The following is a 126,225-nucleotide window of genomic DNA, read 5'->3' as shown; positions in this document are numbered from 1 at the left end:
AATGATCAAACATTGAATGTTTCTGGCCACGGGTAGAAAATCTATTGTTACAACGTTCTGGGTATATACTCAGGACCGGTGCGTTTAGCATGAAATTCAACCGCTGATTAGAGCGGCTTGCAGTGGATGTCCGATTAAAATCCGTATAACAAACACGCATACACGTGGCAACTCACGCAATACGCAGCCAACTGACGAAATTATTACAATGTCCTTTTTAATCACACTTGCGTCTTTTCACGTTTAATTCAATGGCAAACCGGTCACAGCTAACAGCTGATCGCAATGCGTCACGATATGTATTTCTCGATTACCAAAATTAAACCGCATAATTCGAAAAACACGCACGTTTGCAAGGATGGCGGCTTGCGCTGCTAGTTTGACGAAGTTTTCTGCTTAAGGTAAGGTCAAAGCACATAACTCACAAAATATCACTAATCAAGCGGGTTTTGAGCGCGTCCTGGAGCAATGGTGATCCCAGTATACCAATTGGATTGGGGTAGATAAAAGTAACAGGGATTTGCTTAGCGATTCAGGTATTCCGACAGATCTCAGAGCGGCAACACTCACCAAACATTTGCAACACACTGGCGCACCATCGCTGTCATTTTGGATGTTATACGATCGACGCAGGAATAACGATCGGTTGTTTTATATTTCAACCAACAGGATCGGGCTGCTCAGGAGCTCGAACACGTTATGATCCGGAGCGGTGATGTTTATGACTTCTTTTTGGACTTTTACTGATTTAATCTGGGCAATTTATACACCTATTACACAAACCACATATAGTGTGCACGTTATGTAACGTTTATCCTTGCGATATTCCAGTTTCACAACGTGAATGAAAAATTCTCGAGCGTTGAAATATCCGATCGCGCACCAATCTGCAACAATGGCGACAGTGCGTGCTCAATACGATTTTGGCTCTCAGCTGTCAAATTTGAGAGAGCGACCTAGCTCACGTGAGTGAAGTTCTGTTGACCACGTTGTCATTTCACTCATACACAATGCGTTCCGCTCAACGTGATTTTAAATATAACGCAGCGTACAGCATGGTTACGGTAGGTACAGCATGCAGATACTACACTGCTAAGTATTGAATACAACTGGAGTTGTATCATGGAAGCACTCGTTTTTGATGTTTATTTGTTTGTTGGACTAACCACACGCATCTCATTGACTGTTTAATTTGTTCATTAGGTTTTAGGATTTTAAACAAAATAGCCTACTTGTTAAAGAGTCTGCCTTTCAATGCGATTGATAAATTATCTTTGAACCTTTCAAACTATATTTTTTTATGGGTTTTGAAGGTGAGACCATAGTTTCATAAATAAATATAATGAAATTAGATACACTAACCTTGCGATAGATGAAGATTTTGAATCGTGGTGCGTTGGTAAATAATTGGCAAATTACAGTAAGCTTGTTGAATTTTGAATAAGTCGTAACACTTACCTTGGGTTGCTGAATAACGATAGCTATAACAAAACGCACAAACTGTTATGTATCTTTTTTATTTGTCGTTACTTGCTTTGTATTCTCTTTTTGTTTTTGTTTGTTTTATTGGTTTGCTTGTTTCCGTGTCTTGACAAATTATTGATTTATCTCGCTCCTTGACGATATTTTCGTCGATTTTTCCGACCGTTCCGCTTTTTGCGTATCATTTTGTCCCGCTTATTCGTGGATCTATTCGGTCTTGGAATTTTGTCTCTTCACTTCATGCAGTTTTATTTATCCATATCAATATATATATACGAGTTACACTTACGAACTAGCGTTTTTCTTCAGTTTTCATTTTTATACTTTACGCTTCCAATCTTGCATTTCCATAACTCATGTTTAGTTTTTTTTTATCTCGTGTTTTTCCCTTATATGGGGTTTATTGATGTTTTATGCATGTGTGTGTGTGTGTTTAAGGGAATTAATTTCAGGATGCGACAGAAAATCTGAGATCTTTTTCGCGTTATTAGCGAGTGTCACATTTTGCAAAGAGTTTCAAAATACCGCGGTTTTGTAGGTTGAACCAACCAGGAAAGACGACACAGGGATGTCTAGCCAATGTCCAAGCAATACCACACGCAGCCAGTGTTGGAGATGGTTTTGGACGTTGTTGAAAAAGATAGCGTCAAGCATCGTTCACTGCAGTACAAGACACCGCTAAGTTGTTGGTGGCGGCAATGCGTTCATCACAAATGCACTGATCGAGTTAACCAAATACGTGGTTTCCTTGCCAAACCCTGTCTTAGTAAACAAAATCGTATTGTTTTAGATTCGTGTGCAAAGCTGGCGAAACAATTTTGATCCACCATTCATACACCGTAACCAAGGGTGGCCATCTAAAAATGATTGAACAAACTCTTGACGATTGATTAAATACAATACTTGTTACTCAGTCTAGGTGCCAGCATTATGCGTCATTTGGCAGCGAGTTAAAAATGTGTTCTTTTTTCATTTAAATATTTCACATGCATGCGTCAGCATGTTATGTGTTTGTCTGCGTGTATGGGTGTTGGAAAATGTATGCTTAATATTGCATCACATCTCATTCTACAAATATGCTTTGGATCACCAAACTGCCTTTTTATGCTTGATTATGGTTATGGTTTACTTTATTTTAATTTTTGCTTCACTGTCATATTTAAACGCCAACCAATCGCAGCACCGTTGCCATCAGGAAGTACGAGTGAGTTGTCCTTCCCTGTCGTTGTCGAACACCGTTTGCTTCGCTATTATTTCTCGCTCCGGCTCTGGTTATGTATTTGCGTGTATTAGACAATTTTTGATAGAATAATCGGATTATTCATCACGAAAAGTTTTTGCAAGCCGTCCTTTCAGCACGCTGGTTTGCGTTCGAACCAGGTATTCTGGCAACCCTGTTCTGCGATTTCCACTTTGCGACAACGTGTATAAAGCAGCAGGTGGATCCAGGCACATACTAGCCCTTCTTGATCTTCAATTGCGCTTGTTTTTTGTTCTTCAAGCGTTATTTTTTGCCTTCACTACAACTGCTATTCCGTTTAAAACCATTCTACATCATCTCACGACAAGATAGGACAGAAGGGTCGTTATTATTCCCCGTATATTTGTGTTACTATTAACCAACTTTATTTGCTTCGTCTCTATAAGACAGATTTTCTTCGGATGTCTCGTTGTTTTTCTTGTGTCGCTCACCGGTTTGCTTCCTGTTTTGTTTGCGAACATCCAACGATTATCTTGCTATGGTTTGTATAAGCATTAATTTGCTTTCTAATTGTAGTTTGATTAACTCAAACATCGCAGTACGTCTTCACAATATTTCCTTCTAGACGTAGAGTGGGAATTATGAAATAGTTTACTTAGCGTCGATTCCAATTTCCTCTATTAGAAAGGATCTCTAAAGTTAAACACCGATTCTCTATATCGTTGCTTCGGCACCGTCATGCGTTCCGATATTTTCAACACGCCCGCGCCGAGGATCAAAACTCTGTTCTCGTCCGCTGCGTTCGCAGGATATGTACAATGTAATGAGTTTGTTTTTTTGTTGCTGTTGTTGTTACCTGTGGTACTAATAGTGGTAGTTAACAGTAGAAGAAATAGCAGCAGTATTGCTTACAACATTTTCGCCTACGAAGCAGTAGTTGAGTCCTAATTTTTCAAAAGATTTCCAAGCCTAATTACGAACGATCAACCATGGGATACGAGTCGTACCTAGGGATTTGGGATACTACGTAATGTGAGCCCTGTTCCGAGTGCACTAAAACCGTCATTCTACGAGCTTTGAATCACATTTCAGTCAAAAGATGCGATGCGTTCTTTCCTACAAATTGTCACGAGTTTCATTTTCATAATTCACTGGTTTCAACCATGCGTCGAGTTATTGCTTTTACTGCTGCTATTGCTGCTACTGGTATGGAATTGTTGTCAAGTTGCTTCCGTGGTCTATTACTAAAATTCACATTAAGCTGTGATTACTGACGCGTGTGCTCCGGCTGGTGAGTACAGCAATGTTATCTCGCCTTTGATTTCCCCGTGAACAATGCAGCTTCGTCACCACCCGTAAGGGCGTGCTGGACAATCCTATGTGGCGTGTGGCGGAGCGGTTCTTTCTAAACCACGTTTTGCTGACCTTACATACGTTTTCCTTTCCAGCATCGCTAGTACTGAACACACACTGTTTTCCTCTTCTTTACCAATTTAATATTTCCTTTCCAATTCTTAACTGTCGCTTGTGTTTCAATGTTCATCTGACAGCTTTCCTTAGTACCCTTTGATGATTTTTTATTTCACGAATCCAGCTTCTTTACCCCAACGACCCACTGTTTAATGTTTAGCAAAATGCCACCCCTATTTTCCATGCTCATTTCCTTCTTGTCGGTAACATTCTAATAACGTCATCAACATTATCACAGTATGATTATTCTCATTTAGTATTTTTTACTTTCGTCAGAACATTTTTTAGATGCTTTTTAGTATGTGTGTCTGTGGTTTGAGTGCAATTTAGCATAAATCATTCGTTTCATTTTGCTGGGATGTTTTGCTCTCATTTTTAAATATCATTCTCAAAAGTAACGCCTCCGATCTCATACAGTACGGAGCCTTATGGTGAACATTTGTCAACCACCAATCGCCTAGTTGATTGAAGAAATGATGCAATATGGATTCTTTCTTTCGTCTTATGTTCCTGGAGCTTGCTATTCATACATACATTCAAACAATTCGTGCTTTAAGCCGTTTATGCACCGAAAAACTGGCGCTTGCTGGGGACAGTGTCCGAGATTACCGACGGGCTCTATGAAATGAAACAGTTTAGCTGTGAAAGAGGAAGAAAACACCAAAGAACTATTCACAACCGCGAACGCAAACCGTACCTAACTAAATAGCAGGCTAGCACGGGTAAGCACATTTTCTCTGGGTAGGAAAAGTTTTGCCATCATAAAAATCATAAATTAACCGTGTCTCTACTTTTCTCGTCATCCACATCGCTATGGGACGTCAACACGGTGGGTCACCGACATACAATACATGACCGTTCAACATCATCTGTTTTGGTCTTTCTCTCTCGCTTTGCTCCGCAATTGTCTATCCAATTCTTCCGTTCAACTTAGAATAAATACATTACACTGTGATGATTGCCGTGGATTTCTTTTGATTGGCATCGGAGCTTGATCAGGATGGGATGGAAATGTTTGTATGCTGGAATCATAGTTGTTTGTTTCAATTAGCTTCCCCTCTCCATCTCTTTTGATCGCTTTTTTTCTCGTGATTTCGCTTCGTGAACTGGTGGGAAATACATTAGCTCCATTGTGGTTAGTGCCTGCTTTTCGCGCAACACTCACTCTAGTTGCGGTTGCCATGAAGACAAAGGAAAGAAAACTTTAGATTGCAGCAAGGTAGACGCACACGTGCGCGTGCTTGATGTGTAAGGCTTTCGTCGATCAAAAGATATTGAAACCTCTGGGAAATTTGCGTTCGGGAGAGGCGTTGAAATCAACGAATAGAGGCTGTTCTAGCCGCAATTGGGTGGCCACACTAGTCCACAACCAAAGCGTTGCGTGGTAGCATTCGGTCTTCGGCCTTACCGACGACTACAAAGAGCGCGCACGTTGTAGATGTTGCCGCGCTTATATGTACACGAGCTGATGCCCGACGGTTGCGGTAATCTCCAGTGAGAAATGTAAAATATAATGTACGGCAAATTGCTTGTACTGCTGGGCCTTCCATTGCAGTTGTCATGGCCTATGAAACCTGAAATGGAAAATATAGCACATTAGAGCTTTCATCATCCACTAGGGAGTTTATACTCGCAAAAAAACACACACACACCTGGTAAGATGTCGACTACCTTCGTGCACGGCCATTTCGGAACTCTTGAATTCGTTCAATTCCTTGCGAATAGCGGCCTTATCCTTCGGTGTCAGGCGCGTCCACGGTTTGTCCGCCCGCCGGTCGTAATCGTGGGCCTGCGTCACCTCGATATAATCGTTGAAGCGTATGATCTTTTTCTCCTTCAGCTCGTCGACCGTTGGCCGGAAGCTGAGCTTTCGCAGCAGGTAGCGCTTCTTTTCCTCCTTCTGCTTCTTCTCCTCCGCAGGCGATTGGGCTGTGAAAGAAATGGCGCCAATCAAACGATGAATCCTCTGCCTATCGCAAAAATGCACTTACTTTTGAGAATGTTGCGCTCGACCAGCTCTTCGGCCGTGGGACGCATCGACAAACGGCGGATCAACCGAGCGCCGATCGCTTCCTTGGACTCCTGCTTCTCGTTGTCCGACTGCAACTGCAGAATGTTGCGGTTAATCAGCTCCTGCCGGTCTGGTCGAAGTGCCAGCTTGATCGAGAGACTCTCTTTGCGAGCGATTTTAGCCGCTCGGTCCGCATCGTCGTCCCGGTAGCAGATTGGCCCATCAGATTGGTCGCAATCGTCACCGGTTTCGCGGATCACGAAGGGGCGCGTATTTTCCTTGTTCTCCATCGTGCTTGGTAGGCCAATTTGGAAACGCATCGGTCGGGAACTGTGATGCGCAGGAAGAAAGAAGCTTTCATTAGCACTTGGCGGGCCAAAACCACATGCGTACGTGGGTGAGGTGGGAGTGGGATGAGGGAGAAGGGTTGATGTTTCTTTGCGGTCGATGGCAAAAACACCAAGCATTCGGTTATGGTTATGGGACACGTGGGAAATATTCAGATGATTCAAATTAATGTCATTGATTAGCGGAACAAAAACCAAACAAACACATATTACAAACAGGCATATATAACCGATGTCAATGTAAGTGAGATATATGATCCTTTTAAGGAGAAATTAAATCAATTAAATATTATTTATGCAATGAAATCGAATTCCCATAACTGTGTAAAAGGTACACACTAAAGTCCAACCATACGACGATGTACATTAATTGTGCCACCATTTCGATGCACTTGCAATTGGCATTTCGATGGCATTTGATGTTAGCGTGCATGCATGTGGTTTTGGTCCGAGACTCGTCCGTCGGAGTGGCATAGGGTAGAATTGGCTTTGGTTGAAACAGAAGCGCTCCGAATCCAAAGTCAAGCTATCAATTTTATCTTGTTTGTGCCTCGTGGCTCGTATATGTGTTATTCTTAGTGTACATTCCATGCCAAAATAGTTATGCTGTGCCGCAGAGTTAAACGATCATCCCAAAGGTTAAATACGTACGTTCTTACATGTTTTAGAGCCAAAAAGCAGTGCTTTCCGCAATATTATGATAGTGACAGGGAGGTGGAATAAACGATAAATCATTAGCAAAACAGCAAAACAACAATTAATCTGAATGATTGATTCAACGCTCGACAAGAGGTCCAGATAATGTAAACATTCGCCACGTATGAAATCCCTCACCCACATCGGGTTGATTTCTAAAATCGGGTCTTTCATGACGTTATGCATGAAACGAATCCTTCATGCCTAGCCACCGGGTGGTGTTTGGAACAGCGTAGCCTTGACGATGTTTCTGACCGGTTCCTGCTAGAAATGCCATTGCTGCGACAGCTCAAGACACTGTTTCACTTGTCTTTCCATTGTAGGTACGGGGCGCGATGGAATGGTTTTGACATACGGCAACCCAGCACGAATTTGGCCGCAGCGTATGTGACTAGAAACATTCTTACCAATCCTGTTTCAAAAGGACTAAATATGCGATGGTGGTAGTGGAGTTATTACATGATAAAACTGGGAATGCCAGAACATTTCACCAACGAAAGGCACAGCGCTGTTGGATTTCCAACCACGCATCTGGGCGGGGCACGTAAAAAGTGAAGAGACATTATCATTATAATGGAATAATTTATCAAATTTCTCCCTAAACACCAGGGACTTTGGAGTTGGGGTTTCCCGAGACAAGCCCCAAAGGACTCAGAGGAGTCAACTGTGTGGTTTTGATGGCGATATCCTTCAGAACGAGAAGACTGTTCCCGTAGTGATCAGCTCGAGAGGCTAAGGAAGGTTAGAGGTGAAAGAAAACTCCCCACAATAACGCCTTCAATTCCCGACAGGTTGGAAGCGCAGACTTGGAAAGTTAGTTGGGTAAATGCCTCCCAAATATTGCACCAGCTTCGACCCGGTCGTTGTATGGTAATGTGCATCTCGGAAACGTGCAACGTGTGTGCAGTGTCTTTGCATATTTTCAGCATTGGCTCGAGTGCTGCGAGCGCAATTCGAACAGGCGAACATAAATTTACATTCTCAGCTGTGGCTGAACCGCGAGTCCAAGGATACAGCCGTTGCTTGGGTGTACTAAGTGATAGTGCCGCGTGCTCTTGTCTTTCTTTCTGCTGCAGGCACGAGTACCGCATAGTTTTGGGTAGATTAATTATTCAAATTTTAATTCGTCCCAGCTCGGTACTCACGGAAACGGTTAGAGTACCATTCGGTCTCGTTGTGTGCAGACAGAAAAGGGTTCACGATTGATAGTGGTGCTCGAATAAAGTGTTTGTCAATTAATTACCATTGCAGAAACTCGTTTTGGGGTGTATGTATTGTTCTACATTAAAATTGGAGCGCACAATTGGACATTGTTGTAGATTGCAAATGTAGCGCATAATTTGGAAAACGGCGCAATAGTAGTTTATTAACAGGCGTTCTGAACAAAGCAATTTTATATTCTGTTGCTCGTTTCTATGCCCATCTCACAAATTTCCCATGAAATAATTAATTATCTCTAATTTATGATGCATCGTGCTATCAAATATATCTCTGCATGTTATAGCGTAAGGACTGTACACTTTCATCCTAGTCGCGACCTTTTTGCGACCGGAGACTGGGCAAAACTCTCATATATGTTCGGTTTCGTCGTTGCGTCACGTCTGTTCCTGTGGCGTAATCATGTTCCGTTCGCCTTTAGCGAAAACGAAATTGAGTTTATCGTACCAGCAACCAGCAGGCGGAGCAGCGACGCCACAGAGTGCCTAAGGCGAGTTGGTACTCCTCGCAGACACAGCTCCTTTTTGCGCAATGCCAGCGTGAAAAAGAAAGCAGAAAGAAATACATCCATTTGCCCAGCACACCCGTGCGAGAGTCAGTGCAAGTAATGGGACACGTACTGGTGTTGTATAGAATTACGCTGCAAACCGGATTGTCGGAGACAGCTCCCCGATGTACCGCGGCCAGACGGTAAACCATTTGTGCATTCTAACCATGGCACCAGAAGAACGTTTTGATTTTCTGTTGTAGATCGTTTTCTTTTTCTCTCTATTTCTATTTACAAGACACACTCGGGTTCCCGCCATTATATGGTATTTGAATAGGAGAAAATCCGTCTTAAAGGAAGCGCAAGATTTTTCGTGAGTGTGTTTTTATTAACACACTCGCATGCAGTATTAGTACTCAAGAATTATTTCACTTTACCCCTTGGATGATGTTGGAGGCAGCAATGCGTTTCATCCAGACATGATATGGCAAACATTCAGTTATCCCTAAATCTCGGAGGTCTACTGAACCTAGGTAAAATGATTTCCAGCACCAACATTATAACCAAGAATTACTGCATCTTTAATTTTCAGACGATGACTTAAATGTTACAAAATGTTAGACTGAGTTATGAGTGGATATGTTACACATGAACAAATATTTTTCATGGAAAAACAACCATCATACAAACAAGCAATCCCTTATCGCACGACACAGAAACTTCATCATTAAAGTAATCGCACCGCATTTGTAGCCAGTGGTGCTTTTCCTTGGAGGCTTCGGGTTTTGAAGTACATACACACATAAAACCCACGGTTATGTGCGGAGCGATTTATCGCCGCTCGCTAATTTCATTCATATCTCCTCCCCATATCCCAGCGGAAGCGCACGATGTCGGAATATTAGATTTCTTCATTCTTCCACGCTAGGCTCAGTAGAGCCGAGCCTAAGGTGCCCACCAGCCGTCGAAACGGGCAAGATGGATTCGCCTCAAGGTACGTCGTAACTCCCAGGACACTAACGTATAAAGGTCTATTTTCTCTTTCATTCACCATCGCTCTTTCGTTCTCTCACTCGCTCACTCAACCGGCACGAATGTTTTGAGCGTCCGTTTCTGTCAGGTTTCTTGGAGTATTCATTCATGTTCTTCCTTGATGCCCATGAATGGGGCAGCCCGCCTCCCTGGGGGCGTTTGGCGAGAGAAATTAACACTTTCTGTCGTGTCGGAGCCCGCCCGGTTCGCGAAAGCTCGCGTTTGCTTCAGCCTGCCGGGAGGATTGCGCCTTTCGGGGGATAAATTTGTATGCACCGTATCAAAATCAGACAGCTCTTTTGCCTGCTCGCACTAGACCACTTTCATCTTCAGCACCTTAGGCATTTGTACAGCTGACGCTGGTGATACTCCGGCAGAAGTTTTGACTCGGAGAATTGCATAACAAGAGCAGAACAATGAGCATTTTATTCGAAATGTACCGCTAGATGTAGCCAAGAATTAAACACAAAGTAACACGTTCGAATCATTCGTATGTTATTTGTTCAAGAATTCCCCCGGTACAGTCAACAAACCTTGTTTACTCAGTACAGCTGCCAAATGGAAAATATATGCCGAGGCAAAGTTTGCAAAGACGTGCTTGATCCTATTTTCAAACGTTAATACTGCCAACCTAAACCCATCATTACGGAAGCAGACGGAAGCGGCTCTCCGGTCGCGCATAAATCATAACGTGCTTATATTGCCACGCGTTTCGTACCATGGCAGCGCACTGGTACGTGATCGCGTCTGGAGAAAAATAAGCTCAAATTTACTTCCTGATTGCAAACTGGTTGTCCTTGGACCTTAGCAGGAGAGTTTTTATTTTCACGCGAGTTGGAACTCGAAACGCTTATACCAAGGTTTTCACTTCTCGAAAGGCGAAACTAATGGACGCATGTTACAATATTGTAACGAAACAGAATTCTCCACAAAACTAATCCTTCCAAATATTGCTCAGTAACCTCCGGTTGTGTGCCAACGGTTGCGGAAGTGGTGTTGCAACTTCTCGAGGAGGTCGGGGTTTGTAGCTAATTAAAAGTGTTACCGAAAGTCACCAGAATGCTTTCGCTGCTCGCTTTGTTTTTCCACGCCCCGAGGGGCTCGTCATTTTACGGCGTACACCTGGCGCGCACAAGAGATGAGCTTTCGAAACGGTGCTAAAGCAGTTAACTGCAGAATGGCCCAGGAGAATATTTAAATTAGTCACGAATCCGCGCCTCGCGGTTAGCTCTGGTGACGCATTTCGGTGGTGTGCCTGGTATGCGTGACTGCAGTGAGTGGAGCTGCAGAGCGTCCAGAGAAAGGCGGAAGTTTTAATGGAAAATTTATTCATAGTTGACAAAAATCCTACTTGGTAGGTGTTTATAGATATCACGCAATTCTTAATGAGGAACAATTTTTCATTGTATTTCATTAGAGGCTGATAATCGATCATTATTGAACGTTAAATAAAATGTTGGAATTATTTTCGTCGAGATAGTGAAGCAGTCGAAAAGCATGATTCCGCATTCAATATCATGTCTAATAACGCCGCTACGTTAAGGGATTATTTGGCAAAGCTTAAAACAAAATCTTCGAAAGTTCCTCCCTGTCCAATGTTATCCGTAGATATGGGCGTTTAATATAGAAAATAGCCAAACGATAAAAAGGACCAATAAAAATAATGGCAACACGAGGTGCAACGGTCAAAGGTGTTGTAAAAACTTTCGCCATCTAGCTGAATGGATAGCGAAACTTTTCGCCAGATTTGAGCGACCGGAGCTTTGCAAACTGTAACCCCGCTAAGAGGGTGATGGTGATTCGTTAGACAGATTAACAGAATGGTCCCGAATGCCACCGAAATACAACCCGTTTTTGTTGTTTTATGAGCGAGAAAAGGTTCCCCACAAATGGGCCACTAAATATCATAAATATTCATTTTGGAACAATTTGCTAACACATCTTGACTGCTTTTTGTATATAGCTTTCACCAGGAAAAGAACTTTTCATGTCACGTTAAATACTTGCTAGGCTCACGGTCTCGGGTTGCTGCTGACAGACATCACTCGTAGAACTCCTTCTTCCGTTCTCCTGCAAAACGTCAGCTACATTTAAAGCTGAAGCTTAACTCGAGAGTTACCGCGGCTCATCCCCCATGCGGAGCAAATTTGGTTTGGAATAGAAAAAATCCAAACACTCGAACACACGCACAAACTTTATCAAATGCTTGTCAGGGCGGCAAACAATATACATCCTGTGTAGTGATTGACAAAGTTTATGGCTTGGCGGCTGTTCCTTTCCACAGCGATGAAGCTAGATTAGAACGGATTCGTTTGCCGACCGATCCTGCCGTATGTCACAAATGTTAGCCGTCTCCCGCTATGTTACAACAATAGATTTTAGCTATCGGGGTGATGCTAGATCGGAGAACCAACGATTTTCCCGGGACCCAAGATAATCTAGCTCGGATTAAATGAGATGAAAATGAAACTGTTTCCAGAGAATTGTTCCTACATCGTAGCTTTTTGGCTGGACCCAAGAAGCTATCTTCGGACTTTTTTCTTCTAACTATGCTATACAAACTACCAACCAGGGCCGGACCCTCGCATTAATATTAGCTGCAAAAGTGTCAAGCGTATCTCCGAACCTTCTGCTTCCTTCAACCGCCATTTCGGCTCTAGGTTTGATTCGCATTTTATGCGACGCCACGGTGCACTCATGCCGTGCTGGAACGATAAACGTGCCCAACCATAGGATGTGCGTGAAGCTCTAACTAAAGCTGTGAGGTGCGCTACCAAATAGCTCGTGGTCGGCCAATGCTAATCCAATTAATGCTGTACGTGCCACAAGCAAAAAGCCAGCACGTGATGGAAAGCGAACGCAGGGCTCTATATTCTGGTGCCAGGGCATCATGCACCCTACGTGGGAAAGGAGTGGAGCGAATATTGCGATGCGATGCACGAATGCACGCTTTTGTTTGCACATTATGAGTGGAAATTATGAGTCGCATGTGGCCAAACAAAACTCAACATTAAAGCCAAGTATTCAATCGATCTATGAAATCAAACGACATTAATTCGTGTAGATCTGTGATTTTTTTCGTGTAAATGTAATTTATAATGAGAATAAGAAAAAAAAATAGAGTTTGTAACAAAATCGAAGTGGTTAACTTAAGAACTAAACAATCAAACAATCCATCTGGTTAATAAATTAATTCACCAAAGAAGAAAACAAACACTCCTGCCACAATGGGTGGTAAGTAATGGGCCAGGGGATGCAATACTGACAGTAACCAAAAATAGGAATGAAGTAGAAAATGCAAAATAAAACACAAGAGGAAAGATAATAAACAACATCTGAAATTACCATATTCTAATCCGTGGTCGTAAAACTGGCCTAAAATGTACAGAAACGAATGTTGATTTTGGTTGTTGAAATAGTTACAGTACACACGCGGACGGGGTGACAGATGCGGAGGAAACAAGATAGAAAGAGAGAAATGTAAACGAGATACGGAATGAGACAAAACGGTACGATAGTTGATAGAGAGCTGATAAAGAACATGGAAAGAAAAAGAAAGTGTGTATTTGTGTAGTTGATGCAATTTCGGTAAAATAATACCAAAAATTTAAAATGAGAAAAACCAATGGTTTTCAAAAATGAGAGGTTCCTATTTAGACAGAAAGGAATCGGCCTTTAGAAAAGCTTCTAATAATAGGAATTTTAAACGTGAGACACGTATTTTTGAATCTGTACAGTTGGTTGGAACAGAAACAAATCAAAAAGAAACTAATAAGACTAACACAGAGAAACATGTACATGTACAGGACATGAACAAGTCATGTCATGAAAGGCTCTTTAAAAATGGCGATTGACAAAGAGCTACAAGACTACTGTTGGGGATTCTTTGTTGGGAAATTTATTCTAAATGATTGAGTACGTACAAAACGAAATATTCGAGCAGCTATAAAGGATTCAAGGGCCACACACTAGAAGGTGCCACAAACTCAGGGAAAACCGTGCTCAAACTCTACCGATCTACCAAGTAAAACACCGACATACGTCTGTGTGAGAAGGGCGCGCGATATCAATGATCAGGGAGCAATGAAGGGTTACAGATAGAGAGAGCACGATCGAAGGAACATGTGCGACATGGGGTAAGTGATCCGGGAAAACTTAAGTGGAAAACAAGTCCCTAAAAAAATAAAACCGAAACATTCTCTCTACCAACAACGTTCTCTAATCGGTCTCTCTTTCTATGAGCGCATTGGCCAGGCGGAAGAGGCACTTCTTCGACCTGCATGGATGTCCTTAGGGAGTTTGGGTGGGAAGTAGCGGTCACTTACTTGATCGTGGCTGCCGCCGGAGGGTTCGTATCGTACCGCACCGCCAGGGCTCGATTGTCCTGGGTTGGGGTGCCCGGATTCGAGCCCTTCTTCTTCAGCGCAGACTTCAATGGCACCGCGTTAATGTTAGGCTCCTTCGCCGGGATTTCGTCGATGCGGTTCGTATCGATATTCGGATTCGGCTGTGACATCGGGTACATGTAGTCTTCGTCCGAATCGACCTCCTCTTGATCATTGTTTTCATGATCTGTAATGGCGAATAGTATGCAATAAAAGTATTAACGAAAAATGATAACAGATTACAAGCAATTAAGAGCATATTGGAATGAATTTCTCGGGAGAGGTAAATGAATATGACAAGGGATGAATGTTGTCGCTATGAATGAATTGTTTTGATGAGATTTAAAACTCTCTAGTAAATCCATAGAACTTTTAAATAAATATCGTCCTTTGAATTACATTAAAATTACTACTCAGCGATCCGTCAACACCCTCTTCTTTTAGCTCTTTAACAGGTCTTCGTTTCCATTTATTTTTGTCACTGATTTTGTATGGATTAATTTTGACGTGATTTAGCGGAAAATTACATCCACACCGTGTGTATACGAATCACACGTGCATTCGTGTGTCTACGATGACGACACTCTGGCCGTTACGACGAACGAACGCGCTCGCCGCGTTTGACGTAGCTGTGGCGGAAAACACAAATTCCCATCTAAATTCCGTGAGTGAGGAGCTCATGTTTTTTTTTCTTCTGTTTTTGACCGGCATTTACGTGGATGAGTTTGTTTTTGGGCGACCCTTTTTTTTCGCCACCATGCTTCATTCAAGCGGCGGCGAGCTCGCTAAACGGAAAACAGACACCCGTTTCCGTGTGCCGTTGCGCACATGTGGAAAAGCCAACCGGACGGAGATTTCATTCATTGAATGGCCTCCGTCCTTTGCCTACATCCCAGGGGCGGGAGGAGCGTGCTTCCCGGAGGAAAATTAAAAACAATAAACCCTCGCCGCAATATGGCGAGCAGCGAAAATTTTGCCAAACGAAAACCCCCACCGAAAACGCCACTTCCGACTGAATGCTGCTACCAACACGAGCCCGACGCGAGCGGTGGATAAATAAATTTATTACCCGTTGTCTGGTGGAGCTGATTAGCAGCAGATAAACCTCGTCCGATAGGCAACTTTATATAAACAGTTTTCGCAAAGGGACTCCAACCGTTGTTCCGCCGTTTTTGGATGCCAGCCGTACATTCGCCCAACCGGGCGTTGTTGCTGGGGCAACACTTTACCATCCATCAACGGCTTGGCGGCCCGGTATGCGATAGAATATAATTATCCGAGTCGCTGGGGCGTATTTTGTTTCGTACCACCGTCTGGGATGCCGATACCCACACCCACGCTGGTTGGGATCGTTTTGGAAGGTTGCGCAGGGCTCAAATTTGCAGCTTCTGCTCGAGCGAGCTTAACAACACACCGAATACGTCAGTGTAACACCGGTGGGTTGAGAGCAAGGTGCGATTTACATGTACAGCAATAGTGGCAGACTCATCACGTTGAAACACTTTTCTTTTTGTAAATTTTGCCTCTCCCCTGCTACGGAAGTCGACGGTTTATTTGGCGACCATCATCGTCCCGGTGGGCGAGGATGTGCTTATTTAGCATTTCTCTACCAAACCCACGAATTCCCACTTAATTCGAATGAATTAAGATGTTATGTTTACAAGCAAACAACAATAGTGGAATTTGAAATAAAGCAACAAAAAAAAACTAATGGCCTCTTAAAGAGAGTATGAAAAAATTAAAATAAATTTAAAGTACTGTTTCTAAAAATACAAAAAAGTGCCGGGTCCAAATCAAATATAGCAGAGTTTTATTTTTAGGGTAAAAAACCCAACCCGTTAGCCCATTTCTATTCAAGGGTTAACACATTCCAACGAACCACCCGCCAAACGGCAACACGCGTTAGCAAGCCGCTAACATCCTGTTGCATAACTTTAAAAATTCGCCAGTAAACGAAACACGAGACGCGATCGAGTAGCGCTCGCTTGAAGGCAATATGGCAACGCAAAAGAGCATTTGAGGTGAGGTTTGTGGTCCAGAAACGAAGCGAAAAAGAAGACAAAAAACACACCCACACACGCGACGAAACCGGACCACCGGAAACATACGTCGATCGATGGGTCTCCGCTGCTCACTCTCATGTGTATATGGGAGCTTTCCCAACACGTTTGGGGGAGGTGGGTTTTCCATGACAGTTAAAATCCACTGCCAAACCCGCGCCATGAATTTGGGGCAGTGAAATTGTTTGTAAACGATTATGTTTCGGGCACAAACGCATTTGAATTACAAATATAACGTCGCATTCGCGGGAGTGGCGTCGTTATGGGAGAGAAGCTTTTGAAAAATCGGTATGAATTAATCATTTGCATTCGGGATGCAAAGTAAGCTCAGTTTGTCGTTTCTAGCAAATGTTTTCGTCATGCAAACGTTATGAAAATGCATGCAAGTAGAGAGCAGTCTTTTTTTTTAAATGCTCGTACACATGTTCCACATGTTGGTTAAATTCCGTTCTGTCAGTCGTAGTAACATATAACGGACAAATATTGTATAGAGCGCGGAGTGTACCTTAAACGAGGGTTAATAATAATAGATAAATAACACAAATGATACATAACAAAATGTTCAAAAATCACTACCACTTGGAACTGATAATCTAAGCAAAAGATGAGATGATGATGAGTTTGATTACACTGACATCAACTTCGTGTCATGTGTAAAATAATAGTAAACCTGTTGAACAACCGCCCTTTAGCAGTTGTATTCACTTGATTAGTACCGATCGTTCCTAAACGGAAGAACGTGCCTGTCTGCTGAAATCATCAAACGCCTAAAAATGCCATCAAGCGGAACAAATTCGGCAATGCATCTCGCGAGCACATTTGGCACGTCCCACATGCGGACACAGACACACACACAAACACACGAACGAAGGTGCACAGTGCAGCCAGCAAAGCGAACGTGTTGCATCACAGTTGCATGTTCGCGAAAGCGGGACGACGCTTGTGTTGTCGGTGCTAGAAGCATTAGTGTGCTGGTAGTGAAGCAAAACGCGCATCGATACCACGGTGCAATAAGGACGGTTTTCACACGAGTTTTCTTTACGCAAGCTAAAGAGAAAGCAATCTATGCCATAGAATAGCCGCGAGAATGGCATAGAACTCGGTTCCGGAATGCTCCGGAAGGTGCTGTACGTGACGCGTTTCCAATTTCCGGTACGCGCATGGAACCGCCCGCAGGGTTTTCCGGCCACTTCCGTTATCCTTTTCTGATAGCGTTTTTCGCTCATTCCTTCTAGAGAGCCAGCAAGATTGAGCATGTTTTCGCTTCAACCACTCATGCTGCAAAAACGTAAGCTTTTGCTAACTCTAACTCTGCGACTAGTGGGCGCTACTGGCTACTGAGAGCTACTAGGTGTAAAAGGTGTGGTGGTAGTGATGGTGTTAGTGGTTCGCTGTACTTACCGTCGTAGTCGTAATCGTTCATATCTAACGGTATAATGTTACTCATAATACTACTATTGCTACCAGTGGAATGCACGTTCGGTGGTTGGCCTACGCCTGCGATCCCGCCACCGCCACTACTGCTTCCGCCGCCAACGCCACCTCCTACTCCCATCACCCCGAGTCCGACGACGATTCCGCCTCCTCCACCGCCTCCACCATGCGACCGGACACCCGCGAGGGTGGGACTGGGCGTGGAGAACATGGGTGGCGGTGGGATCGGGCCAATCTCCGACACCGGAATCGGTGGTTCCGGCAACTCCGACAGCACGATATGGTTCGGTAACCCGTGGTGCCCGTGTGCGTGCCCATGACCGCCTCCGTGTTGCTGGGCCGCGGCCGCAGCCGCCAGCTGCTGTTGCTGGGCTTGCTGCTGGTGGTGTTGCTGGAGCTGCTGCTGGAGCGCTTGGTGGTGGTGCTGAGCTTGGAGAGATTGCGTTGCCTGCTGCAGCTGGTGGTGCTGCAACTGTTGTTGCTGCTGCTGTTGACCGTCATTGGCCGGCGGTGGTGTTTTCCTTTGATTATCTTGAACTGCCGGGACGGCGGGAAAGAGATCGAAATGGAAAGCAGATGGACGTAGAGAGAGAGAGAGAGAGAGAACAGGAAGAAAGAAAACGAAGAAAGAAAAAAAAAGAAATGTTTCCGTTAGTTATGTTTGATAAATATGCGAGAGAGGTTTTTCTTTTCTACGCGCCTCAACTAATGGCCTTCTCGTTGCTCTACTTGTTGGATTATGTACGTTTTGCACGACCCGGCGACTATTTTTTGTAGGAAATGGCATTTTTAGAGCATATTGTAGCCAGGAAAAATGTCCTTTCGTACCGTAGAGTGGCAGCAAATATGGCATTATAATTCATGTATCAACAAAAATTTACCATCTTAGCAATTACAAAAGTGATTTAAATTTACAAGCAATAATTTATAACAAATTTCCATGAAATAAAAACTACTAGCCTAACAAGATATTTAATACAAAATCATGTGTTTATCTCAAAACCAAAATAAATCAATTTTATCTTAGAATTAACGTACAAAACTGTGTTAATTTACATCCGATAAGTCTCATGTTTGATCTACACTCTACTCTCAGTTCAAGCACAATATGTAACTTATGTAAAATTCTCCAGATTAGAGCTTTGCATTCTGTACAGAGGATTTAATCAATTTACAACCTTAAGCTTGTCTATAACTCATTCGTTTATAAAGAATTTAGCAAGCTGAACTGAAACATTGTGTAAGTCAGATGTTGGCTCTTTAGATATTATTCAAAAATTTGTTCAAAACCAATAATAAGAAAAAACAACTTCATTTAATTCAACGATAACGTCGCGGACGTGTTTGATTTTCCCCACGGAGTGGTCAATGAAAACGCGCAACCACTCGAGTGGTGTTTGGATTATTCCTACAAGCATTCCTTACAGTTCATACTTACAACCATCACCGTGATAGCAGACAATCCGTCGCGTGAGCTTCGACGGGCCCAAACTGTTTGGACGCTCCGGTTTGGCTTGCTGCGGATGTTGCGACACGATTGCATATCCTGCGCTGCCTCCGCTGGCACCTCCACCGACAACCACACCACCGTTACCAGTGGCACTGCCGCCACCACCGTCGGATGTCCCAGTCGCACCGATGCCAGGACCTCCCCCAGCTGACCCACCAGAGGACGAGCTGCCAACGTTGCCACCACCATCGTGATGGTGATGGCGACCGCCGTCAAACTTGTCCTTGCGCGATTCTGCCCCAACCCATGCGTTGGGTGGAAAGCGAGTGTTGGTTGGATCGAGCGTAATGTGTTAGATACGATTGGCAGCATATTTCGTATCGTTTCGTTCGCGCGTTGGACAACAAAAGATAATAACCAGAACGCAAAAACAAAACAAAAACAGTGCCCAACCAGTGGCGGTGCAGGCGCGCGTGACCAAAGCGTTACGGTGGGGTGGCGGGTGTTTGTGGTGGTGTGCGAGAGAAAGAGCGTTATGTCGAAGTTTAAAATTGAGTTTTCCAAAACACGATCGCAGCGTTGCGGACAGTTGCGGGCGCGGTGTGCAATGGTTACGATAGCATGAGTGTTAATTCATTTAAAGAGACATTTTGGCAACCATGCGCACGCGAGAAGCGATTCGATCGAAATTGGGCACACAGGCGCGATTGCGATCATCAGAAGATCGGTGGGAAGATAAGAAAAAGAGACACAAATTCATGTTACAGGGTAGCGAAAGCAAACGGGTGCGTGTATGAAGGATGAATTCGACATAGGATGATGAGAGCGTTACGGTGGCGTTATGATACAAATGGTATGAGTTGAAAGCGATGAATGAGTTAAGACAAACCGAGAGATGAGCTGATGATATTCATCGTAAGGGAATGTACCTAGGGTGCTTCATTGTTACGAGAGCATAATAAATACCCTCGAGATGCATTTACTCTTTGTACAGGTGCATTTTATTCTAGGAAAGCCATCTAAATTTAGTATCTGCTACGCGATTATCCAGACTATCCGTGGTCAACGCTAGCCGTTGGATGGAGCATTATGCACAGTCATCTAAGGTTGACTACTTTAAACGAAATAGTAAGTCGCACTACGCTACGACGTGAAACTAAAGCAATCGTTTCGAAAATCGAGTCCGAATGGTCTACCATTAAGCTAGGGAAAATGAACAAAACGCAAATTGCGTTTTTTTTCCCTCATAACTGTACTCAATTCTAACGAGCCATTAGCGCACTTTTTCTTTCTCTCAAACGTTGTGCTTCGAAATGTATGAATTTGCTAAAAAGAAAGCGCTTAGGATTGTGGTTCCTCGAGGACGTTGAGCAATTCCAAGCAACCGTGGCCATTTGCTAGCCCACTGTACGAAGTGATTTGAAGATACCGTTGGCTACCCTTAATGGGAGAGAATTAAATTGTCACACCGTAACAAAAGCGAACGAGAAGCGCGCATTTAGCTTTCTCACTAACCGTTCACCGGAAACACGGCGAACTCGGGCGAAATGCCGCCTTGACGGCGGAACTTTTCGCGCTCATTACGGACTATCCGCTGGCAGCCTCCGTTCGGAGCTGATAACATGTACGTGAAAGTTGGACGGGCATTAATAAACGAACACGGTGACATGTTCGTGGTTATAATTACCCTACTTCTCGCGCTGCCTACGGCCAATGGGTAAAGTTTTCTGTTGCGGCAGTGAAACACACATACGCGTGGGCTCGTTCGCTTGCCCGAGAGGTTCAGGCTTGTTTGGTATTTTTCACCAAAATTGTGTTAATGCGATGTTTAGGGCAACGTAGGGCGACAAACGAGGACGACGAATCTGGGCCGGCTTTTGTCGCGGTAGCATTTAGGCTAGGGAAGGGATGCATACATTTTCCTCCTTCGCGCATATAATGATGAATGTTTGACATTTTCGTGTACAATATTTCAGTCATCAAGTGCTAGTAGTCTTTTAGCATTACGTTTGAAGCGAATTTCGCGAGCATTTAAATAATTAAAGCCAATTAAAGTATGGCCAAATTGACGCCAATTATTCAACATGAATTAACAATGTAATATTTTAAATTATGCTTTAATGGCCAATCACCATTCATCTTGACCTGTGATGGTTGTTCCTGAGAAGCGAAAACGAAACCGGTTGTGTGAGTGCTTCAGAGAAGTCGAACAGTTTGCTGGCACGTGTGCTATATTTTTAAATTTATTTCTCCAACTCTTTCTCTTTTTTTACAGCTGCCAGAAAGGAAATGAAAAATCTGTAGGGTTTATAAGTACCAATCGACTACATTTTTTTGAAAAAGCATATCCGAACATTACTTGAAATTATTGACTAATTGAGTTTCTTGGCACACAACGCAAATCTAAACTATAAAAATCTATTTGCTTACACATCAGTGTACAAGACGGAAAAGCAAAATAATCTAACGAAACATTTTGATCGACAGATACGGTAATTAAAATTAATTGAAAAATGAAGGCGTTCAGCAACCATAGATCGTTTCAATATGTTTTCCATTCGCTTTCACCGGCAAGGAAATGACGTTTTGCATTTTATTTTGGCTGCAAAGATAAGTAGTGTTTACGTCTGAACGGCAAGCTGCTGCTCATCCTACGTCTGTTTGTTTGTTTACTCTGACTTTGAACTGCAACGCTCCATATGCACTCCTAGATGGGTAGATAACCGGATGTGGGGAGCGAAAAGAATTTCATGTAAAATCCTAAAGCAATATGGTGGGTTTTTGACAAAAACAAAATATTACACTCGAGAGAGCAACGCTTATTGTAGCTGAAATGGCAAGGAGCCCAAATTAAAAGCGTCAGCTTCGTTGCAATAAATTGTCTACCTTTAACAGAGATAGAAGTTATCATGAGACAATCACCGCACGCAAATATTTCTGCTATAAAATATTCTATTTTAGGAAAAGCGCGCTGCCAAAAAGCATTCCCATTTACGTTATTTATCGCGCTCGCATAGCTTCGGGGGAGCGGCGGTCCGATTTGCATACTCGCTTCTCTTTGCCGATCGTCACGAATACGGCAACACTGGTACGTAGGAAACAATGTTTGGCACGCTGGCGAGTTGGCCAGATAAAAGCAGCCAGGACGCATCTACATATTTCATACCGTTAGCTTCGATAATGCACACCCCATCGGTCGGTATGCCGTGCGCGAAATGAAGTAAGGTTCCAGGGAAGGGATTGAAGGACAACAAGTAGCATAGCACGGCAATAACAACACACTCCGCTCCATAGTAACAAGCATAAATAACGAATTTCATAGCACCCCGATCGGTCGGCTGGGCCGTTGGGGAAATAGGTGGAATATTTATCATACACATTCGGTGTCACATACGCGTTGGTTGGCCCACAGGAAGGAGCTGCTTTTTATGTGTATGCATACACAAAAGCGAACTCTCGGTGGACGGGAAACATCGCAAAGTAAAACAACACTATGCTTCGGTGAAGATTCTCTTGCAGGCATTTTAGCTAAGAAGGAGAAAAAACAACCCATCATAAAAGAAGAATTTCGTTGCATGTCCTTTCACACTGTGTGCCGGCTATGCAGAAGAATCGAGTTTTTTTTCTATTTCACGAATAATGTATGCTCCAAGTTCGACGTCGTCTATCGTCGACAGGAATGTTATGTGCAGGCTTCCCTTTCTTTCGACAAAGATTAAGCCTAAGCCTCTACCACACGCAAGCGTTACGACAACCGGACGTCTGGTTTTCAGTGTCACTGTCAATGTCAAACGGGTACTAACCCGGACCCGGTGGATCGTGCATTGCAAAATAGGCGGACTGGTACGTTTATTTTTTGCTCCTTCGCCAAGTGCGCGAAATATGCAACCGCGGTGTGGTTTGCGTTGAGACTGCTACCAAACCCTTAGAGCATTTTGCCAACTTGTCACTTGTCTCTCATTATCGCATTTGGGCAGCCTGACGGCAAGCGCATTCGAAGCGGCTATGAATAGAGCCACACGAACGTAATATGTCGAGCGATGGAGGCGCCTAGTGGCGCGAAAGGGACAAGTAACTTCGCGTTTTTTTTTTCAACAAGTAGCTTCCTTTACGCGAAGAACACGTGCTACACATGAAATATTACAAACATTTATCTTTTTGCACTTGAATTGCGATGTGGTTTTATTTATTTTGACTCGTTCATGTTCCGCTAACTGATGAGCCCCCTGGCCGTGTGTTCCACCTTGGCTGCAAGTGAAATGTTTATTCATTAACCGAGCCAATGAAAGAGGGCATTGGCCATTAATGCGAGCAAATAAATTCGATAAACGAGGCAGCATTTTAAAACGAAATGCGAAGATACAAATATTGCCGCAGAATCGATTCCCAGTATCAATTCCACGTGCCATTTGGGGTCGCGCTTCGTTTTGTGTTACAAAACTGAGCCCGCTTTTCCCACTCCTCTCTTTCTACCAGTGGTCATGAATATTTATTAAAACTCTTCGCTCGAGTTCGACCGATCGGTGATGAGTTTGAATTGCCTAATGTTTGCGTAGCACGGTATTTATAATTGCCTAGAACAAACGAAGCCGGATCACAGTGGGATATTGGAATTTATTTTAGCATTCTATGAACTGTTTGATAATCATATCGATCGAACCAGGTTTTTATTGCTCATAATTTTCGAAAAGCAAATCGTGCAGTGTGTCATGGTATTTTTGAAATAAATACATAACAAACAACAAACCCTTGATTTACTCTTTTTGATTATGCTATTTTTGTGGCCATGATCTGATGAAACAAATCTACTTAGTAAGAAATTACAATTATACATAATGAGTTTAAAATAGAAAAAGAACTTATTCAAAATTTTCATCACGAACATTCGTGAACATTTAACATTCGCATTATAATAGAGCCACGTTAATTTTCTGCAACCATGAAAATTTACAGGAGTAAAATCCTTGAAGAGGCGCTCAAAGCTCACCTTGAACTATATATGTGTAAGGCAATAAATTATGCTATACCGCAGATGCCGTTCGTCGGAATAAACTCTGAAGTGCATTGTAACATTGGGCTGGGGTCAGAAACGAGAACATTTTAATTGCACTTTTTGAAACGCTTGGTTGATTTTTCACAAATGTAGAGTGCTAGCGAGCTAGTGTCGTGCTTACTGGCAAGGCTGTTTTCATGATTTTCTCACCAAACAGCAACAAAATGGAACATGATACATGACCTTTACCTTCCTTAAAACCATGTTCCAATTTTATTTACGAGCCTGACAAGAATACCAGCCATATGCCGTTACTCGAAGGTGTGTTTTAAATATCAAAGACCATGTCATGCGATAGGGAGTTTGAAGGGAAATTCAATGATTTTCTTGTTAGAAATAAATCTGTAGGAACCGAAAGTTTTTTTAGATAATTATTAAATATATTTGTTATATACAAAACCAAATATTAGTATACAAAAGCTTCCTTTTGAAGTCAAATTCCTTTTCCGTCCATTTTTAACTACCGCTGTGCTCGGTATCGTGCGGGTCAACGAACGGGTGACTTAACACTTCCCACGATCAATGTGAACAGCTCATTGCGAGGGCCCATTTTTGGCGACTTGCTCGTCACGGCACGGATCGAGGTGAGACGAAATAACGAACTAGAGCAACTATTTGGAAGGTAGAGGAGAGGAGAATTAAGAGAGAGCAGTTGATGAGCTAAATCGTACGGAATCGGAATGTTGCCACCACGTGAAAACGTGAATCGTGAGATTGAGGTCAATCACACACGAGTATATTCGCAGAATTTGCGAGTGTGTGTGATGAGTGTTTAATCTGACTACCTTCAACATATATTTTGAAGCAGGAAAGATTACATTAATCGTCGAATGGGGATAGTTTATGATGAGAATCTTTTCTCACACATAGCTCTCGAAAGATATAGTATAGGAAATGATATATTATTAAGGTTGATTGTTGTAGCTAAGGACAACTCATTAAAAGTTTGATTTCTAAATTTTTTCTTTCATATTATTCATTGCCTAGTAAATCACATTCTCATTCATGCACAAATTGCAATTTCAACCAATTTATCGGCTCATACACCAATAGAAAACATGTATTTCCTTCACATTAAGACCTACTCGATAGAAGGTAGCTTCAAGTTGAAAAACACCAAAAAGCCACCTCAGACGACAACTCTCTTCAAGATGATACGAGAGAGAAAAAGAAAGAGAAAGGAAGGGGGTATTAGCGTGGCTGCTAAATTTGCCCATCCCTGTTGCGTTTGGTAGCAGCACCGCATAAAACGAAACTCCTGCCCGCCGCAAGCGCCAACACAAAGCCGGCTCAGGTTAATGGTAGCTGACAGCTTGGTGCACCATTTTCACCGTAAAGTGGCCTGCGTCAGATGAAAGTGAAATAATTATCGTTCCTTCCACACACCAAACACCCCACCCGTGGCGATGGAGAATTCGATGGAGAATGAAGATCGCTTTCGAAACCCCGGGATGCCGGGTTTTATTCTGAAATGGAGGCGCCTGGTGGTTAATGAATTTCGGTGTATGGAATCTCTACAAATATTTCGATGAAATGTTTCCCATCGCTCGGATACTGTTACCAACCAGTATCGTAACGATGCTAGAGGCAAGGCGAGCACTCTTTCAGTGTGCTTCAAAGATGCTCAAAACCAATTCCATCAACCAAGCATCAAGCACGCCAACAAAAAAGATCAGTTCCCGCATTGGTGCGGTACTCGCGTAGATCAACGGTAACAAAAAGTAGAAGCCAGAAGCCATACCGCAGACAAACATGCGAACCATTTCTGTTGGTCGATTTGAAATTTAGTTCGATGCTTCAAGCGCTACATAAACAGTGGCCGCTCCGATGGAAAAAGAAAGCAGCTCGCGTTCGAGGCTAGGAATGGCGAATAAATGCTGAAACACGCCTGGCGGTTAAATTCGTTCAACGGATCGTCAGCGGGACGTTGGCCTGTTTGTTTATTGGACCGAACGAAAGTGCATTCGTATCGGCACGGACCGCAGACGCAATTGCGGACAAGACAATGCTTAGCGGTTACAACTTCAGTTGCTTCTGTAAAGCGAAGGGCCGCGTTTCAAACCTGCTTGCAGAAAAAGAACCGGTGGCGAAATAAACTTTCACAGCAGAATGTTTTCTGAAGGGCATTTACACAAAATGCGCTTCGCTATTGATGCTCAAATTGAAAGGTTTTGTTAGGGAGGGGCAGATTGTAAAATTTTATGCTGATAGGCATTGGGCGTGGAACCAACGTAAGAGGGTGATCTGCTCAAGAAATTGTTATTTTGTGCGTGGAATATTTACAAGCACTTGCTCTTTCAAACCCCATCCTCGAATTAACGTGAACTTAGCCTTACGGTTGATGTAAAACACATAAACCGCGATATTTGAGATAAAAATTTCCTTTCAGCTATAAAAAAGGTATCATAAAACGTAGCCGAAATAAAACGGCTGTTAATGTGCTGCGCATTGTTCTATTACTAGTGGAATTTGCTCGTTTACGGTCTAATTTGAATATCACTTGTGTAAGCCAAACAAACGATTTGCCAAAGAATATTTGAAATTAAGGAATTTGAGGTGAATACACAGTTTAAAAAGATTTACAACACTTATTGGACTGAATTATTTTACAGCCCAAATAAAGCGATACTGATCAGCTGATTAGCCACACGGTAATTAGTTTCCCAATGTCAATGCCGCACAAATAAGTTGTGCTCGCGCGCTCGGACAGAAAGGGGTTACATGATTGGAGCGAGGATTTATAAGCACGGCAAAAGGATAAATGTCCAAAAATACACATCCCGAGCGGCACGGAACGAGCCCCACCAGCCATGCAAGGCTCGATTTGTGAGCATTGATTTATTCCGGGGGCCTAATTTCCAATCCACATTCCATTGACTAACGTCAACGTGAATGAATTCCAAATGAACCCATAAATTTGCCGAGGGAAATTTAATCCGACATGCCACCCGTTAACGGCAAGGACGAAAGCGCGAGATTGACAGGCACGTTGTGTGATGTAACGTAACGAAGAAGAAAACAAAAAATCCTGACACGCAACCTGAAAAAAGGCTAGACGCCGTAACAAGCCCGTTTGAGGCGCAATTCGCAAAGCAACACCCCGAGCTAAGGGGTTGGGGATTCGGACTTTTAATGCCCTACCATTGCCGATAAATTAACTGCGAAACCTTTGCGGGGGTTCGAATAAAGGGAGCGTTTGCGTGATCGGTTTCATTCGATACGGTTTGCTACGATCGAACCTGTCAGGGACGTTAAAGGGAAGGCAAACAGTAAGCATATTAACCTACCGAGGCCGTCAAATGAAAGCCTTGGGTGAAAGAATCTTTTTGATTCGCACGCAGGGGCTCCTACGAACCGAGCTGAAATCGCCAAACAATGAAGGGTTGCTAGTTTTACAAATTACTGCTAAATCCATGCACACAATGGCATCACGAGGTCGGATTTTGACGCTACCGAGCAGCAACACAGTTCTATCAATCGCTAGAGCTTTACTAATTCCACCAACATGTAGCTTTCGTACTACTTTCAAAAGGGCCTCTTTCCCTCTCAGTGGGATAGAGAACGCGTTACAAATTGGCAGGATGGAATTTCATGCCGAATGGAACCGTTATTTTGCCCTTAACAAAAACCACAAGCATCCACACTCGGGTGAGAGGTATACTTCCGCTTAGTTCCTATTTCATTTCGCAGAAAATTCCCTTTCAGCGCAGGAAAATAAACGATTTCCGCAGAGAACAAAAAAAAAACAGAAAAGGAATAGCAACGGCATTCGTGCTCACGCGAAGGCACTGGCCGTCCATTTTGTCGTCTTCATTTCGGTGCTCCCAGTCAGTGTGAGGTCGGATGAATGTTTGCTTCCGGCGTCGCATGGAAATATTTTCCATTCCATTAAGAATACACGCGCCCCGAATAACTCAATGTCAAGTAAATTCGGTGGAAAGACACGAGAGATTTTTCTTCCAACTCCACAATGCGTACATGAAAAGCTTACCAAAAGAAGCCAAAAACTACGGTTCCAATCAAAGACAGACGCGCTCCTATTTCCCGTGTCTCGGTTCAATAGCTACGAATGAAATTCCAGCTGTGTTACCACGCTGAAGCAGCCCCCAATGGACGCTGAACCCAAACGGGTTCGCCAGAAATCTCCCAACCGAGAACGTTTGACCAAGCGCAATGAGGTAATTTAATCATTCCACCCACGTCAGTTGACCTCCTGTTCCGGGCCCGGTGTGTGTGTGTGAGTGTGCCGTGAAGGCCAACGTAAGAACCACACCTCGAAGGACGCGTGGCTTGTGCATACCATTGCTACATGATTGATGAATGCCGGTGAGATGCGCAGCCGCCATACGACTCCGGGCTCGAAGACCGGCTCGTTTCGCAGAAAGCAAAATTAACTTTTCGTACCATTGTTCCCGGCGGGAATTTGCTGTTGCTGCAATCGTTAGCCTAGCGCGCGAGCGTGTGGTTTCGACTTTTTTTTTCATCCTCGTAACTCTGCAAAAGAAGTTTATCGAAGTAAGGGAGCGAAGCGCAAAAAAAAAGGAATATTTAAGGAAGCCTCCCCTGGAGTCCAGGACGAAGAATCGGAAGTTGTGCGCAAGTTTTCCTTCACGGTGCAAAGTTTACAGCCGGACCACAAAATGGCAGCCAAAAAAGCAAACGAACGGTTTCAGACCACCGACGGCAGCGGCGGCTTCGAATGTTTGCGATTCCGTTATTTTCCGGTGTGTGTGTGTGTGTTTTTTTTATTGCTCAAGCAAAATACCATTGAAGCAGAGCATAACGCCAAAACCCAAAAGGCAACGGGCGAGTAAAAGGTCCATTTCTTTTCGATTTTGTTTGCGTTTCGTGTCGGGTCGTCAGACCACATTGGCGGGAGGTCTACTGAGGGGTACCGAGTGGCAGCCGAAGTTACATCCGGTTGGGTGTTGTGGGTTCAATTTATGTCCCAAAAAGCTATATTTGCGTACGTGCGGCGGAAAAGGCGCGCAACAACGGAATAAAACGAAACCATCAAACGGTTGCAAATTGGACTGGTTCAATCGACGACCGATGGGCGGTGGTCAGGATCAAAGCCAAAATATCAGACACTGATTTCCCGGGGCAGTCTCGGAAGGATTCAAATCAGATATGCAATTCGCTTTTTGTTGGTGCTGTGGTGCTGTACCATCAATGGAGGCGCCCGGTGATTTAGATGAAAAATTTGTAAGCCTTTTTTTATTGTTCCGGCGGCGGCCATTCTACAACCAATTTGAACGTTTAACGTTTTATGATTGCTTGAACACTCGTCAGGAAACGTAAGAACGCCAAAGGTAGGATATTTTATCATCCTGCCGGTCGTTGATGGCGGGTTGTCTGACCCCACCAATAATCCACATACTTGCGGATGTGCTTAATATCTTTTACCGGCACCTTCGAGACGAAAGCCATTATTTGAGGTTGTTTAATTCGCTCTTATCTCTGACGAGCACTGAAACGTCGGTGAAATGATTTATGGGGAGGAGACAACCCATAACCAACAGCAAAGGATCCTTTGTGGGCACTGGTGATGGAAAGGGAAACCTTCACAAAAGCGGGGGGGTTATCGTTATCTACTTTACGCCATCGAGAAATCGGTCGTAACTTTCCTAATCACAAGCTAGAAGTCGACCCTTCCCCAAGAAGGAGGGCGTAATAATAAACATGACGCATTAAATGGCCGTGCTATTCTTCCTACCGTTCCCAGCCGTTTGTTCTCCAATCCAAAGGGACGTATAAGTGGGTTGGAAAAGATCGAACGAAAAAAGCAACGGGATGGGATTAAGATGATTCAACGCTCGGAGGATCCCCGTCTATGTATTTCACTTCCCATCGAAATGGTCCATCCACTCAAAACGGCCCCACATCGCAAAGTTTCCTTCGTGTGGGTGTGGGTGAACGAGATAAAGCGAACGATCGGTCACCCCCAACGCGGCGGGGGATTAAATCATCGTTATAAATTTTCCTCCACCTCAACCACTCCCACTACAGACGTCCTTTTCCGGTGAGGGAACATCTCTTTGTCACCGAGTTACGCGCAGAGGTTTTCTTCACGAAAAACCCCGAAATCCGTCCGTTCCGGTTGGCTAACTGTCGCTGGAAAAAACGGCCGTTGGGAGGTGTGTATTATGACGGCCAAATGGCAGGGAAGAAGCAGGGAAAAATTCCCAAGCACGATTTTGGAAAGCGTCCAATCGGGTGTAGGCGGTAGCGTTACGGTTGCTGTCGGTACGCAAAAAAAAAAAAACAAATTGCGCGAATATAGAATTTCGGCCACCAAATAAATCGCCACGTGCACCGGGACCGCGTGTTTGCTACCTCCAACGGAAAGATAGGGGTCAGTGGTGCGCATTCCGTTAAAAAAATTGCAAGCGAGTGAAAAATCTCGCTGAGTGGAAAACTTACGTCGAAAAAACACACACAAACGCACACAACTAACATCCGAACGAATGAAAAACATATCGAGGGTTTCGGTCGCGAATGGCCTTGCACTGATTTTTTGGCCAGCTGCCATGGAATGTGTGCCTTGAAGTGCCGGGAGCGGTTCAGATTCGAAATGCTATTAGAGAGAGAAAGATATAGAGTGAGAGAAAGGGACAGAGCATCGATGTTCCTTCTTTTCACTGACGCTCGGTGTTATTATTTTCACAGTGGATTCTCACAGCCTTCCAGCCGGCCGTTCATTTCACCAACTTACTGATGAAAAGGCGCATTTTGCACGTGCTGCATATTCTCACACCCCGGATTACAATGGCGTTCGAACTTGGCCTCGTTTCCAGTGCGGGCAAGTACCGATTATGGATGTTGCAAACAAGCGGCCAAGGTTCGGCACTTTTGCACCATGGCTGCTGCAGGGAGTGTGCACTCAATCGTGAGCTGGCAAGGATCCCAAAGGGTCGGAAATTCATTCATCCTCGTTCGCTGATACTTCCCCCAAGCTCATGCTTGATGCGATTTGAGCACAATTCCAGACGGGAAGTGACAATTTCCACGACAACGGCAGAGAGGATCGACAATCCACTGGTGCAAAAAAATGAGCCCGGACACGAAATCAATCTCGAAAAGCACTCAAAAGAAATCAATGTCGCAACGCGGCAGCGCAGGAAATGGGAAAGCTGTTCTGGAAGTAGGCGGCTATCGATTTGCTACTGGCATCCATTTTCTTGCTGGAAACACAAATGCGCGCGACGGCGTAGGTTCACCTTTCATGGTTTAATAAATTCCCAATTTTAACGCATCACTGATAAAACGCTCGTTAGTCATCCCAGGGGCGCTCGGGGACTGACTGATGATAAAACTAAACAAGGCGAATCTGCTTGGTCCTAAATCAAACGCGTCCTTTCGAAGCGACGCCCATTAACAACCACGAAGGACGAACATTAAGATCGATGGTGTCGTCCTCTCTGGTGGGTTAATTAATTTCGACGAAGGATGGTCTAAAAGCAAGGATACGACGGCGAGACGATTTTCTTTCCACCAAACCCTTGGCATTATGCGTGTGGAAGTGTGAGATGACGCTTTGCATCGAATTAATTGAATTTACGGTTGAAAGAAACTTTGCGGTCGAAGCGTCAGTGGCGACACAAGAAGGCCATCATACAGGACTAAGTATTCGGAGAAGGAAATCTTCTAAGACGAGCGACAGCTAATTTTGCATCGTTGGAGCGAATGCCGATGGTGGAATTATGTCGTTCGTTAGCCTTTCATTTAAAAGGTTAAGGAGCATTGTTTCCTATGACGCTATATGCAGTTGCTATTGTAGCTAAAACGCAAATTTTTTGTTATATTGTTTAAATTAAATTGAATTTCAAATTTTTAATTGTTAAAAAAGACTAAGCTGCCCGCATAGATGTTATATTAAATTTATTAAAAGCGCTCTAGAAAACTGTAGATATGTTTAATGCCCTTCTGGAAACAAATTAGTACCGTCCGGGATTAGTAAAGATACCGGGAGAATTAATTTCGTATCCCAACTGATGGAAAGTTTTGGTACAAAATTGCCAACAAAACACCGCCGCGACTTTGGGATGTTGTGCCGGTCGAAGTTTCTCCCGTTAATTCGTACGCCATTGAGCCTATGTTGCGTACAGCACCACTTAAAACTCCTTCCAGTGCAGCGGCCTCAAGACCTCAAAAATTGTCTTCTTCCCACCTTCTGGAGATGGTGAAGGTGCCAGAAATTGTGGCCCGAGGCCAAAGTTCGGTACGGTTTGGTTCGATCAAAACCAACCAACCGGTAACTAGGTGTTTCGATACAGCAACATCCCGTGTCTGGGGCTTCCGGGCTTTAGGGAAGAAATAAGAAAGAAACACACATACTCACAAGCATCTCAACGCCAGTAGCGAATAAAAGAGAGCTTACGGAAAAGAGGGTAAAATTGAGCCTTTACTGACGCAAATTCGAAGCCGTCGGCAGACGTTTCGAAATACTTTCCGCGATAAATTTCCCTTCTGCTCAGTCCCGGAAAACCCATCCCTTCATTCAGCCCTTTTTTTTTGTATTTGCTCATTCCTTTCACCAGCCAAAGATTGATCGTACGTGTCTGCACACTGAGCGCTAAGCACGTTAGAGGAAATCTCTCCCGCCTTCCGCCTACTTGTGGGGTGGCCCTTTTTCCGAACAACTACCAAGCTTTTCTTTCGCCTATTGGAAGGCGAGATCGGCGACGCTTTCTTCAAGCCCAGCCAAGCGAAAACTCAGTCCACGGCCCTACCACTGGGGAGGGAAAATTCATCAACCCACGGTTGAGGTAGCAGCGAGACACATCAACACGATGGCACACCACCGTCTCGGGGTTGTGGGGACGTAAAAATAAACGGCCGCGGGCGATGCGCGATATAAGATAAAGCAAAAAGAAAACGAAAAGCTCCAGCAAGCCTGCCGCAAGTGGCAAGAGCCAGGAGGGTAGGGTACGTCCATGAGTGAGTGGTGAACTTCTTTGCACAATAACGGGCGGCTGTTGAGCGAGTTTCGTGAATGGTTTTACGCCCGCGTTCGCTTGAGGCGATCGCGCTGATGGAAAGGATAAATATTGGCATGAGCGCAATGGCGACAAGGTTTCGGGGAAGTGTTTCATATCAAGTGTGCTTCCCTCTGTTCCTTTTTTTTTATTGCTCATTCTTTTCAGCGTGGGAACCGATACAAGAGGTGAGCGAATTGGTGCTCAAAAGCTGATAACTGAATAGGAGATTGAGAAAAGAACGCTTCATTTCTGGCAGGAGATGAATATAAAAAAGCAGGGCACATATAGAACATAACTGACGGTAAGAAACATAATCTGGAACAATTGTGCGAGCTTCACGTTTACAAACCAGCCGATTGTAAAACCATTCGTCCGTGTTCACCTCGAACTGGGTCAGCATATTTCCGACGTGTGGCAACGAACAAAACAGCTGCAACATTTCGCAACACTTTCGGCCATTAGGGATGCTCTGCCGGTGTGTCGCAGAAGAGAGAGGTTTTCAATTTTGCGTACCAGCAAGTCCTGCCGTTGCTTTGGGGGGGGGGGGGTGTGTTCGAGAGATTGGATTTCGGTTGGCATAAACGAAGAACACCGGGGGGAAATACTAGCAAAATAACAGAAAAGATTACTTTGCAATCATCATAGGCCAGCAACGTAGGCCGTCCAGGGAACGCGACATATTTACAGCGAGCATCTGCTCAGAGGGACCTACATCATCAATAGCGCGGCATCAGTGTACCAGCAGGTGGGCCTCTCTCTCTTTCTCTTCCACTGCTTCCTCACTCGTTCGGGGAGTGTTGTTTATTTTATGGATTGAATGGCACTTTCATCACTTGGGCGCTCTCGGGGTATTCAAAATTGGAGCGACCAGCATCATGGATGGGCCATGTGTGACATTGATCTATTTCCAACCGTTCTCCTGATGAAATGGAACAAGGGCTGACAGAGCGAGCGTACTTTGATGATGCCGGCTCTTACGTGAAAAAGCACTTCGAAGCTTTTGGCTCGCTTGGAACGCGTACGTTTCCTTCTTTCTCTTTGTACACCGAAAACGAAGGAGAGAGAGCGAACAATCTATTGAAACTATTTAGAGCTAACGGAGGTTTGGGATAAAAGTTTGGGGAACAAGGAAGCACGAAGGTGATCGGCTTAGGTATCATGTAGCCTTTTATGATCGGGATCGGGAAGGTATAAAACCGGCGATCAAGAAACCACAACCAGAATAGTTCTTGTGTTAGGCATCTAGCGAGCAGTCCCAGAATAAACTGTCGTCATTATGAGACAGAGAAGCTTATCGAAGAACCTGTGTACCTGTGGTGGCGCGCTGCTAATAGCCCTGCTGCTAGTAGGAAGCGAGTTCCAACAAACGACGGGTCAAACGTTGTCCATTAACGTGAACGCCAACACCGGCCTTTGGACGCTCTCCACGAATTCGGGCTTTACGGTTACGCTGCCCGGCAACTCGACCAATTTGCTGTCGTTAATCACATCCCTGCTCAGCCCAACCACGACAACAACTGCGGGAACAACAACCACGGCTAGTACCACGACAACAACTGCCGGAACAACAACTACAACGGCTGCTCCTACAACAACAACGGCTGCAACAACGACCACCTCAACGACTGCGGCACCAACGACAACAACTGCTGCAACAACGACCACAACGGCAGCACCAACGACGACATCCACAACAACCTCAGCAACGACAACAACGGATTCTACAACGTCAACATCAACCAGCACCACCACCACCACAGCCAGTCCGACGACTTCCACAACGACGACAACATCCACAACCACCACGAAGGCACCCCTTGTTGGAGGATCTCTCTCGGCTGGGTTTAACCTTGGTGGTGTCGGAGTTAATGCCACCTTCGGAGGAGGTCTTACCGGAACCGGTGCTGGTGCCGCACTCGGTACTATGATTGGAAATCTAGCCAATGCGGCCATCGGAACAGCCGGCACTGTTGCAGGTGGTGTTGTGCAAACGGCCGGCAACGTAGTGAACGGAGCGGCCACTCTAGTGGGTAATGTCGCCGGAACGTTGCTCAATCGGACGGGTACAATCGCCAGTAACCTGGCCGGTGGTGCCAGTGGAACTGCGTCAGTTCAGCTCAGTGGTTCGGGCAGTGGTTCAGCAGCTGCAGCAGCTCGCCAACCTGCTACAATGCCTGCTGCTGCTGCGAGACAACACCGTGCGGTTCCACAAAATTAGGATAAGCGCCAATAAATGGACATGTCCATTTTGGCAGGCAACGGTTTGCCGCTGGATTGCCTCGCCCGGATCATATCGGTAGACGGCAATCTTAATCTTCGAAATAAATATTCTAAATTATTTCTCCACTGCAGAGCGGTGTCCTTCTTCTTGAGCGGCTGAGGTCGAGTTCTGAGCTGTTATTATCGTGTGGATTACTCCCGTGAGGTGTCGATGGCGACGAAAGGGCCCACGATTAGGGGAGAGAAAATCGGAAAATATGTAATTCCACCAAGATTACGATCACTCCAGCTGGATCGGAGGTACGACAGGGCACACACACACACAAACTCACGTCTATACCCATTACGAGCAGTTTCGTTCCGTTGCCATCTGACACCAAGCCTCTTCCGGACGTGGCTGCGGTTTGCGTGGTAATCTACAAATTCCCGCCGATGTTTTCTCCGGCCTCATTCTGGCCGCAAAATAATCGTAAAGCAGCCGCTCCGTGGGCCGATGCTAATGCGACCGTTAAGGATCATTTGGTACCTTCACGGCGACGTTTAGTTTCGATGTCCTTGTGCCTTCTTTTTTTTGTTTGGTTCGTTCGTACGCTTACACGTCGAGGGTGATAGAGTATCAGCCGGTTTTAAAGTACGCTCGAGAGCCGTTTAGCTTCTGGGAATCGTGAATGTGGTGGTGTCAGCCTTCAGCAGACATGCGTAATGTCTCAATCTTTACCAGCTGCGCGGTGTGGTTCGTGCTTTGGTCGCCAGATGGCGCCCATCAGCCAGCCAAGCCGTCAGAGGGTGAGGATAAAGATTTAGAACTTTTTCCACCCTTCAGCCAGTCGTCCTTACAGGCCGCTCCCTTTTCGTGGTATTAATGGTCGGTTCGTGCCGCAGTTCGTTAACGCCCGGATGGCGCGATATATCGATTGCTGAGCGAGGTCGCTCGTGGAGTTTTATCAGGCTTCCAGTTTTTGCTTTCTGCAAAATACTCCCATCGCTCGGAAAGGTTGTTGAAAAGTTTACCCACGCGGCTGCCTGCGGAAAGGTGTCCTCGCAAACATTCACGATTATCAGCAGTGCAGGTGTATTCTCTTTTTTTTTGTTGAGAAAAATAAAAGTATTCGCGGATAACTTCTCAGAAGCACCGCGAGCTTGTGCACCCTTGTGAAAAAGAAATGAAGCCCAAAAACGAGTAAACTTTTGGTCTGATAGTGCTCAAGTACTGCGGTTTTTGTCAGAAAAAATAGCAGAAAAAACACCATGTATATCAGCGAAACCACAAAGCAAGAGACCTACGGAGAGCTCGAACTAAAAATATTGCAAAGTTTTTCAGATTGCTGGCCACGGTAGGTCTGAAAAGTGAAGTAGTTTTAATCAGAAAGCTTTACCATCGAATCTGATTCTACGTCCACAAAAAGGGAAGCCTTTTTTCTCCGAAATGGAGCTCAACTCTTACGCGAACGTTCTTAGCAACATTAGCAACGTGTCGACGTGACGCGTGAAACGTCGTTCTGAGTGTGCGTTTGGCTTCTGAGAAACTGAGCCGTGTACTTCATCCACGGCATCCTAATGGGTGATGTTGGTAGGGCTCAAAGGTAGATTAATTTCTGCGAATTAAGATCCACTTTTGCCATCGGACCGGGGCTATAAATATCGCGGGGATCCTACGGACGTTGTAAGAGCGGGCGAAGGATCGTCGAGTCATCTTGAAGCCATTTTGGAGCATGCCGGCAATCCTGCTAATTCGCAGTACTGCCTCTTCACAACAGAACATACGTTCTCTTTCTCTCGAGAGAACTGAGAGAGAAGCCAAAATGCTTAAATTCAATTAACACACCCCAACAATCCCTGCGTCATGCAATGGGTCGCTTCGCCGGGGTGCTTCGTAAGGTCTTAGCCTCTGTAAATAAAAATGCGACATAAAAAACTGCCACCCGTCGAGTGACGTGTCGGAAAGGAGAGCGTGATCCTTGGCTTTTCATTTTCCGGCCAATAAAAACAAATTTATCGCGAGCGATGATGACGAACCGGCGCCCAACCGTCGGTTGGTGGATGATTTATCGAGCGGATGGTTCAGTTGCTTCTATTTCCCTGCACGCCGTGCGTATGCAAACTGTTCCACCAGATGAATCATACACATTGATGGAATGTGTTTATGCAGCGCCACTTCAGCGTTGAGCTTGCTCACCACATCAAGTGCAAACCGAGAGTGTGCAATTTTGTGCCACAAATTCATAACTCATTGTCCATCTTGCCATCACAGTCCGATTGTCGATATGGCGTCTATCTTCACGCGATGGCTTTTGTTAACGTAAACAAGAACACCTTGAAGAGGGCGTGAAAATGTGCTCCCCGAAGACAGTCATAATTCATTTTTGCAGTTCACGAGCCACGTCGTCATTAGATTCTGGATGCATGGTTTGTGTTCCCAAAATTTGAGCGTTTCTAGTCACGCGTTCATATATTTTATTCGACTATTTCCCACAGCAAGGGCCAAAAAATAAGGGAAAGGAAAATTGGAAGATAGCACGCAAAAAAACGAACACGGCCGTAATGATCTTATTAACGATAGAATAACGAGATTGCTTTTTTCGAATGCTGGCCGACACGCTGGAAATGCAAATTTTCCAAGCCAATCACGTCGTGTTGATGAAGTTGGTTTAGTGTATCATTTTCTTGTTTTTTTTTTCTACTCGATGTCGTTCCGAAGCAGAATCCCACAGACAATGATAAAGATGTTGTCTGGGTTTACGAAACGAATGAAGAAATATGACCAAAAAGTTTTCACACCCAACCGAGCGCGCATGAAGGAAAAACGGCAATAATTCGGTTATCCTCAGCTAATAATGCTTTCGAAAAGTTTTTTGTGTGGACTGAAAACTTATCCGAATAGTCAAAACAGTCGCGAAAAATGCACGAAATCTATACAAACGGAATCGTATGCGCAAGGTCGAGCACATTTTTAGACCACCTTCATTTCAATCTAATCGCACGAATGGCCTGGTAAACATGTTCTATTTTCCACTGCCCGTGGCGAATCGCGAAATCGTTATGATTTAACACGACAATATCGCATTGTAAATCTGTCTGCTCTTGTGGCTTTCATTCGCAAAGAAACGCAAAACGCAAAACCATCGCACAGCAGCCGCATCTCGACCACGACACCACGTTTCCAAGAGACAAAGCCCGCGCGTCCGCGGATAATATGTTGTGTTTTTTGCTTGCCCATCCGCTATAAATACAAACCGTCCACTCATCCACCGCAGATTTTGTTTCTCTCTCTCGCACCAACTCGCGTGCCGGACAGATTTTTCACTATTTGCGGCCAGAGCAAAAAAAAAAAGTATGGGATAGCGCAAAAGCCGGTCGTAAGATGGACAACATTCACTTAAATCTCGCACCGTGGCCCTGCGTGGTATGGTGAATTTTCTCGTGAATGTGCTCGAATTGAGAAGGTCCGCCTACGGACATCGCGCCGGACGCGATATTCCTACACTCTCACCTCTTGGGGCCACGTTCGTGCATCCCACTACGCCGTACAGTTGCAATTTTCGCAACAGCCAAAGGAAAATCGTGTCTCACGGAGATGCGGAAAAAATGATTGAAGGAAATCTATAGCGAGAAGGGGGCAAAAAAAAGGAAATGACACTCAAATAAGACCGAAAAGACAGCCGCACCACCTGTCACCAGCACACGACGTCCGCTGCAAAGCGAAGTGGACCGTCAATCCACCCGGTGCGGCTGTAATGGCGCCAGACAGACAATCGGTTCGGAAATTTAATTTTTCTTCTCATTTGCCTTTGCTCTCTTGTTGGTCAAAAATATAAGGATGAGTTTTTCTTTTGCGCCGGACCACCGAAAGCAAGAGAGAGAGAGAAAATTAAATTCAATCCACCGCACGAGCGGCCCAGAGCGACGAGACAATGACATTGAATTTTAGTTTAACTCGTGTCCACCACACCATATGCGCGTCGGCACCGACTATTCGAAGGACACTCGACGGCATCGTCTCCCGTCTGCGTGCGGAGGACGTCGGTTTGGAGGCGAAAGCGAATGAAATTTTATAAATAATCTCAAACTCCATTCCGCAGCAGTGGGCCACCGATGGGAGCAGGCGACGAGCGCACGCATTCCACGCCACTATGTGACAGCCGAAAGCTGGTTGCACGCCCCTCGATCTCAAGGGCCTTACCTTGGCGCGCCCTAAGGGAGGCTAAATGTCAAGTTTAAATTCCCCGGCCGTCATTATGCAACGAACGGGAGCATATTTTCGGTTGCCCGAGTAGATGGTGCTGATGGACGGTCGCAAAGACCGATGCGACGATCTAGCTGCAGTTGATTAGCGAGACAGATTCCGGAGCGATGAGTGAGTAATGGCGCGTTTGCTTTCAGTGAACGAGCGCGTAATGACGTGTTTCGCTTAAGTGCGACCAGATGAGCGCTGGGATTCTTGCGAGCAACGGTCGCGTGTGTGAGTAATCGGTTTAGTAGCTGTTAACATTTGTTTACACCTCTCTTACATAATTCATAACATTTTTGAACGATGCTGTGAGGGCTTTTTGCTTCTTAAAAAGGAACAAATCATTCTCCAATTGAAATGTGATCAACACAAATTGGCATTAAAATAGCTCTTAGCATATGAGCTTAAGTTTAAACATTGGTTGTTGAAAAAATTAAAACGAAGAAAGATAAAGAAAAAAGCCTCCCCACTCTAGTGCGATGTAAATTTTCATCAAAAAACCATTTGACATCGTGCGTGCTTCTCGAAGCAGAAAAGAAACAAATTGCACGATTTGCCATCGACGGCATTCCGTTTTCTCATTCTACAAACGCTAGCTTTTTCTTTGTTGCAACGCGCTGAGGCACCTTGCGCTAAGCCATTTCGATTGTTTGCCAAAATGTCATGTTTTGCGTTTCCGTTTTATTGACACATTGTCGCCGTACGAGCGGAACCGTGAAAGTAAACGCGACGAGCTCTCGCGCAAGCCCCAAACGTCAACGAGGCGAAATTGGCTAGTGCCAAAGAACTAAACGGGGTGAAAAAATCAACAAAAAGAGAGGGAAAAAAACAATAACGCACAAAATATCGCCCCGAAGTATAAATGGAATCCGTAAACGGCAGTATCGATACATGACGGTTAACGATTTCTGTTCCTGCGCACCGGCTGCTCCTAAGTACCGTTCGTTTCACGCTTTTCCCTTATTTTGCCACCCGTTCCGCGAGGCCGACGATGATTGCTTTTTGTTTCAGTTTGTTTTCCCAGCATCCCTAAGGCTGGACCCTTCTGGCTCGTTGAAGGGGGAGAACAAATACCGATGCTAATTCGCGTTCGTGTCCTGTCACCCGGTGGGCGGCACGTTAATGTCGACCGATTCCGAATGCTGTCTCATATGTCGTTTTGGGGGCCTAGGCTATCCCATTTTTGACGGGCTGTCGTGCGACCATTTCATGACAACACACCTGAACCCGCGAAAGCTAGCCATTCTGCGCCCCACTCGGGCCATTGACTCCGGGTGTAGTCAGCATTTCGTTCTCTTTCTCTTGGAAAGGAAAATGCCTCCCAAAGGCAATCTTTCTCGCAAGAATTCATTCCACGATATGCTCATGCAACCCCTTCGCTGGTTGGTTCGCCTTGGGGCGAGTCCCATAGAAGTCTTCTTAATGCTTTTGACGTTTGCCCGATACCCATCACGCTTTCGCACTCATCCACTCATCATTTGTTTATTGTAGATTTTGAGGGCTTATTAAGGGACCGAACTTCTCGGCTGGGTGAATTGCAGAGTCAATTTAACCGCGATTCACACCGACAAGCCAGATGAGAAGATGGCGAGCCTTCAAACCGCAGTCTATTCACTCGAGTAACGGTTCGCGATGAAAGTATCCGCTTTCGCTAGACAAAAGGCCAACTCGCACAACAGCGCGCTCCCAAATCGACACGGGCATCGTACTTGGCATGTATAAATTCGACCGGTTATTTGATCCACACCACCCCGTGTTCCCAAATTCCGAAGGCGGGTTTGGTTTGTTTTGCACGATGTTTTTTTTCTCTTTTATCTCTCTCCTCCCGAATAAATAGAGGTGATGGGGAGTTCTTTTCGTTCTTTCGCGCGACCACTCGACCTTTCGTGTCGAGTTTGTTGCGAGTTCTCGGAATCGAAATTGAAGTGAGAAGGTAGCAGCAAAAAAAATATCTATAACCGCATTCTTTCATACACGCGAGAGATGAGGAAGCTGGTTTTCGTTGAAAATGGCGCGAGAAAAATATGTACCCGACCTCATCAAATGGGGTTTTTTTGCAAGAAATATTCATGGATACATATGTAATCGATTTTTCGGATCAAATTCCCCGCACACTACATGCAAATGTTGCGAGTTGAGGCGATATGCTTCCAGGCGGGCATGCATTGGGATGGAATATTCAAACTCGACTAGATCTTTTTTTGTGAGGATCTCGAATGGATACGGCCCGTTGAAGTATGCACTTGGTATTCCTAAACTTAAGGTAACGCTTGATCCTGGCTTATCCGTTAGCATTCGAGTACGATACTTTACATCTGGGTTGTCAAACTAGTGAAAATTTTCGGTAACAATGTGCTTTTTGGACCTATATGCCTGTATAGCTAATGTAGGTAACAACTTGGAACAAAACTTACATATGAATTTAACACTGTAGCGCAGCCAACGAGAGGTTTCCACTATATAGACGCTTTTGCCATCTCTGACGATGATAATATTGCGCTATGATATTGCACTCTTTACAAACGGCTTTTCCAACATTCCTACTGGCGTGGGAAATGAATAAAAGAAATTGCTTCCTCTTGGGCAGTTTTTTTCCTCCCGTTATCGCAAACTCTATACCCCCACTACGGATTAGAAGTGCTTTGGAAGGCTAGCTTCTGCTAGACTAAGGCGTTTTTCCGAGAACCAACTAGAGGCATATCTAGACCGACTGGCTGGAGACTGTGCTTCTTGACCGACTTACGGAATCATCTCGTGCTCCTAAGGTATGGATTTTGCATTCCCATTTTCATACGGTTTCAACGATCGCTAGTTATGAGAGCAGAAAAGATGCAACGCAATCAAACCGGCTGTAGGGAGCTAGAACTCTTTCTCCGCCCTTTGATAGGGTACGTCCAGAACAGGCCACACAAATTGACAAGCATCCTCTCTTCTGATGGTGGCACCGGGTAATAACCATTCTTTTTTCTGCTATATGAAGCCACTCGACTTTGAAAGCCAGCGGAGGAACACATTACTCGATCCCTTTTTATATGGGTTCGGCCAATTCTGGGTATTTGAAGGGTGGAAAAAACACATAGTGATTATTGGACGGAAACCCGTCTTTCGAGGATAACGAGCGTCTTGCTGCCCATGGTTTCTACTTTCTTCGGAAACCCTTTACTCGATCTAAGTACAACCCTGCAGAATCGTAGGCTACGAAGAGCTTTTTTCAATCTTCCCCTTTCCGAATTGCTTGTTCATTCATTCATACGAAATTTGGCTGTATTTATCCGTGCTTTTAAGCCGTTGTTCTAATATCAATTAACCTTTACCGGGGAAAATGCTTCGGGGCGAAATACTTCATCAAGCGGCATCATGTCGTCCAACGCAAGAAAAAACTTCTGCCTTGTTAGATTTCTACGTCAGACAACCTGCTACTGCCAAAACTGACGTCAAGCGCTAGATGCAGTAAAGGGCAAAGGGCGCACACGAACGACCAATACCAAAACATCTTACCTGGTTCGCACTTCGTTTCGGCAACCAAGCAATTTTCGCACGTGACAGAAGATGTTCAGGTGAAACCGAAGTAGCCATCGAGACCTAGACCAAAGCGTTTGCGGTGGTTAGGTTGATTTTGCCTCAACCCAAACTCCCATTGGAGTGTATACGCTGTCCAATGTCCTTGTTAGGGTCGTTAAGCAGACCGTTCTTCATTGAATGATGTGAGCTTACAACAGGGAAAATAAATTGCCGCAATATTTTACGGATCACAATAACGTTGGCGCATACATCTGGGGACCAAGCTAGGACAGGAACTGCCAGGTCTAAGCCACCCAGAAGATTAGACGGGTGGAAGTTTTCACAACTTTTCGTAATTTTCCCAAAGGACTCAAAAAATATCATGCGCCTTTTCTGTCACCGAGATCTTTGGCCAATGCGGGAAAAGTTAGGGTTCTTTCGGCAAAAAATAATATATACAGTTAGAAGACAAGGGATTGTGAAAAATTCGCAAGGCATGGCGAGCATCAAACACCTACACAATACTCACAAATGTGGGCAGTTTTAATGCTATAGTATACGGAAAGTCACAGCGATATTTTTTGTGATCGGTCAGACTTGTTATACATGCTTCAACAAACAAGTGCTTTAAATGAAAGGAGATATTAAACGCTCCTGAAAAGTAAACTGTCACTGACTTTTTAAATAAAACAAGCCACATTTTACGAAAAGAAACGTTATTCTTTTCGAGTAGATTTCAAAAAAGATTCCGTCAGCTGTAGCACCACAAACCAACCGTAATGGCGTAAACAAATTTAATCTATTTCATTATTAAATGTATATGTCGCAGCGCTATCCTTCAAAATCGATCAACGCACAGCACGACACCCGGCTACCTTCCCATTCTTAACAAAGATTAATTTTCGTACAACATAATAAACATTGCACACGTCGCTCCGGAACCTTCTTCCACCATAGTTGGCATACGCGGAGGGAAGGAGGCTCCATGATTGATTGATTCCTTGATCGAGTGAATCCCTTCGTCCTTCGAGTGGAACGGAGCCACGAGACATGCTGCCAAAGTATGAGCCTTTTGCGGGCAGATAACATACACAAAATGTACGCACTATGTTTCTCGCTCTTCCGTTATTAATTCACACGCGTAAAGTGATCGCTTTTCTTCACCCGAACGCAAAGTTATGGGAAAATTTCACCAGTCAAGGTGAACGTTCGCGAAAAACGACCGTCGTACCGTCATCCTGGTCGGTGAATGAGCGCGTTCGTTAGCGAACAACGAGCTGTGATCAATCAAATTCGATCAGCCATGTTTACGCGTGCGTGTTACACAGTTGTATTTCAAGGCAACTTTTTTTTACTCAAATTAGGCTAGATTGTTTTTTATTCATACCATTTTAAGCTAAATATTTGCACTATTCCTTGCAAAACAAAGTAGTGATAAACAAAATACATAGAAGAACACACATTACATTAGCGATTGAATATGTATATTATAATACATTACTCATGTTAACGAAATGTTGGACGAAAACGGTATGAAAATTGCAAAAGAAAACACATCTTGACTATAACGACAAGCTCATTACAAATTGCACCAGAATAATTTGCTTTTTCTTGCATGAACAACATTCTGATTTGCAGAGAGGGTTTGCAATATTGCCAATGTTCGTTTTGAAATCCTCTACGAGGTTGAAAATACGTCTGTCTGAACATTTTTTTTGAGAACCATCCATTTCGATTACGATCGAATTTCTTCGTAATCTCAAAAAAAATCATCCCATACCATCCATACGCCAATGCCTCGGGGTGCGTTCAACTGAACCAAACGGTATACCGTCCCCGGGTTACAGAAAAATCAATATAACTGACTAATAATGCAAATGCAATCTAAGCTGACGACAGGAGTGAAGGAAAAAAAACACGACGATTGCCAAATGCCATGGAACGAAGTGAAGAAATGGAAACAAAAAATCACTCTCCGCATCATGAACGAACGAATTTCTTCTTTTGCCTCCAAAAGTCTGAAAATTCGTTTAACTATGCTCGTAGCGACGAATCCGTGCAAGTGGCAGACCAAAGGATGTTTGTGTGGATGTCCTGCCGGGAGCCAGTTTCGCTAGGCGCGCTTCACGCCGGTCCGGTTATACTATGTGTTCGTCTGCGAGGTGCAGAATGTGGCTATTTACGAACGACTAGAAAACAGAGCTTTCCAAGCGAGTGAAATGATCCACCGGTGGAGGCGTTTGGGAGGCGCGAAGGGATGTAAATTTTATGCAAATAGGTGAAAAGCAGCAGTTATTGCCCGTGATATCTACAGCGGGCTGGTATCGAGTTAGCGGCAAGTTGAAAATCTCGCTACTGCTCGGTGAAAGTTTCAAAAATATTCAACGAGTTTGTTTTAGTTATTTTGCTGCAGTGTGTAACTGAGTCGTAAATTTCTCTCATCCTACAAAAGCTTCACATAAAGATCATGTTTTGTTTTTTTTTCTTCATTTTTTAAAGCTGCTAATCTTAATCAGAAGCGTGCACCAAAGCAAACAAAACAAAATTGTTAAATGTCAAAATTGTTTGCTCTATCCAAAAATACCTCCGCGGTCTCAGCTTATGCTGAATGCTTCGGCTATTTCTATCGCTAACTGTCCACTTAAAGCTCCGGTTGCTCTTGGGGCGAAAAGTAAACACTACAACATCAAACGATGTTTGGAAACTCGACTTGATGCTACTCGAATCACGTCGGAAAAACATAAATTGCCTTAATTGATTGAATTATGATGTTCCACGGCGTTTCCGTGCGTGGGCGTATGAAAGGCGAACAGATCAAAAACTACACAGCCAACGCAGGGGGACAGTTCTGTCCTGACGAAGGACACCTAAAGCCGTCTCCTATTTTCCTATTGATGGAAGGCACGGAGAGATTTAGGGCGTTAGCAACGTTACACGACGATTGATTAGGTTATGCTACTTGAAAAATTCGATCACACACAGGCTCTCCTTTACAATGAATAACCAACAGCATAGAGAAGAGTTTGCCCATCGAAATGCAAGATAATGGCAAATGTTTGCATAGATACCATTGCATCCTAGCTACCAGCAAACAAGTTTCTACTGCTTTGTATGGGTGCTCTTCCCAAACTACGAGGCATACAAGTTTTATAATTACCCATCATATTGCCCCGATGAGTCCGATTGCGAAAATGGTACTTCCTCAGGCCTATCCTAAATCGATTTCAATGAAATTAGCTCACATATACTTGGGTTGAAAGAACATCAGCTTTCCGCTTGAGCGATTAAAACTGGGCTCAACATTCAACATTTCCACTTCGACGGGAGAGAAACTACTCGGTCTCGGTCAACAATGCATTCCATCATAATGGTACGGCTGCGAATCGTTAGCAGCTATGTAGCACGTTCACGTTACATCGAGGATGTCGATATTGATCGGAGTGTAGTGTCTGCTGGCTTTTACAATTTTCAGGGTCAACAGCGTCGCTTGCCAATATGTTTCCTTCCTCCAGCAAGCCCTTGAGTACATATTTCATCAAGGATATTTCCTTCACGATGCAAGGCTTTTCTTCTAGACACGGCAAACGTTTCCATTACCGTTCGATTCGTAATCGAACAAACCTCGAATGGAAAGTAACATTTCAACGTGAGTCTATTTAAACAGTGAGAAATATGTTCGTCTCGAATGCCTGGAAATCAATTTGAGAATATTCAAAACACAAAATGTGCTATAATGAAAATATGTGCTTTAATGTAAATTGCAAAAATGAAAATTGTATTCTCGAGTCCATGTTATGTCATAGAACATGCATAGTATGTAAAGGATTTAGCTTTTTAGCCGTCTGCTATAGAAAGTATCCAATGTGCAATCATCCATCACGACGATTGCTTTGCAACATATCTAGTAAAAATGGAAAAGCGACATGCCCTATTCATACGCTGTGCACTACCGAGCGAACGAAGGATATACACAATGCATGTAACGGAAGCAGGTCTTTTCATTGCTTCACGTGGATTTGACGTTATACGAGTTTGATTTGTGTGCGAGGACCTTCACCAATTCGCAATCCCTTAACTCGACGATGGATGCACATCGTCTGTTTCTGTCGTTTCATTCCGATGGGTTGCAATTCCGAGCCATCCGAGAACACGAGGAAGCGAAAAAGGTCAATTTTAATCGTGTTCCAGTGAAGCCGGATAGGAACCGGTCTTTTTTTTATCAGCATGCTACGCAGCGAAGAGAAACTGAATACTAAAACACCACACCGGAAGGGCGATAGCGCGAACGCAAACCGACAGACGCCAGCGGCAATTGTTTTCGCTCGCATATTGATAATTAACGCGATTAACATTGGCCGACGTCGATCAGGCGCCATTTTTACTCCATTTTCCAACCGGATTGCCTCATTAGCGGGGGTCTGGTGGTGATTAATGAGTCCGGTATTAAGCGAAAATGGACGCGTGATGGATGCTTTCAGTTGATTACATTTAGGCCTGGCAATTTCGTTCATGCTTACATAGTACTCCTTTACCCAACACGTGAAAGCTTATTATATCCGTGCGCTAAAGGAAAAGAGAATAACAAATTCTTGTTAAGGACGTTCGTTTTTTCTCGTTAAAAAGTTCCTAGTGCAGAGAAGTTCCAGAATGCGCGAAATACAGCTTCAATCGTGGTGGATAATAATTCGATAATCAATTTATGAACAAAATTAAACCACATTGCAAGATGGCGGCTGGTGACGAACTACGTGGTCTGCAACGTTATTATCGGAGTTAAAATGTGCAATCAAAGGCAGACGATGGACGGTCCAACCAGCAAACGACGGAAAAAAGTATCAGAAATCCAATCCATTCCTTCCAAACGATCGATGGCGCAGAACGAACGACCTAGCGCCGAGACTGGCTGGTGCCAGGCACCAGAGGCAAGAGTATGGTGTATTTAATTTTCCAGCCACACTTAGCTCGTAAAGCATTTCCATGTGGCCATTCTAATTCCCGATCCGCACGACCTTTGTCATTGAATCCGAAGGACCATTTTTCGGCACAATCCGACCCCTAATCTTTATGGGTGAGAAATTACCCCAATTCGCTATGAAAGAACCCTGTCACCGATTAGGTCGGATTAGCAATGAATCGCGCATATCCTCTTATCGCGGTGAAGCGGAAAATTAGACCTTTGCATACGATTGCCGTGTCTCAAGCAGGACACTTGGAAGGTTCCCTTCGGTTCATCGGAGAGGGATCTTTGAGACATTTTGCGGAAATACCCACGTCAGCAGGATCACACCGGGAAATCCTTCGCACTGAGCCACAATCTACTTTGTGCGAATTTTTCACGAGGTTCTAGGGACGAGATGTAGAAGCACGTTCCTAGGGATTCCAATCGAATAATAGAAGTCGCTTCACCTCGAGTGGTGTCGTGGTCTCGGTTGAGCATTGTTCGGATGGTGAATTTCACCTTCGTAAACTCTTGTTACGAGCGGATACGCGATGATCAAGTTTTTATTTTTGAACTTCTCGAAAACTCTTCATCCTGAATTGTATTTGAGAAGGCTCTGGTGCGCTCGTCTGTCGAGGATTTGCTTTTATTTCTTGTCCATAAATTTTTCTATAAGCATAAAATCGTTGATGCATCCGCGTCAAATTTTACTCCATTATGAATCCTCCGAGCGCTCCTCTTACATGGATAACGTACAGCGTGTTGGGGCTCGGGGGGGACGATATTTTATTTCCCTTTATATGTCCCGCACACATGGTCCAACATGCTCAAGGAACTAGTTCCGTCATTCGCCGTGATCGCTCTGGTTTATGCGCATGGTTAGTGCTTTAAAATATCCCAACCATCCGTTGGCAGCGGTCGAAAAAAATGACAATAAAAAGAAGCAACACCGTCCAAGCGACGGATGGTTCCTTATGGTATCGCTTCTACACCACCAACCCTACTCCTCGGTGTCGCATATTTTTAGTGAAAAAAAAAGCGCTGAAATAAACAATTCTTTTCGCTTGTCTTGTTTCCTTTCGGCTTGATATAAATTCTTACAAATGTTCGTTCCGTTCGTTTTTCTTTTTCACAGCCAAGTATGAGAGCGTCGTACACACACATATACATTTGGTGTGGTTTAACCCCCCTAGCGATCAAGGCCAGGCATTCAGGCACGCGGAAGAAGTACAAGAGCACGAGAAAATTAGATTGAAAAATAGAACAATCATAAAATGAAATTATGGATTGCATGCGGTGGGTCCATCTGCGCGCACCCGTATCCTTGCAGCAAGCCCCAGCCGTCCTTCCCGAAGTCTGCGATGATGTAAGGACCGACAACCTCGACCACCATGCGCATTTTCCCGTTCATTCAGCCCACCGATCAAGTTTATTTTGTTTGGGCTTTTTTCGACAGACCGCTGAATTTATGCTCGAGAACCCGCGGCCCGGTCCGATGGTGCTCAATCAGGGTGGCGGCCCGCGCAAACATGAGATTTATAGAGCTTTCCCGCACAGCCTCGCATATAAATCGACAATTTGTTTAGTTTCATTAAAACGTAAAACACAACGCTGGGACGGCGGGAATCGACAGCGAAAATAAAGGTGCATGTAGTTTTACGTTCAATTTATTGTTTCGTCTCGTTTCCGGTTGCAGACAAAGGAACGTAAATACGCACACACTCACACGAAACTCCCAAAGCAACTCCGAAGCTGGTTAGGAGATTCTGTAGCGCTCAGGAAAAGGGGTACTGTTACAGTGGATCATTTGAGCCGGCCCAGCGCCTGTCTCTGGAAGCGCTAGGGAGGTTAAGTAAATCTTCCCACCGTTACCGGTGGGCGCTTTCGCAATCATTTATCAAACGATAAAAGGACATAAAAATGGCGACCCCGCCCCGAAAGCTGGCTAAAGATGGGCGCCACCGCCGGGCTCTCGAGGTAAAGGGGATCTGTTTTTTTTTCTTCGTTATTTATAAACAACGTACGCTGCTAATACGGTTACATCGATTCGAAGCCCATCCATCGTCCGGGCCCGGAATAATGGAAAGTAAAAGCAATTTTTCTCTGCCCCAAAAAAGCAAGGAGCGTCCGATTTTCGAGGTCAGAAAAAATAAACCACTTTTGGGTGGGTTTATTAAAGCCTTATTTATGAGCCTACGATTATTGCAGCGAAGGATGCAGCTAGAAGGATATGTGCGGCCTAATAAATCAAACTGATGAGGTTGTTAAAGGATGAGCAAGTTTTATGACACATTTTTCTGCACATTCTCGGAAAAGCGAGGGAAGTTGGGAGATAATTGGACTATCCATGGTAGATAACAAACACGATTGATAAACAAAAAAAAAAGTGAACAAAATTATCAGCACTAACTTTTCGTTGGGTTGCGTCATTTTGGAAACGAATTATACAAACCTCAACGAAACAAATGAGAAACATGAACCCACATATCGATGCGAAACGTTACCATCAGGATACCGTACGTCATCGTTATGCGTAACGAGGCAACAGCAGCAAGTTGTTTCGTTTACATCGGCGAACGGCGATGTCATTGAAATCCACCTGCGGGTTGGTTTTTGGTACTTGCTGTCTACTTTTTTTTTTGGTGCTTTTTCAATCTGTTAACAACATCAAAGCCGGGGCAATGTATTTTTAGGCAAACGATGCGTGTGGGTGTTATCGTGCCTCTCCCGACGCGGATGGTTTAAAAAGCGTCGCGTTTACGATGAAATGTTTCCACTTCCATTATGGACGTACTATTCTAAAGCATGTTTAGTGTGGCACAGCATTCTATTTTATTTCAACGCAATTGAGAGCAGAGCCTTTTAGGGGGCGAATTTGTGTACGAAGCAGCACCTGTGCGATGTGCCGCGTGTACATCAGGTATCGCACTTTATTCGACAGTAACAAAGTAATGGTAATACACAGCAGAACGTCGGAGGCAGACGCAGTTGAGAACGCCTTATCCGATTCTCCCGGTGGGCGGTGTTCATTTTCCGAGGCGTTCTCGTACCGACCCCCAACCAATCCTATATTCATCCCTTGCCAAGCTCATGCCAGCATCAAACAAAGGCTTGGCCTTTGGCCTTGGCGTTCCTCGCTGGCAGATTACATCAAAGCCGCCCGTTTACCGCCAAGGGTATTACCCATTACCGTTGTCTCTTGCCTGTTACGACCAGCGGTATGACGGCCAGGACCGTTGAGCGAATGGGTGGTTTTGAACCGAAGGAAAATTCCATCCCGTTCCGGAGACATCCACTACGCGTGGCTCCGATAGCTGCGAATGGTCGCAAGGAAAACACTTTGCCACTTCAAGGTCAAGGTGTATGCTTGCTCGGTGAAATTAAGGACGGTTGCGTCTTGTACTAAAATCTGAGTACTAAAGTTTCTCCCGTAAGTATTCCAATTTCACGCACTCGAAACCTACACTCCGGGGTAGGAATATATATTTATAGGGAGGGAAAATATTCCATACAATCGTCCCCACGGTAGGACGATAAAAAAGAGGATTATCTTGATCCTTTTTTATCATCCAATTTTTGCCAAAAAACGAGAAGGATGAAATGGACGATGACGATCTGAGAGATGATAATATGACTTCGCGACGCCGGCTCCACTTTGATGGTGATGATTATGATCGATCATGAGCGAAAAAGGAACACGAAAGGATGCAGCGAGTAAGGAACGAAACAAAAAATGTATATCACGACGTAATGCTAGTGACATGACATACATGAGAACGTAAAGTGGACGAGTGAGGGAAAAAAAAGCCTTACCCTTCATTGAAAGGCGCTTATAACCGGGCGGCAGAAAAGCGGCCGGGGGTGTAATAGGCGGAACGATGTCCCAACCAGGCGAGATGACCTCTCCAACGCCCCCAAGGATGCCACTCGCCGCCGACGGTCCTGTCGGGGTGGATGCGGTCGAGGAGACGCCGGCGGCAGTTCCCGGCGTTCCCGCACTTCCCGGCGTTCCCGCACTTCCCGGTGTCGATCCACCACTGCCACCATTGCCGCTTGGGCCGTTGTTGTTGTTGTTGCTGCTCCTGTTGTTGTTGTGGTTGTTATGTAACTCCAGATTTTGCTTCTCGATGCGCCGCCGCCGCCGAATGCTCGGGGCGAACGTTTTCATCGTGGCCAGAAAACCGACGCCACTCATTTTGCACACCAACCGTTGCCCACTGTTCGATGAGATAAGACCGTTTCTCTGGTTCGTTAATCACGTGCTTCAGAACTGGGACCGGGTTCCCGGGTGGAGCGAACAGTTTTGGTGTTGCTGGTACAATTTAGGTGACCGACAGCTTCAGAATGTCAGCTAAAGACGTATCACCACCAAGAGGTGTACGGTACATTCAACAAGCGGGTGTTTTATAATGCAATCCGCAACATTAAATATAGTTACTTTGGTAGGTTAATACACGTAGCATAAATATAGAATTTGTATATATTCTCTCCCACTTTTCCGGCTGCTGCTTCGTTCACAAAAAGTTTGTCTTTTCTAGGCTGCTATCACTACTTTTGTTCACCCTAGCTCCAGCGCTACTAAACAAGGTACACCGTATCCCTGCACGTTGATGTTTGCACTTTCACCAACACTAGCGCACCCCTTGTGGTCTCGTGCCGCAAATGGCCTTGTACCGATGGCCTTCAACCGCGCCAAGGATCCAGTGGTTAGAAATCAGCACCGGGAAACCGGGAACCCAGCAAGGACACCACGAATGTGATATATATTCGTACTAGCTGGCACGCGCGTTCCCGAATAGCGCAGTGGACTTCCCGATTGTTTCTTCCACGGCCTACGCAGTAGATTGCACACACAACACACACACCTGCACAGTTTGCACGCAGCAGAACTGCTTCGTCCTTCCGGGTGGCTTCGTTGAGAAGTTGCCGCTATGATTTTCGCCCACTCGTAACAATCGACATCAAAAATATAGCTTCATTTCCGGTGTTCTAATGCTGCAATTTTCTGCACGCAGCCGGACCATCGAATTCTACTACATCATGATTGTTGATGACGAGGTCACTTAAAGATACGCGTAGACGTGTGTGAGAGTGTATGTTTTGAGGAAGTATGGTACTTTGCACTGTTTGAGAATCGTTCCACTAAGAGGACCAATTGGTTAAAGCTTTCGTTTTAACATCCCTGGAATTAGTCACGGGATATGTGCATGTGACGTACGCGGGCTGAGGGCTGTTCTGTTTTTCTGATCACGTGCCTCCGGCAGAACTACCGGGAAGATGGCGGGTGATGGAAAACACTGGGATGGGGATTCTCTCCGGCTGGTTTCGGTGTGGACGCGTACGTACGTATCACCTTATATGGAACGGGAATTTGTGATAATTTTCGCTGGAATGTGCTGCCACCCGTAATGCTGAGAGTGGCGGATGAAAATGAACTTTTTTTTGCGACTCGCACAATCACGCATCTACATGAGACGTCTCGGAAGGGATTCCAACTTGTGGGAAAGGCATTAACGACAAGTTTCTTCTTCGCACACTGGAGTCAAAATGTTTGTGCCACATTTGTTGCCTCGCCCATGCTTACAACCGGACGTGCCTGGAACCGGATTAGAGAGCTCCTGTTGGCAACGAGATTACTTTCCCATCGAACGCTCACACACCGCGTCAGTTGCAGTACATTTTTCACGTTTTGTTTTTATGAATTTTCAGCAAAAAGAATTAACGGAATCACTGCACATAGCCCCTTCGCGGGCGTTAGACGGGTAGGATGGACCGACCCAGGACCTTTCTTCTCCGCAGATAACCGTCACCTGCCCAGGGTCCTTGGGAAATCGCTGGCACGACAGGACCAGGAAAGGGCAACCGTTCACTAATTCGTGGGGCGTTTTTATACGCTAACTGACGATGAAACGACGCTTGATTTTTAGCGTACATGAGGCTGGGAGTGAATGCCTGTTTGGCGAGTGTATATCTGTGCAAAACGCCTTCTACCGGGGAATTATAAACGTGTGGATGTATGTGTGTGTGAATGTGTGTATACTTTGTACGTGTGCGCACACGTTACGCGACGAACGGAAAAACCGAGACCGAACTGAACGGGATCCGGAAAGTGACTGGCTAGCGAGTCTCTTGCTAAATTGTGGGGGAAATTTCAGCACACCATCGGCAGCCGCGTAATACACGCGTAGTAGACTATCCCTTTCTTGCGTTAACTCTCTCACACGCATACACACACGCCATTCTTTCACTGGCATCTCGTGCGACGTTACCGCTCTTAGCAGCTGCGATGATCTGTGGCCGGGTTCGAAGTAAAATCGACATTCCTACGCCGTTCGTTGGCATTGGCTACGTATGCGGCGGCGTCGCAATCTTGACGATTTTCGTCATCAATTCTGCCACCGTCCCGATGAGCTCTCCAATCCTAACGAATTTTTTTCATTGCGCTTACGTGAGAAAGAGAGAGTATTCGGAGGGGAAATTCGAGATTCACGATGAGAATCGGCAAAAACATCGAACGCGAGACTTTCATTCATTTCTCCTCAGTTGTCAGTTGGTGAGCAAATCTCGTGTATCGTTTCCCAAAAATCTCGCAGACATGAGAGCGTTGGAGAGTGTTCCCAACAATGTGTTGTTTGTGTTGGCACGTCATCATCGCAGCAACAGCTCGCAGCCGGGCGCACGAACCGGCTAGATTGAGGCGGATGTGTACAAAATATTTCCACCCACAAATCGAACGCAAAGATTCTTGCGCTCGCAGGATCAACGGCTCTCGCGATGATTCGTGTAGCTACATTAGAGCGAACCAAGTCACCGGTGGGGGATATCTTTAAACGCAAGGTGGTTGAAATTGAGCTACTAAAGATAATAAATGATACGGAAAGAAAAAATACGAAAAGCAAGTATCGAACTATCGTTGAATGACCTATAGCATCCATTCGAGTGAGATGGTAAAAGTTAGGATGGACGATTTCAACGAACGAAGCCATGGAGACGCCTGGTGTTGTGTAAGCCGACGCAAACTTATATTTTGTGGTTAAGAATCAAAAGTTCGCACACGAGCAAAACACAATTGATAAAGAAAAACTTTCCCGGAATCGAACGTAAAACCACACCAGCAAATATAGCAAGAACAAGAAGTGAGTTCACTGAGGGCATCAATGGAGACGCCTGGTACTTTGTAAAAAAATATACATTTTAGTCGAATTTTCTATCGTACATCAAATTCATGAAATCTACTGCTCTATTCAGTTGACATGAAATATTTGTGTGGAAATATATCAACATTATAACCCAATGTACACGAAAAACGATGAAACCTGTCTGCAGCAGAGCAGAGCTGAAATATGCCCGTCACTATAATAAAAAAAAAACTAAAATATGCACAGTTACAGTTCTTATACCCGGTAGATTTTAAATGCATCGTAGGTGTACCACTTGTACAGTCCATTTTCATTCTCTTGAGCGATTTCCGTATCAAAACGAAACAAAGAAAAAAAACTCTCAAAATCAGTTCCAGCAGCGGACGAATAAACACACCATCAATCTCATGCAGGCATGCAGAACGCTTTCATCCGAACGGATTTTCATCTTCAAAACTAATGGCCCAAAGATACTCCACCATGGTGACGAATATCAATGGGGGGGGGGGTCCATTTCGTAACCCATTACAATCTTTAGACGGTCCAATGGAGGCGCCTGGTACCCCATCGTTTGACATGCTCATTCAAGGATTTTGCCGGTTACTGCGTCAGATTGCTGTCCACCATTATGTAACCACCGATGGTGTGGCCCAGATGATGCAAAAACGATTTCACACACCAGTATATCATCAGCTTGCCGCACCACGCAAACCGAGCACGCCTCCGTCCTCCTGAGGTCTGGAAAATTAGTGACTCCCTAGAACCGTTCGCTCTTTACCGATGAACTCATTGCGAACAGTTATTCAAGAGCCTCTCGTCCTTTAGGATCTATGGCTCATTTTATTTATTTCACCCGTTTCATCTTACAGCTGAGACTGCGATCGGTCACGGTCTGCGTAATGGATATTAGGCCGTTTCTCTCGAGATTCAGGCCAATAGATGCTAAAATGTTCGGCCGCGCTTTATTGTGTATGTGTGTGCCTGACCCCGGCACAAATACAGCAATGTAAAATACGTCTAACACACCCTGACCATCAAAAGCACACACTCCTGAACCCACGGCTAGTCGAACTTTACTAGTAAGCATTACAGTTTTGTGAGCCGTTGACCAGGAACAACGTTTCACATCCTGCCGCGATATCCGAATAATCTTTCGACAAGAAAAGCCCAGACCACAGAACCTGTGTGTGCGTGACATTAGCCAGCGACTTGCCTCTACCGGGAGTGTTTGTTTACCCTTCAACATGTTCAGGCACCGATTGGTGAAACGCGTACGAGAGAGATTGAGTTTAGGCATCGTGTAACCACTGAAACCGCTGATTCACGTGACCATGTACGGATTCTCTCTCGTTCCCACTTCTCTCCTTATTTGGGTTGCTGTTTTCCGTTCTATCTGCTTCAACTGTTGACACCGGTGCGGCTCAAGAAACGAGTGCGCATAATGTAGAAGGGACATTATTTTTGCTACCGGTTCAAACCGTGTCGCTGGTGGTTTCTACATAAATCATCCCAAACATCCTGGTACTTTGTAGATAGGGCGTGTGGTGTAAACGTGACGAGGATGTGCTTCTTTATTAAAAACATCGTCGGAAATGCAATAAAAATTGATGAAGAAATAAAAAATTCATTGAGTGATGGATGTTTTAAAGGAAAGTTCTAACATACAGATTACCTAGAGGTGAGCTAGGAGCGAAAAAAAAAACAAGTAAACCCTCTACGACATGGACATGCTTTTAGACCACCGTATATACAAGTTGGAAGGAAAGTTTTCTTCTAGCAAAGTTTTCCTTTTCCATATACCAAGTCCGTACACGGGGAATTAAAACATTCGCCAGGAAAGGAGCTTGATAATTAATGTAAAATAGATGCAATCCAGGAAATTGGCGGATTGAAAAAAAAACTTTAATTCTTTTCAATATTCCACGAAATTAGCATCTCAGATTACTTGAAAGGTTGCAACTATGAAAACAAACATAGATATTTTGGAGTCGCTTTAAGCATCGCAGACACAAAATCTAGAAAATCCTGTATCACTGTTTCTTGTATATACCGTTGACGGTGGCTTTTGTTCCTGTTCCGTTTCGATCGAACGTATCCCAACCGCTATCATCGGAACAGGACGTTCAACCGCACACACGGGGTTCAATGAAAGTTAGCCCCGGCACTTTTCCGACCGCAACGGCGCTTGCTCGGTGAGTGTCAAAACAAACAGAACAAAACGAAAGGAAAGAAAATAAGAGAGCGATCGAGAGATGACATTGGCACGTAAGAGGGGAAACTGAGCTACATCATCGGCATTTCCCCAGCAACAGCGTGAAGGAATAAGAGAATTGAGCAATATTTTCCTTCAACAACCACCCACCCTGTCTCAGTAGGTGGAATGTAGAGGGCTCACTAAAATAAGCACTCTAAAAATAGAACTCCCACAGCGAGCGTCACCGTGAGAGTCAGCTTGAGAGCTCTCACGCTTTCTTCTCGACACGCCACGTAACGCAACCGCCGAAGTTCAATGTCGAGAGCCGTGTGGTTTGTCTGGCTAGTATCAAACGTTACATACTCGCCCACCTGCCGGGTGTTACGACCGTTACGGGTGTGCTGCAGTTCGTGGCATGCTAAAAATACACCCACAAACTTGATCTCTCAGGATGTAGGACGCACCGAGGGAAATGCGTGATGAATGAAACAGGTTATGCAGCACAACAAACCATTCGATGATTCAATTTCCCACCTGCCATCGTCTCCTTGATTGCTCTCTGCTGCTCCGCCTGTATATGGGAGCGATGTGCAGTTGGAATTCATGCTCGAATCGCGCCGCAGGCAGATGAGGGTTGAGCTATTTCTATTTGCATAACATCCTCATCCTGCCCTTCGGCGTTTGGGTGCGTTGCGTGTCAAGTTCAGCATAGTTTTAGCCGCGTTGGTACTGAGAAGGAATGAACCAGAGAAAGATGCCTATGACAACAGTGCGTTCACCTTTCGCAAGGTGGCAAAGGAGCGTCTCCACTCGCATTCCATTTCACATGAAGCATTACTTTGGGTAAGGTGAACTAGCGCACTGGGTTGAATTGGTATCCTCGTTGTTAAATCCGTTCATAAGGTCGCATTTCAATCAGCGTAGAAATGCCATTAATCAATCGAAATGTTGAGCAACCGTTGCTGTTTGCTTTCGTGAGCGTCAGAATCATAACAAAGAATAGAATGTTACTGTGTTGAAGTGTTTAAAAAATTTCACAAATCACATTCTGCTAGCTAGCGATGGATATAGATCGCATATTCTTCGAATTGAAATATTTATACTTTGTATGAGAGAACTGAGAGGGAAATGCATGTAGAGTTTAAGATATTTTGTTCTTTAGATCTTTTCTATTGAAACTTGCGATTGATTGTTTTACCATAATGCATTCTTTCATGCCCAAATCTCCGGATGTTCGTGCACATACTACTCTGTGCATGTAAGAAAACAATATACACACATAGCGATAATACACAATGTTGATTTTGCAAAGCGAAAACTGAGGCTATCGTTAACAGGAACCTTTAGAAAATTGATACAGAAGTCCAGCTTCGCTTAGTACTTTCCTCCGCTTTCTTCTTGTTAGTACAAAATTATAATGCCATAGACTCACTCAGAAATGGTCCGTTGAAGCCTGCCTAGAGCTACGACGAACCAATTACCACCGTACGGTCGTGCAAAACAAAACCATGAACACCACACAGGGCATGGTGCCGGCTTACTTTATCTAAATACAGTGTTGTATCGATTTCTTTTTCCATACCTGTGAAAAGACATAAAAAAGAGAATAATTAGTATTATACTGAGGCACAAAAAATATATTAATGTGTTTGCATAACTTTCATTAGATCTATAATATTCTTCTAACGTGAATATTTGGCATGTTATAGACGACACTGCTATCAGAGAAACACTTAAACACAGCGTTTTTCCATGATGTTTTTCGTTTGTTAAGCTAGTGTAGATGTGTGATCGTTTTCATCTACCTATTCTATACGACTGTGCCACGACACGTCGTCGCATAGAACTGAAAACAAATTTGCATCCTCGAGTTTTTGAAATATTTATCCGAACGGGTTTACTACCATCTCAACATGGGATTTGGCACATATTTACATAGGTGCATTGCCTTCATGTATCTTCTAGCTACACCTAACGCGTTTTTTTAACCTACTTGCCACGGTGCAATAGACCGAGGGACGTTGTAACGTTAACAAGAAATCAATTTGAGTCATTCAAAATGTTCGCCATCACTCTACGACGAAGCAACTTTCAAGCAATGTATTGTGAGATTTTTGCAAAAGACGAAAGTTAGCAGCTTAACTAATAAAACACTTCGATTATAGTTCAATATATTTTGAATCAAAGTTTTATGCTAAAACTCTTCTTGAGTTTCAATTTAACTTCAGGTAGTTTAGAATAGTGCGTATTTAACATAGCTTAAATGATCGTGAATTTGATGGATGCGGTTCTCACAATTATTTTACTGGTCATATCGAGTGTCAAAGCTGGTCGAATTATTGAGAAGATCATTTCAATGCAGGAAGCACAAATGCAATAGCCAGAATATACCAGACACTTTACTCAGCTGATTCGTTTCGACCTTCAGGAGAAAAAAAGAAACAGCTACAAATTTGCACATGATGAGGTTTCTTTTGTCTACAACTACGCACCGCTTGTTTTGTTATACATTGGCAACGGGCGAAAGCGATCATGGCGCGTACAATGTTGTTTCTGGCAGCTGGACTGGCGATCCTGATGATCATCCCTACCAGTGCAAGCGATACAGAAGGTATTGGGTATGAATGCCACGTCGCAAGTGATTGTTAAAATGTAACCGATATCTTCCCGTCAATAGGGGCTGTAGCGAGCACTGCCGCGATGAACGAGCCGACAACCCAGGGTGAAACCGAACCACCACCAATCGTTTGTACCGATCCGCGCGAGGTTTATGATGTGTGTGGAAGTGCATGCGGCGATCGGATGTGCGAAACGATACGACGGTCGGAAATGCAATGTTCTAAACAGTGTGTTGAAGGATGCTACTGTCGCACCGGTTACGCCCGGAATAAGGCTAACAAATGCATTCCGGCGTATCGATGTGACGTAAGATGGTAGATGGTATGCGCGGTGACACTTCTACACGAGCTAATCTGACGTGATCGGAAATGCAACGGCTAACAACAACTATCCACAAACGAATTTAATGCCCGTCAATAAAAGATTGATGCAAAGTTCTCCAAACATCAAATATAAATGTGTTATATCTTTCACTTTTTAATATTATATAACATTACTCTTTTGCGAGAGAAAAACTTTTGATTACATTTATAGCTTATATGTAAATCAAATATTTCAATATATGTTAGTCGAGCGATTTCTTTTTTAATTTTAAGATAAACGTACATCTTCCTCATCTTAAGTTAAATTATTTCAACCATTTATTAGAGAAACATATGACAATAACACAAAATTGACACCTAATAGATGTAGTGACCACGTACTGCCGCAAGTGTTATCCCGATACCGAACACATGTAGGCTGGAATGCATCGATTCGCTTTGTTCCGCACGTAGCCACCTTTGCAGAAGCAGCCGTCGATGCATGATCGTACGCACTTGACGTCATTCCTGCGCATGTTTGAGCAGGTTCGATCTCCACAGAATGGACCACAATCGTCGTACGTCTCGTTAGGATCGTCGCAGAGGATCAGTTGTCCTACAGATACGTCAAACCAAGAAGCAAACAACACAAAACGTACATGAGCGAAACGGAATAGCGACACCTTTCGGGTACTTTTATACCTGTTGTAGTGCCAGCGAAGCAAATAATCAGAAATAAAGCTACCGACACTAGACCGGCTAACGGCAGCACACCCGATCCGAGTTTCATTGCGGTTAGATTCTGGGCCTCAAAAAAGTACGCGATATGGGCAGTTGGCCGAAAACGAACTAGATTTCGAACAACGTCTCTATCGCAAAAAGCCGTTCCTTGACAGCTTCAATCGACAAGCTGTTACAACAAGTTGTATGAAAACTGCTGAGCAAATAGTGTGCTATTAGGAAACGCACATCAAGTTCAGCTGTTTTGATTTCTGAGGACAAACGAGCTGAGATATATTTACAGGTAAAGGCTCGAAATAGAAGAGCCTGTTGCGACTGGCAGATTACACGAGGTATACAACTCTGATAACGCTATTAATCGTGATAAGCTACGGCTCGTGATGAGATAATTTGTAAATATATGGACAACCATTAGGAACGATACGTTTTAGCATAAAAAGAAACAATGACAATCATGAATATTTTCGACACTCGTAGAGAAGATGACCAGCAAAATACATGATCATAATTGAGACATTGCATTGCAGACATTTGCACGCTTCAAGAGACATTGGTAGGTGAACATTGTCGGCGTTAGGGAAATGTGCTAAAAGACTGTGGTTTGTATGAAAATATTGATGGATTATCGGCTGAAGATAATGAACAATTGATTTTTTTCTTTACATCCTCAGGATCTGCTCTACACAGTCGTTTTGTCCAGCAAACTATATTATCCACGATCAACATTGCTATCACTGGTACAAAAGTGAGCAACCGCAACCTAGACCATTACTCTTTAAACCGTCGTCGTCTATTACATGGAGGGTTCTTTTGCGTCGAGAAACGCATCGCATCAATCTAAAGCACATATTTCGCTTTGTTACCAGGGCACACACTTGCCCAAATACTAGGATTGAATAAAGTGCGGAAGCGAAGATAGCACAAGTGCTGAGCCAGACTGAAGCTTTGAAAAGATTTTAAATGATTCGTTTGTTTCCAAGGATAATTATATGTTTTTGTTCAGAAATTGGGTCGCTTAAACACAGTTTGGTCATCATCTTATGTTGATTGATAAAGGAAGCAATACAATAAAAACCTACTAGAACCATTGTCTTTAAACCAGTTGTTTTACGAAAAATGACAAATACGGATCAATTCTGTTGAATCATGACCAAGCTCAATTTTGGTTATCATATTTCCTGGAATTCTGATCCATTTTACCTTAAACCTCTTGATCAACAGTAACAGATGATGAAATGAGTTGTTACATTGTGTCGTATGGAAGTATATATATGAAACAGCCGATAAAAAAGGTGCGTAACGTTAAAAATATAAAAGCAAAAAAAAATGCAAATGCTACAGGCTTATGTATTATGACAAGAGTTCTTTACCACATTGCCAATCATACTCGCCCACTGTGTTGTTTGTAACGCATTTTGTACCCCGTATTTAAATATTGACCCAAGTGTGCTTGGGTGGCTCGAACAGTAACGCCTTTTCCAAATCTATGCCAGCGGCGACCAACGAATAGCAGCAGAAAACGCTAAAACGAGAGTTGCGAATTATCCTTCATTTCAGGCGGAACACATTTGACTCCGGAGTGGACTCAACTAATTTTTACATCTTCGAAAGGATGCAGGGAGCGGTATACCTGTGCCTAGTGGCATTGATTCTTGGAGTGGTTGCCGTAGATAGCGCCAATGGTGAGTGCATTTCCACGATGTCCCTTCCTTAAGAGTGCTTTTGTTACATTTTTATTAACTTTGTATCTATTTGATTGTTTTAGTTTGCCTTTTTGGCGAGCGATGGCAATGTGGCAGTTCCGACTGTGAAAAGAAATGCACCACACTAGACAATACTGAACCCTGCACGCAGCCATGCACTGACGGATGCTACTGTGAGCCCGGATTTGTTCGTAACTCCTTTGGTACCTGTTCACCTCAGTTCGTGTGCCGGTACAAATCTGTCACTCGGAAATTGAAAGGTTGAGCGACCATGCCAATAAGTACATATGTCAGAAAGAGAGAAAGTGAAGAAAGCAAATAAAAAGTGTCTTCATCTTCAGGGAGAGTGTGCCTGTGTTAAAAAAATCGCGAACCGTTCGTTTGCGATGTTGCAGCCTTTAAGATATTATTGTTAAGTTAAGTAAACGTCACGTTTCAAACTTCATTATTATCGGTAGGCGAGACAACACGATTATGTAAATGTCATGCATAATTCCAATTATCACACCAGTTGGTGCGATGCTTCGAACCAATTTCACCCAAAGCCTCTAGAATGGCATAATTTAAGTTGGAAAAGATACGTTGAATTTTGTGAGAGACTACTCCGTGCGATAGTAAGATGAATACTAAGTACCTCATTTGAATACTATTTTCTGTAGTTGTGAGAGATGCAAATGAGAAAATGGAGTACTTTTTTAAACGCACACTCAGCCATGATGGGTTAAAAGAGAGACGCATTCGCGATCATTATCATTACGACTACGCTGCGCGCGACAGATGACGTGATCGAGAATTCAGTAGACATCTATAATCTATTCCGTTTTATTGTCCCATGCCGGTTTGACAATTGACCGATTTGATATTTAGGAACTACAAAAACCCGTCGCTATATAATTTCAAATAATATAATTTTCCAATGATATCGCAAGCGTGCGCTCTTCTAATTGTGTTTACAAACAATCTCAACTTGTCAATGATTGAATTTTGCAGCAACCATGTACAGTGAAAGCCAACCGAGCGCCATTCAATCAATAAGTCCCATACCATGGAACACAACCGACCGAAACGCAGGTCGAACAATCAATCTACCGGTCCCGATATACCTGTGCTAACGGGCTGAACAAAAACAGCTTCACAACCGTTTTCATGAACTTTCCAGGAACAGATTTGTGCACCAGCACGAAGGCTCGTCAGGTGTGGACAAACAAACAATTTATCGGCTTCAGAGCTTCGAAGCTTTGGCGCTGACAGAAGCATAAGGAAAAAAGCGACCTTCCAAACGCGATGGTCTATCTGCAGTGAAAAGCCACATCATTTCCGGTGGTATAGTAGGTGGTATAGCGGACTGTGAGCGGAGAAATTGAAACTATGAAAGCACGTGTCGAGGACAGGAGATTGGTACGTACATCCGGGGTGAAAAGATTGATGATTGCAGAAACGGGCCCAGGCCGGAATCGAGCGAGTCTTTGCCAATCAGCACCCACTGAAAGGGGAGCGCGTCGTTGGTTGTAGAGAAGCAGACAAAATACCCTTCTATAGACCGTCGGGACTGATCCCGGGATAAACTAAGGGTAAAATCAGAGATGCTCAGCTGTCGACGCGATTGTCCGTGCCGGAGGTTCGCTTCAACGATGGTCTGGACCGGAATGATGTATTACACCGTGCTTAATTTATTCAAGTGTTTCGTTGGTCGGTACCGTTGTTGGGTCTCGACATGAAAGAGAATTTCAAAGATATGCGGCATGTAGTGGAAGATGGTTTGCCGATATGAGCGATTAGTACAATGCCGTGTAGAATAAAGCTGAGTTTTTGAGCATGACACTGAAATTTTAATCAAATTAAAAGGCCCTCCATCATGTTCCATCATTTTTTAATTACAGTAGAATCCAATTTGGAGAAACATCTTTAGATCATAAAGGGAAGAAGATTTATCACGAATATGAATTATGGTATCCCGAGGAATATGTTTGATTCCATGTATGATATAAGTAACGTATACGAACAAATATGAAAAAACAACCGAAATGAGTGCCGTCACGTTCAAACACCAAATGTATAAATAACCTACGACTTCGAGTTCACGATCTCGCACGATATCTTGCAAAAGAAACGTTTCGACCCGCAATTGTGCCAATATTTGCATAGCGATATAGCCAGAACTAAATGGCTTTAGCTAGAGCGCGCCTTGCGCGATTATCCTTATCGATAGCAATCGGAACTTAATTGAAATTGTTTATCCCCGCCCTAAGCTCACTGTAAACACCGTAAGCTGACATCATCGCTACTGCTGCAGTACATGCAGTGTGTGAATGGACAATAAGCGATCAGACGACAATTAACCGCACCCAACTACTGCTAGCTCACCTTTGAAACAAGCACAACCCATGATGTAGCCCATCATTGGAGCAGATGGTGGTTGATCTACGAACGTCGCAATCGAACCTACAACCGTACGCTGCTGCCGATCGGTCTGGTGACAACACTAGCAGGGACTTTCCCGCAATGGTGCGGTAATTCGTGAATACAGCCGCGGATTGTTTCCGTCGGGTGAAGTAATGATAAGCGTGAGCACGTTTCTCGCTAGCCACCGCCAGCCACTGATGCGTGTTTCCTCTACCGGACGTTAGATGGCGCTGTCCGTGAAACGGCGGAGCGAATGACCGCCGGAGTAGTGGTTGTATCGGTAGATTATCCGTTCGGTGGAGTGAAGAACAATTGCTATCACAAAGCTGACGTCTGATGGCGATGCTCCCAGTTTTCCGCACTACCAAATCCGTCGTTCCGCTTTCCCGAGACTGCCGTTGATGGGATGTTGCGTAAGCACGATGGCGTGCCTCCTGATGCCGGTGCCGGGAACAATGGTCACCCCTAGCAGCGGGTTTACAATTGTGCCGTCGTCGTCGTCGCCGTCGTAGTACAACGCTCGCTCGCAATTTCCACCCTTGGATGCAGCTTTGGACGCGTTGTTTAGGCCGTTCGCGATCAGTGCCGTTATCGTTGCTCGTGGCGGATGCTTGACGAAAGAAGCGTAGCACGAGTTGAGGAATGGAGGCAACACCAAAGCCCACACTGCTCTTCGCCACCGGTCGGTTGGTGGAGCACGGTGTGCTGCTTACCCGCCGTGGGTTTCGTCGGAGCAGAAGGCTTCTTCGCGTGGTGGTGACTTTCATCTCCTTGCGGGCGCCTGCAAGCGCCTCCGAGAATGATTCAAGCTTTCCCGGGCAATTGGGGTGTATTCGATGGATTGATACGTGATCTCACTGGTACGTTTCGGTTGAGTCTCAGTTGGTGCAGTTTTAATGTTCCGTTGCATTACCGTCGCCTTCATCGAGGTGAGCTACACTTCGTTACACATGATCGATTACATCGATGCACCAAAGGCATGGAGCGGTCATTAACCTTTCACGCGCCGAATGTACCACCCAACCGTTATTGATATCGATCCGAAAAATTGCATTTCTCTTTCGCACTCACACCTACCTAGCCAGCGTACTGACACGCAACGCTACACATATTTCATAACACCACACCCGGTCACAACAATTGTACCAACGGAAGCAAAGGAAGAAGCCATTCAGAACGCACCCGACCGACGACAGAGCACAACCTTCACGTACGCACACACTAGAGGCCTCTTTTCGTAGGCCTCACGATATCCATTACTGCGTTGTCGAGGTGGACGACGTATCCTTTGGCGTACGAATCACGCACCATCTTAAACACTCGTTAGCCACGCTTCGCATGAAAGCACAACTCTCCGCTTCTTCGTTCGGTCGCACTTTCCTCGCGCTACAATTCACCTTTTCTCGCCTGGCAACACTGCACAAACAATGGAAAAAGCATCACGGTAATGGAAGATAATAGACAAATGGCACAAAACACCCACGAATCGTACAGGATGCACAGGACCTTTCGTTGGGCGGAAAATTCAGCGACGATTTTGTTCTGCTTCTTTTTCGTTTATACTTTTGTTTTCCCGCTGGAGCAGCAAAGGCTGACGATGTGTAAACATACAATTGCAGGACTTGGCTTGGTGATGATATGCGCAGAAGGCGCGCTATTGTCTACGTCACCGCTTTAGGAGCAGACCGTGCCCGCTTGGAATTGTTTACCTTCTGCACTTTGTCGTCGCTGCTGCTGCTGCTGCTTTTCGTTCGAGTTCGTGCACTTTTCATACGGGTTCGCACACGCAAGAGAATAGCAAATCACGCACACCGCCCAACTGCAGCTCGGATTTGCAAATTGCAATAACCATTACGCCAGCGAAGTAAGGACGTACCGGAGGGCATAGCGCTTCTTAGCAATGACATTTTTCACCACAACATAAATCATCGCCGTAATGACGAGAACAATGGTAAGAGGGAGATATAATGCGAAAATGAGAGGGCCAAAGAATTCGTAATGGACAAATGCGCTTACTGATCCTGGAAGCGTTAAGCACGCATTTACTCGAGCCTGGCATCTTCACGGTGATTATTAAGACCTTTATTGTGCCGTTTATGGTTTCGGTGGACATGCTGACTCAACCACACGATTAGATTGACTTTTACAATTTCGTTGAGCGGTGTATGCGTGCGTGTTGAGGGTGCCCTCGCGTGTGATTAAACCCGCTTGTAGCACGTGTAAGTTGCCCGCGGTGCAAACCAACTGGAATTATGCACAAGTCCTGCCTGCGCTGGCTCGCACGAGCTCGGAAGCGTCAAGCTCGTGAAACGAATCGCGTGACGAAGCGCCATCGAAAAAAACCGCCTTCAAAATCGTGGAGGGTATTACGAAATGGATTGGCCATCTTATTTTTATTCTCCACTGGGCTTAAACAACACTTCCGAGCTGCGAAGAGCGTATGTGTGTATCCAACAGTTAGTGAAAAAAACCGGCAGCAACAATTTGGCGACCGGTTGCGGGGTGAAAAATGGACCCTGAAACGCGTGCATAAATTTAGGGCTATTCCGTTTCCGTCGTAGCTTGTCAAAAAGAGAGCCTTAGCTGCTTCTATTCAATCATTGGGTGTTTTATGACGCTCCAATTGACTTTAATACAATGAATTTTGGGCATTGAGTGTGGTATTTTGCTGGTAGCTTGCGAGTATGTGATTCATGTGGTTCCTTTGATTTATTTTACGAAGAAAATGTACCAAATAAGGTATCCTTGCTTTACAGGAAACCTCTAAACGGAGCATTACTATCAGAAAACGGATGATATGGCTAATATATTGTATAAATTCTGGCACACGTCCGACTTCTAAAGGCCTACATACATTCTAAAAATTCGTGTGTTGTATTGCTGTACAATTCTTGTGTTTACCTTAAAAGAATACAAACATAAAAAGAAGGCCTTATTTTCAAACGTAATCATATATCATGGTTGGAAAAATAATGCCATCTGTCCACAAATACAGACACACATTTAGCTAGGTTAAGAATCGGGCTACGGTGCCGGTTTTGGGGCACGGTTTTCAAAACGCTCGAGTGTTGATGCACGCGACGTCCCCGCCCCAGTGCAATGACGACGCATCCCGGCCGGGCATTGTATATGTCCGAACCTTCCTACCGGCACACTCCCACCCCTTCAACACACAACACAACCGTACTCGCACCAACACTAGCTTCCTGTGGATGGGCGCCAACAGGAAAAGCGTCTCGTTGCATTTCCCCGTTAGTGTTCGTGTCGCTTTCGGTCCCGTTTCTTCTGCGCATGAGCCTCCATCGAACGGGAAAAGGATGCCACATGTGTGCGCGTGTGAGGGAGGGGCGCGTCTGTACTCGTGTTTCTGCCAGAAAGGACGACGTGCCGGCATGGCACTCGGGAAAAGCCTACCACACACAGCCATACGTACGCGCACGATTGGTCTGAGCGATGGTAATAATTGCTTTTGGTAAATATACAAACACACACACGCTGCGCCGCAGAGCAAAACAATTGCTTCGTAAGCGTGCACGGGAAAGGGATGGTTGATTTTTTTTTCTTGTCCTGCATCTCCCTGGGAAGCCGCATCGACAAGTAACGGCAAGTGCCATCGAAACCCGAAAACGCACCAACGCGACGACACAAGCAAATGGAACAACCATAAAGGCGACGCGCGTGGCAAGATTCGGGACCGTTCTCCTTCCATGCGAATCTGTTTCCATGCGATTTGTAGTAATGAGGTTCTTAAAATGTGATGACGCCTTCGCTGATAAGGGACCGACCACCACTCTAAGTCGCCACGTTGTAGTTTTTGCCTCGGCGTGGAGAAAATGGGTGGAGAAAAACCGTTCGGTCGGCTTTCACCACAAGCCGTTTATTGAATGCGAAGAGATCATTAGTTGGTGTCCTTTCGTTGCTGGGATCCAACGGGAGAAATGCCGATGCATGTACAGTCGTGATTTAAAGCCACACACTTAAAGAAGAGCTCATAAAAATGGTAATTTTGTACAGAAGAATATGCAAAATTTTACCCCTTCGATTTATTGTCGGCCACACAAAAAAAAAACTATCAGTATCAGCAACATGCAGGAAAGCCATCGTAACTCCGGCCTGCACGCCGGTGAATCAATTTAGGATGATTTTCAAGAGACGGTATAAAACTTTCCCAACGGTTTCGAACGGTGCAACTTTGCCATTGCAATCAGGGCGCGGTTCCGCTTCTAATCTGGAACGGTGAGCCAGAGTGCACAAGTTTAGCCACACGAGGTTTACCGAAAAGTAACGATTATCGCACTTGTTTCCGAAAATGGCATGTTCCACTTTCATCCTATCCACGGTTTTCCCCATCGGCCACATACGCTGTCATTCGGGCGATTTCCTTCCGCCACATATTGCGCCCGTAGCCACCGTCGTTGTGGAAACTTTGACCATCATCAATTAATAAAACAATAGACACCCCTCCTCTTCGTGCTGCTTCCACATTCTCACTCCCACCCGGGTGGTTTGCTTCCACGAGCGAAAAACTTTCCTCCATCGAACCATTCGGGCGAAACTTTCCTCCAGCGCGATGTTTTTGCATCTTTATTTTCCCGCAGACCGGGCCCGGAAACTTAACAATAATCATTACCGTTACGGGTCATTTCCGGGTGTTCGCTAAGCCTAAACGAAGCGACCGGGTGTGATAAAAATAATGGGCGATAAAGAAATTAAAACAAGACTGAGTGGGAGAGTATTTTGTGCGATAATCTTTGGAATAGAATTCTTTCCTTCATGAGAAGCTGTCGTTGAAGTAACAGAGAACATCGTGACATATCCGCTGTGTTGAAAAATAAAAACAAAAACGGAAATCATCCAGAATCAACGACCCAACTTTAATCGGCACCGACATGCCCTTTAAGCTGCAGTTTATTGGTTTGAATTGAACAGAGAAAAACACACAGCAACACAACAATTTACCCGTGCACTTTTGTAGCTATTAGCTAACGCTGATCTGGTGGTTTCACTGTGATCACGTTGGTATAAATGAATCATTATCATCCACCAGCGGTTTTATTTGGTTCACCGCTAAGAAGAAAAAAAAAATTCCAAAACCCGCACACGTTGTGCCAGAAACGAACACGAAAAACATGGTGCTAAATTTCACACATTGTCGAAAACCGAGCGGTGCGACCGAACACACTCGAAATTCCACCCGACAAGCCACAGCGGCATGACGATATCGCTCGTACCCCAGCGGGCCTGCAGAGCGCAACCCGATGAAATCTCGATGGCCACCAACCACCAGGCGTCTCCATTGGTGGTGACCGAACGCGGCACCAGGCGCCTCCATGTGTCTGGCTTAATTTTATCCTGTCCTCCCAGCGGGAGTGGAGAGAATTCGATGGATCCCTAGCGACACGGTTCCCGAATACCGATCGCAAAACACCCGGCCACCGATAGGTCACAGTAATGATGCCACGTTTCGGTTCACGCGCTCGTGAGGAAGAAAACTGCAACGATGCGCGAAGCAACGATAGACCTGTGTATGTGTGTGTTTGTGCGGATGCCGACAGTGCCTTTTTTGCTACTCTCGGCATGTGTACGTTGAGCTTTGTAGGCAGCTTTTCAACCGTTAATCCACCCTGGCGCACTGGGCGATCAGTTCCGTTCAGAGGCTATTTAACGGCTGGAAGAACGACCGTTCTGCGATCCGGTAGCAAAGCTTCTATTTATCCGCACGAAACACCGCACGCGGCAGCATACAATTTCGCGCCGTGTCGGTCGGCACAAGCGGTTAGTAGCGCCACCGTTCTACACAAAACCATCGTCGGTCCAATCTCACGTAACGAAGCCCCTCGAAATCGATTGCGGTTTTTGGGGCACTTCGCACCGGCAGGCGGAGCGTTTAAGCAAGCAGGAAGCGAGGGAAATATGCCGGGAAAACCCACGACAACGCGGGTTCAATCGGCTTGGGAAAACTATCAAATCCAGAGAAATATAAAACCATTGTGAGGGGTCCCACACCGGGCAAAAGGTCGCTCGTCCCATTGAAAGGACATGGAACAAGGTACCAATAACAATAGCAACACAAAAACCAACACCTTCAACTGTCACCCTATGCGAAGCAAAGGGCGTGACGATGAATATTTTGTAGACCTGCGACGCTGGGAGGGAATTTTTTCAAGTTGATTTTTTTCATCATCCCATTTGTACGTTTCAAGGCTAACAAGAATCACACGATCTTAAAGATATACAAAAAACGCTACATAACACTGTTAGCACGAACTAAAACGCTTCGCTTGACCTTAAAACATTAAGCAAGACAAGGTGGTCCGAATTCGAATAACAGTATCTCAGACCAGGTTATGAGATATGAACGACTTTTTTAAAGTACAAGCCAATGTTACGGTAGGTAGACAGGTTGTTTACTTAAGCACTTAAACATGCTTCGAAAGGATTCGCCAGCAAATATGAAAAGAAGCCTTAAAATGTTCTGACCGTGAAGACGCTGGCCACGTAAGGTTTCCTAAAGGTTTCCTATAAACATGAACCTCAATGTGAATGGGCACCGATTTTCATTAAAATTGTATTCCAACAATCCTCGTAGCAACTATAAATTTAGCACAATAGTGATACGCTGAAACACTCACTGCAGGAACTCATTGTTGCATAATGTTACACCTACATTTCAGGAGCGTGCTGTGTTTAAACATGAATTTTACATAACGGTTTCAGCGTTTTTACGGCATAACAAACAGTTTGTTAGTCTATTGACCGTAAAACCAATTCAAAATCGGTTCGTGATGAAGCAGAAAATGAAAAAAAGCTCCCCCAACATTATAAAATTAAACGCAGTGACAATAAAACTTCCACATTCCAGCGGAACTATACCGATTATTTCGACAACATCATCCCACCCAGCGCGGTAGTATATCTGACATTCAATTTGGTCCGCAAATCCGAACCATATGCTGGCCCGAATTGTGTTTACAAAGTGTTAACGATGTTACCGGTAATTATTTAAATTATCTCCACTGCATCCCGTTCCCGCTAACTCTTTTCGGCAGCGAGGTGGAACATTCTTTTCCAAACAGAGACGGAATATGCTGCCTGGGTTGGAACGGTAGCGGGATTATGGTGTGAGGCGTTGGCGCCAGCGCATTGTACGGACGCTGATTTTGTGCTTGCCTTTTCTTCCACCAGCAGTCAAGGCCAGACTTGGCACGTTAAATTAAATTAAGCATCGAGAGACAACCCTTTTCTGACACGGGAAGAAAGTTTCGCATTCTGGTATTCCGCGCACTTTTTACGCGTTTTCTGATTGGCGCGAGGAAAATAAGGAAATGGAAAAGGTGAACATTTGAGATAAACTCAAAAAAGGTCCATTTGTAAGCGAAGCGATTTTTTCTTGACTTGAGCATAAACCAGAAAAAAAACAAAACACTACAGCTAAATTTGAATTCTTGTTTCATGCTCATGAAGTCTACTATTTTATGGAATCTCAAATTTTTTTGCATTTAAAGCATGGCATCTAATAAAAGCTAAAGTTACGAAATAGTTCATCCCATATAACCTACGCAATTTGATTCTACCAAACGTAGCGGAAGACCAACTTAAGCCGGCGCTTTATCCGATAGCTTTATCTCCCTTAGATTGGCCCTCGTTGCTCCACCAAAGATGATCACCTTTCATCGGAAAATCGATTTTGGAAATTGAGCGACAACCTAACCAGAATCATAAGCCCACCGTGTCCCATGGAAGCTGTATGTCTGCGCCTAAGTGTCCTTCGACACCACTTCTAGCGCAGAAAACATGGCCGCATTAGAAACGGCCCAGAGTGGAGATTGGAATCGCATACCGACGTATCGGGTTGCCCTGTACGCCATTTGCGAACGCGGTTACAAATCAAAAGAGCTCGAATTAACGAGCGTCCTGATCTCTTTACACCGGGGAGATTTTCGTTCCTGCCCATTGAAAGCACAATTTTTGGGTGAATTTTTCGTTCCAATTCGTCCACACGTCTGTGCGGCCGGACAAAAGCTTATAAGAGAACACGGAACCCGTGTAAGCATGCTCACGCAACTTTGACCAACGAAGCGTTCGAACTGCGGAAGGAAAAAGGGTCATGAAAAACTAAACAAGCTCTAATCCAACCACCGAAACGTGCGCATGGAAGAAACCCAGGGACACTCTTCCTCCAACCTGCAGGAGCTGCAATGTTGCTTGCTAAGCCTTTTCGACCGACCGTACGAATGCGTGTCTGTGTGGCCACCTCATCGTACGGTGGAACCCTTTTTTTACGTACTCCCCATTGCTCTCTTCTCGAAGCTTCGAACACCGGGTACGGTACACGCCTCAGCGGTCATCGGTTCTCGGGTTGTCCCCGGATTTTTAGGGCTTCGCTAACGTCACAGGATGGATACGGTGCGTCTCTGTCCAATTTCCACGGGGTGGTGCTTTCGTAACGAGAGACCATCACAACGACACCCGAACGAATGGTCTGTCGGCGAGACGTTCGAACATGGGAACATGGCTTCGCAACTAATCTCGGAGGACTCGATTGATTCAACGCCGGTTGGTCCCGATTGGCCTGGTGCCCGAGTTGATGGCCTGGGCTGCAAAAAAAAACACACTCACACATATTCACCCAGCCCATGGCGGGTAGATAATAAAACGGTAATTTACCGTGCGCTCGCTAAAATGGCCGAACGGTGCTACCCGATGACAGGTGACATAATTTGATTGAAAGATCCTGCCAGAGCATGACACATCCCGGGGTGATGTTTTTGCACGTTAAATTATGCCTGCTTCTTGTTTTTTTCTTCGTTTTTTCCCTCATCCCAGTTCATCGTCAACTTCCCTTCGGGGTCAATTTTAGCAGCAAATTTGTTTCAGACGACATACGCGTCACGTTAACCCCTGCATTGAACGGGGTCAGTGGAGATGTGTATCGAGTTGTAATCCAATTAACTTCAATTTGCGATACCTGAGAGCACTTTAAAGTACTTTCATTCCCAAGGAGCGGGGACACGTTTCCACGGCGCTCAAAAACTCATACTTGATTTACTACTAGAAGAGCTGTAGAAAATTTATGTAACGCTGAAGCATGTACGTAAATCGAAAGCCGCCGCTGAGTCAATGCGAAGTGGAGGAAACTTTTATCTATCGTTCTATTTGATATCGGTATGAAATTTATGCAAATATATGCATGTAAAAGTTTTAAGCGAGTGTACAGTTGAAGTCGAACAATAACTCGCTGCTCGGCATGCTGCACTAACAACGAAATCCAATCAAAAGAAACTTTCCTTAGCAGGACAATATTCTACACGAAGTTTATCTAATCGATCACAATCATTTAGAATACTGAAACAAAGCATCATTTAGAAATGGAAAATATTCCAACGTTATTTATTTCTTTGGCATTTGCGGTGTTCAGCGACATATATTGGATTTTGACTTGCCTTACATGTTAATTGCTGTTATGAATGAAAAAAGATCGATTTTTTAATGAAGAACAATCCGAAAAGTTATTGAAAGTCGATCGTTCGCTTAAGCAAAGAATTCCGTTAGAACTCTTTTTAAACAATAAAAAATAAATAAATCGCAACCAATGTCAACGCGGATCGAACAAATGAACCAGATCCCGTGTTTCATAACGATGATTAAATAGCACGCACTTGAAGCTAAAATAAGCGACAACCCAACACGAAAGCGGGACGCAGCGAGCATGACAAGCTAGCCTCAATTTCTCACGAACTAATCAATCGATCGTAATTATACACCCGATGTTGCATGAAATGCTTCCCGGGAAAGAGAGAGAGAGAGAAAGTGGATAGGTCAGCATCCTGATGGAAACCGAGCGCGTTCGATGCCATTTTCCAGCCGACCGAGAACGGACCGGCATTAGATTTCATCAATTTTCTAACTTAATGAAGCCACCCAACCGCGCCGAACCGATGGAGGCGCCCAGTCGTCTACGATTGCAGGCTCCACTCACACTCACGTAAAAAATCGGGGTCAATTAGGAGGAACGAGCCGGAAGGGTAACGCACACCCACACACGCCGCAATGGTCAATGTTGTGGGAGATCGGAAAATTCGACGGAAATTCCACAAAAATTTCCCCCGTATCGTCGCTTTCCCTTCGACACGAACATCCGGTTCGTAAAAGCGGATGAGTTAAATAATTGAAAAGCGCTTTCCGTCCGTTGGCTGGAGCGAGAGTTCCGCACTTGAGCAGTGGGCGAAAAGTTTTCCCTCCCCATCCCTGATACCCCCGCCATACCCGGATTGCGTCCTTTGCGATCGTCAGAGCAAACGAGCTAAGCACGCACTTGGCGAAGAGAGCTGTGGTTGTTGGCTTATAAAAAGTCTCCCAACCGAGGAGCAAAATATTTCATTGATGGACAACACACGAAAGAGGAATCAAAAAAAAGAACCTCCCCTGAAAGCGAATGCCACCATTTAACCGTAACGAAGCCGATAACGCAAAAAGGGCATTTGCCAGCGAGCCAGAACGTTTTCGGTCACGTCGGAACGTCAACAGCGAGAACGACATCGGGGGATCACACAAGTGCAGAGGACTTTTGTCCACTTCAACTTTCATGCCGAGGGCAAAAAAAAGGGGACGAATCAAACGCATGACGAATGTAAGCCACAAATGCTCAGTTTGGGATTCACGGTTTGTGTGTGTTTGTTTTTTTTTGGCAATACGAGCTTTGGTAGGAAAATACTCCACAGTCCACGAGAAGACATACGACACGTCCGTCAATCAATCAAGCACAGAAGAAACCTGGCATGTAGTTTGCGGAAAATAGTAGATGCACCTCCGAAAGGAATGCTTCGAACGAGAAAATTGCATTGCAATGCATCGTCGTAGCATTTTCTTATTGCTTCTGTTTTGCATACAGCTGTATACAGCATGGTAAAGATGGTTTCCTGGCCCTGAACAAAAAAACCGAGCGGTTACGGACAAATGAAAAACGGGGAAACATACGAGCGCTTCGTGCGTTCGTGAAGCCACAACATGCCGGCCGCTTCTAGTACAAGGCAGCGCTAATCGCTCATACAACGTTCGAGATGCAACGAGCCCCCGGTTCTGCTTTCTTAAACGAGCGAAATGATTTTTCATTTTCATACAAATTGAATTCTGCACGTGCGAAAGGAGCGCACTTGGTTCCCAGGCGTGGAGTTTTTCCCGCTTCCGACGTCTCGCAAACCGCAACCATTCCATATTCATATTTCCTCCTCCTTCTCATTCTTGCAAGTTGCGATGTTTGAAAAATAAAATAATACATCACCACCACCACCGAGACGGGCACGTACGAAAGGCAATCCCCGGATGAGAAACCCGAGTCGTTCTGTTTTTATTTCCGACACCCCAGGCGGCTCAACACGTACGGTGGAAGGAAACGGGTCAAGCAATTCGTTATGCACCGACTGTCTGACACGTCCACATTCGTTCACCAGGCGGCGGCATGTGTGAGAAGGGGAGCGGGGACGATGGCCGCTTTTTATGGCTCCCAAAGCAGATGCGGTTTCCTGCTGGCGCCTCCGGGAAGGGGCTTGGACTGGCCGTCGCTTTTAAACTGGCACACTTTACTAACGAGGACACATTTTCCGCGTCCTTCCCGACCACACACACACACGCACATACTCCCTTCTCCCTTCGAACGATTTCCGGAAATTCATCGAAACGAGAGCTCCTCACGGTGGAGACGAAATTCCTGCGGTAAAGTCAACAAGTGTGTCGTAACGGGTGTACGAGGGACACTTTGGCCAATTTAATCCCACACTCTCGGGAGTGCTATTTCGGGGCACTTTCGAGCCGACGCAAATGCCGTTTCGCGTCGATGATGGAACCGATTCGCGGTAGCAGGGGGGAAAAATCAATCGATTCTATAAAATGCTACCCTCCCCTAAGGGAACGGCGGTTAACCTTGGGTGTATTAATTAAGACGACTTGAAGGGCATTTGAAATTACAAGAAAAGCAAAATCCAATATTCCCACCAGTAGATAACGTGGTCCCCATGTGCGTGGGCACGTTTTCCCTGCGGATAAACGCGGACGCCGAAAATTAATGGAGACGCCTGGTACCGCGTACTCAAAACGGGTCGACTTTTACCGTTTTCGAGCGATTACGCCGATATGGCGCCGGTTTTTCTACATTCATTTGCAAGGCGCTTAAATTAACAGACACCATTGAATTAATCATCGACGAATGGGCTGCGAAGCGACCGGTTTTAGCATAAAAACCCAATTCCGCTAACCGTCATCCGAGGAAGCTCTCGCTCTCTCTTTCGCTTAAGGTCCTGTGCATGGGTGTTTCCGTTGTTTGTTTGGTCGTTGATCGCCTGTCATCGCACAAAGCGGTCGCTTTCTGGTGAAATCTTTGAGAAAAGGACCCAAAATCCGCGTTACGTTTGCAAATGAACAACCATCGGCGTGTGACGAGGGTTGACCGACCGAGGGACACTACTTTGGCCTTTCGTCCCTCGCCGTACCCCTTTCCAGCACAACACGAACAACTGGCAGTGGGTGCGTGCACGACTGTGGCGCAAATTAGCCATCGCACCCAGCGATCCTTTCGAAAGCCACCGTCTGCCGGTGGCGTGTATCGGCGTCATTAGTCAATACGACTCAGCTGACTGGGTGAGCAGCAGACGTGGGTCAATAAACGCCCAAAACAAGATGGCTGCTGTGATGATACGGCCAGAGGGACCCGAAGGATTGGGTCTAAGAGAGAAAACATCAAACAATGACAGTGCCATTTTATGCTAATGATCGGCAGGACCTGTCACCTCTTACGACGGCCCAACAACCAATGGACGCTGGACTGATGTCCGCACCATTTGCAATTCGCTTCAAAGATGGGAGCCATCGTGTCGCATTCCGTGGCAGAAGAGCGATGGGTTGATGAGGGAAATCAACTTTGTTTGATTTCGTTTAAACAAACACACTTCCGGTGCGCTAATCGGTTTCGGCAACAGTTCAATCGAGAAGGTGCACTCGAAACGTGTCTACAGTGGCCCAACTCACGATGGAGGGATCGATGTTTGCCATCAGGCTCCGAAGTGGCATCCGCTACAGGGTCACCTCACAAGCACTAGTCGTCGAGAGCCACTCAAGTCAGCGGACGCATACAAACAAACGTGGAAGGAAACGCGCGAACAGTCCGAGTTTCTTGAGGTCGCAGCCACAAAACCGTGGTTTCCGGGCCGCGAGTTGCCTGCCTTAATGGTGGGACACCGATAATGCCGCACACACTGCCAGCTTAAAGTGTGTATGTACACGGAAACAGGCAGCTAATAAAAACGGAACGCGCACCCAAGACGAGCAAACGGAAGGGCGATAAAATATAAATAGTGTTTCATAACCAAGGTGTACTTTGGCTCTTGTTGCACACAACCGTTTGCTGGCGAGTTCTTTTCCTATTGTAAGGAGCCTTGTTGACCCCGTGAGCACAAGCACATTGCACTCGCAAACGCAACAGCTGCTATCAACTCGTCCGGGCAAATGAAATGTGGTCACAAAACCTTAAAACCAGGCGGCCAAAAGCAGATGGGTTGCATTTCCGCATCGTTTTGCATTGTTCGGGTTTTTTTGTGTTTTTTGTTGCCTTTTTGCACACCCTCCGTTGGGATGGTGTTTGTTTGTGGGTGTACGTATACACGAAAAATGAGATAATGGTTTACGAAAAAAAATACCCGTCAAGAAGAAAAACTTCATTAACATTCGCCACCGTCATACGGTCCGTTCGGGTTGAAGTGAGGGTACGTGAGTAGGAGCAGAAATATTTCGAGGCGGGTGCGTTTGCCCCAGCTGTACGGGGCTTTTCGTATTTATAATACTGCTAAAAATATGCACACCACGCAGCAGATGAATTTTCTAGCAGCAAAAAACATTACAAAATCACATTTTCATACAGGATCAGAAAGACGTTACAACCGAGCGAGCAAAAAACACAGCACTACAACGTTTTCCCATTATCGGAGTTCGAACGTGTCATGTTGTGCTGTCATGGGTGGCCGTTTTTCCACTCTTTTTCCATCTGACCGTGACGCGGCATCATCATTAAGTAATTAATTATTGGCCTGTTTTTCCGATCGTTATTTTACGATCCGCATACTGATCGTTCGGTCGTGTTTCTCTCATAAGACACGCGCAAATTTCATATCCCTTCTGCCTGGTAGGTCAACATTTATCCTAGAGAATCACCTTTCCCGAGCCAACCCGTGGCATACAGTGACGACACGCTTCGTCGAAGGAATTTCCGGATTTCCTTCAGTTACAAAAAAAAAGAACGAAAGAAAAACAACATAAGCGCACAGGTACACGCTTCTCGCAACTGCTTTTGCATTTCCCCATGCGGGACGGATCCTTGGCGCACGTTGTAAAAACGTGCCACTATGCTGCGAGCATTAGCCGAGGAATGAAATTACGTAGACCGGAGCCCCAAGGGCGCCTTCTCGTCGTTCCCGAACATTCTATGACCGTGGCACGAGCGAATGCAAACATGCAACGACATCGCAGGCACCACACCAGCGAAAGAAGCATATGAAATAACCGCTCTTATACTTATGCACGTCTCTCCCTTGAGTAGAGTGCCAGAAGCAACGTAGAGAGGAACACTCGGGAACGTCGGGAAAAAGACACTCGGAATGCATTTTTCCACCCGCTGCCTAGAAAACTAGAATGCACTCCACGTCCTTCCCAAGGGAGGAAAAATCACTTCCCCAACGTGTCTAACAGCGTTCTCGTACAGAAAAAGGGTTCACAAGAGAAACCACGTGGTGCGGGACGCTATCAGTTATATCACGCTTCCCTGCTTGCAGTAAACTCGGCTAGTCCCCGGGTAACATCAGGTCGATAATGCTCTTTCGTCCTTAGTAGGGCCACCAATACACGCGCGCGGGATCGCGCGTGCACGAGAAAAAATGGATGGAAGTAAAATGAAAAACAACAACAAAAATGCCCCATTCTGATGGCAAACTTTTCCCACCTATTTTTCCACGGTGGTTCGTTGTTGTGAATGCTTGTAATATTTTCCCCTTGCTTTCGGGGTTTGCTAATTAGAGCGTTTAATGTGGCATTTTATTATTCATTTTTAACGTTCGATGGTTGAAATAAAAATGGTTGAAAGGAAAAGGTTACTCCTGATGGCGTTTTTTGTTGTTATTTTTTTTCAATATATTCGTGTCTTAATTCCATCGAATGTACAGAAAAATACACACACACATATATGGTTGAAACAATTGGAAGCTTAATGGAAGACGGAAGGTGAAAAAAAGATACCTTAAAGCCATCCAGCGCTCGTGACGTGTCAGCATACAATTTACCATTAGTTCCACGATGGGAACGAAAAATCAGTTCGAAAACAAAGGGTTCTGTTGCACACGGGACAACGACACAATAGCAGAGCGTGCCCTCTGTTTCCCAGAACCACGAACCCATAATAAATCACACTCTCTTCATTGCCATCGACCACTGGCAGGAAAAGGAGCATTACATCTCTTTGTTCCCGGCCGCCAGTGGCGCATAATTAAAAGCGCTAAGGCTCGCTTCCTTTCCATATCACCTCAACTCCATCGAAAACTCTCTGGAAGGTAGCACTCAATGCAGGAGCCTTCAATATACACTATAAAAAATTATCCCGGCACCCGATGTGGATAGTGCGACCGGTGGAGGGTAGATAATTTAAAATAAAAGTTTAAAATACATTGCACCAAATACGCGTGCTACAAAACAAACAACAAACCAACACAACGGTAAAGGATATTTCATGTTCTCCTGGATCACTGCTTGGCGCCATTTCCCACTTTCTGTTGAGCCGTATCCTTTACCCAACCTGGAGGGCCGGGGTGATGCTTCTGTCAGGTGAAAATATTCTCATTTTCAAAGAACCGGCAGTTTAGTTGCGCGGCATTTGCCCTTAACCCAACGCAAATAAACAGCCACATTGAAGCACAAACGCACACACACGCCCGGAGAATCAGAAAAGACGAAAAGGACCATTTTTTTCTCCCAACGGCTTGCCGTTGAAAGATGAACTATTTTCCTACGCGCGCACAGAGCTGTTGCTACGGGATGCCGCCCTATTTTTCCACCAACCACTCATAGTTGGCGGCGTCCTTTTTTCCATTCGTAATTCTGAACCGGGGGGAAGGAGTTGCAAAATCTTTGACAAATTAAACGCACACACACACACACATACACACGCACAAAGAGGGGCGCGCGCGCGTGCATCGCAGTAGGCATTGGCAGGGAGGAACGACGCTCGCTTTTTCCAAGCACGCTTCAAATCCGCCGCATTAAAAACTCAACATGGATGTAGTACACTCGGTGGATTTGCTAAGAAAACACTCCGTTAATTTTTCCTTCCATTTCCCAGCATCGTCCCTTTTGCTGAAGTACCATTACGTTGCATTCTCCCTCCCACTCTCACTGTTGCTCGCCTCCTTTCTCTCGGACACGACATTTCCTTCATTTGCAGCCTTTGCCAGCTCTGGCAAGCACACTCCATTAGGATACCGGCCCACCAGCGCTCGTAACACACTTTCACGACTAGCCGCTCCACCAATTAAATTCGAACGAAAATCGTGCCCCCGCACCGCACACCCAACAACCCCATCACCCTGCCACACGCTCACGGGGTCCGTGGTGTGCAGCAGTTACATTTCACCTGCGCTGGTGTCTTACGTTTCACCGCTCCACTGAAGGGACACGCGCTTCCTTTCTGTTTTCCTCCCACGCACCACTGTTTCCCGTCGTACTGGAAAAGCCGCACCACGCAGCACGACGTTCATACCACAGTTCGCGGCGTCACCCGTGAGCAGGAAGCGAAACAGCGCCGTCGAAAAATCTGCGATACGAACGGCACGAATGGCCGCTGTTTACTGACCGGAGGGATTGCGAGTGACTCGAGCGAAACTACACATCCACAGTGTGCCTCGGATAAAGCTCGGTGGAGCTCCTACCACCCTCATGGAAACCCCCCAGACCATCGACGACCATACATCGACAAATGGCGACCACACACAAACCGGGAGGACGCGTCCAACCTCCCGGATTCCGAGACGAAGAAGAACGACGCGTACCATCCGTTGGCGAGCATGTGTTGGTGCGAACACCAGCATACAACCCCCCCCAAGGGGGTGGAGTGGGGTCGTTTGGTTTCCTCGTCGTGCGTGTCTCTCACCCGGCGCTAGGGGTAGAAATAATTTCCACACGCCATACGGCTGGGCGGTTTTCGCATACATCGATAGAATGTGTGTGCGCGCGCGCGCGCCTGGTTGTATGCAAAACACACGGTGCTGTGTCGGTGGTGGTGTGATCCTGCCGCCGGTTAGGAACGCACACACCCACCTTAGCGTGTCGCGACGTCTCATGCATTTCCCAACTCCTTCACTTTTCCTGCTCTCTTGCCCCACGCGGTGGTTTGGAATTCGGTATTTTGTCATGCATGCAGCACCGATTTTTTTTTTAAATTTTGTGGCGCGACCCGAGTGGCCGTGGTGTGCGAGATTTTCTGTTATGCACGGGAAAATTTAACCCCCAAAACGGCACTTTTCTGCAGGACGATGCAATCTCGCCGATAACCATTATTGTCGTTATAATTGTAACGTGTTAGCATCACGCGACCAACATGTCCTTGTGCAAGGAGTGCAAGCAAAACATTATTTTTGGACCATATTGAGAGCCATTACAAATTTGAAAGTAAGAAATGAATGGCTATAAAACTCAGGTGAACCATCGTCATTAAAGAAATGGTTTAAAATTCCACGAAAAAAATACTCGTTGATAAAACAAAAAATCATCCGCCATGCAGTAGTGCTTATCTTGCCTCGTTGCACCTACTCTGCAGGCTCTATCTAGAGGCAGGTCCGGGCGTCCTTCAAGCAGTGTTTGCCGCCGGTGGATTACGATAACTGTTGCCATTGAATTACGCGGAACCACCGCTAAATTAGCTTCCCCATTCGCTACTCCATCACATTCGTTATCGCAAAATCGTCCCCGAATCGCACCCGCAATCACGCCTCATGGCACTCGTTCAGCTGGAACGATTCCTTATCGCAAGCTTCGTACTATCATAATATTCGCGAAAACGATACCGTCATTCCCCGAAGGGTTAATATACCTGCCGTGCTCTCGGCGTGTCTGGGGAATACTCAACTCGGGGGACGAGACGAATGAAACGAAGAAAGAGTGAGGAACGACGTGTCACAAGGGCGACTCTCTGCTCCCTTGGCCCATACTGGGGTGGATTTTCTCCCGTCCTCGTGCATGCAAACCCCGGACGTATGAATTATTTCTTGAATTCACGTACCGTGGAGGCGACAGCGAGGGCAAAATGGAAGTGAAAAAAACGGTCGGAGTTTTCTTTTTGTTAAGCTCGCACGAAATTGATTTCGACTCGACCTTTATCCGCGTGTGCGACATAATTTTATGCTCCAAAATCTACCTCCTTCCACAACGCTCTGCTGAACCACCTGCGATTGGGTGGGTTTTCTTTCTAAGCAGTTTTCCCCTTTCGCCTCTTTCGCCGTCCATTTTCATTGCCTCCACGTGTCGGTGGGTTGTCATTTTCAAAAATATGCCCGCCGCACTATGGGCACACATGCGGACGTAAATATTCTTTGATGAATTTTTCTTCAAGATTTGCCAAAAAATGATAATAGTGATACAGGTGGTACTAAACTATTATCTGTAAATTTTTATCAGTTGGTTTATTCCTTTGCTTTGAACATAATGTATGAATGTCATTCAATATCTCTGAACGCCTTCCCATACAAATTTGTTTGCATAAGTCTTGTTACTTTTCAAAACATTCGTTATCAATTAAATACATTTACAATTCACAGCAACCACTACAGCAAAACCCATTACATGTCGTAACGACGTGGGTTAAAAAAATTTCACATCTCGGTGAAACAGTATCGAAGATAACACCAATCGACAGTAACGTGTGTGCGATACACACGCCAGTAATACCATTCATTATTCCCTTAAACCGGCGTGCAATATTGCGCTATGTTAGTGCCAATAACGTGTAATTGTTAGCATTAGCGTACGATCACATGACGCACGTCAAATGCAGTAGTTAGCTGAAGTCTATCACCGATAAGGTGATAAACACACGCATCGGTATCTTATCACGCGTAATGTTTGCACGAACGATCCCCTCCACTTGTGTTTGACTCTTGACACAGATCAAAAGAATGATAGACGATTCATGCAAAGGTTTCTTCCTTGCAATCAGTTGTAAGTACATACTTGTTAGAAGGGTGCATTTTGTATTGAAGATGCCTTCAATTGTGATTTGTGAGAAATTATGTAAGATTCTTATATTGCAAAAATTTTATCTGAATATACAGATACAGATAGAGAAGAAAAATCGATTGCTTATTGCATTTACCAGTATAGAATTTATTCCTAAACTCTATCCAAAATTCATAAGAATTCACTATAATATCAAATTCATCCTCAAAAATCCTTAAGCACTCGCGATGCACTAGGTAAAATCGAATGCGAATACAACCCAGAAGTGAATCACCGTTTTACGCTCCACCAACACAGCGCGCAAAATTGCATCGTCTCAGAAACGAGGATTATCCCAAAACGTGGATTAGCAAGAAGAATCTGCCACCACCTGAGCATGCTGGCAATTTTCGATTCGTGAAGTTGCATTCATTCCAGCAACGGGGATACCAGAGTGGGAGAGAAACAACTCATGTTTCTGTCCCTTTCGCGAGGTCGAGAAACACGATCACCCAGAATCCCGGCCGGGTTTTTCGGTGTAGGTCAGTGAGCTTGTCGACTGTTTGTGGTGTAAGAAGCTCCTCGTGCTGCACACGCTGGTATGCACATCCAACACACCCACACAGAAACGGGTTAAGCTTTTGCGTCCACAAAAAAAAACAATAAAACGTTGCCACAAGGGTTCGGCAACCGTTCGGCTAGTATTTGTGCACCGCTCGAGGTCGCCAGGACACGGCGGGCAACAGAAACTAGCACAGCCATCGTCATCTCCAGGAGAGCTAGCGAAGGTGCTTCTCGCGTAGCACGTAATAGCCGCGGTAAATGGAATTGGAAAAATGTACTCCCATAGGGAGGGGCGTTTCTTCTTCGTGCCATTCCGTTTCATTCAAATGGAGCCGCCTGGTGGCGCTCAGGGATGCTTTTACCCTTCGCGAAGCGGCACGATTCGTGCCAGGAATCTGTGCCACGGGTTGGATGCAGAGGTCACTAGCAGGCTCCCGGGTGGATGTTGGAGGTCGTATTTCAAGCGGCGAACCGGTTCGGGAACGTGCGATCAACGGCATGAGAAGTTTGGCATGTTTCAATGGACGATTTTGGGGGAAAAACTGCTACCATTTGCCGGAACCGAATGGGAATGAAATTTGTTTTTCTTGTTTTGGTTTTCTCGTTTTGTATTCCTCCAGCGCTTCTTTGCATGCGCGAAAGATGGCAAATCCAACAGCGGTTTGGAATGAGGATCTTTTTTCGGAAAGCAAGCAGATGATTTCGCCAAAAATGATTTATTTGAATGGGAGGAATTTTCCGTTGTGATGCGCCCCCGGATGAAGATTTATGTGGTAAAGGTTAGTAAATCTGCTATACCGCTGTATTTTCTACCGATCCACATTTGGGGCTCGGTTTATTTCCTAGAATTTCAATTTTGAATGGCTTTTTGAATGCGCACTCAGAAAAATAGGATTAGCTTCAGAAAAAAAAGGAAGCAAGTCAATTCAAGAATGCATTTTCGCTCTGGAAGAGAAAAAAATGACCTGCAAACGAAAAATCTTCGACCTTTTTTAGCATTTGGTGACATGCCTGGCATACTTTCTTTCTGCAGGTTGTTTTTATTCGACGACGCAAAACATGCGGTTACGAAAATGTGTCTTTGTTGGGACGAAGATTTCATTACGTGTGTACACAGCCGGGTTTATCCCGAAAAGAATGTTGTCTCTTCAAAAGAAACATTCCAAACAAACGGCCGCCACAAACCGGCGAGCCACATGAGCATGCTTTCTTTGGAATCAAAGCGCAGCACGCGTTTGTACCGGTGGAAAACGGGATCGAGAAAAAGCCTGGAAAATACGCCAACAACCATGAGCCGTACAGCAGGGTGGCTGTACCACATTGTTCCGCATACCGACCGCCTTTCCTGGGAGGATGGTGAAAGGTCAAGAGGATTTGCTTTATCAACCGAGTTACCCGGTGTGTTGCTTGGTTTGGTCGTAAAAAAGAATCGGTTAGCAAACTTAGTAATGAAATGAGTTATTCGATTACAGCATGCGTAAGAAGAAAATAAAGCGCTCGCATCTCAAAGGCCCTAATTGGCTTAAATAATGTTCTTTTATCGGGCGCAAAACGAGCCTCGTCTTCATTCCTCTTCATTCCAGGTTTCTTTACCAGATTGGAAATGCCGGAGAATTACGTTTCTCTGTACTAGCCATAAATATCTCCTGGCTATAATTTTGCTTGCCAGTGGTTTGTGCCTTGGATGAGTAAAAAGATCAACGAAGTAAAATTTCTGTAGCAATTCAGACAAAAAAAAACATTCCAACAGTAATGAACTATGCGTATAAAAAAATAATACTAAGATAAAATTCTTACGCTCTCGCTCGCTCTCTCTTACGATTCTTACGCGCTTAATGGATGTAGTCTCTTATTATCCTAACACACAAATTATCCCTACATAGAATTTATCCTTGCGTAGAATTCATGATCGGTGTTGCACTATTTTCCACTTCATACATTTTCCAATTTAATGTAACATATTTATTTGTGCCCTCCCGAAAAGATTTTAAAAGAAGAAATTCAAAAAATGACACTTACCTTGATTCATGTTGGCACTGGCATTGGCAGCCACGTTTGCGAAATGCGCTTGCAGCTGCTGTTTGAGCGCCTGATGTGGAGCAAGTTGCGCGTGCACGAGCGATGGTGGCGGCGGCTGCCCAATCTGATGGGCCGATTGGGAATGTGACAACCCGGACACCAACACTACACCTGTTCCCCCACCAATTGGTCCACCCCCCACTCCACTTGGCCCACCACCACCGGGCCCACCCGCACCACCACTTAAACTAACACTTCCGGTGAGAATGCTGGCCAACGCACTACCAGCCGTACTGCCACCGATCATGTTCGCACCGATAACATTCGCACCACTGCCACCACCAGACGAACTGACCAGCTGACCACCTGGTCCTGCACCACCACCACCACCACCGCCAAGGATGGCCGCCAGGTTGAGCGATCCGACCGGGGTGCCGACGCCGCCCGGACCGCCCAGACTGCTGATCTGTTGGGCCGATTGCGATAAAGGCACGTTGTTGCTCGCTATGCTAGTACTATTTGGTGCGGTGGCGGATATTGCGAGATTTGGCAGGACGGCACCGTTCGCTCCGTTCACTGAGTTGTAGATCGTGTACTGCTCCTCGTCTGGAAGGTGGACCGTACCGGCGAGAGAGAGGGAGGAAAATGAAAATAAACAAACCGATTACTACATCAATGGAAATGATGGTGGAAAAATAACACCAAGACCGAAAGAACGGATCTGCATATAAGAGGATTAAACTGCGTGTGCATGCGTATGGGCCGGTGGGGCTTTCCATGATGCAAATTGATTCGTTTCACATTCGTGCAGAAGCGATGCGAATTAACGGATTTCAACTAAATATGTAGTTTTGATTGAGTGCCCATCTGCTCATATTCTGACGCCATGCAATCGAAAGAGAGTGTATCCTAATCGGTATCGAAAAACGAACATACGAGACAACAGCTACTAAAAATAATTTAAATTCACTTGAAAAATTAATTTAATAGTAGTAATCTATAAAATTGAAGTCTAAGAGCACATTGACAAATATGGTTAGCAGTGCCCTCTATCGAATAGTAGCGCAACTAACGACATCCGATACAGATGGTGACGAAATCCAGTGGTGAGTTTTAGCGCGCACTTTGGTTCGAGACTTGAATAAACATGGAGCTAACTATACCAAATTCACCACATCCAAGAGATGCATGTCATATGCCGATCATTTACAAATTTTATTTAATCACTTCCAGTAGAAAATGCATGAGAAGATATTTAGAAAAAGTCTGGAATAATTATGATTATTTTAATTACATTTTTCACTGTAAAAATGCTTTACAGCTTAGGAGAACATGCAACGAACGAATACACTCCAGACCCAAAGGGAAAGGAGGCCAACAATCGTTCGACCATAGATGGAAAGAACAACGTAAAAATAATAATATTACCAACCAGACGACACCAACAACGACTATACGAATGAATGTCCTCAAAAAAAAGTGAGAAAGTGCCACAAAGAACGACACAACAAGCTACACACGGGGGCTCAATAATTCGGTCAATGGTAAAGGAAAGCAAAAACCAACAGCAGATTGTCAACCGAATGACAAATACGCGTCTCAGTTGACAACGCGATCAATGACGAGATCAAGATTCAATTTCAAAAGGCTAAACAAAAAACGAATGACACAGTGCAAGGAAAAAAATGCCAGGGATTTACTCACGCGCTGGAAAGCAGCTGAGTTGCAAGCAAAAGATGGTAAGTTTGATGGATGATGGAGGTTAAACGGGGTCATATATAAATTTTTAAACAACATTCGAGCGATACACATATCACACAATACATTAGGAACACGGGTGAAGTACATATTAACGAATAATTAAATGTATATTGAAAACGTTGTGTGCAAAATCAACATATCATCCAAAAACACAATCACATGCTACAATTAGAATGATGAGTGAAACGAGATTAAGAGAGCACTAAAAAACGACATACAGAGCAACAACAACGCAGCAAACAGCTGCTAGAACAGTGCACAAATATACGCCAATCGATAGAAGACACACACACACACACGCACACCCACACAAACGAGTCACAAAAAAGTGCAACGAAACCTTATGACAAATAAAATAAAACAACGTCCCTCCCTCCTGCTGCCGAATGAGGAACACAACAGCAGTCAAGATTACGGGACGCAGACACGCAGGCTGTTCTCCGCATCGGGTTGGAAAACGGAGCAGCAGTAGCAGCGTTAACACCCCACTTACTTGGACTACGATAGTGCAGCGACGCCAGTGGAGGCGGCGGTGGCGGCGGCTGATGGTGGAAGGTTTGCAATTGCCTGTGAGATGAGGTGGACCACGTAACCGATTCCGTGGGGCTGATGCAAATGGCTTCATGGTTTGATTGCGGATAGGGGTGTATGAATTTGATTTTGTTTTTTATGACGATCGGTGATGGATTCGTTGACGATTGTCGAAGTTTGACATAATTCGAATGGAGGCAACCAATGCCACCGCCATGCCGCAGAAGAATTCAGAGAGCAACCGCACATTGACGTTGGGCGTGTTGCGAAACAACGCAAGTAATGAAGGATGCGTACCATCAGCACGGAAGCGGCAAAGATGACAATGAAATGGACGAAAGGCATTATTGGTAGGGACAAGAGCTTGGATACTTGGTTGCGCACACGCAAGACGGGCGCAGCCGTTAACGAAATTTACAAAACATGACTATTGCATTGCAAAAAAAAAAAATTAAAACCCACGTGAATGATATGAAACAAAGAAAAGAACGGAAGACAAAAACCAAAAAACAAAATTCAAAAAATTAAAACAAACGAATAAAATTCAAAAGAAAGTGATGCCCATTTAAAACAATAGAATATTGTACAAAATGATGAAATGGATAAACATAATAAGACGAAAAGGTTTTCTGAATGAATACTAAATAATACACAAGAACTTAAAAACTGATTTGTACACTTATGTCCAATCGCTTTTTCAGCGGCAGCAGCAGCGCTGAGAACCCGTGCTACTTACCAGCTATCGATAGTGCAGATGTTGGGCTTTCCGGCAACAGAATACCCTTTTGTACAAGTTCTTCCCGGTTGGCACGTACTGAAATTTTCCGCTCAAGCGCTGCTTCCCGCGAATAAATTTTTGTAAGTGTTTGATTTGATTCATTGCAGGAAAAGAAAGAAAAGGAAACAAAAAACACGCACACACAAAATTTGCGAGGCGGTTGAGAGTAGATGGATGGTTGAAACGGGATGCGCGAGCAAACAGGAAAAGAAAAAAAAATTAAGAGGAAGAAAATCAAAACATCAGAAAAATGCATTATGAAAGGAAATAAATTGTGCGTTAGCGTTAGATTGATGGACCGTATGCGTAGACGGATGCGGCGGGCAACGGAGGAACAGATTTAAAATTACGCAAAACATGTCAAAAGAGTTACACCATCAAGAGGAGAAGCCTGATAATTAAATGTTAAGATACGAAAGGGAAACTAAGAAAAATAAAACAGGGAAAAATAAAACAAAGCTCCTCTCCCGCCGGTAGTAAAGAGAGAAAATTAGTTTTTAAACACAATTAATGCAAAAAAGGTTAACAAAATATACGTGGAAAGTAAAAAAAGAGGATGCAAAAAATACACGTTAGGACAGAAGCAAACACATTGAAAAATCGCACACAGCACAAAATGAAGGAAGAAGGGTGGATTGTTGTGGCCCGTGGAAAAGATGGCCGCGAATCAATTAGCAGCGCACGAAAAACTTACACTTTGAGGTGGACTCGAACTTTTCGCTTTTCTTTTTTCTCCGCCACTTCCACGGTTTGAACAGCCGACCGAAGGCGCTGAATTTGCTGCTTTTTCGCTCGAGCGGTGGTGTCCGGGAGCCGGAGTTGAGGCTGTTCGAGCGCATCGTGGTGCCGTTCTGCTTTTTCGTCGCTGCAAAGAGAGAATGGGAAAAAAAGGGAGACGTCAAAAAAGTGGGACAACAAAAAAGGCCATTAATTGTAATCGAATTGGCGTCGCTCCTAACTAAAAGGGGGAAACGCCTGGGCGCTATGCGAACACACAGCATTTCTCGAACAAAATACGCTTTTTGTTCGGCGGTTGTGGACACACTCAGCTGGTGTTTATTCGTGAGCTAGAATACACACGTTCGGAAGAAAAAGACCTACGGATAAGAATGTAGCTTTTCTTTGCGAATAAATGAAATTTGCATCCGGCACTTTGAGAGACGCGGCAACAGCGCATGACAAATGTAGATCATTATTTAGGTTAGGACAACATGCATAGTAAGACTTGGCCGTGAGACATTTCAATAGCAATTTTGAGAATGATTCATTCGTGTTTTAGGAAATAATCGACAACATTTAAGCAGCATACAAAAAAGAACTGAAAACCAAAATTACCACCCATTTGCCGGTGGTTGCGCAATTGCGTTGAAATGACTCGCTTTTCCGTGGACAGCACACGTTTTTATTGCGACCTAGAGAGACCCCAATGCCGTGAAGCTTAACGGAAAATAGTGAATGCATTTGGCAACACTCTTAACACGAATGGCCGTAACTGATCGAGCACACGCTGATTAAGCCGGCGTTAATCGACGCGCGCGGGTTTTATTTCCTTCTCTTCTCGCTCGCAAAAGGCCACAGTTTACGAACCCTGCGACCAGGGCGATATTCAAATTTACGGTCCTGTCAATCGAACTTTTAGTGCTTCCAATTTCGGCCCCAACAGCCGGTAATTATCGGTGTCTCCAACATGTTGTTAAGGAGTTTCTTTTTGAACCATTCTCTTGCTCTATCTCTCCTGCTTGTGCCACCTTTGTTTTCATTCAATTATCACTCTCAAATCCACAGCTCTGATGAGTGTTTATTTGGGGAATGTTCCTACCAGAAGAAACCGCGACAACCACCACTAAAGAACCATTTCACAAAGCACAAAACCCTTCGACGCGTGTTGTGAATAGCGAAGGAAAAAAAATCGCAATAATCTCCAATGTTCCCGCCATCAACAACGAGCACGCGGCAGCATTGCAACATAACCTTGATCATCGCCATTTATCACCTTTATTAAAAAAATCAAAAACAAAAACAGAAGTGACGAGAAAAGGTTACCAGAGAAAGAAAGAGAGCGAGAAAGGAAGATAGAGAGGATCAAAAACTGGATACGAAACTCCAACGCTTGAGCCGAAAAAAATGAAGGGCGAAAAGAAGGAAGGAATTGAAAAAATGAACAAAAACCGCAACACAATCTTGAACTTTTATCCCCGCAACTTGCCACCCTATCTGCCTATCTCTCCCCGAGATTGTGTGTTCGTGGTTGAAGGAAATTTTCACCCCGTGTGAGTGTGAAGCACACACCCATGACCGTGAGCATTAAACTGTTGGAGGCTTCTTTTTTTTTTTGAATCATTTTCTTCACCACGCAATACCAGGGAGCGCCACGGAAAGGAAAGCCTCCTGAGTGAAATTTGTTTACGAGGTGGTGGGCTTTTTAAAATTGGAGAAAAAAGAACAAAAAAATCCCACCACCCCACAACAACAACCGCACCCAGTTGCAGTGTAGGTGCTACAGTAAAGCATTTTAAAAACCATACGACCCTCACACGACGAACACGCGCGTTGCCCTCGCGCAGCATCGTAGGAATCCATCGCAAAAAGGACGCAACCAGCAGGGTGTGGATGATGAAAAGCAAATTGAATGAAGGGAAGAGAAATGGCACACTCTGACCATGAAAAACCCCCCGGGGGTCGTGGTGGCCTTCTGATAAAGACGACGCAGTGTTGCGAGACGTACCCGAAACCGGTTCCCGGGCGTCTTCGCGTGTGCGTACGACGTCGACATAACGTGGAAAAGGAACCCACTCGCCAGATTAAAAGAATGTATGTGGCGTTTGTTTTGGCACGGGCACGGGCATGACGCTAAAGCTCGAAAACGCTATTCGCCGCAGATAGAGCGCGCTTCGAGGGACGAATTCCAGGTGTTCGATCGCAAACCTTCACCCACCGAAACCAGTCACAGCAGTATGCTGCTTCCTTCTTCTGCTGCTCCATTGTCACGGCCCGTGGTCTTCGGTGCGAGCAACGCAAACATTCCATGCCAATGAGTCGTAGAAGGCTCACTTAGCTCATCGATTACGTCTGGTGGTGTCGAGGTGGATGATGGTTTTTTTTTCTCATCTTAAACACATCGTAATGGCACCGGGTCGAGGGCTGTCGCAAGATTAATCATCGTTCAGATATTCGTGATAATGGAACGTGCGGTAATAATGGCGAAGCATGTACTTTTTGAAGATCAATAACTTAAAGACGCTGTTTGCGCAATTTTTCCCACGAACACGGCCTAACTTCATGGTTAATGTGGCAGCAGATATTAATTACATTAATTTGATGGTGACGATTAAATTATTAAAAAAAACGTATATATTGCATTGCAAAGGAATAGTACTAAAAAGAAGACTTCTGTAATAGTACAAAAAACATAAACAAATATATTTGCGTAACAAAACAAACTCCCAAAATACTAACTGCACGAAACAAACCACAAACACTTGCCATATGGTGGCACACGCAAGAAAAAAGGCCCTTTTCCATGAAACTTTTCCTTCCAGCAGGACGACGACGACGAGAAGCTAAAAACGAAAGCACTTTGCGCTGATCATTCTCATTTTGCTCCACCGCCGAGAGCGTGCCACTTGCCAGCGTCCCAGCGCTCATCGCAAAAGAATGGTTCTAATGAACCGAAAAGCAATAATGAAAAGCTCGCGTCCCGTGTCCTCCAACGACCGCCAGAAAGCGACGGTGTGCTTAGACAAGACGTCGGCTAGCTCGGTCCAGCCCTAACACCACCAGTGCCAGCCATTCCGTGAGTGTGCCTCTCGGGCCAAGGGAAACAAAAATAAGGACAAGAAACCAAAAATAACCATCAAACTCGAGCGTGCTACGAGCGACCGAAGGAAAAAGTCACTTCAAGGATTACACGAAGCTTTGTCATCTTTACGAGCTGTCCTTTCGCTCGCTCACACTCTCTCTCTCTCTCTCTCTCTCTCTCTCTCTTCTAATCAACCTGTGCACAATATCACGGCACGGCAGTAAAGCCCGTCGGCAGAGTTCGATGGAAACTTTTACATCGTCCTAACGCCGCCATCGCACCTGTGGGGTTGGGTGCGATGTTTATCATTGCCGGGTAAGGATTTTTCGTGTCCGTTATCGCGTGTTTCCTTGCTCAGCCTCGAGACGGGAGGTCGATGGTGCTTCGAGATCCTTATTGAGCCTGTCAGCTGGTTGTCAACCGGTTGGTCCTTCAATGCAGGGGACAAACAGGAAGCCGCGCAAGGCAACGCAGGCCCCCCATCCGAACGACAAGCAAGTCGTCCTCCAAGCCATGCTTCTCGTTCTGAGAAAACCATTACATTTACCAATGAATCACTTCGACTTCGAATAATGCTCCAACCAATGTTCTGTGCCGAACGCAGCAAGCAGCAAGAGCATTTAGAAAAGTCTACTTTTAGCTTTTCCGTCAAAAAGAAAAATGCATGCCGTCTAAATTGGTGCTCGAAACGAAATGACTTTATTAATTCCATCGTTCAAACAAATTTCGATTGATGGCGCAGAAACAGCAACTCTAGCTCGCATGCTAGACTGCACACCCACAAAAGAACTGCTAGCACACCCTTGAGACCATCATCAAATCGAAACCGTGCCCTTCCGAGAAGGTACCACCCTATCGAAAACATACACCCGCCTGTAGAGCCAGGTGTGCTGCCTGTGGGTTGGAATCCTTCATCGTTTGATCGTCGCTCGGGACTGTTTTTCGATGGAAGCGCGAAAACGTGAAACAACGACACATACACACCCACACGGACGCCAAAATGAAACGAATCCAATCACGTCCACGCCCCGTCATGTTCAACTATCCTCGATAACGGCCAATGTAAGGATAAAGTGATTGGAAGGATGCTCGATTTTATTATTTCACGTTCAGGGCCAGACACACTGACACCATCACCTATACGGGCGGCAGTGTCTGATGCCCACTAGCCGATGCTCGAGCCGGTAGGATGGCCCTGAAAGGATATTCGGGGAGTGGGTTCACATAGCCCTTCACAGTCGAAAGAAGGCTGGGGTGTTGAGCGAAAAGGCTCCACCTGGGAGCAACTAGCGGTCGTTGGGACAGTACCGTACATTACCGGCCAATGATCGTCGTGGGAAGGAACCAGTGGGATTAGCGAATAAACAGCGAGGTACCACAGCATACAAGGATAAACATCTGCATAAAATAATACTCGTGGGAACGCACGTGAGAAATAGCTATTTAAAAACAAACAGCAATAAACCATAAAGAAGTTCGAACATTAAATTTAAAGCTTTCAATCTATAAGAGGTTTTTAATTAAATTCCTCTAAACTGGGGTTTGTTTCTTAAATACATTAAATATATTTTAGTACATTATAAAGTGATATGTCAATGAAATATATATGAAGCGTATTCAATATCAGTAAATATTAGTGACAAAGAGATGATTCGGAAAATCATTACACTCCAAATTCTCCTAAAAACAATACTCCATTTTATCTTGACATCTATAGAGATAAATTTCTATTAAACGTCAACGAAATGCAGCCGGCAATGTCGTGCTGGTGCCAACGGGTTGTTGTCACCACGTATGGTGCTCACCCGCAACACGGAATTGTCCCCGATCCAGCCCTATACAGCACCACACGGGCGCCCTAATCGATGTGCATTCGCTTCACCACGATCACGAGCAGCCTCTGGCCTTGTCTATACCGAGGCATCTGCTCGAAATGGTCTCCTCGGTGTTGGCCTTCCTGAGCGAACATCCAGCGAGCCGGTAATGCAAGGCGGCTCGCGTGCGTTCGTTCGCGCTCGATTTATCCAATTCCAATTAATTAAGCTCAATCAATCATAATCTTTTGTGGTGGGGATCTATTTTCGTACCCGAGCCGCCGACAGGACGTGTGTGTGTGTGTATGTGTGTATGAGCGTATGTGGCAGCAGCTGGAGTGGAAACAGATAGCGCACGAAGCAGCTGATAAAAGCGCACGATGGGATGCATTTTGCCTTCGCTTTATTTGTTCCCTTTTCATCGCGATGCCGTTTGGGTATCATTTGGAAATGGAAGCTAGTTGGTATTGCAAGAACTCTTTGCAATCTAAATCAAGCTACAAGACCGATTCTATTTTCCTTGGTCATTTGTATGATCTCTTCTGAGGAAGCCTAAGTGTTGACAAACGAAACCCAATTGATTGTTTACCTTCATTAACCTACATTACGCGACCAATAATTCAGGAGCATCAATAAAAAATAATCTAAGCGATGTTCGTGGCAAACGTACATAAGGCAACACTAACTTTTAATCGTTCATATGAATGACTTTCATCGAAAACACCCATTAAGTAATGGCATAACTGCTGCCAGGCCCCCTGACATCATAACGATGGAGTGGAAAACGAAACGCAATCACCCAATGAAACGGCTATTAAGGACAAACAGCGAAAAGGAAACGGAAGCCGAAGGCACCATCTCCAGACTGGAGCCCCTTCTTCCCACCACACCACCGCCCGCCTATTCAACCGGAAACGAATGACCTCTTGATGGTACAATCAGGGGATGCCTACTGGAGAAAAACGACGTGGTCTTGATTGATCCCGTCCCTCTACTAACGCTTCTCGTGACATCTCCGTCTAGTTGTCAAATTTCATCACTCCCATCAGCGTCCCTGCGGCACACAACAGCCTGCCTGATGGTGTTCGGTGTCCTTGGCCCATCTACTCCTATTCATCTTGTTTCGCCTTCACATCTCGTACGGGCCACGCGACCTGAACAATCTCTTCACGTCGTCGGTAAGTGATCTCCCGTCGTGCCCTGCAAAGACGGCACAGGATAAAAGAGAGTAGTGTGTGCGTGTGTTATCCCACTCTGGCTCGGGAAAATCGGCCACCACCATCGTTGGCGGGATGGAAACCCCAAGACCCTTACCACGATTCACGCGTGATGGTTTGGTGAGGATTTCCCATACCGCCATGGTACACACATTCATAATATGCGCAGTGATTGCCGGCCGATTACTGGAACGAGATTTCCGGTTCGCTCCGGCGCCGATTTGTGCTTCGTTCCCCGCCCGTTCTCACTCATTTTTCTTTTATTACCCCGATATTTTCCGCCACCCAGAGATGGTAGACGCGCGGCGTGTTTTCGGCTGCCAATATCAGTCGCTGGGCCACTTGGTATTATTAGGTGGACGTCGTGTGTCGACACCATTGGCAGATGGAGCAGTGACAGAGAGGAAATCAATCGATTTTGCGATCAACCAATAGCATGAAAAAAAAACTATCAGTAAAGTTAATTAATGATGTATGATTCCCGGAAGGCACACTTAGCCGAGCGTGCCGGAGCTTCATGGTAATGAATTATTATGGAACAGGAATCTATATTCATCTTTTTTTCGTCCTTCGGCGAAACAATAAAATTATAGACATTGCTACAGCCTCCCCGGAGCACCGTTCGGCTATAAATAGATGGATGTTTCTATTAACATTAATCTTAAGGACACCGGATTCTGAGGCTGATACCATTCATGGTAGACTTTGGAACGGATTGGCGTAGGTTCGTATTCTGATGTCGAAATCAGAAATTAATTTCTCTCCAATTATGTCCCCAGTGGTTAAGGTCGATTTTAAACGAACCTCGCAAAATGCGAACGATGGAAGCGATTATTTCTATTCATGAAAGAAAAAGCCTTTCATAACTTATTCCTACCATTTTGAAGGAAGCTTCAACAGCAGTCATTAGCTAGCTGTCCTCCGCTTTCTAAGACTTCCTCTCACTCACACTAGCCAGTCTGTTCATAATATAATCCTTTCTCAAAGAAACAAACAAAAGAACAGGAGGCGAAAGGATACCCCAACTTTGCGCAATCTTCGTTTTAAAACTGCTTTAAAATCACAAAGACCCCGCGGCTTGGGTTTGCTGTTGACGGTTCTGTCTGTTTCTTTTCGATGTTCCGGGACAAAAAAGATTCTCCGTTTCTTAAACATGAAAGCAGACTAGAAGGCGTTTTGAGTCCCTTTCTTCGAACCGATGATTTACAATACCGCTCCAGCAAAACTGGAAGATTTGCTTGATAAATAATTACAACGAATAACCAGAAGTCGCTGCCTGAAACACGAAACTGCAGTCTAGCGCTTTAATTTTAATGGAAATCGATTATTGAATTCCATTGAATCGATTGCAGCTAGAATCATAATTCTTCGAATATATTAAATTGTTATAAACAATGAAGTTTTTAGGATTTCTTAATTTATGAAAGAATATAATAAATATAATGAGTATATTTTTGTAAAATACAAAAGCAAAAGCCTACGGGATACAGTTGGCTAGTGGGCGCTTCTTTCAGCTCGAATTGGAAATTTTTGCTTGATAAATCCATGCAAATTTCTCGTTCCAATGGAGAACTTCATCAATCTGTCTACCAGCACACTCCCATCGGTAAAAGCTCCATTACTCAGCTGCCAATGAGGCCAAAAGGGAGGCAACCGGGTAAGTAGTATTACCATGCATGATAAAACTCGCCGGTGATGTCGAAGCGCTACCGCATCATCAGCATCATCACGATTCGCCATCATCGTCGCCGATTCTCTGTCGAGATGCATTCCTAAAATAGAATCGTAACGTCATTCTGCTCCACTACTCGCGAGTGGGTTTGCATTTATCAATGTTTTTCTATCTCCCGCATGACGTGGAATTTCCATGCAATGACGATCACTTCGATCGCAGAAATCGTGCAGCATGATTACTGCAGCCAGTAATGGAGAGAATTATTCTACGAAGCAAACGCCATGCTCTCTTGGGAAAATATTGGCAAACATTTGCCTAACTGCTGGGTCAAATCGAGCATCTCAACAAAATGAATATTGCGCAGACGATAGTATGCTTGCAGCTTCTCTAAATTCTCGTCACGTTTACTTTCGATACGATAAAAGGTTTGAAACGTTTAAAAGCGCTAAATATATCACCACTGCATTTAACATACTCTCTCAATTATATTAGCAGCATTAACACATTCAATTGTAAGCACATTTCTACCACAATAGTAATAAGTCACACCCCGTCAAGTGGTCTCTGCTGGATGGTAAAAAGAATGAATACTTAGCAAACAGTTTAAACCACGCGTATGTTAAAAGATCCCCCTGCTATCATCACTCTCGTAACGTGTGCTCCAATATTAGGTAACCGATGTGTTCTCAGGTGTCTCGGATCTCCGATGTCACCCACTACCACCTTTGCAGCATTCCGTAGCGCCAACGCATTACACGTTACGCATGATTAGACCATGCGTCACGCCGGCGTTCTAGTTGCTCCTATCCTGCCGATTGTGCTGCCGCGAACGAAGCTGACGGAGTGGAACTGTTGTCAATCACCAACACCCGCGGGAAGAGAGTTCATGGTGTTATTACCTTTTATTTTCTTCTGCCACAGACGTTCTGCCACAGATTGATCGAATCTCATTCACACGATCTTGTACAGCTTGGTTGCCCTTGCGACGCCGGTGTTCGCGTGAATGCATTCACACTGTCAAACAGGGTGGATGGGGGAACGCTGGATCGGTTGAATGCTAATGATTTTGTCGCGTTGCATGTGAGCGGAGTGTTCAAAAAGGAACATCACTCTTTTCGAAGGGCTGATTAAATCAGCTGCCCCAACGTGGGCTTAGTATCACAACCTTACTGTAGACAATTTCAACGATTGTGGGGAAAAAATAACACCAAACATGTTAACACTTAACAACAAGTGAAAATGGCACAAAATTTAAAATACCATTAAATATGTTTTTCTTGCCACAATGATGCAAACTGTTATTCATATTTTTCAATGAAACCCAATGCTCCTTGTAATTCGAGCAAACACATAAACATAATTTACATCCCATAAAACAGGCTGTAGATAACAGGAACATAAGTTCACCATTTAAGCAATCGAATAAAAAAGAATGCCCCGAAAGCAAAACAGCAATGCTTCGTGTGTGGTTTACACGACTTACTCATATTATACCTATCGGTTTCAGGCATTTTGGAAAAAGAAGGAGAACACAAGTACCCTCAGCAACCAGGGTAATAAACCGTCAGTGGTTCGAGCGATGAAAAGAAAAAGAAAAAATAAGAAAAACCCCCAAACCAACACGTCGTGGTTCCTTCATTATCGCCACTCCAAAACGAGCTCAATTGGCGATTCGAGCCGCGCTAATTCAATTATCACAGATCCATCCATCGGACGAGTTTGGTGTGTCCGAACGTCATTCCCAGCATCCACGCGGTGTGCATGTGTGTTACCGAGCCTGCATTATGTTTGTGTGCTGAAGCGATTCATCTTTGAATCGCTGTCGAGTGGTGCTCGAGTGCAAAAGCGCACTTCTCCCCATCCGAAACTGCTCCAATCGCTTCATTATCACTTGCAAATGAGAGCAGAAGAAATAAAAAAAACCGTCAAACATTTCGTCCACGAACGAGCTTTGCGACTAGGAGGGTTACTAACACGAACCGCCGAACTAACAATTATTTTCTACACCGCTCCCAAGGCACTGTGTTGCACATCAATACATCACTTGCATCATCCTCGAAATGGCCTCCCCCAAGGGGGCGCTTAAAGCTCTGACCTCTTCGGTCTCCGGTCATAACCCGCTTCAACGTTCCCCTGGTTTTGCGCTTGCCGGTGGGAACAAGACATGCTGCAATCGTTAATGAGCGGCGTGTATTTGCGTAGCAAAAAGTAGGCACGTTCATACGCGACACGGCCTCAGGCGCAACGTTACTTAAGAAACGCAGGAAACGACCAACCGGCATTCACGAAACCAGCTGCTGTTGATAGACTGGCGGCACTCAGCAGATAATCGATACTAAAATTATCAGCTGAACCGAAGAGAGCGGCAACCATCAAACGTTGGCGTAATGGAGCAAAACTTGCACATCGAATTCAACTCATCTTACGTGCTCTCTGTCGTGTATGGTTTAGAAGCAGTGTATTTCATTCGATAACCCCACTCATGACTTACACAGCCTTCTTATAGTTTCAAGACGTAATTAATTACCTTGTTACTGCTACAGATGCTATGCAGTTAGCTAACATTCTTCAATAATTGATCGCAATTTGAATTTTTCTTCCCAGTTCTCGAATTATTTAAGTAAGTCGGTAAGTAAGATAATTCCATGATGAAGTCTTGGTCCGACAGTAACGTGTTACAGCGTGAAATTGGCTCAAGTATTCGTTGATTGAAAAACTCTGATCAAACGGCTCGAGAATCGAAACCGATTCCGGGCAACTTACCGATCACCGTACTGGCGGCGACCTCCTTAGCAACGTGAGCCGCAGCCGGGCTGACGTGCAAGATGTCGGACAGCGAAAGTGAGGAAGCGATCAGCTGTCGCTTCTCCTCGAAGTTGAGCAGATCCATCGAGTTGCTGCGCTGCGGTGTCACCGTGATGGTGACCGACTTCTGCATCGTCAGCACGCTCTGATTGTAGTCAGCCGGTGGCGACTGCTTCACCAGTTCGCGCCCATTTAGTGACATGTTGGCGACCGGATACAGCCCGCCACCTGCCGTGAGAGCCGTTGTTGGCCCTCTTCCTGGTGCTACACCAACCGGCGTCAAACGCGGTGGCACACAGGGACCGGAGGACCGGGGTACGAATTCCTCGTCACCCGAATCCTGCGGATCGCTCGGTTGAGATCGAATCTTGACGTTGCTGCTGCAGCTGACGTAGCTTCCGTTTGACCTCTCGTTGGTGAGCTGAATTCGATGGTTCGTAAGGCTGGCTGTTTTTTTTTTGCACTTGCACACACGAATTAGGGTTGCACCGGTTGCAATTTCGCTTGCATCCGACGCTCGCCCAACGCCATACACTGACACACGACACACTCTATTCTACACGGGCAATTATTTTTACACACTCACACGAAACGCACGAATTGACACCGACACTGATTTTCTTTCACGTTGAGCTACTGGCACTAGACACGATGCAAGACAAAAAAATGGCTATTAAACAACACTCCCTTCTAGTCGGTTGGCATAATTTGCCTGAGCGTTTATCCTGCTACCCTGTTGCTTCAAGCTGCCGATGAAGTATTATGCTCCACTGTTTTAAATGCATTCTTCTTAATTTCTCCGTTCGAAGAAAGGTCATCGACACGATGTGGAAATTATTCAAACAAAAGCACCGACAAATAACTTCCATTAAATTGATATCTATGAACTGTTTAAAACTACACCCAATCTCATTGCGATAGCGCGCGAGAGAGAGAAAGAGAGAACTCCTCAAATGGACATTTTGGGAAAATTGCACCACAATTGGTGCATTATTTGAAAGCGTCAGTGTGACGCACAACGGACTGTGAGCCGTGCATGAAATGGCGCCAGTCCATTTATAATTGACTTTTTACCGGGCGAATTTCACGTCATAAGACAAATAATATCATTTTTGTCTTAATTTCAAAACGCCATTTCAATTGCAATTATTCAAAACGCAACCATTTTTTTAAATAGAAAAACATCCAAACGTTTGGGTCACCAGAAGCTCACGTAAATCGTGTGAGCGTGTGTGTGTTTGAGTGTTTTCCTCGCCTTTTCTGCTCATATACGAGCAAACGAACAAATTACATTCCTCCCACTCGAACGAGAGACGGCCGCGTACGGGTGGAAGAAGTCGGCGACGATTTCCGGTAATTTCATTTCCCATCCTCCGCGGGATACCGGTGTTTCTCCCGCCGGTTCCGAGAAGAGCAGGTCACATTAACACGCGTAGGAATTGGCGAGAAGAGTCGTTTTCCAACGACGACCTTAGTCTTAGTGGTGCTGCGCGCGTGAGATCGGTGGCGGCCACAATTTAGTCGGCCGGTTTCACTTTCGATTTTCTTCGCTAACCGTCCCGCTGCTGGCAGACACACATTTCTTATGGCTAAGGCGGAATTGTGGCGCATAATTTTCCTTTCCAGGTGTGTTCCTTCGCGTACCGCACACACACACGGTGCGGTGGTGTTTTTCCCAGTTTTTTCTTATATCTTCTCATGCTCGTGCGGTCTCTTATTTACGACTCCGTGGCCATTACGGACCAATTGATGGCGCTGGCAGTCGGTGTTCTCTTCACATGCCGCCGCCACTGCTGCTGCTGCCGTTATTTGCCACACTTCCTGCCACCCATTTCCGTTTGTCAGAGCGTAGTTTTTCTTCCTACAGGTGATGACTTCAGGTTTTTTTGTTTGTTTCTTGGGCCGACGACGGAGAACCTGTCCACGCAGTGCAAGCGGTAAGGCCGGTTTTTGTTCCCTTTCGTTTGGGCGCCGGAGCGGTCCAGGCGCCGAACGGCTGGGAATAAATCAAACCAGGAAAGTGCCACCGGTCGCTGCAAATAGCTGACAAATTACAACCGATTACAGCTCATCGGTAGCGCAGCATTCCTCTTTCCTTTTACTCCACGCGCTGTCTCGGATGGCACACAGTTGCATTAGGAAGTGTATCTGGAATGGTAAGATAGAAAGGAAAATGGAAAATATCAGTATGATGTGTAAAATGTCTATGCGATAGGCTTCACGCTACATAAACCATAGAATAATACACTATCATAAATTGAATATTCAGCCAAACCTAACATCTAAACGATCTAGTTAATGAAAGAAAGAACGCTTCGATGGCACGAAATGATTGCAAGTGGTTCTTGTCTCATTTTATCTTATCAGCGTTGATCTCTGCAAACAGTACCACAATCGGTACCGACAAAAGCGTCTTAGTTAAAAGCAGCAAAACAACTTCCGGGTAAACTGTGAGCACAGTGTTTCTACATAATAGAATACGTTATCATTTACGCATCATCAACTCTGCATGTCTAACGAGAAATAAATACCATCGAAAAGAATCTAACAAGCAGGGAATAAAAGATGGCTACGCATGAAAATGTATATCTTATATTGTTCATTCATTCGTTAATGCGATAATCCAATTCCCGCACAATATTCAGAGCGAATAAAAACCGTTGCTATACGCCATCATCACGTATACTGCATGAGGTGCTACAAAAAAATGGCACTCGCATTAGAACAAAATCGATGGTTTTGTTTAAAATGTGGCCTTCCCTTTATGTTCACCGCTAAAGCATATACTTTATTACATCCTAATGCCATTTCCTCGCGCTTTTTCTTGCACCTGCTAACGTTGTTTGATAATCTTTTCCCCATTACTCGATCCTCTGGAGCCCTCTTCGTTGGAGCTTCAGGCATATTAAAATGTCATTTGCGCTTTTCTCCATGGGCTACGTTCGCACCCAAATCTCTCTTCCAACACCAACCGGCGATAACGCTTGGGGACATGAACAGTTGCTGTTCTATCGATTATCCACTCTACTGGCTGGATGGTTCATAATGTAAAATTAAGTAATGATACTTAAACCTGTTGGTAAGGCACTAAAACAGTAGATGCACTGTTGTTAAGGGAAAAAATACATTAACAAATGACTGATCGATGCACCTTTCACGTGTGCAGCAACTTTATTCTCCATGGAACTAAATTCTAAGCTATCCCAACAAAGGTGTACCATAGTATCAATCAATGATCTCTTCTTAAGCATCACAGCGCAAACTTTATCGAAACAAACACCAGCTTATAGAAATGAATCGTAAAACTCGTGTTTCTCATGGTATCTTAACATCAAAGAGAATGAAAGCTTGAGGGCTGTAGCTTTGGGTACAAAAAGACCGACCGATAAAACAAAACAGGCACTTCTCACGAGAGATTCCCTTTTACGAGCAGTGTAGGTGCTCTGCTAGCTCCAAGGACCTTTAAAAAGAACGTCAGCTCACACAAGTGCCAAACGATGGCTATTGCAAGACTGAAAGCAAACTCGGCTACAGATCTGGTTCGTGCGTGAAAGAAAGTAAAGAATCCTCGAGCCCTACGGACGTTTGGGTGGTTGTGATTATTCAGGCGGCAGTACAAGGACATGGCAATCCAATCCAGACATCCATCATAAAGTCAATCCGAACGGACTTTATCTTACCGGATTTGTTCTACCACTCTCGCTGGTCAATACACTTTTATTGGAGTACTTCTTCAATGTCGCTCCATTTGTTCGCGTGAACAAAAGCGCATGATACGAGACTCGCCAAATCACGGATCTTGAGAAGGCATCGTTCCGCGCTCGTAATTGTGCCGCTATCCGGCAGGTCACGGCCAAAAATATCTCCATTGAGCTTGGCCGAGAGATGGACCCTACCGCTTGTGTGTCTTAAAACAGCTAACTGTTGGCGCGACACCAACAGGGCATCGTTGCTTTGCTTGGGGGCGCTATCTTCACCGAGTTCGCTTATCAGTCCATCGTAAAAGACAAACCACGGATTGGATGGAGGAAATAAAATGTCCCGTAGACGAATTGTACTATCATCATCATCAGCAAGTTGTACGCCCTAAAGTGCGCCCCATTCCCCCATCCATCAATCGCTCTGATTTCCGAGAACGCAACCGGACGTTTCCTCAACGTTTGGGAAGTGGTAGACTGGATCGAAGTGGACCGGACTCTACCAGTGCCATTTGTATGCTCTTTTTGGCAACGGTTCAGGTGACCTGAGTATACTACTACGAGCCAGGAAAGCCCTTATACTTCATCCCATTAGTCGTTTTTAACCCTCTGAATGTAACGGAAGAACAGTCCTCTTTGCACCTGCGGGTGTGCAGATGTCTTTCTTCCAACCGTCAGCTTTTATTTAGGTGTTTTGCTTTAGAACAAATGCGCCCATCAACTGCTGGCAACAGACCAAGAAATTCGCTGAACTTTTCGCAACTAACCACCAGCGAGATACCAAAACATAAGAAGATCTTTCAAAGATGGTACACCACAATGTAGACATACGAGAGAGAGAGAAAAAAATTCCATTTCAGTCGTCTTCGTACTCTTGCTGTTGGGGATTAGCCAACATTTCGTAGAAATGGCTTTTTTCCCGTCTTTGGTATTCACGTACGAGAAGATAAAACAATATTTTTGAAGCTCGCCAGGATCCCGAAGGAAAGGCCCGACATATTTCACCCACGGGTTGCTTCGCGTGTATGGGGGTTTTAGGAGAATTATCACCACTCCTCCGAAAAAGCAACGAAAGCAGCGCATTCTGCGAAAACAAAATGCTTCCTTCGCAGAAGCCGGCTCGAGGGGCGGCTTCGTTGAAAATGCGATCCCGTCAACGGCACGAATCGAGAGTGTTATGCGTCCACGAGAGAAAACCCCAACCGCGAGTTCTGTGCCCGTTTCGCTTACAACGCCGATATTAATTGAATTATTCATAAATCGTTCGCCGCGCGGAGACACGTCGGCGAAAAACGCGCGCCCGCGCACTTGTCAGTCGCTTTGCCAACGAGCCGGAAAATTAACCTTAATCAGATGAAGTAATACACGATGACGGACGCTCTTCCCCCGACTCCACTGTCGGTGGAAATTTTCGCCACTCGGTGCGATTTCATCGGAAACGGCAAAAAGGATTTTCAAACAGCTCGTTTTGGTCCCGAAATCTCGTAGAGCAACAAACAGCGCTCTCGTTGAAGGGAAAAGTTCTGGGGTAATTTGTAAACTTTAAGATTAGGCAGTATTATATTTCGTGTAAGGACATAGCGAAGAAAAGGAAGTCTAAATTCGCCAGCTGCTGCCTATCGTCACCGTTTTACATTGAGTTCGTTCTCAGTAAACATTAAACAGTTTTGTACGCACCGAGAAACTCTGAAACGCGAAAGTTATGTATCTTTCGTCTGATCTTTCGAATTCCACTCTCGAACGTAACGATCAATCAGCGGGACGAGGAATGAGGCTGTTGATTGAAGCGTTAAAAGCAACTGAACCGTGTCTAGTGACCATTGAACGGTAAACAATATATAAAATTTAAAAAACATCCAGAGAAACAAATCCTATTATTTCCAACAATTACAAAATATGTATTGCGTGTGTTGAAACTACACCAGAAGATACATAATCAAACAATGTTTTGTCGTATTATCTCCATATGTCGTCCGAGTCATTAATAACCCTTTCAATTAAAGAAACAAAATTACTTTCTGCGCTCAAATATACCATTTTCAAAAGCTTTAATTAGTTTATAATTGTGTTGTCTTGTCTGTATCTCAAACCGCTTTTTCAATGGGTTACAGACAAAAACCAAAAGCAATAAACACGGCGGCGGTCCATTTTGCAACCCAAAGCCATCCACTAGATCTCGCTGCTGGGCGCCGATTTGTCGCTCGGTCGAGAAATGTTTTCGAAATGAAACGAAACCTCCCACCAAATCAAACCGCCACCTGCTGTTTCCGCTGGTTCCGTTTGGACATCAGCCAGCGGGACGCCAAAAGCAACAGGATTCCAGACCCATCCACGATCCATCTCCAACCCGATGGTAGGCTTTTCAGGGAAACGAATGTCACACAAATACACACATCCCGCCGGAAGCATAACAAATGACGGATAAGACCGTCCGTCAGCGACGGGTAACGTCGCATAGGTTTTAGGTGGTGTTGCTGATGGATGAGAGGATGCCCGATAGAATCGTCCTCTGTCCCGCTAGCAAGATGTGCGTACCGAATTTTCCAACCACGGCCGCACACAAAGGCTCAGGCGGCCATCCCGGAAAACGTGGAGCGAAAATCATGTAAATCCACCCGGACATGGAAGGCGCCACGGATCTTCATTCATTTCGCCATTCAGGATTGGATTTTCCGTGAAAAATGACGCATTCCTACCGTGACGTTCTCTTATTATCGTTCATCATGAGCTGAGAGAAAACACGACTCACGTCATCCGTTAAGCCGTAACGACTGCGGGGGTCGTCTGTGGTTCGAATGTACAATTCGGTGTGGATAGAACGAAGCTATCTCAGGGTTGGGGCTATTATTATTTCGATTCCGTTTCATTTTTAACAACAGCCCGCGCGCACAAATTCGCTAATGACACGGTCAACCGCCCTTATCCCAATGGGAACGAAAAAGCAAACCGGCCTGCCCGAGGCTTGACAATTTTTTCTTCCTCGTTCGCTTCATTTATATGCGTAACGAAATTAACGCTGGACTGCCGGTTCGAGGACATAATGATCTAAAAACGGAAAACCCTAGGGAAATAATACCGGTCTGAATACGCCACGAAGGAAAATCTCATTCAAACGAAGCATGCAGTAATTGATATTGTGAAAAATCATGAAACTAAACAACGTTACATGAACTGTGAACAACAAGGTTTAAGTGTATTTGTTACTATGAACAATGTATACCATTTTAAGGATAAAAACAAATGCAAGAATAGTATCCTTTTTCGTACTGTTCAAATATACCTGTACGGAAACTCTGATTAAAGAAGCAATACATTATTTTATCCTCCTAACTCAAGTGTAGTTCCACAAATGGAACTCTAAACCCATTAGGAAGCGATTTTTCATTCTTCGCGACATCAAACAAAACATCCATCACCAGGATTTCAATGCACACAAGAGCAAATGCGTTGCCCTCATGCTAGTAGTTGGAAACTCATTAACAAAAAAGCAAAATTCATTTTAATGCAGTGGCAAGTAAAACCAGATATCATACATCCTCCTTCCCGCATGCACTTTGCAACTGCGAATGGTCGTATCGCATGCAAATGCGGAGGCGAATGTGCATTTCGAGCAGTAAACCCCAACCCGCCAGTAAGACCAGTGAGAGTTATGCGACGGGATGCTCTAGTGATGGGGAAAATTCGCACACAAACGAAAACTATAGCGTCATTAAAACTTAGGGGAGAGACGAGAAGGTCCACCTAAACGAGGCCAATAGAAAAGCGAGCACTCACAGAAGAAAATCCGCCTATACTGCAGGCGAGAATGTTTTTACAGCCCACCCGAGCAAAGCAGTAGAGAGCCATGAAGAGGGACGCGCACAAAGGGCACGCTAGTAAAACAAAATAAAGAAAAAAAACTCCAGAAACCTGGAATGGAAAATCGCACCGATACTCTCTCATTCCACGAAGCAACTTGCAGCGACGTTTCTCGCAAGCAAACCGCCACCACACGGAATGCAAACTCGGAATCGAAACAAACCGTGCGAAACAACCCGCCGACACAGCGACGGAAAATCGCCAACACACGTGTTGTTCGGCGGCCCTGCGACCAACTAGCTACGAGGAGTGAAACGCAATATATACCCAGTGCGTTAATAATTCAATCCCCCTCGGCTTCGTTACCGTTCGCGGCGTGGAGGAGACTGCGCTGTTTGTGGGTTGTTTCGTTTCCTTTAACACATGCATAAATTAAATGCATAATGAAGCACACAACACGGCCGCACAAAGTGCAGGGAAAAGGGTAAAAAAATACAACCACCATGCGGGAAAATATGACGCTCAACTGCAGTGTACTATAGAAGCTCCATTACTACGAAGCACCGATACTAGTAACAAAAATGCTTAAAATAATTCTGTCAACGAGATCCAGCTTTCACTTATGCACCATCAATATGGAGGTTGATTTTCCCGACCGGTACAAATCAACGAGCCAATATCGCTTATCAAGTTGAGTTACGCTGCTGCACATGGAAAACAGCGATGCAAAATAACATCTCTGAACTGGAGCAAAACAAAACCCACATGATTTGAAGATCGTGAAAAATAAATGCGAAAATAACCCGAAGAGTTCACTTCCGTTTCGAAGGACTAATTAATGGTGGGTGTATTAACATAATGCAATCCATTACACTTTTATCTCTGCCAATTAGCTGCCAAACTGGAAATTGGAAGGAGAAGCGATTGATACGAATAAATCCTAAGGAAGCAAACCCGTTTGAATTATTTTCCATTCATTTCACCTGCTCTACTTCCGATCGCTTATAAGTTTGGGTGCAAATAACACTAACGAATGAAATTGGCTGTCTTTAATGTAATTGGCCAAAAAAATATTGTTGTTCAATTTTTCAACCACATTTGGAAGGAATAACTTTGTTTACCGAGCTGCGTACCTACACACCTGGGGCAACGTCACATAACCAAACGAAAAGGTTCTCCTTTCGCAGAAGAGATCAAATGATTTTCCATTCCAACGCAGAATAATTTGCGTTCCATTCATTCTGCACAGTTACGCGAGGTAGTTAGGTAAATAGAGAGAGAGAGAAAAATGGCAAACGTACATCCAAGTAAACCCAACCAAGCATGAACCAACGCTAGCCAGTAGCATCTAGCTATAGCCAGAGCATTAATGCTGATGATAGCATGTTTTTAATGAAAATATTCATCACTCCGCCAAAGTCCCGACCACATAAATTAGCTGCCCAACCCCTACCTATGCTACACAGAACACGAGCATTTTATTCGCAAGAATTCATACGTGCTGTGAGGAACGCACTCGAGAGATAAAGAAAGAGAAAACAAAGAGAAACAAATAGAGACATATAAGAGAACGTGAAAGAGCGAAAGAGAAAGCGATCGAACCCTGGGGGAGCATAATTGCTACATACAACCGCGGAGGAGTCGTCTCGACAGCACAGAGAAGAGTGATTGGCCTTTGGCGAACATTAGATGGTCCGGAATAATGCTCGTCTCTACGCTTCACCGGGTCACAAATGGAGAGCTGCATCGTGTGCCTAAGCGTGGTATGGGTGTTTTCTTTACTTATTATGCACATATTTTATATGGTACCGGCGTACTAATGCAGTTTACCTCGAGAGTGAAAAAACAACACCAAAACCACTTCAAGCACTTCCATTCCCTTGAGCACTAATCTTCGATTTTTGGAGATTAAAAACGATGTACTTAAACCTAACATCTTACGTGCTTAAGAACAAGCTGCAAAATGTGATTGTTGGCACTACAACAGCATGGGCTTTTTTTTCGCTAGAACTTTGATATTAAGCCAACAGACACAAGCTAATCAGTAGTATCATAACGACACGATTAAGCCGCTCCATACAGCTTAATTTCGTAATTAGAAGGGTTCTCTATCCCATCCCGATATTTCTCTACATTCTCATGAAGCAAGGAGTAAGGATTCTTTCGCCGAACCACTGTGGGTCGCATTATTCTGGCACACTTCCAAAAACGGTCCTACAGCCAGAAGCCAGTCCCAATGCTTGCAAAACTTGCTCGAAGAAGCCGGATAGAAAGTTCAGCCAAGTAATACGAAGCCTGTCACTTATTGATCTCTTCTCACCAACCCACGGCGGATGGTGCTGGGCTCACTTTTGCATATAAAAGACCCACCGACGGCTCTAAGACAGACGCGCCAACGCGCGCCAAAGAGGTGTGAATGAATTTTTGATTGCTAATTAAAATGCCCACAAAATGAACGGCCGCCTATGGAAATAAACGCCCTGTTCGGTGGTTACGGAGCGCAAGCTTCGAGGTTCAGTTCGAAGAAAAGTACACAAAATTTGCCGCGTTGCTTCAGAAGGCAAGCTTATGCGTGATGACGTGCTTCATAACGTTGTTCCTTCGACCCGCCAGAGATAGGTTATTAAATGGAGCAATTCCAACAGTCCCTGAGGGTGGGGTTCGAAAACCGAAACACTGGCGGCAGTTCGGAAGGCAAAAGAAAATATTAATTAAAGCAATCCCTCCAAGCGTCATTCGAGAAATTGAAATTTTAGCTACACCACCGTCTATTTCGCGCGCGGCGAGCCGATTCCTCGGAATAGATGGTCGCGACCCGTCTTAATTCGGGAGCTCAACGACACATGACCCAGCCGCGTTTGCCAAGCACGCGGTAATGGAGACCCGACATTGCGAAACGTCACGCTAATTGTACTTTATTGCAACAAATTACCCGCCCGACTGCGGGAAACAGTCCGGCGGGTGACTGGGAAGAAGAGCTATCGCTCCCTTACACACACTCATTCTCTCTTTCTCTGTCCGTGTGTGCATCGAGTCAGAAGAAGTGACCAGTCGTGGCTGAGGTCGGCATCGTTCCGAGATGGGCCGATTTGCAAACTTTCGGTCCGTACCAGTCCTGGGTACTAATTGGCCGAAGAATTTTCATTTGCACCCCTTGAGCCAGCGGTCGAAGATGCTGGGGAGAAGAAGAAACACGACAAGCCGTATATTTGCAGCCGGAAAAGTTCTACTGCTTGCATGGGAAAGTCCTACGTCCCCATCATCTATATTGCTACCGATCAGGTCGATTAGATAAGTCCGCATCGTTCCGTATTTCAGCAACACAAATCGGTAGCATAATTCAGTGGAGAGGCGACAACATTAGTGTAAGAACCGGCCTGATTTATTACACTTACGAAAAAGGGGCACCACCGCCACACATCGACCATCAAAAGCATAATTTCGCCCAACTTGTGTCACAATTCAGGACACGGCTGGGTAGACAACCATCAGTGGTGTAGGTCCACCGTGACGCCGTTGCGCGCCACGACGATCGAGCTTAATTGATGCCGAGCCGGGATGGGTGATGTGGTGGAGAGCGAGTTTATGGGTGACACATAATTTTAACATCCGGCGGCAGACGAGAGGCCCGTGAAGATTCCGTGAATCATCGCAACAACGTTGTCGTCATCGTTGTCGCGTGCTCACTTCTCGACGCCGGCGAAACGAGGAGCCGTATCGCCTTCGTTACGGTGCTGTGGCGCGAATAAAGTAACTTCGTTAAGACCATAAAGTTCCTCCGTCGAAAGCGAACAATTGTACCGGGTTGGGCTGAAGGGCAACGGAGATGGTTGGGACCGTTGGGTCGTGCCGTGTGCGGCTAGTGTACGCTTCCCGTTCGATTAGCAGATCATTCGACACGCACTCCCGCAAGTTACGTGACCGAGCGAAATTAGAGTAATTACTCGACGCGAGACGAAGCGAAGCAGAAGACAAACAAACCAGCCAAAATAGCCTGTGAGAGGCGAAAATGCATCACAATCAAGTGGCGATGGTTTGCCCAACACAGCACGCAAAGAGGCGGAAACCTTTATTCTAGGATGCTGATTGAAACATCGACATTAACTTTATTTCCGTGCACTATCCTTTAATGACGACCCAAGGGCATTCATTTCAATTTGTACGTCTTAACTCAAACAAATAGAGACAACTATAGGTGAAGCTAGTCAAATTAAACAAGCTAAAATCCTAACTATATTTGTTTAAATCTCAAGTCACCTTTGCTACTATTCCAAATACTGCCAAGCTGTAAACAAAAATGAACGAGATTTTGAAAATCCTTTTTCATTCGTAAAATTAAAAGGCAACCAAACGATCCGACATCCTTTTAACGCATACCACGATAGCTCGGAATAAACAGTAAATAACGGCAACCATGCAACTGGCTCCGGCTCATGCAAAGCAGATTAAACTAAACACCGAAATTGTAAATTCATACCACGAATCACGGTATCACCAGATTCTGCTCTTCTTGGCTCGGATCCTTCAGCAGAACGAAATTTCGAGAAGGAGAAAAAAACAAAACACCTTTTGACATGTTGCATGATGCTCGCATGGATCTCGTTTTCTTGCGAAGCAGAGCCAAATGAACCACAAGTCTACCTTGCGAAGTGCTGCCAACTTGCCGGTTACCGTAAGAACAACAACCGCGTCCTGATGAGCTTCCTGTGCGTGGTGTGCCCTCTACACCCGTGACAGCCACGGCCACCTTACTTCACCGTTCTCGTTTCTTCCATCGCACGATGCAAACGAGACGTCGCCGGAGACGAAGTCGATCCCTGGGGTGGTTTTTTGCGTAAAAAATCTCACTGAGATTGCCTTTCCTGCACCAGAAGGATGACATCAACCTGCCGGTGGCTTCGAGGCACCGACCGTTCCGGTGGTTTATGGCTCTACAGAAGTCGCGTGATTTGTTCGCTTTTCTAACCGGCACCGAACGGTAGCGAGCGTGCAAGAAAAGCTAGCTGATACTCTTCTTCTCCGGAGGTTTCCATTCGCGCTTGTGACAGATGGAGGAGGCTTCCGCATCCTCAGGAGATTATCTTTGCCCCTTACAACGCTGGGGAGCCTTCGGTGTGTCATGACAGTGTGTGGTAGTGTGAGAGCTTGGGCTCAAGTCCACCTCATCAATCTAGCACAGCTCCGGTGGCACGGATGGGACGACGATGAAAAGAAAATACCATCCACGCACGAAGAAAGCAACGACGCCCCTTGGCTCAGAAGTCACGAATAGGGGGTGATGGAAAATGTGCACGTTTTCCCGCGTGCGAAAAAAAACAACTCAACACACAAGTATTCCTCCACGTCCGCGAGACATTGCTAAAAAAAATTCTTCACCCGGACCGGATGGAAATGAAGGTTGTTTTTTTTTATTCGCACACGAAAAAAAGGATAGCGAGTAGGCACAAAAGGACATTGCGGGAGGGTTGTTGTGTCCCGAGCAGCCAACCCATCACATCCATGAGAGCTTCGTATGCTTTAGCGCTTCAGGATGCCGTACACACTTGGCATGGGCAGATTAAGGTGTGGAAAAAGGACACGTGAAACCCAACCACGAGCGCATCCGTGTACGGAGACGCGCTTTTCCTGCAGCAGCAGCAGCAGTCGCACAAGTTTCACGGAAGAAGGACCCAAACGAGCGACACAAACGAGGTGTTGATGAATAGATGACAGTAACGGGTGGGAAAAAGTGAAACACATAATAGCTCAAATGTTACGCCGTATGATTCAAGCACCGTCGACGAGAAATGGCATGCACCAAATGAGCAAAACACAGTCTGGGATTTGTAAGGATGTGTGTAATTGTTTTCTTCCTCTTTTCTGACGTTGTTCTTCCTTCGAGCTCATATTGAATCGAATTCGAAATCGGCGTACAATCATCATTTATCGCCTATTCGCATCAGCTATCGTCACGCGATTATGAGTTCAATCAACGCATGGCGCGACCGGTAGTTAGCGTGAGCAAAGGAAAAAATAATAATCACGTTCTTTCTCATCCCAAGGAACTTACCACGCTACTCTTAATGATGCGCGAAATTTATCCAGCTGCTCCGAACGCCCCAAATTAATCACGCGGGCAATTTAACCAAATCGAGTCGATTTCATCACACAGACGCTTTTCTCCAGTAACGCACCATTGCTTCAGCGTTAGAAGAACTAAAAAAGCGTCCTTCCCGGCAGCGCGTGTCCTTTCATCGTGATAATGGACATTTGCAATTGGGAGATTATCGAATGGAAGGAACAGAGAGGTGGAAAAGGACATCATTTATCGCCGTGTTGCTGCTACGTTATCGATTTGGTGGTTCCATTTTACCCACAAATATTACCGGTTCGTCGGGAAATAGAGTAAACGTTGTGTCGGTAAATTTCCTCAACAGCAATTTCCACATAAAAACCCGATCCTTTCACCGATTACCGTAAGTAAGGGAAAGCTTCGTTCTATCCCGCTGGTCGATCCGCCTCATCGAGCAATTGCGGTAGGGAAAACAGCTCCTGGAATTTCCTAGCAACTCGTCAACGGTTACTCAGTGACGATATCATCTTCCCGCCTGCCTTTCTCCCTATTTACCACTGCGTCGTTTCGCAGCATCCTTTTCCGGAACTCATTTGTCAGAGCAAACAAACCCGGTAAAGCGTGGGGCGCGCGCGCGTTCGCTTGTAACGAAAAGGAAACTCTCTCGGTCTCTTGATTTCTGCTGCTTCCTGGAGCCCCACAACACGACGGTGCTTCTAAATTACCTCCCGGAAATACCTTCGCGCTTTTGCTCCAAGATGGCTTGCGGAAAACTGTCGATGGCGGCGCAGGAAATGGCGGCCATCAAACAAAGTTCTAACTTCTATCGCTGCCCCGATCCACCTTTACTGCCCGGGGTCAGTTTGGGTCGAAAGGGAAAGAAAGCTGCCAACTTTCCCACCGCCAAAGGTCCGCGGAGTGCCGACTCAGAGAAGCAGGACGTACGACAGGAACGAAAGGAAGAAAGGTCATGCAAAACGGGGAAATATTCACGGAAAATCATGATGCGGTGAAAATGGCATGATGGGAGAAAATTGTGAAGGTAGCACGCTACCGATTCGCGGGTAGTTTGCCCAGTAGCAATAATTTGTTTTCCTTCGTGTGCTAATTTTAAGCAAATAGCTACAAGGAACGCTTAATTATCTGCAACGGTTCTACGACGGGAAAACAAAAACTGCCGACGCATACACTGGCGGAAAACTCTACGTTCCACGTTGGTCGTATTTTACCCCCCTAAGAATGGTTTTAAGATACGAACGTCAACCAAACAGAAGTATCGATGTTCCAAAAAAGGATATATACTCAAAACTCGAACGTAAATTGAAAGGGTTCATGGTGCTTAACACGGATACTGATAGCTCTTGAATGAAAGAAAAAATTAAACAGAAGCCAAACAGCTCACCCATTCCATCAAAGGAACGCAGGCATCAAATTTCGAATTTGCATACTTTTTTCACGTGTTTGCGGAAAACCCTACAAAAAACTCGTCGAAAACCGGCAAACAAAACACCCAAACTCGTAGTATCGTTCACCAGAGCAGGCAGCTTGCTTCGAACCAAGCAGAAATGATAGCATTCTTTTTGTCTGATAGAATAAACCCTTTCACGACAGAACAAAAACCTCACCAGGTTTGCGGCAACCGAACGTTTAATGTTTCTCCAATAAAGAGAGCGAGTAAACAATAAGCACAGCAGAGAGAAAAAAAAACATCTTTGAAAGGTAGGTCAGAAAGGTCGGTCAGGATTCTACGCCTCTGTCGTGGGCTTTGTGAAATGGAGAATGAAAAACGTTCGAAATGGCTTATAATAATCACCAACGAACCCTTTTCGCCGGTGGCCCCGGAGGAAGGCACAACAGATTCAGGTTAAAAAATATGCTAACCCATAACATTGTTAGCTCGTAATTTTTCCTGAACAGACAATTATGAACCAAATAACCTACATGAGCCCAGCTGGTGGCCGGTTTTAATAATATTTTATAATAACGATACCAGACGGTAAATATGGTGCAATTTATGAACTAATGGGAAGATAAAGACGTCTAGGGTTCTGGAGGCAACAAAAGAGGCCTTTTTAGAAATAATTTTTTTTATTTAAAAACAAAAATGAACGCTTTTATTTTGCATCAACCTTAACAAAACCCTTCACAAGGAGCGCCACATTCCAACATGCTGCACGGCGAATCGTGACCCCGATCGGTGAAAGAAGGTTCCTTAAAATATGTTCTCCCCATTCAACCGGGCAAACAGGCTGCTGCGCTTTTTCCCACCACGAATGCGAATGTCGGACAGCGTTTCCGTGGAAAATGCTACCATCGGCGACGGGTTCCAGCTATCGTGGCTCGACGAGAATTTTCCTTTACCCAGTCACGCTCGCTTCTAAGCCGTGGTGCAACACGCCAGCACGTACGGCGTACGGTTTTGCTCAGTGAAAATGCTAACGTTCCGCGGCAGCAGCTTCCCAAAAAAAAAAGGAATATATCTAAAGCGCACAAGCACAACGAGCAGATGAAATTTAACGAAATTAAAAGCGTGCTTAGAGCTAGATTTTTTCTTTCTTTCTCCGGAAGCGTCGCTCCAAATTTTTGGGGAAATTTCGTTTCATCCCAAAACCGGCGTACTAAGTTTGACGGAGTGAGGAATGAGCCCACGTAGCTCTAGCGATGGCATGGCTGACGAAATTTAGCATACCGAGCCACTCCACCCATACAGGCGCTGGATTCCACCGGCCACCGACGGAATGTGGTCTCATAAAGTTTTAATTACCGGTACAGTACGTAAGCAGCACGGTGGCAGGGCAGACAGAATGAAATGTGTGACGGAAGCAACATCATCTAAAATGTCATAAAATTAGAAAATGTACAATTGCTTCCAACGGCGCGTCCACGCGCCCGATTTCGCGAGCGAAGGGGTCCCAGTCCCGGGTGTTTGTCGAGAAACTCCGTAACTTAGTTATTTACCGGAAAAGAAGGAAAACAGATCCCGCAACCATTCCGCAACATGTTTACGTTGCCGACGGCGCGGTATTTCTGCCCGCTTCGTGACTTTTTCCTTTTTCCCTGTTTCGTCCGTGTAAATGCTGCCACTCATCCGTCTCGTGATACGGATTTGAAATGCCAATTTCGTCGTAAGTGAACGAGAACAGCGCCGTAATCGCATGTGAGAGCATGGAAAGAAGTATATGTCGCATTCGCTCTCGCTGTTTTAAAGATATTCTCGAAAGATAAATGTTCTATCGGTTATTTTAAAGCCATCAATTTAAACTAATTTATGTTCAAGAAGTACGATTACTGAACTACATTTTGCGCAAATTTGCACATTGTTTCTTATAGCTTAGTTTTCCACGTTTTTGCCAACAACATCAACCGCGATTCACGTTTAAAAAAAAAAAAGCACATCGAAAAGCAAAACCTAATTTCTTTACCATTTTAAAATGATACACTTCTGCGGCTCGAAATCGCCCAATGCCCAACCCACCAAAAAGCCGGGGTTCCGTGGAAAGCGATTTACCTGAACGCTTGATTCGAGACCCTCGGTGGTTTAATTCTTTCGACACCTTTCGCCGGCGATTTCGCGCACGCAAGGCGCCCTCTCTCACGGGGGTACTTACCGGCCACACCCCAACTCGGAATCTTTCCATAATAATTGATCTCGTTTGCGTTTACGCAGAAAGCCGAAGCCGAAGCCGATGCTGGGTCGCGCGCGTAAACACGCGGCACTCGTTGCAACCGGCTCCAAAACGCGGCAATCGTGGAAAGTGGAAAGCGAAATCACGTTCGGGAGGTCTTCTATCACGCCGGAATCGATCCGGGCACGCGCGCTCGTGCGGAGATTTGGCGATTTTCCTCGGACCGCGGCGGTATGCTAATACAACAACAACACCGGCACCCTCGGTCAGTGAAAGTGGAAACAGTGAAAAGAGATGACCAAGGCGAGTAAAAAAAAAGAAAAGAAAAAACGCCAAGCCCCCAGGCATCTAGGTGCGTCATTGGGTGCGTGAAAACGCCTCCAGTACATTTCTCGGAACCGCTACGAGTTTACCGGTGTGGGAGGATGAAAATGAAAGGCTAGCGGCTCGTGCCTTGTCGGAAAGGTGGCTATTAAAGAGAAAAAGGCTCTCCGAAGATACGGTGACGCGTTGGATGGCAAAAAAAAACATGCCCGATGGGAGAAGCCATGCAAGCATGTTTTGAGGCGACGCTCAATTGGATGGAAAAATAAACATGTTTCTAGAATGCAACCGAGAGCGGTTTCTTTTGAAGCTAGCGGCACATTTTTGCAACCTTTGAAAAATCATACACACTCCCACACTTGCTCGGTATGGGCGGGCGTTTGGTTTATGCCAAATTTAGCTCAAAAAGAAGCAAAAACTTCTCCAGCAACCACGGCTCGCCTTAATACCGGTGATGGTGAAATCTTTCGCTCAACATTAGCAACTAACGAGGGATCAACGCACGAGAAGCAGCAAACATCGCTTCAACCTCCCCCAAAATAAACCCACAACCCCGCTACCATATTTACCGACAGAGATATCGAGCGAACAACAATTTTAACACAAATTCCAATCCCTTTCCCGGGGGCTCGTGTGAAGCGGCACGAAAAAAAAAATAAGCCTTACTTCTTCCTTCGGTTTGCGATTATTTTCTATTACCCAAAGGTTAGCGAGATCCGTTTTCTTTTCCACCCTCTCAGGTCGGTAAATATTCACGTGAGGATTCCGGGCGATTATGAAGTCATGGTTGGGATTTTTTTCCTCTTCGTGCCGGTCCGTTTTCCGAGCGGTGAAAAGCCGAAAGCTAGTAAATCCGACCCAACAAAACATCCTTCACCGACATCCACACCCACAAGCCACCCGAGGGGAGCCCGTGAGGAAAATGTTCCACCCCCGAAATGTCGGTCGAGTCGCACAAATCCTCCGGCAAATATACAGCGATCCCTGGCAGCTGGGCGTTCTAGCTGGGCGTCTGATAATACCCACGTGTTACGTGGGTGAGAAGAAAAAGAAATAGTTTGCTCACGGCAGAAGGCGAGCCCGCCCCCATTTGGGGATCGTCACGGGCGTCGTCGATTGCGAGCAGCTGGAAACTCACCATCCACAGCCCGATTTCATTCTCGTATAGTACACCGCACGTGATCGGCATCGTAAGTCACGCAGCTTGCTTTTGGGCTAAGATGACAACGCTGAGGGTACTAAAAGATAGCATCCTTTAGGCATTTGGAGCTACACCTAGCCCAGGTGACTGTCATTCGCACGAAAGTCACCACAAAACGACTCGAAGGAGACGCGCTGGACCTGGTGCTGATCAAATTTGATTGCTCCAGCAGGGAAAACCCGCACGATGCGTCTCCGATCGATGGTAAAAGTTTACCCTATTTGACTCTCCCTCGGGAGCCTCTTTGCTCATCTGATTTGCTTTTTTTTCGAAACGCGTTAACGGCCAGGTAAAACAACGGAAGCAACCTGGCAGGGTAACATTCAGTGCCGGAATCAATTTAACTCCAAGATCGAATTATGGGCTCAATCCCTTCCGGCCGAGGGCACGAGCGGCTGATGATGCTGTTGGGCCGTTTCCTAGCTGACACCAGGCTTCCGGGCATCCCTGAACAGGTTGCTGGGTTGTATAAAATATGCAGTACACAAATTGCTCCACCAGCAGCATACTTTCGCTGGGTCGCTAGGAAAATGCTATCTCTCCTTCAAACGCACCTACGGCTACGGCTTGCGATCCGGTTTTCCACTTAAGGTGCGCCGCCTCCATCGAGCCGAAGAGTTGCGAAGGGAAGCGAGCGCGGGTTCGAAAACTCCGCCAGGCGAGTGGAAAATAAAAGTTAAGCGATTTAACCATCGAAGGGCAACAGGGGATGCAAAAAAACAACGAAACAGCTACCGAAACTCATGCCCATCCATGAGTCCTTTATCGGGAGGCTGGCTATAAAGATCGAATGGAATAGCAGCATCGTTGAGTTGGATACACACACACACACACACACACACACACACACACACACACACACACACACACACACACACACACACACTTTATGATCCTGGGCAAGATTATATTTGCTTCGGCAATATTTTATCACAAGCCGACGCGAGCCTTCCGGCACATAACAATGAGTCGTAGTCGACTTTGATGTTGGCTTTGCTTTATGAATTTATAAAAACCCAGCCACGCTTTTGACCCATCACCCTGCACATAGGGAAAGTGTCGAGGGTTTGGGGGGGGGGCGATTTTTCGATCCGGGTGAGGTGGGAGAGCCGACAGAGAATTAATATCAAATATGCATTCGCCCGTTAAGTGCACACGCAGGCGTTCCAGGCAGGATAAATATATTGAAACTGAATCGATTATCTTTTGAACAGGTGAATATCATCCACTAAAACGTGATGCTTGATACACCTTGAGGTTTCATGCACGTTAAGAAGAATAATTAATAGCAAACTCCAAAGAGTTTCAATTTCAGTTAAAGCAAACAAGTTACGGCTTGAAAAAAATCGATTAACAAACTAAACAAAGGAGACACTCTAACCTAAAACGCACCCGTTGAACGTCTTTTTGCCATTACGGGAGCATTAAATTTTGATCAGCCATTTCATAAACGTCATTGAAAGTAATTGCGTTAGTCGGTGCTAGAAGAGAGCACCAAAAAGCCAACGAAAGTTCACCTTCGGCTTCTTATAGCACAATCTTTTCTACCTTTCTTCTGCACAGCTCGAAGAAATCTGCCATCAGGGATCGCGACCATACCACCGGATAAACATCAGCATCCCTCAAACCGGGTAACCTTTTATCCTTAAGAAGGCAACCGAGGCTTAGTCGATTCCATCGCAATAGAAAGCATTGAGGGAAAATATCCGATGCAAAAGAAAGTTCACATGTTGTAGACGGAAAGGGGAGCACAACGATTTTCCGCTATGTACAACGCCCTTCGATAGCTTTTTAGAAACGGAAAATTCTTTAGCAGGCAAACGCGTACGCGCAATTCCAAGCCATTCAACCACAAAGATCTCCCCCAACCGGTAGAAAACATGCACTCCTTTGCTTGTATGTAAACGGCATGTCGTGAGAACGAGATACTCGACGAGAAAAAAAAATCCACCCTAGAAATCCTTAAAGGAACGTATCGTAAAACCTTCTTTTTTGCCCTTGCCACGAAAGCAAGAAAATGCCACCGCTTTCGGTTTTAGCATAAAAGATTCACGCAACAGCAAGAAGCTGGCTCGTCCGAAAGGAACCGAGATGAATGTAGGAAAAACACATCGCCACCCAGTGAGAGGAGCAGGGAAAAAGAGATAGTGGAGAGATTGGTCCAAATGTCACAATTCGTTTACCCAAACAACATTCGAAATCTCTTCGGTGATTGCGCATAAGCAATCGGTTCTCGGTGTGCACAGGGTTTGAGGTTTTTCCAATTCCCTTAATTGAAAACCAGATGAGCATGGGTGGGAAAATCGAATGCGTAAACTCGACGTCACTGGAAATCGATGAAACATTGTCACAAAACGAAATGCTTCGTTCTTTAATCAGGATATTGACGACGGAGTTGTAGACGTTATTTAATTAGAAAGCATTTAAAAGCGTTGCCCCACAGATTGAGAGCTAATTCACAACACACTCTTTATTCGTCTGCGATATCGTTTCTATTCGAGTTGCCACAACATTAGCTCGAGCAGCAAATATTAAACACCTTTTAAAGCGAAATCAATCCATCGATTACTGATCGGACATTAAATCAAGGCACTTTGGCTCTTTCTCGCGTTTCTCCACCGAGTGAAATTGGATTTCTCGAGCACTTTTCCACACCCCACTCAGCTGCATCTGTCGGGCCAAAGCTTCCCTTCGATAGCATCGTGATTGGGGAAGAGCCCGCAAAAACCGAACGGGATGATAAATGTTCGCCGAAAAGCGACTCCACCGGTGACGTTTACCGTAAATCTTTCCCTCCCCAAAAAAGCTCAAGATCCCATATCAATCACTAAACTAATGGCGATGGTGTGTGCACGCTGAGGAGGGTGTGCTAATGCCAACACGTCAAACGATACGGATCGAAAACGGCACATTTTATGGGGACGTGTTGCCGCCCGCCGTATGAACCACTCCCGCTTTGAGCATCAAAATTCATGGAAAAGAAGACAAAAAGATACACGAGAGGAAATTAAATATACGACTAAGTCACCTTCTCATGAGATCCCGGCGGGATGGGATCTTGCTCCCTACTTTACTTCCTCCTCACCGCTACTGCTACGTGGTGTGGTTTTCATTCAGATGGTGGTGGTGTTTTGAGCCACTCTACCGTAACCGGAACACGGCACACGCGCGTGTGGGAAAATTCAAAACTCCGGATCCGCGACCGAATTAATCCACAAATAAACGACCCACCGAAGCACCTCCACAAAGCCGCGGAAAGGTCGACGGAGAGGTGGGCTTCCGGCGGAAATGGGCCAAATGGAGCACATCGTTTGGCCACCAAAAACAAAAAAAAAACGGAAGAAAAATACACCGTGACTAACCGTGTAGTTGGTCGATTTTGGGCACAACCGTAGTAATTGCCACCGTCACGCGAAACAATCGCTGTTGATTTACACAATTTTCCTTCCAACCAGAGCCCCCCCGATGCTTTTGACACGGGTTTGACATTGACCGTGAACGGAACGGAAAACGCAAACCACCCCTTGTGGGTCTCTCGCACGCAACAACGAGCTAGGACGGTTCATCCGAGATACGTATCACAATGCAGCAAGCATAATGGGTCAAGGGGAATCGTGCAGCTAGACGACGATCGTTCACAAATGTCTGCTTCCTCGGGGAAGCGAATTTTTGCTTCATTCCTGCAACACAGTGAAACGGTGAACGAAAAAAGAATCGTGCGAAGAACACGAGACACCGGCCATTTCACCAAAATGTTTCTAAAATAAACATGGACGTCTCCCCCCGACGCGACGATCTGCCGAGAGACGTTGATCAGAAGGAAGATTATGTTAGGTCTAGATCAAAATTAAAACCCGGACGTAGGCTAGCGATTAGTGCAGGGGAAAATGACACCCATCATCACACCCGAACGTCGTCATCATCGATACGACGCGACAAGCAACAGCCGAACCCAAAATTTATGATATATCGTCTGGCGGCTATTTCTGGATCGTTGGTTGGAAAGAAATTGTGACGGAAGTCAGCAACTGGCGCCGTTCGTTTTGTATCGAAAGAAATCTTTGGTTTTTGCCAGTGTGAATCAAGCCAAAAATCCAACACATTGGTATGAGGAATGTTTTATTTTTTTCGGTTTGGTTCGGGATGAAAAATGAACAACGACTAACAGGACGTACGTCGCGTGGTTTGCGTAGTTTTAGCTCACCGAGAGCATAAAGTGAAAGTTTGAGTCTAAAAATACGTGCCGAACGGAACCCATCCGTGCCAGCATCTCACAGTAACGCCATAATGAATGACCTTTCATTTTCAATTGAAAATTAGCTCTGTATCCGTTTTATACTTTTTTTTACTAATTATTCAGATACTGCAAATAAATACTATATGCTAGGATTTCGGCCGATTTACAGATCGTACATTCTTAATCGTTTAAAAATAATCTTTTCACACATGCTGATTTTTTTACACAATTTGTATCCGACCTTTGTTCCTCGCTCGGGTGATCTTCAAGCGACTTGCAACAGAATATTCCACATTTTTATCCTCATGATGAAATTAAACCTTTTTCGAGCAGATGTTTTATTCGAAATTTTCATTTGAATTCCATCCCTTTCCTTCGATAAAATTGCGTGTAAAATACATTAAACCAAATAACGACATCAAATACGGAAATAAAAATCATACCGCGTAAAGCCATCGCTGACTGGATTACCGTTATTGAATCATACCCTAATTACGAACGACATTCCGCTACGACACCCGCCTGTTTGGGAAATTCAGGAGAAAATTCGAAACAAAAAATCAGCCATCATAAAAAGCATTAATTCAAAGCAATCAACGGTTGACCGTAGTTTCTGCAAAGATTGCAATTGCAATTTGGTGACGGAAAATGACCGAATTTAATTAAGAAAATCACTACCCCTGAAGGACCGATATATAACGCCACGTTATTGCCGACCTTGGTTTAAACAGCTGTGCCGACGGTGCACGAGGTTGTTTTTCGTGAAAACCCTAATTAACGCCACACTGTGGCGCCAGATTTTGGGGCAATTTTCCGGCGGCTATGATTATTGATTTTTTAAAGCACGTTATCTATCCCTTCTGCAGATGAATATTACCCCACAGCTTACGTAACAAACCAAATTCAACAAGTTTAAAGGGAGGAACGCAGACGGCTTCATCAGCAACGGCAACACATACAGTAACCTCAAAATAATGCTGACATTAAAATGCCCGAACTATATCCAGCATGCTCTTGTTACGTTATATTACGACTGGTCTGGTTGGCCTTACGATAGGGGGTGGCAAAAAGCTATCTCCCCACACAACGGGATCAGTTGTGCCGCGCGAGAGAAGGTAGCTTCATTAGCCATTTGCAACGATGAACCATTTAGAAGAAAAAAAAAACTGACGTAAAAAAGAAACCACCCAACTAAGGGTACTCTCGCGGGAGCAACTTGAAACGGCCACCCGATCCCGTCGTGGTCGAAAAAAAGCCCAACCCTCTCGCCCCAAGTTTGGCGCACGCGGGCCTTCACCCGGGCACGTGCAACAAGTGTTAATTAGAGGTGTGATGTTGTAATTTATATACGCCATCCACCCCGTACAAAGCCCGTTAAAAACCCGCCCCAAGCCCGCCGTTCATTTACTGGGCCGGAAAAGCGAACCGCCGGGAAACCGAACGCGAACACAACGACACCCGTTTGATGTGTGAGCGAGATTCGAGCACGAGGACGAGGCTGGAAGAGCCCTGAAATGGCTCCCGAACCCTCTATGCTGCTGCAATTGGCCCCGGAGATTGACATCCGGCCCCGGACGGGCGAACGAACGAGCGTGAAACGTAAAACCAACCTCGAAAAAGTGCTTTGTCGAGTTTTACGCCCTTCTCTCGCCCAGCAAAGGGGTAAGTCAAATTTCACGCCCCAGGAACGCCTGAAACGCCCGGGAACGGTTGCACACATTGTTTAGTGGTGTAGCTCGCAAAAGGTGAACTCTTTTCCAGCGGGTTTTGTGGAACCGAAATTGAGTTTAA

General features: G+C 45.1%; 2 protein-coding genes across 2 annotated transcripts; both read right to left on the bottom strand.

Annotated features, from left to right (window-relative positions):
* Nucleotides 1-5,542: 5,542 nt before the first annotated feature.
* Nucleotides 5,543-101,700, bottom strand: LOC128727482 (homeotic protein female sterile). Its single transcript, XM_053821400.1, has 11 exons — nt 101,457-101,700; nt 90,883-91,053; nt 90,147-90,245; nt 89,373-89,498; nt 87,119-87,724; nt 17,791-18,360; nt 14,270-14,516; nt 13,290-13,319; nt 6,145-6,494; nt 5,806-6,082; nt 5,543-5,727 (listed from the first exon to the last, which is right to left on the bottom strand). Exons 1-11 carry the CDS (start codon nt 101,698-101,700, stop codon nt 5,712-5,714), a joined length of 2,736 nt encoding a protein of 911 aa, XP_053677375.1. The 3' UTR covers nt 5,543-5,711.
* On the bottom strand, nt 60,863-61,274 carry LOC128727484 (chymotrypsin-elastase inhibitor ixodidin-like). Its single transcript, XM_053821401.1, has 2 exons — nt 61,152-61,274; nt 60,863-61,065 (listed from the first exon to the last, which is right to left on the bottom strand). Exons 1-2 carry the CDS (start codon nt 61,237-61,239, stop codon nt 60,863-60,865), a joined length of 291 nt encoding a protein of 96 aa, XP_053677376.1. The 5' UTR covers nt 61,240-61,274.
* Nucleotides 101,701-126,225: the final 24,525 nt, after the last annotated feature.

This window comes from Anopheles nili, chromosome 3, assembly GCF_943737925.1.
Source record: "Anopheles nili chromosome 3, idAnoNiliSN_F5_01, whole genome shotgun sequence".
In the NCBI taxonomy this organism is placed as follows: domain Eukaryota; kingdom Metazoa; phylum Arthropoda; class Insecta; order Diptera; family Culicidae; genus Anopheles; species Anopheles nili.
Note: the sequence above shows the minus strand (reverse complement) of the source record. Positions and strands in the feature narration are given on the sequence as shown.

Bases quoted from the DNA above. Each gene is read 5' to 3' on its own strand.
- LOC128727484 (XM_053821401.1), bottom strand. From the start codon at position 61,239: ATGAAACTCGGATCGGGTGTGCTGCCGTTAGCCGGTCTAGTGTCGGTA. The intron at 61,066-61,151 runs GTATAAAAGTAC...ACGTATCTGTAG, and splicing joins CTTCGCTGGCACTACAACAG to GACAACTGATCCTCTGCGAC.
- LOC128727482 (XM_053821400.1), bottom strand. From the start codon at position 101,700: ATGTCACTAAATGGGCGCGAACTGGTGAAGCAGTCGCCACCGGCTGAC. The intron at 87,725-89,372 runs GTAAGTGGGGTG...TCCACCTTCCAG, and splicing joins GCTGCACTATCGTAGTCCAA to ACGAGGAGCAGTACACGATC. The intron at 13,320-14,269 runs GTAAGTGACCGC...TGTACATTTTAG, and splicing joins CCGGCGGCAGCCACGATCAA to GCCAGTTTTACGACCACGGA.